Source organism: Camarhynchus parvulus, chromosome 10 (genome assembly GCF_901933205.1).
Source record: "Camarhynchus parvulus chromosome 10, STF_HiC, whole genome shotgun sequence".
Classification (NCBI taxonomy): Eukaryota; Metazoa; Chordata; class Aves; order Passeriformes; family Thraupidae; genus Camarhynchus; species Camarhynchus parvulus.
Genome location: NC_044580.1, coordinates 1,866,316 through 1,994,427, shown reverse-complemented (window position 1 = coordinate 1,994,427; position 128,112 = coordinate 1,866,316). Strand labels below are relative to the sequence as shown.

Sequence of the window (128,112 nt, the reverse complement as noted above, 5' to 3'; positions counted from 1 at the left end):
GGACTTTTGGCCAGCAATTGAAAACACACAGTTACAGACTTGCAGAGGAAAGCAGAGAGAGGAGACTCCTCTTCCTCAGCACCCAACATGTCCTAAAGAACAAAAAATGCACCAGCCCAGTCTAGAAAAAGTGATTTTCAGGGCAGGAACTGTTTCATGAAACACTTGTATCTGAAAAAAGCTTAGGTGCTTATGCAGGGTGTGAGCATAAAGCCCTGATTTTATCAAGCCAATAGTCTAAGATTTCACTGGAGTCAGCAAGGTTTTTGCCAAAAGGCTGGAGCATCAGCGGTGCCGGGTGCCGCTACACCGGCGGCCAGACCTTCAGCATGGAAACTGAGATCTCCCTGGCACCTCTCACCTCCATCCCCCACTCTTCCTAAGTACATCTGCATGGGTTTTTACTAATAACGATTTTTTTATTACACACCATGATATTTAAATTCTTTTCTTATCGGGTCACACCTTGCCAGCGGTCACCTTCCCTGAGCAAGAACTCCTGCTGGTATTTATCATTGGCAGCTCATCCCTGACTCCAAGAGCTCAGTGTGAGCCCAGCTTCATGTGGAAACAACCAGAGTGTGCATCCCTCTACAACAGCAATGCCATGAAACCCAAACTTTTCATCAGTAACTCTTCACCACCCAGGTGGCACTTCTAAAACTTGAGCCACTGGCAAGCACTGAGGAATTCTGCAGCCTGAATCTCTGCAAACTCATAATTCAAAGGCACTCTTTGTGTTTTTTTGAATGTGTCTGTGGGAAAATGCTGCTAATATTTGATAAGAGCTTCTCAACAGGAGCAAAGCTCATGATTCTAAGTTCACCCATCACCCTCTCCCAAGAGAGACTGAGTTACCAGCACAGCACAGAACCAGGGATGTGGAGATGGTTTGCCTGGGTCAATCACAGCGGGCAGCTGGGCAGCTGAGAGAAGGAAAAGGCAGGTCCTGAAGAACGTGGGGAGTGGCTGCACAAGCTGACAGGCATTAGGTCACTAGTAAAAAAAAACCAGTCCAGTCTGAGGTCACACCCGTGACAGTGGGACTTCAGGCAGGTCACGGTGAGCCCACAAATGAGCGAGGTAGAAAACGTCACACGAGTCAGGCACGGGAGGCAGCTCAACAGAGCTTGGGCTCTGCTCAGAAGACTTCCCAGGAACAGAGAAGTCACTGTCGAGAAAGGCTAAAGGGGACTGTTGGTAGCAGTGAAATATTTGGAAGGGCAGATGTCACCCTCCTGAGGCAGCAGAGGCTGCCCCATCCCTGGAAGTGTCCCAGGCCAGCTTGGCCGTGGTTTGGAGCAGTCTGGTCTAGTGAAAGGGTTCCTGCCCATGGCAGGGAGTGAAATGAGATGACCTTTGAGATGTTTCCAACCCAAACCATCCCGATTCCATTATTTGGATAAGACGACAAACCCCAACCCTTAGAGTTCCACAGTGTGCCAAACTGGAAATGCTTCCCAGACGTAGGGGGGATATACAACTTCTTCACACAAATAAGTTGCTGATACACCTCCAGTTCCACAGAGCACTCCGCTTCCTTGGACAAGGAACACCACCAGGTTCGGCAGCTCCCAAGGCACCTCCCGCTCCTCCCCCGGCAGCTCCGTGCCCGGCTCTCCCGGGACAGCCCCTCAGCTCGGGCTGCCTCCTTCCCCCGACTCCGATCTGGCCGCTCCGCCCCGCCGGGCAGCACCAGCCCGGCGCCCCGAACCCGCCCCGCTTCCCTCGCCCACACCCCGCGGGAGCCGCGACCCCCGCCCGCCGCCCCGCGGGGTCCCTCGGGCCGCCCCACGGCGGCTCCTCCGCCCGCCCGGCCGGAGCCGCTCCCGCCGCACCGGGAGCGCCGAGCCCGGCGGAGGCTCCGCCGCGGGCGGGCCGCGAGCACCGCCCCCCGCCCGGGCCCCGCCGCCCGCGCCCCGCGGCCGTACCTGCTCCGCCGGCGCTGCGCTCCCCGGGCGGGCCGGGCCGGGCTGGGCCGGGCCGGAGCCGCCGCTGCTCTCCCCCGCGCCCGCCGCAGCTCCTCCCTCACGGCACTCGACGGCCACAGCCCGACCCGGCAGCGCTCGGCGCCGGCACCGCCCCGCGCGGCTCCGCCCTATGGCCGCGCCGCGCCCGCGCCGCTTCCGGGGCACCGCCGGCCCTGGAAACCGCGTGGCGTTGCCAGGAGGAAGCGGCGGGCGGGAAGCGCGGCGGGACGGCGGCCACGGAGGCTGCGCTGCCGGCCGGGCTCTGCAGCAGCGGGGCTCAGCACCCACTGCGGCTCAGCACCCACTGGAGCTCAGCGTCAGCCGGGCTCAGCACCCGCCGGGGCTCTGTGTCAGCGGGGCTCAGCATCCTCCGGGGCTCAGCATCAACCGGGCTCAGTACCCACTGGAGTTCAGCGTCAGTCGGGCTCAGCACCCACCGCGGCTCAGCACCCGCCGGGGTTCTGTATCACCCGGCACTCAGCATCCTCCGGGGCTCATCACCCACCGGAGCTCAGCATCAGTCGGGCTCAGCACGAAGCTGGGCTCAGCACCCAACGGGGCTCTGCGTCAGCCGGAGCTCAGCACCCTCCGGGGTTCAGCACCCACTGCAGCAGCTTCAGTCGCGCTCAGCACCCTCCGGGGCTCAGCTTGGCCCTCCACTGGAACTCAGCATCCTCTGGGGCTCAGCACAAAGCTGGGCTCAGCACCCCATGGATCTCTGCATCCTCTGGGGCTCAGCATCCTCCGGGGCTCAGCACAAAGCTGGGCTCAGCACCCCATGGAGCTCTGCATCCTCTGGGGCTCAGCATCCGCTGGGGCTCAGCACAAAGCTGGGCTCAGCACCCCATGGAGCTCTGCATCCTCTGGGGCTCAGCATCAGCCGGGGCTCAGCACAAGCGCTCAGCATCCCATGGAGCTTGCCTCCTCATGTCAGCATCGCCGGGCTGTTCAACCCCATTGGGGCCCAGCATCCTCCAGGGTTCAGCACCCACTGGGGTGGTCCCTTCCAACCCAAACCATTCCTTGAGTCTGTGGAAGAGAAGCAGAAACCCACTGGTGTTGTCACCTGGATGCTGCCAGGCTGATTCTGGTGAAGAACTTGGTATTTTCTGGGCATTTAAACTGACATAGAATCATGGAATCATGGACTGCTTTGGGTTAGAAGGGCCCTTAAAGACCATCTCGTTCCCTCTCTGACATGGGCAGTGACACCTTTCACCCAACCAGGTTGCTCATGCCTTGCAAATGGTTAAAAACACCATGAGGAAAACCTTCCTCCCTGGTGTGCAGGCCTCCAGCCTGGGGACAATCCCATTATCCAGCCACACACGTAACAGCTTGCCAGCATATGGGCCCCACCAAGGATAAACCAAAGGTTTATTTGGAAAATGTGTTCAGATCCAGAATTCAAATATTAAAATTATTTATTTCCCCTACTACTTCATAATCCTGAGGCTGAGCTTGGAAATTTTTCCCTGATGCCATAGTTAACCAGAAAACAAAGCCCGGTTCTAATTAAAATGGACATTTCACTTTAGGTTTTTGCTTTCTCTTTTCAGAGCTATACACACTTGGCTGACTCAGTATAAGTTTAATAAAGGCTTGATATTTCTGATTAAACCTTTTAATTTGTCAATATCAAAAGCAGAATGTCTCAATCCAGGCACCTGAAAAGCCTGTCCTGGCAGCATCCTGTCAAACCCTACCCTGAACCTCTGCTCCAAAATGACCTTATTTTGCTCATTCTTTGTGCTATTATCTGTGGAAAATAATAATAATGTGGATATCACAATATTGACAATACCTTTGATCAAAGGGAGAGGCATTTTTGCAATTCAGCTCCCATTTTTTCTGCTCTGAACCCTCTGGGCACTCCCAAGGAGCATTTTAATTCTGAAAAATGATTTATCATCAATTTTAGACCGAGTAGTTCTTCTACTAAATCCTATTAAACGTGTGGATTCTCATTAGCCCTGTGATAATCCCTTGGGAGTTTATCTGAACACCAGCCTGCATGCTGAATGTGGGGGGTCAAAGCTGACCCAAAAATGTTTGGGGTGAGTGAGGAGCACCCCAATGGAAGTTCTTTGCCTCCTCATCCTCAGCCCAGACAGGTGAGATCCCAGCCTGATTCCCAAGCGCCTCATTATGCAGAGAAAGGAAACATCCTGCTTTTCTTCCTGCACGAAGCAGCTCGTGGCCGCAGGGTGGCTGGGGCTGGTGGGCAGGACAATCCCCCTTTGTCCCAGCAGAGGGAAGGACAATGAAGCTCCTGTTGAGGATCAGGCACAGGGAGGCACCACCCCAGCGTGGGCAGGGGGACCCTGCAGACACAGACCTCATATCCTTCTGAGTAATGTCCCAAGGGGAAAAAAGCAAAGTTAAAGGAGAGACAAAGCTTTAAAGCGCATGTTTTGGCAGAGAGGTGAGAGCAGAGGGGTGCCGAGGTCTCACCTGTCTCTCTTCCAATAGAAACAGCCCTGTAATTACTCAATCCAGAGCAGGAATATACATGAATAGGTTTGGAATTTAGCAAAATTAGTAGTGCTCTAGAAGGAGTCGAGTGTGTCTCCCTTAACACAAGCAGGCAACACCTGAACTCTAAAGCACAGTGTCCACAGCAGGGAGGCTGCACTCCAAAAATGGGAAGTCAACAATCATGGCTATAAATTGGACATGGTCTGGTAACAGAAAAAGCCTTGAAAATCAGAAAAAAATGATGGAACTCCCTCATCTGGGGATGAGATCCCTGAGGTTTGGCAGTGGATTTCCCATGGCGGGGTAAGAGGTCGGCAGCCTGACAGCTGATGGCCCTGCTCCGCTCCCCTCTGTCTGTGTCCCCATGGCCCAGACATCTGCTGTCCCCGCCGAGCAGCTGCCCCCCTGTGCAGCCCTGGCTGCAGGACAGCAGCAGGGGATCCTTCCTTCCAGCTAAATCCAACAGAAATGGGCTGTCTGTCCTGTTGAGGGGAGAAGGGGTCTGCAAGGAAAAGCTCAAAAATGCTCTGGAGCAGCAGCACTTCGTAATTATGCCTGTGAGAAAAAGCCTTAGGCTATGGGGATGAGATAGGATGCTGTCTGTTCCGTCACTGTCTCTTGCCCAAACAAAGATAATTTTGCCCAGTAAGGTTTAAAATTCAATATATTGGGCCCTCGGGAATTTTTATTTCCTAAACACTTCCATCTCCTTTGTTTGCTCACTTTGCAGCTGGTTTTGGAGCATCCAACAGCTCCTGCTGAACCATATGCCTGCAGTTGTGCCAGCAGTGACCCCCTGAGCTCTCATTTGTGATGTGGGTACATCCAGCATCCCCTGGGGAAAAGTGTGGGTGCCCCAGCCTGGGTCAAAAGGAGCTCTTGGACCCTCAGGCGTGAATAGCAGGCTCAGCTGAGAGCAGTTTATTGCTCATTAGTGCTCTCAGGGCTGTGCTGTTCTCAAGGTCAGGGGTCAGATAAATCATTTGGACTGTTGGAAGAAAATTCCATGTGTGAGGATGGAAATAAATCTGCTGGGGGGAGTGGGTTGCCCTCCCTGCCCATCGCTGACCCTGCAGCACCGCTGGGTTTGAGGAAGCCACGGGGACTCAGCCGGTGACATGGAGGGTGATTTTGCTGAAGCCATTTCCTTACCTGGCAAGATAGCACAGACTCAGGAAATGAGCAATCCCAGTCTCTCGTCCATACATTTATATATTCTCTTCACGTTTCCTAAATAAACTGGTCCGAGGCAGGAGGTGCCTTGTCTGGTCCCTGGCACAGCCCAGCGTTTGTAGCTGAAGCTGCTGCTGACATCTATGGTCAGCCGGGGGTACTGGTGTTTGAAAGTGGTGGAGCCACGGGCTGGATTGGGTTGGAAAACATCTTTAAATTCCCCCAATCCACCCCCTGCCATGGGCAGGAACACTTTCCACTATCCCTGGGTGCTCTAAGCCCCATCAAAGTTGGCCTTGGCAGCCCCAGCTGCTCTGGGCACCCTGTGCCAGGGCCTGCCCAGCCTCACAGGGAGGAATTTCTCCCCAATATCCCATCCAGCGCTGCCCTCTGGCAGTGGGAAGCCATTCCCTGTGTCCTGTCCCTCCAGGTCTTTGTCCCCAGTCCCTCTCCAGCTCTCCTGAAGCCCCTTTAGGCCCTGGAAGGGGCTATCAATTGTGGTGTTCATGTGGATTTAAACAAAATATCATTCTTATAGAATAATCCCTTAAAATTACAAGAAATTACCTCAGAAGTAAAAACTACTCTGAAGCTATAAAAGTAATACTGACTGGATTTCCAGCTGATTGTTCGCCTTAGGAGGTGCTCTGGACCACACCTCTTGCCCTAAGACAGTGGAAATCCCCTTTCACAGGGAAAACCTGTTAGGTGCTGTGACATTACACCCAGTACAGTGATACAGACAATTTATCTCTAAATTAATTTTCAGCACTGTGCATGATCCCTCTTTACCACATTAAATTTCACTATTAATTATATTGTTGGGCTGAAGCACCTCTTGAGATTGATGGAAATCCTTCAGCACAGGTGTCAGCATAGGGGCAGCTCTCTTCAGCATTCTAAGGAGATTTTTATTGGAACAACAATCGCTGGAAAAAACCCCAAAAAACACAACCAGGCAAGCTTTTGGATATGGAAACCTCTTACAAGTCTGGTCTTAGTTATAAATTTTATTTTGGGTTGTCTGAAGCTCCTGAGCTTTAGCACTCTCTCCCTTTCTAATTTTTTCCCTTATTTTCAGAAGAGCTGGGTGCTGTTCCTGTTCCCCTCTAGACTCAAAGATTAGCAGCAGGGGCACAGCTGGAGCTAAATCAGCTCCAGCCCAGGGAGGGTGGCTTGAAGGTCACCCTCCTGTATTCCCACTGGGGCAGGAAAGCAGCCAAATAAACATCTTCTGCATTTTGTTCCTATTGAAAACTCAGCTTTAAGACTGCAGGTCCTGTTGTAAACATTTGGATTTTATCTGTGCAGAGGGAGCATGTTTATTTGTTTATTAGAGGCAAGAGCAGTTTAGTTGCTCCCCAATCCCCAGTGTTGCTCTTTCCTGAGGTTCCCAGCAGGGTGGGAGGTACCACAGAGGCCCATCTTTGATCCCAAGCTCTTTCTGTGCACCTGCCATCCCTTCACAGCCTGGTGTGTTCCAGCTCCATCAGATTTTATCTGCTTAATGATGTGTGAGAGCAATCGAGCACGGGAAGGACACGGAGCTGTTGGAGTGAGTCCAGAGGAGGCACCAAAGCGTTCAGAGAATGGAGCAGCTCTGCTGGGAGGAGAGGCTGGGAGAATTGGGATTGTTCAGCCTGGAGAAGAGAAGCTTTGCGGTGACCTGAAGTGAGCAACAAGAAACATGGAGAGAGACTGTTTTTACAAGGGCCTGGATTGCCAGGACAAGGGGGAATGGTTTCCCACTGCCAAAGGGGAGGGTTAGATGGGATATTGGGAAGGAATTTTTCCCTGTGAGGGTGGTGAGGCACTGGCACAGATTTTCCAGAGAAGCTGCCCCATCCCTGGAAGTGTCCAAAGCCAGAGCTTGGAGCAACCTGGGCTAGTAGAAGGTATCCCTGCCCATGGCAGGGGATGAGCTTTGAGGTCCCTTCCAACCCAAACCCTTCTGGGATCTGTGATTCAGGTCTCCATGGGCATTGCTCTGTGGGAACCCAGAACATCCCTCTGGCTGTCCAGGACAGCCCAGACCCCTGCCAGGGGGCTCAGAAGCCCTGGCACGGAGCCCAAAATGCCCCTGGGGGTTTGATTATGACCCGTGGAGCAAATTACCAGCCTTATATGAAGATCAGCAAGCCACAACAGTTTAGGTAGAATAACAGTGAAGTTATCACGGGGCGGAAAAAGTAGATTTTGGGGTTTCTGGAATGGGGGTTTGGGAGGCAAGATGGAGGGATCTGGGTGTGTCCAGCCCTTGTCCTTCTTCTTCTTGGCCCCCATCTTCTGCTGTGATGTTGGCACTTATATATTGGTTTAGAGTAGAAGCTCACTGTCTAACACAGGTGATAGGTATTGGAAAGTAATTGTAAATATTGTACATGTAGTTTTTAGTATAAAGACATAACACTGCCCTGGAGCAGGCAGAGTGCCTCGGACTGTCTTGCTGAGCTGACCTTGGCAGGACAGGAGAAAGAATTTTATAGATAAAATACAATAAACAACCTTGAGAGCGAGAAATGAAGAGCTCTGACTCCTTCTTCAAGTGCCAGGCTGGGAAAAGAGACTTTGGAACATTTTTTGGGGTCACTCTGACAAGCTAGAGATCCCAACATTGCTCCTTGATGAGCAGCTCCTCATCCTTCCCCCTCCCAGCCGGCAGCTGCACAGCCCTGATGGAGCAGCTGCCCACGGATAGCAGCTGAGGGCATGCAGGTGATGGGAGCTGATCAGAGCCCCCAGGTGTTTGCTGCCTCCCGGGCATTTTTAGAGGAGAAATGGAACTGAGGATAGGCTGGTTTGGCAGGTCAAAGGGACAGGAAAGTGCTGCCACTAATGCCACCTGTCACTGTGATGATGTTTTGTGTGGTGTTAGGGCAAAGAAGTCTGGCTTGTTCAGATTTTCCCCCTTAATTTATATAATCTTTAAAAAAATTCTATTAAGAAGCAATCAATTGCTGCTTCTCATTCAAACTTGAATTGCTTTTCTGTAACAACTCTCCTTTTTATCAGTAGACTTTTTAGGAAGAAGTTTTTACAGCATTCACTGCTTTCCCCACCAGGCTGACCTACAAGAGCTGCCACTAAACCCTCCTGGTGTGCTAAATTTAAATTTTAATCTCCTCCTAACTTCCCCTTTTCATTTGCTCAACAATATCATGTTAATTTCAGGGAGCTGCTGAGGAGGAGCAGAAGCAAAACCCCTGACATCAAGACCTATCACAAGGCCCCACTTGCTTTTTTCCTATGAATTACCCCAAAAGTTATGTGGCAATGTTAAAACACCTACAATAACAAGATTTATTTAGTTTTAGCCATTTATTACCCCCCCAACTTTCAGAGTTCTGATTCTTTAGAACAACCAGCTTTAGTTAAACTTCACCTCTAATCAGAGCAAATTTCAGCTGCCCATTCACCTCTCCAGTGTCTTTCCAAATCTAGCTTCTCATCTTTGGACAAAGAAATCTTCATTAACAGCTTTTATTACAGTAAAGACACAACACAGGTGTGTGCTCAGATGGTTTCAGTTTATTAAAAACGAGGATCTGCTTTGCAGTAACGGAACAACCATGACCATGCAAGTCTTGCACAAACACAAGGTAGGCAGAAGATGAAAGACAAAAGCAGGAGGAACTCAAGCAAACCAAGATAAAAATTTAACCAGTGGTTTACAATCAACATTAAGTGCCAAACAGTAAAAATTAATTAATTTCTCCAGTGTTTGTGCCATCTCTCAGACTTTTAGTCTTGTACAAAAGCTGAAAGGAAGCCATAAAAAAAAAGCAAAGAGCTATGCAAATGTACAAAACCCAGCTCGAGCAGGAGGAGCATTTTAACATGAAAGTCGAGGTCAGATCACATCTACTCTTCCTCCAAGCACTCTCCCTCTTCGGCAGGATCCAGTGGCAGGGGCCGAGCTCTGTAAGGAGCATTATTTCAGAAGCATTAGCAGAAACCAGCTCTGGTTTGAAAGGCTAACAAAGCCCTTTTCCCAAAGCCCAAAGGAATTAGTTAGCCTCAGACAGCACCCTGAGGCATCAGGACTGACAGGGGCTCCTTTATCCTGTGTTCTCTTCCCACCACCTTGTTCTTGTTCAACCCAAGAAACTCCAAATTAAAGGGATGAAAGTTTTCCTCTGCTGCAGCAAACATTTTCTGTTTCACCAACTTAAAAGCCTTTGTCTGCTTGTCCTGCAGGACAGTTTGGGGCTGATTCTTATGGGCTCTCCCTGGCAGTTTGGAAATACCTATATTTGCTGGAAAAATGGAGGTTCAACCCAGAATTCCCTATGGAAAATAGAGTGTCTGTAAGACAATATTTTATACTGCTGCCTTTTAGTCAGTAATGCAGCCTATAGTTAATCTCTGAGGCTCCAGCTTGGAAAAGCCATTCAATTCCTGGCACGTGGAAGTTGTTAGTGCTCTCCTAAGCTTTTCCAAAAGTTCACTGTGCTGGCAAAGTTATGCCTGAGCAGTAAGAACTTCCCTCAACTACCAGTCACTCCACCCATTTTCAGGAACCTGGATGAGGTCCCTGAAAACTTTGCCAGATTTGGTGAGAAACATCACTTCCATGAGGACACAGAGGTCAGGAGACACACTGTCAACTTGCCCTTTCAAAAATGGAGTTTCACAGAGAAAAAATAATCACAGCTTGCTTCCCTGTGGGGGTACCAGCTGTGGGTTTCTCTGGGTCTGGATTGAAGGCACTTGAGAGGGCAGTTCATGTTTGGACTCAGGTGTTTATTATTTCTTATCAGTGAAACAGTCTCACTGCTGTGAGCTGGGCACCTTTTCATTAGAAGGCACAAAATGGACAACAATCTCTCGTTCTAAGGTCTTTTAAGACTAAACTATCCAATTAAGATTATTTTCCCTTTTAACCCAATAACTCATCCCACAGAGCCCACAATGGGACTTTTCTGCCCAATTACAAAATGCCACCCAAACCCACGAAGAAGAAGGAAGAAGAAGCATGAAGAAGAAACCCAGGATGACACCCTGTGCCCTCCATCTTGCTTCCATTCACAACACACTAAAAATCCCAAAACCTCAATTCCTCACCAAGTCATACACCTACACTGCTCTCCATAATCTATTTCACACTTTTGTGGATTCTAGTTTATCTTGAAGTCTGGGAAACTTTCTCCACGAATGAGGGTCAAAGTCAGTGCTCCCCTGGGGGTCAGGGCACCCCAGAGCAGACAGAGAAATATTCCCTGGGTTTCCACACTTCCCCTTGCCCCAATACCCACTCCAGGCCGCTGGTCCCGGGCGTGTCTCCATCGGAGGCCCGGCTCTCCTTGGATGGGAGCTGCAGGAAGTCGCTGATGCCCCTTTGCCAGGCGGGCACCGGCCTCACACACACCCGGTTCAGCCCCACGGGGCGCCGGACACCTGCGGGGAGCGCCGGGTCAGCCTGGGCAGGGCGGGAGGGAGGGCCAAAGAGAGAGAGCAAATGAGGGAGGGAGGGAGGAAGGAAGGAGAGAGAGGAGGAGGAGGGAAGAAAAGAAGAAAGAACGTAGTGTGAAAAATGCGTATTTTATGATTGGCTTTTTGCAAATATTAAAATGAATATTAGATGTGTTGTGTTAGAAAGTTATGCTGTATTAATTTTCTTAAGTAGCGTGTTAAGTATAGTTTTAGGTTATAATGTTAAAATAAAAACTATGCTATGTAAGATACTTTTTAAAGCGAGGACTTGCACTGAGATAGCAGCCACAGGACACCTAAATCTTCCAGAGAAAAAGAATTTATTGCTCTCTTATCAAGTTCTTCTGCCTTGCTCAGCCCTGAAGATGCTGCTAGGATTCAGAGGAAGAAGTTGACACTGACCAGAGGAAATCCTTTGATTGAATAGAATTTATGCATAATGTATGAGGTGCATGAATATGCAACAGGCTATTGCTTTTAAGGGTTAATCCTATGTAAACGTATGTCCTTTTTTGGGCTTATTTTGTCCAGAAAAAGATACCCAGACCGTCTGTAACTCTTTGCTCTTATTGTCTCGTATTGTCCTAAATCCTAATTATCCAAATTTTTATTACTCTAATCATATTATTACTTTAACAACCATTTTATTACTATTAAACTTTTAAAATTTTAAAAACAAGTTATTGGCGTTTTTCACAGTAGCGAGGGAGAGAGGGAAAGAAGGAAAGAAGGAAAGAAGGAAAGAAGGAAAGAAGGAAAGAAGGAAAGAAGGAAAGGAAAAAGCGAGGGAGGGAGGAGAAGGGGCGGCGCTCACCTCTCCGGCCGGGCAGCGCCGGCCCCGCGCTGACGCTGCTGCTGCTGCCGCTGCCGGAGCCCAGCGCCTTGCGGGGAGCGCGGGCGACCAACACTGCGGAGGAAGGGACAGCGGGGCTCAGCAGCGGCGCTCGGAACCCCCTCAGCTCTGCCCGTCCCGTCCCGTCCCGCTCGGAACCCCCTCAGCCCTGCCCGTCCCGTCCCGCTCGGAACCCCCCTGAGCCCTGCCCTGCTCGTTCTGCTCGGAACCCCCCTGAGCCTGTCCCGTTCCCTTCCCGCTCGGGACCCCCCTCAGCCCTGCCCGTCTCGTTCGGCTCGGAAGCCCCCCTCAGCTTGTCCCGTTCCTTTCCCTCTCGGAACCCCCCTGAGCCCGTCCCGTCCCGTTCCCTTCCCGCCCCCTCAGCGCTGCCCGTCTCGTTCCGCTCGAAACCCCCTCAGTCCTGCCCGTCTCGTTCCATTCCCGCCCCCTCAGCCCGTCCCGTCCCGCTCCAGACACCCCTCAGCCCTGCCCGTTCCTTTCTCGCTCCCTCAGCCCTGCTCGTCCCGTTCCCTTCTCGCTCGGAACTCCCCATAGCCCAGCCCGCTCCCGCTCCCGCTCCACGCCCCGCCCCGCCCCGCCCCGTCCCGTCCCGTCCCGTCCCGTTCCGTCTCGTCCCGCTCCCCACCCCTGCCCCGTTCCCGCACCCTTGCGGAAGGCACGACCACGCTGATCCGCCTTGGTCCGCGCCATCCCGGCCCGGCACTGCCCGGCCCGGCCCCGCCCCGGCAGCGCCATTGGCCACAGCCCGCCAATGGAGCACGGGGCCGCCCCCGTCCCGCTCCCCTTCCCGCTCTCCTCTGACCCGGCGGAATACTGGGGAGAAATTCCCTGTGAGGGGAGCCAGGGACTGTCACGGGTTGGATAGAGCGTCCGTGGCTGCCCCAGCTCTGGAAGTGTTTACAAGCCGCGGTGAACGGGGCTTGGAATAACGTGGTCTAGTGGGAGGTGTCGCTGCCCCTAGCGCGGGGTTGGAATGGAATGGAATGGAATGGAATGGAATGGAATGAAGATGGGGCTTTACGGTCCCGTTCAACCCAAACCATTCCCGGTTTGAATGAACTGGCCACGGAACTGGCGCTCCGCGGCCGCGTTCCCGGGGGGAAGGGAAAAGGAAGGGGAGGGTGCCGGGCGGTGCGGCGGCGTTTCCCGTCCCCCGCGGAAGATGGCGGCGCCCAGCGCGCTCCTGGCCTGGTGCGTCCAACACCTGCGCGGGGACTTCGGGCTGGACGTGGGCGAGGACGTGGTGAGGTGAGCGGGGCCGGGGCCGGGCGGCAGGGGCTCCTCGGTCCAGCACGGAGGAAACACGGTGTGCCAGAGCAGCTGTCGGGAGTTTGCCCGGGGTTGTCGCTCGGGTGGAGATTCGGATAGGAGAAGCGGCGGGAGGTGGGATGTGAGGTGACAGAATCACAGGCTGCTCTTAGTTGGGAGGGATCTTAAAGATCATATCGTTCCACCTCCTGCCATGGCCTTAGCACGGTCTCCACAGAAACCTGATGGAAAAGGAAAGATAAATGTCACACCTGTGCGATGGGAGCGCGGACCATCCTCCCCCTCACCCATTTTAATCCACCCCGGCCCGCCCTAGGTACATCTTGTCCATCACGAACGAGGAGGAGATCCGCGAGTACGTTGTTGACCTTGTTCAGGGTACGGACGGGAAGAAGAACTGGTTTGTGGAAGAGCTGCTGAGCAGGTGGAGGAAATCTGCCGAGCTGCCCTCCGAGCCCTTCCCAGCCTACCGGAAAAAGGACGGTGAGTGCTGCAGAGCGGGAAACTCCCAAATAAACCCGCTTGTTTTGCTTACAAACAATTCCATGCCACGAATTCCTGTGTGGATACCACCCCATCCCTGACTGGGGGCTGTTTAAGCCCGTTTTTGTGGTAGCAGGCCCCCAGCCAGGTAATAATTAGCATTGACTCTGTGATCCAGAAGTGTGAAAAACGCCAATCACTTGTTTTTAAAATTGTAAAAGTTTAATAGTAATAAAGTGGTTATAAAAATAGTAATGCAATTAGAGTAATAATAATTTGGACAATTTGAATTAGGACAATGTGAGACAATAGAGACAAAGAGTTACAGATGTCCAGGTACCTTTTTCTGGGCAGCACGAGCCCGAGAAAGGACCCACGTTAACAGAGGATTAACCCTTAAAAGCAACAGCCTGTTGCATATTCATGCACCTCATTCATGATGCATAAATTCCATTCAAACACAGGATTCTGTCTGGTCAGTGTCAACTTCTTCCTCTGAATCCTGACAGCGCCTTCGAGGTGGGAAGAAGTTCATTTCTTCTGATAATGGGGCAATAAATTCTTTTTCTCTGAAAGATTTGGTGTCCTGTGGCTGCTGTCTCACTGCAAGTCCTTTCTTTAAAAAAAAGAATATCCTACATAGCACAGTTTCTATTTTAGCATTTTCTATAACCTAAAACTATATTTAACACAGTAGTTAAGAGAATTAATACAGCATCACTTTCTAACACAACACATATAATATTAATTTTAATATTTGGGAAAAGCCAATCATAAAAGACACATTTTTCACAAGAAGGCATGGAAGACACTTGATGATTAGAACTCTACAGTTCTTATAGAAACAATGGTGCACCTAAGACCTGATTGGTCTCAAAGTGAAAACCTCTCACACACTTATTGGTGGCTATCAGTAGCACACTCTAGAGAACCATATCTATAAACAGTGGTTACAGAAAGAGAGATAATAATGGTTTGAATTCTTTTCCTCTAAGTTTCCCACAGCTTCCCAGGATTTTTCTGGGAAAGTCTGTGGCCAGAGAGCTGCTGCTACACGTTTTCAGTCGTGAAGTAGAGTCCAGGGACATTTTTCTTCTGCTGGCACTTACCCAGCCTCTCTCTTGATTTGTTTATTAGAGGCAAGAGCAGTTTAGTTGCTCCCCAATCCCCAGTGTTGCTCTTTCCTGAGGTTCCCAGCAGGGTGGGAGGTACCACAGAGGCCCATCTTTGATCCCAAGCTCTTTCTGTGCACCTGCCATCCCTCCACAGCCTGGTGTGTTCCAGCTCCATCAGATTTTATCTGCTTAATGATGTGTGAGAGCAATCGAGCACGGGAAGGACACGGAGCTGTTGGAGTGAGTCCAGAGGAGGCACCAAAGCGTTCAGAGAATGGAGCAGCTCTGCTGGGAGGAGAGGCTGGGAGAATTGGGATTGTTCAGCCTGGAGAAGAGAAGCTTTGGGGTGATCTGAGTGTTGCTCCTCTGTCTGTGCTTGCTCCCACTGCAGAGGCTCTGGAAGTGCTGCGGGCTGGGGACCAAGGGAAGAAGGGGAAGCGCAAAGGGAGGAACAGGCAGGAGACCCCGGCACACCCCGAGCCCAGTGCTCATGGGGAGGAGGTGAAAACCCCCCTGGACCTGGCCAAGGTGAGTGTGGGGGCCAGGGAAAGGCTTGGAGCCTGGGGCCTGGGGAAAGAGGGTGTCAGACACTGGTGAAGATGTGATTGGAAGGTGGAAATGGATGTTTGGGACATTGGGACGCGCAGGTGGGAACTGCTCAGGCCACCCTTCAAATCCTGGTGTCAGTTTTGGGCTCCTCACAAGAAGGATAGTGAGGGGCTGGAGTGTGTCCAGGGAAGAGAACAGAGCTGGGTAAGGGTTTGGAGCACCAGGAGCAGCTGGGGGGCTCAGCTGGAGAAAAGGAGGCTCAGGAGGGACCTTCTGGCTCTGCACAATTCCCTGGCAGGAGGGGACAGCTGGGTGGGGGTTGGCATCTGCTCGCAGGGAACAGGGACAGGATGAGAGGAAATGGCCTCAAGCTGTGCCAGGAGAGGTTTAGGTTGGATATTAGGGAAAAAAATTTCATGGAAGCTGTGGGCAGATACTAGAATGGACTGTCTAGGACAGTGATGGAGTCACCATCCCTGGAGGGTTCAAAAAACATGTGGATGTGGCACTTGGGGAGGGAGAGAGAACAGAGAGAAGGGAAGGAAGAAGAGAGAAAAGGAGGGAGAGGGAGAGAGAGGAAAGGAAGGAGAGTTATTGATGTGTCTCTGTGACCTTGGAGGGCTTTTCCAACCTAACCATTTCCATGTTTCTATTATGTCCAAGATGGGGAGAAAGATTGTGTCTGTTTGTGTCTGTAACTGGGAGTAAAATAATCACCAGGTAGCAAATATGCCAGCATGGATTTTTCTCCCCCAGAAAGCCTGAGAAGAGAGAGCAGATGAAGGAAGTTGAGGCTGTAATTAGAAATAAAAGGGATTTCTTTAAATCAGATGTGAGGGTAGGGAATTGAAGCCACCAAGTGGTTGGAACATCCTTTCCTACTGTGTTTAAACTATCTCAGTCACACTGGTTGAAGCTTTAATTAGCAACTGAAACACTTCAGAAAGAAACTGTAGAATAAGAGCCTAGAAACACCAAAACCTGAGAAATGCTGCAATTCCTGAGTAAGGTAAGGAGTGGAACTTGAATTCATGTTTTTAAATGGAACTTTTTGGAGCAGGGAGGCTGCAAAGGCTGAAAGTATTTTGTAAAAGTGTTACAGAATAAGCCACAACATTTTTGAACTGGTGGGTTAAAAGTGGACAGTGATGTTCCATTTTCTTGTAGTTACCTTCTAACTTAATTAAAATTTTTAAAAAAAGTGAGAAAGATCTGCCAAAGTAATTTCATCTTGTTTTGGGTTTATTTCCTGGTGGCAGTGTTTGACTCTGGCAGTGGCACTAAAACCAGTTGGACTTTACTGGGAGGACTGGAAATGCTGCATCTGCTTGTCACTAAACCAGATTGAAACTCAGAGGTGAATCATGAAATCACTGGGGCCAGATCACAGAAGGAGGAGCAGAATTTATTTTACAGCTCAGTACTTGAACCCTCCTGTGTGGAAAAGCTCCGCTGAGGTGGCTGTGCAGCTACAAACAGGGAGTCTGAATAATCCTTGGAAATGAGCTTGGGAGTGATGCCTTGTGAAGGCTGACCCAGAACAGAGACTAGACAGAGCTAAAGAATAAAGTAGGGATTTATTAAGAGGCCTCAATGGATGCATCTTGGGCAGCACAACCCAAAATGGCCACAAAATGGACCACAGGTCATGGGATCTCTCACTTTTATAAGTTTTGGTCCATTTGTATGTTGGAGTTAATTGTCCAGTTACAGCTTTAGCCCATGCAGTCCCATCCTGCTTGTTTTCTCTCTCCAGCCCACGTTGTTTGTGCTCTTGGGGCTGAGATTTTAATCAGCTGTCCTTGGGTCCCCAGCTAGAGCAGGAATTGTTGTGTCTCCCTGCTCTGTGCAGAGAGCTTACTGTCTCCTAATATGAAGCCTAGACTTACACCCCAAAGCAGAACAGAATCTGAAAAATAGAAAAGCCAAACCCTGAGGCATCAGGAGTAGCTGAGCTGCTGTTGGAGCTGTTAAACAGGCGTGAGGCTGTGCAGAGCACAGAGAGCAGTGCTCGCTGCCCAAATCCCACCAGCTCCAGCTGGCATGGGTGGCAAACTTCGGGTGCATCCTGGTGTCCTTGCTTTGTTTGGATTCCTTGGAGCTTTTCTGGCAGGCCTGAGCTTGTCTTTCCGCTCAGTCTGGGGTCTGGTCCAAGTTTCATTACCGTGAGGCAGAGTAACACTTGTGTGAGCCTCCGGGCCTGCCCAGGGGTCAGTGCTGGCTCTCTGCTGCCAGTGCTGCACTGGGAGCACGGTTTGTTTGTTTATTTTTTTTTCCTTCCCAGGCCCAGGAGAGCAGCAGTGGGGTCAGCAGCAGTAGCACTTCCTGCAAGAAGAAGCCCAAGTATGTCAGCCTGTACACCAGGGAGGGGCAGGACAGGCTGGCCGTGCTCATCCCGGGCCGCCACGCCTGCGAGTGCCTGGGCCAGAAGCACAAGCTCATCAACAACTGCCTGGAGTGCGGGCGCATTGTCTGTGAGCAGGAGGGCTCTGGGCCCTGCCTCTTCTGTGGGGCCCTGGTGAGTAACCAGGGAGTTACTGCAAGGGGCTGCTGAGGGGCTTGGAGCACAAGCCCTGGGAGGAACAACCGAGGGAGCTGGGGGTGCTCAGCCTGGAGAAAAGGAGATTCAGGGCTGCCCTCATCACTCTGCAACTCCCTGAACGGTGCCTGTGCTCAGCTGGGGCTGGGCTCTCTCTCCAGGCAGCACTGACACAACCAGAGGACACAGCCTCAAGCTGCACCAAGGGAAATGCAGGTTGAATATCAGAAAAAAGCTTTTCACAGAAAGAGTGAAAAGTTCTGGAATGGCCTGCCCTGGGAGGTGGTGGAGTCACCATCCCTGGGTGTGTTTAAAAATAGACTGGATGTGGCACCTGATGCCATGGTTTATTTGAGGTGTTGGGGCTGGGTTGGACTCGATGGTCCTTAAGGTCTCTTCCAACACAGTGATTCTGTGAATTCTGTGCCCTGCTTGGACCTGGAGAAGTTGGCTGAAGTAGCCCTTCAGGTTGAATTTCCTCTTGCAGAGTTCTATATCAGGGAAGGAAAGAACCTGTTAGGAGGTTTCCCCCATAATTTACATGGTTTTGGAGCTTGTCTGGTTTCTGGCAGTCTCCTGTGTGTCACTGCAGTGTCCAAAATCTCTGCAAGGCTTCAGCCCCATCCCAGGCACAGCCCTGATCTCCTTGTCAGGAGCAGTGTTCTGCTTTTCCTTCAACTCCTGTGTGATATGGATCCTTTGGGATACCAGATTCAGTTCAAAGGGCACCTTTTGGAGAAAGGGGACAAGTTATTGATGGCAGAGGAAATGCTTCTTCATGTGAGAGGAGAATTTCAACTGGGTAGAGCAAATTGTTTTAAAGCAGATTGGTTGCTATTTTGAAAGACCAGTTTAACTCCCAGTGGCCAAGAAGGAGAGACAAACTGTGGAGTTAAGGGTTGTGGTTCTGTCTGGGATGGTTCTGAGCTCATCTCTTGTCCTTTGAGCTCACTCAGCAACATGTCCACCCACAGAACAGGGAGAGACCAAACTCTGCTTTTCTCTTTGTTAAAGAATGAGCTTCCAGGGTTCTCCCCATGTCAGTGGGGAAGAGAAGGAGGTGTGGGTTCTCACTGCCACTTTAAATAGCCTGAACTGTTGTCCAGGGCTCTGAAACTGGTCAAGTTGTGACATCCTTCCCATGTGATGTCCTTCCCAAGCCTTCATTTCCTTCTTTTCCCCAGGTGTGCACTAAAGAAGAGCAGGACATTCTTCAGCGGGACTCCAACAAGAGCCAGAAGCTGCTGAAGAAGCTCATGGCAGGTCAGTAGCCATTCCATACCTGAAATAGAATGAATCCAAATGGTCTATGTGCATTATTCCCTTCAGACTTCACTGAGCCACTTGCCCTCATTGCTGCCCTTTGCCTGGCATTGAAAGAATAGATTGGAAGTTGTTCCTTGGTTCCTCCTGCAAGCCCTAGGCAGCATTCCCAGGCTTCAGCAGAGGTGACAGTGGCAAGTGTCCCATGGCAGCGTGTGGTGTCCTTTCCCTGAGGCCCCAAGGCTGCTCATTCAGCATTCCAGAATCAATCCCATGAACTGGATCGTTGTAGCAGTCCTTGAAAATTAGGATAAGTCTCCTGTGGAATGTGTGCTGTGCAAGATAAAGTGCTGCTGTCTGATTTACTGGGCTTAGAGAGGTGGTGGTTAATATTTTCTAATGGCTCTTCTTGTCTCACACTTACCTTGGGAGCTAGAAATAGGAACAGAGCCAAGGAAAGCAAGAGGAAATACTACCCAGTGTCCCAGCAAAGACCTGTGCATTGTGGGGATGTTTGTCTGAGTTTAGCTGAACTACAGCCAAGGTCATAGTGTTCTTGGTTGGAAGCTTTGCTGAGGAACTGGGGAAATATTTACTCCAGATCTGGGCTTCTCCTTAGAGCTGTGGAGGTGGCAGGAGGATGGAAGTCCTTGGGAGCACCAGCCAGTCTGTTCTATCCTTCCAATACAGATGTTGGCACGCTTCAGGATCTCTTTTCTTACCTGTTTTGTCTCTTTCCCTCCTGCCCCTGCCAGCTCTTGTTTTGTTCCCTGGGTAGGTAAAAGCTGGAATGTGATTTGCTGTTTGTCTTGGGAGTAAAAATTGTGGATCAGTGACCAAAGGGAAATAGAGGCAATTGTTTCCCTGAAATGAAGGCATTTCCCAGTGTGGTGAAATGCACTGGTTTGTTCCACCATGGCCTGGGTTCAAGCCTTTTATTGTGTTTTTTTGGTTGTTCCCTGTTGGTTGGGTGGGTTTGGGCCCCTTGCCACGAGGGGTAAGAAAGAAGAGCATTTGCTGGGAATAGATTTCTCCATCTCTGGAAACAGCTGGTTTGGGAATCTGGTGTGCTGTGTCAGAACAGGATATTGTTTGAGGGAGCCACAAACAGCAGCAGAAGGCTCTGGGCCTCCCTGGAATCTGTCCTGGGCAAGAGGCTCTTTGTGGGGGTAACAGCATGAGGGAAGGGTTTGGCTTTTAGGAGGGGACTCCTAAAAAAGCTGGGGCTGTTACTGAAGAAGAAAAGCCTCCAGACCTTTGAGCCCTTCCCAGTCTTAGAGGGCTTATGAAAGGGAGGGAGAGGGACTACTTAAATGGGCAGATAGTGATAGAACAAGAAGGAATGGTTTTGAATGAAAAGATTAGAAATTTAGATTGGATATTGGAAAGAAATCCTTCTCTGTGAGGGTGGTGAGGCTCTGACACAGGTTTTCTAAAGAGGCTGTGGCTGTCCTATCCCTGGAAGTGTTCCAGGCCAGGTTGGATGGGGCTTGGAGCACCCTGGGGTAGTGGAAGGTGTCCTTGGTGTTCCACCATGGCAGGGAGTGGAATGAGATGAACTTTAAGGTCCTTTTGAACTCTAACCATTCCATGATTCTATGGCTGAGACCCGTGGTTGGTGATGGGAGGAATTTTGACTGCCCAAATTGTTAGGGAAGGGTGAAGGAAAACCAAAGGCCAAGAGCTTCTCCCTAAACTCTACCCACACTTTATCACTGTGATATTTAAGTGATTCCTCCTCTTTGGAGGAAGGAGTCTTTGAAATGGACTTGAGGGAAAATTGTGGCTTCAACCTCGCAGAAGGATGCTGATCTTGCTGCAAAGCTCTGCTTTCAGCTCCTGGCATGGCATTTAGTTTAGGGGGCATTTTCTGCATCCTGGCCCACCCACATGACTTTAACACACTGACTGCTGAGCTATGGTTTGTTTTGTGCCTCAGGTGCTGAAAGTTCAGGGAATTTGGATGCCATAAGCAAAGGCTTGCTGCCTCAGCAGGAAGCGAGACTCAAATCAGGCCTGGAGATGGCTGTGAAGCACAAAGACAAACTGTTGGAGTTTGATAGGACCAGGTAAGATATTAGGTGGGAGACTGTTATGAACATCATAAATGACCTGGCAGGTGAGGTGCCTTTAGCAGAAATGTTGGGAATTCCTTCTAAAACCCACAGCCACTTGTTGTGGTGTTGGGGGTTCCCAGGATAAGGTGAGAGATGAGAATCTGACTCCCAAGTTCTTAGAAGGCTGATTTATTATATTATGATTTGATATGATATTGTATTAAAAGAAATAATATACTAAAGCTATACTAAATAAAGAGAAAGGAGACATCAGAAGGCTAAAACAAGAATAAATAATAAAAACTTGTGACTGACCAGAGTCCTGACACAGCTGGACTGGGATTGGTCATCAAGTAAAAAAAACAGTTCACATGTAGCCAATCCAGGATGCACCTGTTGGTAAGCAGCCTCCAAACCACATTGCAAGCAATCAGATAATTATTGTTTACATTTCTTTTCTGAGGCTTCTCAACTTCTCAGGAGAAAAATCCTGGCAAAGGGATTTTTCATAAAATATCACGTTGACAGCCACTGGCACCTTAACTATGGCATTGGGTGGGACAGGAGGGAGTCTCTGGAATGGTCCTTGCTTTTTGTCCCTGACAGTGCAGCTCTCCAGAGGGATGGGAAAGAGCAGGTTTATGGAATTTGCAGGCAACCCTGACGAGGGGGAGAGAATGATGCATCTGACTCCATCCTATCAGAAGGCTAATTAATTACTTTATTATACTATATTATTCTATATTACACTATTACATTACATCTAAACTGAATCTGCCGAGCACTCAACTCTGCACAGAATCTTGTGACTGTCAGAGACAGTCCCAACACACAGAGTCCCCTGACAGGCCAAGGAAACAAAACCCCATCACTTTAGGTAAACAGTCTCCATGTTGCATTCTACTTTTGCACAAACACAGGCACAGCAAATGAGATAAGAATATTCTTGGGAAGAATTGTGCCTTGCTTTTCTCTGTGAAGAGAAAAGTGGGGCTACACAGGTTGGAGGGTGGGTTTGAGGCTCTGCCATGCTCATCTTCTCCTGTGGGGGTTGCTCTCCCAGCGTGCGTCGGACGCAGGTCATCGATGACGAGTCGGATTACTTTGCCACGGACTCCAACCAGTGGCTCTCCAAGCAGGAGAGGGAAGCTCTCCAGAAGAGGGAGCAGGAGCTGCGGGAGCTGCGCCACGCCTCCCGGCTGGCCAAGAAAATCACCATCGACTTCGCTGGCAGGCAGATCTTGGAGGAAGACAACAACATGGCTGAGTACCACAGCAAGTGAGTGAGGGCTGGCAGCGTGCCTGAGAGCAAGGAGGTGCAAATCCTTATGGAGAGTGGTCTGACACGCCTGTTAAAGCTGCCTGGGTAAGAGGTGTTTCAGAAGGCCTGTCTCAACAGAGCCACTTGAGCTCAAATTCACACCAAGCTGAGTTTCTGCACTAGAGAGCAGTGACTGCTCAGACTGGAAATCAGACTGAGCAAGGAAGTCATTTAGTTGGGGGGAATGGGGCAAAAAATGCTTTGAGTCAGTGTGTGGGGAGAAGGGAGATGTTCCCAGGGGAAGCAGGGAATGTTCATCCTTCTCCTTTGTGCTTGCAGACTGGATGAGACCATTGCAGCCATGAGCTGTGGTGCACTGAGCGAGCCAGCCAGGAGCCCTGGGGCAGAGATGACACCAAACTCGGGGGTTTTGGTGAATCCCCGTCTCCTCCAGCCTGCTCCTTTGGTCAGTGCGGCTTCTGTGGTTTATTCCAGAGTAGTGACTAATTTTGGGGAGTTGAGCCTGAGAATTGTCAATTCCAGCATGTCTGTAGAAGGGGATCTTTTGGGGAAAAGATCACAGGATGGTTTGGGTTGAAAGGGACTTTAATTCCATCCCCTGCCATGGGCAGGGACACCTTTCACCAGTCCAACCTGGCCAAGAACACTTCCAGAGATGGGGTGACTTCTCTAGACAAGCTGTTTCAGCATCTCACAACTCTCACAGTGAATAATTTCTCCCTGGTATCCAGTCTAACCCTGCTCTCTGCCAGTGGGAAGCCATTCCCCCTGTTTCCCCTTGTTTCTCACCCCTCTTTCCTCCCCTGTGTCCCTCATTGGCCATCTCAGTCTGGGATAGAGAAGGTTTGACAATGCCCTGCTCCTGGTGGGTTGGTTTACTGGAGTTTAGCATCTTGCCTCCTTTTCAGGCATGCAGAAGAGTTTCTGGGAGTCAGCCTAAGGCTGTGTCACCCTTTCACCTCTATTTTTTGAAGCCTTTTCTGTCAGATTCCCATTTTCCAAAGAGCATAAGGGTAATGAAGGAAAACTTCAGATAGGATTTGCACACATTACTCCTGGAGAGGTGCTAACCTTTTTCCTGTTTCTTTTGAACACACTCAAGTGGGTGGACCAAACTGGTTTGCTCCCACAAAGGAAAACTGTTCATTCCATGGAGGCTGGAAGTGAGTGTGGCTCGGAGCGGAGCCGGCTGCGGATTCAGGACCGGGAGCTGCAGGAGATCTCAGATGATGGTTGGTGCCTCAGCCTGCACCAGCCTTGGGCTTCCTTGCTTGTGAGAGGCATCAAAAGGTGAAGGTGTCCCAGGCAGCTCCTGCTCCACAGGGGAGGTGGGAGGTTGTGTTCCTCAGAGGATCTCTGTGGCCCTGTGCAATGACTGATACCTGTGGTAGCTCCTGGTATGGAAGTTGTGCTTCCTCTTCCAGTGGGTTGAGAAACTGGAGAATCTTCTTTTTTTGGGTAGTACCTCACCTGTAAGGGACAAATTTCTTCACAGTGGGTGAGTGAGTGTAGAGAGAGGCTGAGATTTCACTGCTATAGTTGGGGCGTTCCTATGTGGAATTTGAAAAGCAAATAAGATAATCACTTAAAATATGTTCTTCTGGGTTTTTTGTTCAGCATAAAGAAGGCAACAGTGGTACCAGGCTTTGTTTAAAAGAAACCCAACCCTTGCCACTACCTTCACCTTCCTGGGCTGGGAATTGGGTTGCAAAAAGGAGCTGCTACTGTTAATAATGAGCAAAGAATCTACTTTAGCCTTTTTTATCCCTTCACCACATTTCTCATTTTGGAGACCAAAGCTTTTTCACTTCCTAAACTAAGGATGCTGTAAATCTTAATGTGCCAGGGTTGTTCATCCAGGTGTTCTGGGGATGCTCCAGCCACTCTGGTAGAGCTGCAGAATTCCAGGATCTCCAGACAACTGTTCCAATGCAAAGACCTAATCCCTTATTGCTCCCTTGATTTTTCTGTGTGACTTTGGGAGCTTGTGAGGGACTTCTGTGAGCAGATTGTCCTGTGTATGTGTTCTGCTGGCCCTGCTGGGGATTGATGTCCTCTAAAGCCCTGAGGACATGCTCTGCTTTATTTGTGACATTGTTTTTTGCCTATCTCAGCTTTTCTTTGTGGTTCTGACACATTGCTTGAGTTGGGATAATCAGGGCAAAGCTTAGCAGCAGGAATTGACTATGTTTGAATGAAAATGTGGGTGATTCCTCCTGAAGTTTTAGTCCTACCTTTTCCTCTGTTTTTTAGGGTGGAGGGCAGGACCTGGTACACATCTCATCGAGGCAGGTTATGGATTGCAGCTACTGCTAAAAGACCTTCCCCTCAGGAAATCTCTGAACTGGAGGCCACCTACAGAATGCTGCACAGGAAAGGTGAACTCCTCTCCTTGGTTCTTCGAGTGATTTGGTACATTGAGCCACATAATGAGCAATGCCAGAAATCCCTCTCTGCTGAGTAGGGAGTGCTAGACATAAAATTAAATTTCCCAGCCCTAATCTTTCATGAGGAATATCCTGATCTGGAAAAGGCACCAAAAAAGTGCTAAAACTGCTGTATGTGTTCTTGTGCCTCAAAAAGTAGAGGTGCCTGGAGGAGAGGGAAGGGCACTTGGGGACTGGGAGACCCCAGCTGTGTGTGGGAATATGGGCTCCCTGAAGAGCTGTTTCTTGTGCTGCAGATGTGGAATTTCCAAGTGATTATCCCTCAGGATGCCTCCTGGGCTGTGTGGACGTGACTGATTGTTTATCACAGGAGCAATTTCAGGAGCAGGTGAGTACAGAAATGAACCTTTCCATGCTTGCAGTAACCAGCAGGTTTTTAAAGCAGTGGAACTTGCTTCTGGAGAAGACATTTAGTGGAAATTTGAGATTGTGTTGAGAAGACACAAGTTACTGCAGGGATTTATGTGGCAGAGGACATGAGGGGGCCTGGCAATTCAGGACAGCATGGAAACATGGACAGCTCTGCCCCAGTGGTGGTGCTGTGCCTTGGGACCTTGTCCCTGCCCTGTGGTGCCAGTGGCACTCACTGCCCTGGTGTAGGACACATGGCAGAGGGATCATGGACCAGAGCTGCTGGAGCTGCCTGGTGCTTCTTACAGGAGCTGGAGATCACAGTGGCCTCACTGGTGGTGTCACACTGGCCTAGCTGGTGAGTGTTGTGCCCTGTTTGGGGCACTGAGTGACCTGGAGATGCAGCCATGGAAAGGTGAGCTCTTTCCCACCAGGGAGGATGGACAGGAGAGCCACAGGACTACCTGCAGTGAAGCAAGGCTGGAATCAGGAGTCTCTTGAGAAATCTCAACCTATGGAAGTCCATGGGTGATGATGATGTGTTCCAGATGTGCTGAGAGCATTGGCAGGTGGCCTTGTGAGGCCACTCTTAGCTTGGGGTGGTTATGGAAAGCAGGAGAGGAGGCTCTGTAACTGTTGCAGCCGTGGTTAGAAAGGAAAGGAAGGAGATCTGGACACTTCAGGCCAGTCAACTTCACCTTGGTCTCTGGGAACCTCATAGAAAGATTGCTCTTGGGAGCCAGTTTTGGGCACGTGGAGGAAGGGGGCATTAGGAATAGCAAGTGTGGATTTACCTGAGAATAAACTCATGCTTTACTAACCCCATGACCTTCTTGCATCTAATAGATAGAGTGGAGAGTATCTATTAACCTGCTGCCCTGGAGTAGGCACAAACCCCAGAGGAATCAAAACCAATAGAAACTGGTAACTCTGTGTTGGTTAAACCACATCTAGAATACTTGGCTCACCATAAAATTGTTGAAAAACTGGAGCAAATCCCATGGAGACCACAAGGGTGTTAGGGGCTCCAGCCCTGTGAGGAGAGGCAGGAGACACAGAGATCTTCCCCTTCCTGCAAGGAGATTGCTGGGAGACAGAGCTGGGCTCTGTGCTGACATACATGGCAGGAGGGTCATAAATTGAAAGAGGAGGGCTCAATGTGGCTTAAGGAAACAAATTACCATGAGGATGGCCCAGCAGTGGGGCGGGCACTGCCCAGGGGTTGAACAGTCTTCACCTGGGAAAGTTTTCAAGACCCAAAAGGACAAAGCTGTGGGCAGCCTCTCCTGAATTGAGTGTTGGCCCTGCTTTGATTGGGAAGTTGGACTAGAGACCTTCTTAGACCTGAGTGTGATGCTGTGACTGACTCCATGCTCCCAAAATCTGGAGCAGGAGCTTCCCCTGAGCTGTATTTTGTGGACTTACAAAACCTGCACTTAGCACCAAGCACGGCTGTTCCTGATCCCATTTCATCCCTGCTCACTCCACTGCCCCTTGTGCATGTCAGGTTTGGATCACCAAACCTTGTAGGGCTTGATAGTGAACCATGACCATCTTGTGAGGCGGAATAAATGAGTTCTTTGGGAAGGAATGCACCAGGATGATCTTGCTGTGAAGAGCTGGAGAGGCAGCAGGAGTTGGGGCTGTTTTTCAGGAAGTGCTCCTCTGGCTTTCCCAACCCTCTGAGGTTTTTGCTTGGGAGAGATGCCTGGAAAGACAGGGAGTGTATTTCTGATGAGGTTGTGTCTCTTAATTAGAGGAGGAAGGCAGAGAAGTTAGAGCATGAGCAGCAGAGGGAGCTTTGGGACTGGAATACCATGAAACCTACAGAAATATTTGGCTTTGTATGGGAACAAGCTGAGGGAGAGGGAGAGGAAGGGGCACTGAGGCCATTGTAGGGATTTTCTTTTGTAGCATCCACTAATTTTCAGTTTGGGCTTCAGTGTAGGTTTCTGTCCATTTCCTGCTGTCTGTAACAGTGGTGGGAAAATAGATCTTGGTGTCTTACAAGTACTTTTCTCTTGGTCACAATCCCTCCTCTTGCTTTGTGGATGGTTCAGGCATTGGTAGAATGGCTGTGATAGCATCCCTGATCTGGGAATTGTGCTGTAGGTAACTAGCTTCAGTCTTCCCAGGGAGGACCTTCACAATCAGCCACATTCTCTGGAAATCCCTCCCAGTTTGTGGGCGCTGCTTGGCTGCAGAGGGGCTGGAGGCAGAGCAGTGTGTTCCAGGAGCACCATTATCCAACCTGTTAGTGACTGATTTCCCTTTCTCCTCAATGCTGTGGCATTTCCTGGGTTGCATTTCTCTGCCTTTTTGCTGCTCCCATATTCCAAACTGCTTATAATCCCTAATTTCCTGCCTTTTTCTGATGATTTTGTCTGTTTTTCCCAGGATTCCTTTAAGCAGCGGTAATTTCCCTCGCTTGTGAGCTAAAATCCAGAGATGTGAACCTTTCTGCAGTTGCTTTCTGAGGAAATGTCTGGTTTTTTGGGCTCTCAGGAGCAGCAAGTGCATCTGAAGGAAGCTGAGCTGAATTTAATTGCAATTGTCAGCAAGATGACAAAGCTCAGAAATCTGAGTTGGGTCTCGCCGGGAGTAAGAAATTCCTGTAGCTCACGTGGGTGTTTCAGCCTGGGTTCATCAGCAGTGTCAGCACTGTGATCCAGCCATTTCCCAGTGTGCAAAGATTCCTTGTAGCCCAGGCAGAGAGGCAAGGAACATGATGCTTTTTCACCACTTAGGGCGTGCAGAAACATTGGGTATTTTCAAGGAATGTGTGAGCAGGCGAGGGGAGGTGATGCAGAGCACAGACCTCTCGGGGATTGAGCTCTGGTGGAGCTTTTCCAGGCGCTGTGCTTTGGCTCACACCTCTCCTCCTCACCACCTCCTGTTTGAGGCTCCTGCATGTTCCAGAAGAAATCATTTCACAAGTGCAGGGTGAGCCTCACTTGCAGGTTATACCAACCTCCCAAGGATGAAATAGTTCCTGGCCTGCTCACGGTGTTTTGGTGGTGATCCAGTGTTTTTTGGCAGCCACAAAAGTTTGGTTTGACTCTTGTGACTATTTGTTCCCATAGGCAAGGCAGACTCTTCCTGGTCTTAGGTTTGTTTTTCTTCATCCTGGGGGTGTTCAGCTTGGAGAAGAGAAGGCTCTGAGGAGGCCTTAGAATCCCCTCCAGTGCCTAAAGGGGCTCCAGGAGAACTGGAGAGGGATTGGGACAAGGAGTGCCAGGATATGGGGAAATGGCTTCCCACTGCCAGAGGGCAGGGATGGATGGGATATTGGGAAGGAATTGTTCCCTGGCAGGGTGGGCAGGCCCTGACACAGGGTGCCCAGAGCAGCTGGGGCTGCCCCTGCATCCCTGGAAGTGTTCCAGGCCAGGTTGGACAGGGCTTGGAGCAACCTGGGATAGTGGGAAGTGTCCCTGCCCATAGCAGGAGGTGGAATTAGATGAGCTTTAAGGTCCTTTCCAACTTTATCCAGTCAGATTCCATGGCTTTGTGGTCTGTCCCCTCTGTAACTCTCCCATTACCTCTCAGGCCTTTTACTGCTGTCACCCACTCCCTGTTTAGCACTGTCTGCAGATTTAATTTCCCTGCTGTTTGCATCCTCTCTCAAGTTGCTAATGAAGATGTTGTGGCACCCCGCTGGTATTTTTCTATCATTACCCTCATTTAATTTTTTTTTACACTTGTGCTCAAAAAACCAAAATGAAGCAACGCTGCCCCAGCAGAGTCAGACCCATTCCCTGCCAGAGCTCTTGCATTATGACCAGGGAGGGGTTATTTAACCACATTTTTGCTGCACATGTGAGCCTGGCCTTTCATCACCACTGAGAGGGGGCGGTCCCTACCTTCCTCTGCCCTACCTGCAGCATTTGAGGCCCAGCTGACGTTGCTGAGATGGTTTGCAGATCCTGAGGACGTGTGGGAAGTGATGATGGAACAGGATCTGTAGTGCTGGAGCTGGCAGGGAGCAGAGGAAGAGCAGAGATGTCCTTGTGATTAGGATCAGTGGCACGTCAGGTACCCTAATCCCTGTTATGCTGCTTATTGCATGAACTAGTTAAATCTGCTCCTCTGGGTCTCTTTCCCACGTGAAAAATAAATCATTTCTTCCAGTCAGAGGTTATTTACACCACATCTTGCTGCTCAGAGCTGTGATCTTTGGCTTGAAGCTGCTCTGGCAGCAGAAGTTGTGTTCAGGCAGGAGGGTCCAGGCCAGGTGTTCAGTGTCACTTGTTCTGTTTGCAGGGAACTGCAGCAGGAGCTGCAGCCTGAGCTCAGCCCTGCTTGCCTGGTGCCTGGAGATCCCTCTGAAATCTCAGGATTTCCAGTTGAGCTTTGCACATCTTGCCCCTCCTCAGAGCACATTCTGGGCTCATTTCCTTCTCTTCCTGGCAGCAACCCAAAAATCCCTGCTCAAGACCAGAATGATTCCTTTGTTACACTTTTCAGCTAGAGGTGACCTGGAAACTTTTTTCCCCCTTGGAGATCCAAGTGTTCACTGAGGCTTTTCCTTGCTCCGGGGCTGACGTCAGTGACACCTTGAGCAGAGCAAGGAGCTGCCCTTGTTTTCCTGCAGGAGGTGTCAGTGACTTCAGCAGTGCCCACTTGGGATCTGTGGGATGGGGCAGGCAGGCCTTGGCACAGCACTAAAGCCAGCAGGGAAGTGTTTACATTGATGCCATTTCCATGTGCTCTGAAGTCCATGTTCCTTTTGCTAATGGCTTTGATCTCAGAGGCTCTTTAACTAGAAAAAGAGTGTTTCCTGCTGCTGTTTTGGTGGTTGATAGGTGTGTTTGGCTTATTTCGAGTGCCAATACCTGGATGGAGCTATTATACCAGGCTGAAATATTACCTAATTATGTTTGATGGGAGTTAAGTGTTTATTTTTCATTTCTAGGTGATCACTTAGTGTCCTAAATCTGCTCAGGGAACATGTAGAAGCTATTTTTGTACCACAAGATTGCAACTATCATTTAAATAGGCTCCAGCTTTCCCACTCAGGAAATTTGGGTTTAAACTTTTGGCCTCCTCTTCGCTCCCTGGTGAAAAGAACAACAAAAAAAATGAACTCAGGTGCCCAGTGTACAGAACTTGGTTTAGATTCTCAAATAGAAGTGAAGAAGGGTAGAGACTTTCTATATTTAGACTCCAGAAGGTGCCTGTTTAGATTATCTCCAAATAAAGGAACAATAGCCCTCTGGGAGTATTTTCCTAAGGAGTTAATGGGAGGGAGAAACACAAACACAGACATTGATGTGTGCTTCTAGGAACAGTATAAATGCATAGAGACTTTTTATGAGGACCTGGTCCCTCAGGGAAGGGTTTCCTAGTGCAGGCTCTGAGTGAGACAAATGCCTGTTTGTGTGGTGCTGTGGCTGTCCTGGCCCCTTCCTTGCCTCCACCACTGGGATATTTGCCTTCTCATTCCTGAGGCACCTCTCCCAGTGAAGGATTTTTAGCTAGGTCAGATATCCTTCCTTCTGGAGCAGTCTAGGTGGTTGTTAATGATTGCAACCCACGAAAGGCCTTTGAACTTTACAGGGCCCTGCGTTCTCCTGAGCTGAATTTGTCTTTTCTGTGTAGCCAGATGCCAGATCCAGTGCTGTCAGGCATTAGGCTGGCTCACAGGGTGATGCATCTCTTTAATTCAGGTTCTCACCCCACAAAATCCCCCGATTTGTGGTTCTGGGAGCAGAGCAGGAATGCAGCTGGTTTGGATTAGAGACGGTAAAAGATGGGGGAGTTTTTCCATATGGGAAGTGCTTTGGTTTTCATCAGAGGCTCTTCTGAGGCTCCAGCTGCCTTGCATAAGCCAGCAGGTTTGCTCAGGTCACTGCTCAGGCTGTTAAGATGAAGGAGAGATTGTCACTTGATGATGATTAATTTAGGAATGCATTAGCATGCCAAAGAAATCGAATGATAGAGGCCTGCGTGCCCTCTCCTCTGGTTTCCTAGACCCAAGGGAGAAAGCGAAGCCAAGGCTGAAGCATATGACTTAATTAATGATGACTGTGGACTTTGCCTCTGCTACCATTTCAGAAAACTACTCATGAGCTGGCAGGGCCTTTTCCCTCTCTCAGATGTGGTCACTGATACTTGCTGCCTTCTCAGTGTTTGGGTTTTATTTAATCCTGAAACTGAGGGTTAGATAAAACTGACCTGGAGCCCCAGGTCTGGTGCCCCACTGCCTTCCCATCCAGGTTGGGCCGTGACCACCCTTTCCATGGTGACCCCAAATGATGTGTCAGCTGCAGAGTGCAACCCCCACAGTAATGCAGAGTGCCCAAGGACTCTGCTTGCTTCAGCTTTTGTTGGTGTGTCACTGATTTCCTAACGCTGAACAGACCGGTCGCTCCAATGCATTTCCTGGTCCTGTGAGAGATCCCATCCCATTCGAGGGGTTGAACCAGTCCTGGGGGCAGGTGCTGGCATCATTCCTCCTTGGGGAGCAGCAGCAAGGGTCAGCATGGGGAGAGGCAGCTGCCCAGGTGAGCCAGGGCAGGGCTGTGCTCCCAACGTTTGGGTTTTCCGGCTCGGTTGTGTGTCCTACCCCTGTGCTTCCCAGCTCTGACTGTGGAAGGACTTTGTGAAGCTGCTTGAAGTCTGACTGTATGTTGCCAGCTGAGCTACCCTGGCTCCCCTCAGCTCCTCCTCCCTGTTGCTTTCCCCTTCTCCTTGCTGAGGGTGCAGGCATTGGAGCTGAGCTTAGCCCCACAGGCGCATTCAAACAGCCCTTTCAGCCTAGTGCCTTCCCAAATATTATTCCAAGTCCACCCAGTTTCTCCTGAACTGATTGTCAGGCACTCTATAAATATCTCCAGCCTTTCCAGGGTTTACCCTGGGCGGGTTTTGTCCCGGGCTGGGGTGTGAGGGCAGGAGGGTGTTGGTGGCTGTAGGTCCTGCACTGCCGGTTCAGGGAGAGCAGGGCTGGGCAGCTGCTGAGTCCCTTGGCAGACAGCTCGGAGTGCACCAGCACAAGGCTGAATTTTAAATCTACATTTCAAAGTCCTGTTATTACTTACTATGTTTTAATTGCTTCCCCTGCCCTTCAAATCAAAGTACAGCCTGTGGTGTAGAGACACCTCGATGGGAGCCGGGCTCCGGGCTGGAGGCGGAGAACACCCGCCGGATGGGGATGGATCCGCTCCCTGCATCTGGTTGTACCAGCCAGGCATGGAGGGGCAGAGCAGCCCAGGGCTGCCAGGCATTGTGGTGGGAAGAAGGGGAAAGGAAGGCAGGCTCACAAAATTCCTTGTGCATCCTGGTGCAGGGAGCATGTGCCAGCACACGAGCTGCCAGCAGCAGCTGTAAGCGCTCAGGAACAGCAGGGAGGATGTTGACTGCAACAATGCATCAAGGCTGCGGTTTGTAGCCTCAATAGTCAGGCAGTTAACTTTTTTTCTTTTTTTTTTAACAAAGACATTTTGATTGCCAAATCCATAACCATTAGCAGCTGTGGTTTCGAGCTGTTCCTTCCTCACACGTTGCAGTCTAGACCTGACAGGCTTTCAAACAAAAGTTTGGCTGACGGCTTTTGTTTGGATTTCTTTGTGATCCTACTTTTTTCCCCTTCTTTTCGTGTTCTCTTGATTTGAATTGAGCATCAGCGTGCATCCCTTTGCTAACACAGCCTCTGTGGAGCAGCTCTGCTGCATCCCTGAGCTCTTCCGTGGCCAAGGACAGCTTGTAGTGTTCTTTGGGTGCATGTTCTGGATGTTTCTGCCTCGAGCTAGAAAATTTGGCATTTCTAGAAACTTGGACCTGCTTTAGGGTTTCTGTTTAGGAAAATGTTACATTTCTCATGGGCCAAAGGCTGGTTGGCATATGACCTTAAAAAATGGTGCTTGACAATGTGCTTGGAGTTGGAAGTGTGATGCAGGACTGTGTCATGAGGGTGATCAAAACTCAGAATGAAGCACTTGGTGCTCTGCAAGCACTTTGCAGGACTGGAGGGCTGAATCAGGAGGTGACATAATGGTGGTAAACCTGGATTTGCTGTTTGCAGTTGGGTGTCACCTTTGGGTGAATGTGCCCTGGGGCACTCAGGGTGAAGGCTATGTTGGGAGAATTGGCTGGATAATTCCCCAAAGGGAACGTCCTTGTAAAGAGATGATGGAGGCCACTGCTGTCAGAACAAATGACAGGGAGCTGATGCTCCTAAACCACTCTCCTTGGAAAACTGACAGGCCAAATGTGGCTTGGGCACAGTGGCACCCACATCCAATTAAGCATTATCTCTCAGATTTGATGGCTTCATTTCTCCTGGATCCATGTGTTTGTGGTGCAGGCATTGCTGCAAGTGCCCTTATTTGGCTGTAGCGCCCCCATCACTCCGAAAAAGCTGCCCATTTTCTTTTCCCTCTTGCATACCACTGAAGAAACATTTTCTAGCTGGATGGTGAGCAATTTTCCTCCAGAGAGGAGGAGAAAATGGCTGTTTAGTAGTTAATTACCTGTTACGTGTCTGTGACAGCGATGAAGCTTATGAGGCATGAAAGAAGAGCGGATCCACCTCTCCCACAAATCACCAAGAAAACAGGGTGAAGGAAGTTGGGCTCCCAGGGGATCCCTTGCATCCCACTCCTCTTTTTGCATGTGGCCAAGGGGTGTCTCCAACAGCCAGGATGAGCCCAGTGTGTGTTTCTGCCTGCTGGGGGGCGCTGATTTATGGCCACTGCTGGATCCAGCAGCCCCGCTCTCTCAGAGGAGATGCTGCCTCCACCAGGATGATTTTTTCCCCTTTGAATGCATTTTATGGTGAACTCTCTTGCCAACACATGGGGTCTGCTTGCTTTTATTCTTTCCAGACAGCGTTGCTTTCCAGTGCTGTCTCTTTTATTTCAAGGCTCTTGGAGAGCAGCAGGGAAATGAAGGCTGGAGCGGGTGTCCTGGCCCGGCGCTGCCTGGCAGAGCGAGCCGTGTTTTCCCTGTTGTTCACTGGGGAGCCACGCCAGGAAAATGATTCACCCCTTTCCATCATGAACCTTGCAGAGCATCTCAAGCACCTCCTGGCTGCTGGTGTCCCCAGCAGCTGTAAGATGGAGAGAGTGGCAGTGACCAGGGGAAGGACCACAGGTTCCAGCGTGCAATTCTCCGCCACGCTCCGGCTAACCGGGATGTGCACTCCCATGGCAAGGAAGGCAGAGGAGAGCTCAGGCTGCATTGCAGGGCTCCACAGGCTGGCTGGCGTGTGTGAAACCAGGACTGTTCCCACCCCTTTGTGTCCCCAGGCCTTAATGAGAGCAAGAATGCTCCTGGAGGGTCGCTAGAGAAGCTGCTGAGTGCGCTGGGGCTTTGTGCTGTGCAGAGCTGCTGCTCCGTGCACGCGGTGCCTTTGTTCCTGCCTCGGATGCACCAGAGCAGAGCTCATCTCGTTAGTGATGGTTTGGCTTCCCCCCAGGACGTTTTCCTTCTGCTCTTTCCATTCCCCTGCCTTCGGGTCACAGCAGTTGGGTTCAAGCCAGTGCAGCTTATTGGGGAGGGGTGCAGCAGTTGAGGGGTTTGGGATGTTTTTTTCTCCTGTGCAGATGCAATCAGGATGAGCAAAGGGTCCCAAATGCTGCATTAGTAGCAGGAATGCTGGGTGAGCCTGCCTGGCCCCAGCATCCTGCTGCAGGCTTTACCTAAATTGGGAAAGAAAAAAGTGTAACAGATTGGTGTGGGGGGGAAAAATATAGCAGGATTTTTTTTTTCTCAGATGTCAGAGAAGGTGGGTTTGTGTCTCTGCTGGCTCCGAGCTGGCTCGTCCCCTCCTTTGCTCTTTTGCTGTGGGCTGTGGAGCGGGAGGCTGGCAGCCCTGCTGCTATTCCTGGTGGTGACAAGCTGGTGATGGGAGACGAGGGATGGTGAAAACAAAGTGTAGGGAACATTCATTAGCAATTATCCCTGCTTGCAGCTTGAGCTGGGTGGCTGTTGGGGACATCTGATAGCCACTTAATACGTGTTCAAAGCGCTGGCTGTGGCGTGAGGGTGAGTCTGGTGGCCGGTTTTTGGAGGAGCCCAGCGCTCAGCTCCCTTTTCCACCTTCCTTTAACCTCGAGCTCTTCCTGCAGGTGTTAAGCTGCCTTGAGATCTGCTTTTCTCTTCCCTCCCACCTAATCTCCTCACAGCTGGGGTCTTCCAGACCTGTTAGCAGCAAAGTGAAGCCCAGCTGGAGAGGTGGGACGAGCAGGGGGGGCAGTGGTTGTGGGGAGGCTGTGTGCAGAGTGTGTCTGTGGGGTGTTGGTGTGAAGCAGTGGGAGGAGCAGCTCTTGGTGAGCCACATCAGCTGTTTGCAGCCCACACAGCCCGCTGGCCTCCCACCTCCCTTATTGCCTGCTGACTGCAAGGTGGCAGAAGGTCTGAAAGGAGGCTGAATCTTTTTTTTTCACACTGTAGTTGCATTGCATAGCCTCTCTCTTTTTGAATTTCCCTGGTCATCTGCAGGATTGGAGAAGGGTAGGTTTGCTCCTTTTTGTGGGACCATCTGGTCTCTGGACTGTGTTTGTTGTATCCACCTTCTAAATGCCAAGTTGCTTCCAGGGAGAGGCAATGTAAAGCTGGAGTATCAGCACCTATCTTATTGAACACCCCCAATATGAGAGAGATGAGTGCTGTTGAATTTAAGAAGGGATATCCCCCATCAGACTCCTGGCTGGGTTTAATTCTTGGTCTCTGGAAGAGAGGGAAGCATGGTTTCACTCTGAACTGACCTTTTATTTGAAAATCTGCTGTTGGAGATTGTCTTTACTGGGGATCACAGAATCCCAGACTGGTTGGGGTTGGGACTGACCATAAAGTTCATCTCATTTTATTCGCTGCCATGGGGTGAAACACACTTCCCACTAGAGCCAGTGACACCAAGCCCTGTCCAACCTGAACAATATGACAGGATATGCTCTGTTCTCCCTCTCTGCCACACCAGCTCTGGGTTTGGGCTTTTATTCCAAGCTCAGGTTTACTGAAGTGATGATGGGCTGCCTGTGGGGTGGAGTAGTTGGGAATAAATTTTTTCTCTGTCTCCTAAACTTCTGGCTTTTCAGACAGTAGAGTAACACGACTGATCTTTCACAGCAGAAACGGTGAGAAATTAGGTTTTGGTGCTTAAATTTGGGCACCTTTGGACAATGTAACAGAGGCAGACCTGTTTGGTGTCTTGATGGCAGCATCTCTTCTGAGAGTGAAGCGTCCTAAGTTTCTGTTTAGATGAATGAATGAATGGAATGTAGTCGTGGAAGAGACTGGGGGAAGAAGGGAGCTGGGCTGTTGGCTTGGCTCAGCATCTTGTGGGAGCTCAGCCTCATCTTCCTTGCCTGGGAGCATCCTGACTCTAGGCAGAGGAAAGGGTTACGGCTCTTTCTCGGCTCCAGCCCGCAGGAATATTCTGGATTTTTGTTCACCAGGATGAGATAAGAGGTTTCTGGGGTAGGTACAATAGGAAGCCTTAAGTGCATTGCCTGGATGAGGGACTCCTTCCCTACCTCCTGGCAGTGAGATGCCAGAGAAAGGACCAAAGCTTTTTAAACTGAAGGACACAAAGGAGTTTGGCTCACAGACAGAAATGCACCCTGGCAGCAAAGATGAAGGGCTGTGGTGTGGAAGCAGGAGTTCAAGTCACAGTTGTGGCAGCCACCTTGGCCTTGAGATCGGATCGAGCAGGAACTGTTGGAGCTGAAGGCTCGATCCAGGTTTTGAATGAAAGCTGTCAGTGGAGAAACCAACTGGCTACTGCTTCACTGCTGGTGCCTGTTTGGGAGATGTTCCTAGGATGGGGCTGTAAAAGGTGTGAGGGGGACATGGTGGTGTCCAGGTCCACCGGGGAGATGTGGCTGAGGGGATTTGGGAAGCAGCTGTATTCCAGCAGCAGGACCTCTGCCACACACCCGTTCTGGCTGCCCCACCTGGCTGAAGAAGCCACGGGCTGAACCAGGGCTAGTGGAGCAGGAAGGATCACCTCTGCAGCCAGGTTTGGGTAGCCTTTGGTCCTCCAGCCTTGAAGAACCTTGGTCCTTTGGCTTGTCCTCAGGTCCTCCAGGCACGGAGCTGCCACCGGTCACCTGGGAGATGCCGAGAGTGACAAAGCAGTGCCAGCATTTCACACTCTCCAGGCATTGACTGGGATATTCACATTGGCTCTTCCTAACCTTCCAAGATCCTCCTTCCCTGCAGATGGGAAATGAAAATCCTTGGCATGGGCACAGAGCAGTGGAAGCAAGTCAAGTAAGGTGACTCAGCCAAAAAAGAACAGAGAGGAAGAAAGCTGTCCAAGGCTGGGTCGGTGCAGCAGGGCATGGGCACATGGAGCGGATCAGGGCAGCTCCTCCTCCCCAGCACGGAGCTGCATGGAGCAGCTGAGTGCTTGTACCTCTCTCTTACCCAGTGCACAGCTCTTACAGGCTGCTGTAAAATGAGAGGGCTTGGAAACGCTTCCCCTGGTTGATCCAATCCCAGCGTTGGGCTTCTGTAAATCTCCCTGAACTGCTGGCAGTGCTGCCAAACCCTGCTGCAGTGTGGGGAGAGCAGGTCGCTCCCTGCTTCCCTCGCCATGCCCAGCTGTTCCAGGGCAAATCCAAACTCATTTTGGCAGGTCGGTGAGAGCTTTTCAAACACTCGGCCTAGGAGTCATTTGTTACTAACAAATGGGGGATTTGCCAGGACACGCAGCTCCATCTGCTCTGGCATCCTGTCCCCTCCAGCAGCCTTGACGGATCTGCTCGAGGAAGGCAGGGGAGCAGGGAAAAAAAAGAAGGCATTTTTCCCATGGAAGGAAAACCACTTCCGCAGTCTGTTTGAGCAGGGTTTCCTGGGCTGGAGCATCCTTGTGGCCTGTGCTGGCCTCAGCGCTGTCAGCACCAGCTCTGCAGCTCATGGACAATCTGAGGTGAGAGCTGAGACATACATTTTTTATGACTGTTTTGCATTTCACCTCTGAATGCCAGGGAGGCTGAGCTGCAGCCAGCCAGGATCTTGCTGTGCTTCCTGCATGGAGTGGGTTTTTTCTCCTTTATTCCCCACATGGTTAATGAGAGAAACAATTTTAGAGGTCTTTTTCCAACCTAAATGCTTCTATGATTCTATAATCTGTTTATTCTCTTCCTATAAAATTCCCCCATGCCTTCAGTGTGTTAAAATCCCTCCAATGATTCTGTGAATGGAGCCAGCCCTGAGCTGGCCTCTCTGAGCCATCACCTGGGTATGTAGCAGGTGTGTTGCTCACCCTTTATATGCAAGTGAATATCAAGGAATGTGTGTCCCACAGCAGGACTGTGCACACTCTCCAAGTGTCAAATCCTTGTGTTTGGGATTGAGCTTTGTGGGGAACATTTGGGGATGTATCTGTGGCTGGGTCAGCTGGTGGTGGCCACCTCTCTGGTGGTCATTTCAGGCTGGGTTTGGCAGGTTGTTTTGGTTGTGGTGCTGGTATGCTGTCCAAAACCTGTTAGGGGTTAGTGCAAATATTCACATTCCCAGGGATCTGAATCTGGGGATGCATCAGGCTGAAAATCTGTCCCTTGCTTGTCCCAGTGAACAGGTGGGCTGGTGATGGTAGGGCCCCGACCACCTCCCTCTCAACATCCCAGGGTTCTGATCAGCCTAAATCCAGTGTGAAACCACAGGGGTAGCACAAGTCAGTGCTAAAGGGGGCTGAAAGGGGTTTGGGAACACCCAGGGTGAGTGGATCCAAAGAGGCAGCGAGCTCCAGCAGAGGCAGGGTGAGAAGAGCCTGAGCAAGAGGCTTGCAGAATAAGACCCAAACCTGGAATTGTTTGGGGTTTTTTTTCATTAGAAGTTCTTGAAGTGGTTTGGTCTGAGCTGCTACAGCCATGTCTTGGCTAAGATCCCTCTGTTCTTGCCCACTGAGCTCTTTTTGTGCCCATGCAGCCATCCTGACTCTGCTCTCTGTGTCTCTCTGTGTCTCACAGTATCCGGACCTGAGCCAGGAGTCTGGCTCTCCATTTGTCTTTATCTGCACGAATCCCCAGGAGATGGTTCTGAAGTTTCCCATCAAAGGAAAACACAAAATCTGTAAGTAGTAAAGTTTCCCCAGGTGCCCCCCCAGCCCTCAGAGCCGGCTCCCCTTGCCACCCCAGCTTGCTGTTGCCAGATGAGTTCCCAACCTTCGCCGTCTGCTCTTTGATCTGGAGGTGTTTGTTTAATGGCTCAAATACATCTGTCATATTTTTTTGTCTTCAGTTCCCCTTTCCCCAGATGTTGCTTCCTTCCAAATACATGCTTCTTCCTGCCTCTGCAAACACTCAGGGAGTCAAAGAGCAGTCGTGTCGGTGGCCGATCTGCTGCTGGCACCAGCCTGGGTCAGGAGAGGAGTTGGTGCAGCAATGCCCAGGCAGATCCAGGCAACCTCCGTGTCCTGCAGTTCCAAACCACACTCTTGCCCCTGAGGGCAGCGAGGGCTTGAACAGCAAGAGCTGGAGGGCCAGATGGATGTTCCCCATCTGCAGGCCGATGGGATGGGATGGGATGGGATGGGATGGGATGGGATGGGATGGGATGGGATGGGATGTCCTGGCAGAGCGCGCGGGGAAGCGCCGCAGCATCTGTCCGTGCTGCGCTTGCCAGCGTCGTTAGTCCCTTTTACGAGGCACCAGCCCCTCCGCAGGCTGCCAGTTATCCCTGCCCGCTGCTATAAAAAGGATGGAGGAGGGAATGCGGCAGCTGGGGAGCCCGCAGTCAGCTCCGTCCTTATTAGCAGCCTCCCCAGCACACAGCCCGGGGAAGGCACCGCACGCGCTTGCAGGGGATGTGAAAAATTAATTTGACGGGCTAAAAGCAGCAGAAGCAGGAAGAGTCTTGGCTGTTTATTCAGCAGAGCTGACAACTGGGTGATCTCCCTCCTTTCCACATGGATCCTTGGGCTAGTACCTGGGGTTCAGGAGTGTTGGGATTTCTCAGGACTGCTTAATAAGGACTTTTTGGAACACAGCAGAAGGTTATTTTTGTTGGCTTTGAGGATCTTTTTCCCTCTCTGCTCAGGGAATTGCCTTTCTCCCACAGCTTGGTGTTGGGATGTCCTGCAAAACCATTTGGTTTCTTCCTTGCCCTTTTGAGCAGCAGCTGGGAGGTGTATTCAGCCAATGCTGACCAGTGCTTGGAGACCTGCAAGTGCTCGACTCTCACTCGTGGTCCTCCCCCTAGATGGGTTATTCTGAGTGCCAGTGAGCAGGCAGGAGTTATTTAGGATGCAAATCTTGGCTGTGGGTTAGCCTTGTGGCCCTTGCAGCCACTGCATCCTTTTTTCGTCTTGTTTTAACCTCTCCTTTGCCCTCACCAGGCTCTCATGCTCCTTCACTCCCACCTCTGCCTCTGTCTGGCCGTGGGTGGGAGAGGGTGAAGCTGCTCTGCGGCTCCTGCACGTCTGCCTTGCCGGGTGCAGGTGCTGCCAGTCCCCTCCCCATCTGTCACATCATCTCCTTTGTGTTGTGACACTTTCCTGCTTGGAGAAGGATCAGTCTAACAGCCTGGAAGGAAGCCGGCTGTGCTGGTGGCTGCCTGTGCTCCCACTCCCACTGCTGGCCCTGCCTTCCCTGCCCTCCATCCCAATAGGAGCTGTCACAGGAGCAGCACAGGGGGGCTGTGGAGCTGCGTGTTCACCTCCCAGAAGGGACATGGTCCGTCTGGGTGATATTTATGACAGCCTGAGGAAGGAGCAGGGAAGCCTTTGACCTTTCATCGGCGCAAGGCGCTGTTTTAATAGAAGCTGGCATTGCATCCCAGGCAGTCAGAAGCTTAATTCTCCCAGCTGGAAGCTGAGCAGAGGGAAGGTGCCAGCTCACATCCCCACTTGGGCTTGCTGGCTGCCCTGGTCTCCTTGAAACCTGGCTCAAACCACGACAAAATGCCAGTTTGTCCTGTTGGGAAGCCAAGCCAGAGCAGTTTTCCTTGCCAGATAACAGCATGGACCTCGCCACAGTGACATCCGGATGCTTCTCTGTTGCAAATTGTTTCTAGCAGCCTGGGGATGGGAAAAAAACCCTAGCATGGCTCAATTTTTGCTGCCAGGGTCATTGTTTTTGTGGAAGGGGTGGGCACAGTGTTTCATCTGGGAGCACAGCTCTCCCCAGATATGTCCCCGTGTAGTTTTAGTGCACGAGGACAAAGCTCATTGGCCTTTCTCATGGGAGATTTCCTTGAATTCAGGCAAAGCTACCCTGAAGCACCGATTAGAAGCCTCCCTCCAACAGCCAGTGTCTGGAAGAGTGAAGAGGAGCAGAGGACATGGTGTGAGACAAGAGGCCTTGAATCATTGAGCAGAAAGAGCAAGGGACCCTGGGGCTTTGCCTTATTTTTAGCTTTTTCTTAAAGGTTACCTGTGTGGTGTGTGGTGTTTGCAAGCTGGAAGGGCTGAGGAGCTGCCCGGTGTTTTTGGGTTCAGGAGAAGCAGGCAGGCACATGAAAAGTACACAGCCCTGGTGACAGTAGGTGGTGTTGGGGGACCAGAGCATGGAGAGAATGTGAACTTGCTGCCTTTCTCCTGCCAAAACCACCCCTGATGTGAGGACAGGGTGGTCTGACACACTGCTGGGCTGCCTCAGCCTGCTGGGGTGCCAGTGCCTGGAAACAGCAATTGCAAGGAGGGGGCTTCTTCCCCATCCTAAGGTGGTGGGGGCAAAGTTTTCTCTGGGGTGGCCAAGGAGATGGAGGATCTCCCAGAACATCTTCAAGCCATGTTTCAGTTTGTGGATCTGCGGCATGGTGATCTGCAAACTGTCTTTGTTGAACTGAAATTGAAAAGTTTTCTTGGTTTGAAGAGAAGGAAATAGTCACTGGCTGGTTAGGAGCCATTTTCTCTGGAGAAGCACCTGGTCCTTATGGCACATGGACATTTACCAGCAGATTTTGGAGCAGTGGTTGAAGCAGAACTTTGGAGCCTGGTGTATCTTGCCCTATCTCTGTTCCAGCTGCAGAGACAGGATGAGGCTGGCATTTAGAGGATGGGAAGATCCAAGGGAGCAGCAGGAAGGCAAGTCCTGGGGAGATGTGGCATTAGAGCCACCAGTGTTGGCTGCTGGCAGAGCCTCTCTGGGAAGCTGGCTCTGGGAGCTGGGAGAGCAGGAGCATCCTTGCATTTTTACTGACAGGAAGAAGAGGACAAGGACACTCCTCTGAGGAAGCACATCACAATGCCTGGCTGCTGGCTTCCGCAGCAAGAGTTGCCCAAAATCCCATGTTCTAGTGTCTTGCTCCTCTCCCAGGTGGGAAAGCAGAGCTGGCAGTGAAGCCCCCAAGGGCTGTGAAGGACAAGGAGGAGGCAGTGTTTCCTCCAGGTCCCACTGGAGCCGCTGGCTGAGGTTTTCCCTGGTGGCAAAGGCAGCAGATGGCCTTGGAGACCACCAACCTGGCACGTAGCAACGTGGAGCAGGTGTCCCCATTGCACCATCATCCCAAGCTGAGGGTTTATTGTCCCCAGTCCTGCCTTTTACCGCACCATGCAGAAACACATCCTTGTCACATTGCTGGATGGATCCCCATCTCCTGCAAGCATCCTGTGGGCAGGCACAGGGGTTGGTTTGCCCCCTGGTAGTGGCAGGCGAGTGCTGGATGTTAATTCACTCCTCTCCTGGCTGAATTTCCCCCTCTTGGCCGCGTCGGACACGCTTGCCCCTGGCTCCCCGGTGTCGCGCCTGCAGAGGGAGGCCAGGGCGGCTGGAAACGCCTGGCTCCTCAAGCAGGATAATTGGATGTGACAGGAACACACTAACTAGGAGACCTCGCTGCCTCCAGCTCATTTGCATTGCAAATAGCATTTAAAAATAAAGAGTGATGAGGGTTTGTTGTGTTTTTCTTTTTTCTTTAATCCCCTCTTTACAGGGAAGCTGGATGCAAAGATCCATCAGGGAGCAAAGAAGGGGTTAATGAAGCAGAAAGCCGTGGGGTGAGCGCCGGGGGAGCAGCACTGGTTCCCATGAAGCACCCAACTGCCTCTGAAGGGAGCCAGGATGGTCTTCAGCTCTGAAAAGCAGGTGCAAGATGGATCCCTGATCCCAGATTGTGTTTAGGTATTGCTTTCTCTCTTGTATTCCAAAAGTATTAAAAGAGACTTGTTTTCACCAAGACCTGGCCCAGCAGCCCTGTGCTTCCAGGGAGGTCCCGTGCTGCAGACAAGGGTGGGTGGGAGGATGCAGTTCAGCAATCACTGGCACCCACAGGAGCAGCATGGGGAATGGGGCATGGGGAGCTCTCTGGCAGCAGGCAGCCCAGCTCCATCCTGGCTTTGGCAGGATCTCCCTCTCCAAAAAGTGCCTTGAGGTGTTTTTTGCTCTGTGGGGTCAAACACATGGAGGAGAAGGGCAAGAAGCTGAGGGGATGACGGGATGGCTCCCAACAGCCAGAGAGCCACTGCCAAGTGGGGATGGGAGGTCTGGGGTTAGAGGTGGGCTCTGTGCCTGCTCACAGGTGCTCTTCCAGCCCTTGGGATTCACTGCTGAGTGCCCAGCCTTACATCCTTCTGCTAACTGGTACCAAAGCAGCCGCCTGGCCCCCAGCAGCTGTGTGTAGAACACCTTTGGAATAAGCTGAATTTTGCCTTTTTCTCTACTCCCTTGCACTGAGCCTCTCTCCACATTACCATGTCCATGCTCATCATGCACTGGTGTGTACTGGGCTGTGATCCCTTTGTGCTGTGGTGCTCCAGGCTCTGCCTTGCCATGGTCTAAGAGCTCCACCTCATTACCCAGAGCCCGTCCTGCTCTGGTGGAGATGGAGTGATCCCCCCAGCATTGCCACCATTTCTTTTCCTCCTCTTTCCCAGGAATGTGGTGGCAGCTGCCAGTTTGACTGCTCAGCACAGTCCCTGGGTGTAGCTTGTCCCAGCCCTCTGCCCCATGCCAGAGGAGGAGGAGGAGGAGGGTGCAAAGCCTTCATGCTGCAGCACTGGAAGTCGTCCCATGCCATTTGCCCTGGGATTTGTCTTCTGGCTCCATTTGCTGCCTGTGGGATCTCTGAGGTGCTGGAAATGCTGGGGCTGGATCCAACGCCCACCCACGTTATCCCTCAGTGGGAAAACCCTCGCGGGTGTTTCAGCTCTGAGCTGCCCACGATTGGCACAGAGGTTATGCTGTGGGAGCTGTTGTTCAGTGTGGCCAAGGGTGATGGGATTCTCCTGCTTCCTTCCTCCTCTGGCTGCATCCCCCCATCTGCTCTGTCCCTTGTGTCCCACCACTATGGTCCAGTCAGCTGGGCTGGGATTCCTGGAGACTTCCCTGCACTCTTCGTACATGAGATCCTGCTGTCCTGGTGCATGTCCCTTGAGATTGATGGAGAATATCTGTGGTGCCAACAGGAGCAGAGCTGGAGAGGGATGGAGGCCTTGGGGAGTCATCCCAGGGTGCTGGTGCCTTGGGAAGAAGGGGGCAGGAGAGGCCTTCCTTGTGGGCTGTGTGGGAGAGGCAGGACACGGGGCTGGAAGTCAGCACCCAGGGACAAGGTGCCAGGCTGGCTCCAGGTGCTGCAGCCCCAGCTCCTGCTCCTGTCCCAGGAGTGCAGCACCATCAGACAATGCCATGACAGAGTGGGATCTCGTACCAGCTCTGTGATCCCACAAAATCTCACCTTCCCATCACACCTAGTGCCTGTTAAAATCCCCATCCCAAGGTATGCTTCCCCAGATGGGTCACCCATCCCATACCTGAGCCAGGCTTTAATATGAAACCATGATTTGGCTCCATATTAAACCAGATTCATCTCCTGCACTCACCTCTGTCAGTGGCTGCTGCCTTGTCACCTCTCTGTCCTTTGTCGCTCACAGCTCACATCTGCCTGGTGCCTGCAGGTTTCATCCCTAAGGGTGAAACCACATCCACCATCGTCTGTAGGATCCTGTGGGATCTCCTGCACCTGCAGGCAGGCTGGATCACAGGCCCTGCTCGTGGTCGTGCCAAAACATCATTGGAGCGATGCAGAGATCATTCCCAATGGAAGTACCTTGCCTGGCAGGGGTTTTATTTTCCTTCTGTGTTAGTGGCATCACAATTTTTCTAGGAAAGATGCACTGACCCATCCCTGGTTCATCCTGTGTTCCTGACTGATGCTGGTTTTTCCACCCTTGGAAGCACCATTCCTGGTCTGAGATTTGCTGAGCATCAACACCAAATGCCCATAAAACCTTTTACCCAATCCTTGAAAATACTTCAGTAAAAACTGACCTGGTTTTATTAATACAGGTTCTCTTGGAGCCTGCTAGCATTGGCTCTGTGCTCTGCGAGAATGGTTTCACCTCATCAGGATAAGGAAGGATTTCTCCTCTTTATTTTGGGCTCTCAGAATTCTCATCCCTCTTTTCCTGTTGATTTCAACATCCTCTGGCTCCCTCCCACATTCCCCAGCCCCAAAAGCTGGTGAGACACCCAAACTTCTGGCCTTCTTGGCATTCTTTGCCAGGGATTTGGGTCTTGTGTTGTCCTTGTTTGGGGCACGAAGCATCAGAAGAGATTGGCATCTGCTTAGGTGCTCTCCTGAAACCACACTGGGTGGTGGCACACTCAAGGAATGGTGGCACCTCTTTGGGCTGGAATCCTTACAGCAGAGCCTGCCTGGGTGGATGGAGTTGGTACTGCCCTCTCCCTCTGCAGGACCTGCAGGTTTGTGCATATTCCTGCTCATGCTCAGCCCTGACAGATGCCAGCTGGGATCCTGCATCCCTTTTCCCATTGGCACATCTTGCTGCGCTGCTTCACCTTCCTGGTTTTGGGATGTCATGGAGACAGGGCTGGGACTGATCCCCACTGAGCTGAACTGAAATTTTCTCACCAAACAGTGGGGCTGATGCTGAGGCTTTGGGAAAAGGAGCAGAGGTTTTGGATCGTCTGGGGACTAGGGTTGAGATGAGCTAGAATTTCCTCCCTGGTCAGCAGGGCCAGTGCTGAGGCTTTAGATGGGAAGTAGAGAGTTTAGGGGACATGTCACCTCCAGGGCATGAGAACGGCTGGGGACCCAGGTGCTCTTTCCATCCAGAAGAGTGTTTGGAAAGGAAAAGTGGCAGCGTGGGGCACGATGTGGATTTTGAGGTAGGTGTGGATGCCTGAGGTGATGATGACTCCCGCCCCCTGCCTTTCTGTGCTGGCTCAGGGCGCTAAAAGCGTGGCCTTGGGGAAACCGTACCGGCCTGAGGTCTCACAAGACACCACCCAGAGCGTGAAACACCCCCGAAAGATTCCCCCCGCCATTTCCGAGCAGGCACTACGGCGGCTCCGGCTCCCAAGGCAGGGCGCGCTCCGCTTCGGGCTTTCTCTGTCTCCGGCTCCCGATGCTTCAGGCGGGGTATCCGCTCCGTGTTTTCCCGCCGCCCGGGGACGCCGCTCCATGTTCCGCCCTCCGCGTTTTGCGCCGCGTCCGCCCCGCCCCGCCCGGCGGACCCGGCGCGGCCTGCGCGGCGCGGCCTCAGCGCGTGGCGGCCCCGGCCGGCCCGGCCCGGCCCCGGCCCCGGCCCGCAGCGCCGGCCCCGGCGCGACCCACATGGAGCGCACCTAGGGCGGATACCCCAGCGACCGGGTGAGTGCGCGCCCGGTCGGGCCCGCGCCACGCCGCCCGACCCGCCGCGGGCGGGGGGGGTGTGTGGGGGGGTGGCGGTTGGGGCTCCCCTCGGGCCTCGAGCACCCCCCAGCCCCTTCTGCACGGGCTGGGCCCGGGCCGCCGCCGTGAGCCGTGACGGGGATATGTGCCCTCCCCGCCTCTTCCTTGTGACCCCCGGGACGGCGGCTGTGCCCTCCCCCACCCCCCCCCCCCCCGTGACCCTCACACGGACGGGGATCCGGGTACCCCTCCCCCGGGAGCGTTGGGAACGGCAGCTCCAGTGCCCCCCCCTCCTCTGTGACCCCTGGGAATGGGGCCGTGCGCCCCCCCCGGACCCTGGGGCAGTCTGTGTGCCCCCCCCCCCCAACCTCTGCGACCACTGGGGACGGGGATATGTGCCTCCCCCGCCTCATCTCTGCCGTGGGGATGGAGCTCCGCAGCCTCCCCCGGCACCACTGGGGACGAGGGTCTGTGTGCCCCTGCCCCCCCTCCCCGGAGCACGGGGCGGTTGCGGGTCCCTCCCGCGGCCGTTGGGAAGGAGCCCCCGCGGGTGTTGTGGCCGTTGGGGCCGGGTCCCCCCGGGCGGTGCGGGGCCCGCCTTTGCCGTCGCGAGGGTCGCGCTCGAGGTCCCCACGGCAGGCAGGGGGTGTCCCTGCCCTGCGTGGGGTCACCGCCATGCCAGGTTTTGTGGGGAGGATCGGGGCTGCGGGGGGTGCTGCGGACGGGGAGGGGGTTCTCGGGAGGATGGCGGGCGGAGGCGGGGGTCGCCCCTCTTGACCCCCGGGCAGGGAGGGTTTGGGGGCCACGGGAGCAGAGGGACAGCGCGAGCGGAGGTTCCCTGGACCTGAGCTCCTTTGTAGTGCCGGTAAGGGGTTGGTTCTCCGCACAAATCCCGGAAGATTGAATGTTCCCCAACGCGTTTAGCGAGTCCCTGTGAGTTTGGGGCGGGTCAGACCCCGAGAGTGGAGCCCCTCCGGGCATCACCCCCGGGCCCGGGCCCTGTGCCGCAGTACGAGCCGCCCTCCTTCGAGTCCTTGGAGCCCCCCCGTTGGCCAGCGAGGCCCATCTGGAGGTGACCCCGCCGGTGACAACGTGGCCGGGTGTCCCGCGAGGGTTGGGGCGGCCGGCAGGGCAAGCGCTCCTGCCGTGCGCTCTCCCGCCCGTTGTGTACACGGGGAAGGTCACAGGTTCAGCTCTGGTCTGCGAGACTTGGCTCCCCTCCATCTCCCAGCAACCTTCCTTTTGCCTTTCCTTTCCTTTTTCCCCGCTTTCTGGGAAGGCCCTTTCCCTTGGAGGAGGCTTTATACGCTCATTTTCCAAAGTGTGCACCGAAGGGCCCCATGGGCTCTTTCCCCCTCCTCCGGAATGTCCGAGGATGCCGGTGTTGGGGCTGGCTTTTGGGCTCCATCGTGTGCAGGCAGTTCCTTGCCTGGACATCCTCAGGAAAACCTATTTCCACGCTTTGTGCAATGACTCCAGCATCAGATTATGCCGCACATTTCTAGCTCTTTGTTGGCAGTACGCGACCGCACATGCACGGCACTCAGAAAATCCAGGCAGCTGATTTTATTGATTAGCTCTTGACCAAAAATAATTTATATTTTATTATTTTGAAGCTGTTTGAGTCACAAAACACAAATCCTTGCCTTTTTACACCCTTGTTCATCCACTGAGGTTTTCCCGTCTCCTGTGAGGAGGAGAAGGGAGATGTGCGCAGCACTGGGAGCTTGTTGTCTCTGTGGTGGAAAAGGACAAGGATTTAATGTTCCACCTGAACTGGCCTGGCCTGGCGTGGAGGGCAAGGGCTGCCTCTGGTCAGAGCCACTGGAGGAAATTAATTATGAAGCAAGTTGGAATGACCTGTAATTGAGTATGGCCAGAGCACAGGGAGGGGGTTTTATTCCTTTCTCCAAGCCAGGCACTCCGACTTGGTCTGTGTGTTTGGTGAGTCACCATTAGGCTCAGTAGCCTCAGGGGCCAGTGTGTGTGTGCATGGATGTGTCTCTTAACACACTTGTTATCTCTCTGTGTGCTGAAAGTGGTGTGATTTTTTGAAGGGGATCCATCTGTCTGTCTGGAGCCCTGTGCTGGGTGGTAGCCCCAAATAATCCCTCCCTTGCCTCAGTTGCAAAATCCCCTCACACTTCCTTGCACCTGGCTTGTCTTATGTCGGTGGTGATGACATCACTTCTTCTGCCTCAAAAGCTTTTTCCCTGTAAATTGAGCTGAAAAGGTGCATTTCTGGGAAGAAAGGGCTTGCAAAGGTGGTTGAGGTGCTCTCACATGGTGTTGGATCTACCCAACAGCTTGTGTATGTCTCTTTATTTGAATTAACAAGAAGAACAGACCAAAGTTCGCTCTGTCTGGTTTATTCTCTTGGAGAACCGGGCTGCCTTGAATCAAAAATTGCCTCCAGGTTATATTTACAGTGTATCCTTAATTGTGATTGCATAAATTAAAGAAAGCCAGGAGCTGCCTGCTCTTTCGAGTGTTTCCATGTGGGCATCATTCCCCAGACAAAGTCAATGTCTCTGGTTTGTCTAGGCCGGGACAGTTGGGACACCCACGTCTGGGATCCCACTTCTGGGCTCAGCTGATGGTGGTTGAGGACCAAAGTCACATACTGTGCCTCATTTAATTGGCATTTCCAGGGTGTAAGGATGTTTTTCTGCATGTTGTGATGGGGAGAGTGTTGAGCTGGACCTTGGCTGGGCTGGGAGTGGGGATGCACCTCGGCACTGTCCCACCACACCCCACGCAGCACGGCTCTGGCTGGGATTAGGGCCTGTGGCTGCTGATGCAATACTAGTCCCAGATGTAATGCAATAAGCCTCTTTGTCCCCTTTATCCAGAGCATTATGTAAATAAGATGGTATTTATGGTCCCAGGTATGTTGTTCCGGGGCTGTGTGACATCCTGCGTGCGCAGCGATGCCCTTTGAGCGTTGGCGTCGTTGCCGGTGTTCCTGGCCAGAGACAGGGACCTGCTGGGGGCAGGTCTTCTGGGAGTGTGTCACATGCTGGCTCCCTGCAGAGAGCAGGTGAGGCTCCAGGTGACCTTGCCAGGAGCTGGTGACAGTGTCAGCGTGCTCGGTTGCTTGTAGTGATGAAGGCAGCGAGTGGATCCGTGCTGGAGTCAGTGGGGTGGCTGCCCACTGAGGTCATGGAGAAGTCCATGGTTATCATAGCAGGCTTCCTGCTGATTCCCCAACCTTGGGGGTGGGAGAGTCGTGTGTCTGTTCCCAAACCTGTGTTCCATTGCAACTGATGGTGGTTTGTGGAGATATTTTTTGGGAAGCACCAAAGTCTCTGAAGCGCCTGGAGACGGGCCAGGCTGTTTGCAGTTCTGTGACTCCTCTTCTGATGCTTCATGGGCTCTCTGGGCATGGGGAGAGCTTGTAATTTTCTCTTGGGTCTTACTAGGGAAGATCCTAATTTGGGTGTTTGTGGCAGTGGGTGGAGGGATGAGGATGCATTGCATGGGGGTGCTTGACTCCATCAGGGTTTGGAGTTGGGGTGGGGTATGTTGAGGAGCCCATGTGGGTGTCAAGGACCTTTTCTAAGATCAGGGTGAGTAGATGAGCTGGCTTAGAGCATGTAACTGTCCTGGGAGCTCATTGTGGCTCCTGAACCCGAGCTTTGGCCACCCTGGCAGCAACCAGTCTGCTTTATGTCCCCATGCTGGGTTGACTTGGATGAGGAAGGGTGTTGCTTTATGTTGGGAAAGGGCAGGAAAAGAAATCCCACTGGGATGTGGCTTATTTTACCATGCAGACACGCTTTCCTGCTACCGAGGGTCGGTGCCTTGAGGTATGACATTGTGTCAGAGGAAGGAGTGAGGTTGAGCTTGAACAATCTTAGTAAGAAAATAGGGAATGGCTGCCTGACCAGGAAACTTGCTCTGGGATTCCAGTTGCTCTTGTGATTGATTTTTTTCTTTAAAGGAAGCCAATTCCCATCTGCATTTGGGTGAAAAATCAGTTTTTGTGGTGAGTCCAAGAGGTTGTTTTGTTTTCACTGCAGCTGAGTGTCCTTCACATGCACAAAACCCACTGACGTAGCTGCTGAGTGTCAGCTCAGATGTGGTGTGAGGGGTATGAAAAGATGCAAGTGCAGTTTTTTGTGGATGAATAAGGATAATTTCAGGACAACCTTGATATTTTGTATTGAAACATTAAATGCCCAACTTCTACAATTGCCATGTTCATGGTGTAAGAAAAGGAAAGATGATGTTGTTGCTTTATGTTTCTCTTTCCCCAAGCACAGAAAGGTTTTGTGGCATTGGATTTTTCCTCTAAGCTGTTCTTGGGCCACTTGTTCTTCCAGTGGCTGGAATGATGAGACCTCTAATGTGCACCATCATGTGTGATGGGGCTATGTTGATTTAATGATAAAAAAATTGATTTTAATGTATTTGCTGAGCCCATTTGTGCTTTGGATTGGCAGAGCATTGTTGGTTCAACTGGGTCTGAAGATTTGACTTGGAGTTTTCCTGGTGCTTCTCCAAGTGGATGAAGGGTGGATCAGGAGGAGTGTGCTGTGTGGCTTTAAAGGAGTGAAAAGGAAGTGTGTAATGTCTTCACTGACACTAAACACTGTGAGTCCAATAGGAGAGGAAGAATCTTGCTCATCTCTGGGAGAATTATATCTCCTTTCCCAAAGGTTTAGTAGCCTTGTTGAAATTTCTTCTTGTCCTGAGGATTTCTTGTTTATCTTTGCAGGGGTTTCACATCTCATCTGCACCTTCCCTCTGCATCCATTGCCACAAGTAATTCCAAGTGCACTAGGACTCCCCAAATAAGCCCAGCCTGCTTTGATGCATGGTTTTCATTGGGTTTTATTGTATTCCTGTGTGCTGGCTAATTCACAAAATTCGGCAATTTGCAATGGGTCATTAGCACGAATTAGCAACTTTCTGATGGATATCAGAGCTCTGCAAATGTGCCGTATTAATCTGGGAGATACACCTATTTATTATCCCTCCCAGGGAAAAAAAAAAGGGATTTCTCTGGCATGGTACTTGCTCTGCTTGCATTTGTCCCTGTCTGCATCTGCCTTCCCTCCTCCTTTACTTCACAGTCTGGTTGTTTTTTTCCCAAAGTGTTCCCAGGCTGATGATGTGACAGGAAGAGGGATTACAGCCGCACGCACTGGCCTTGCTACAAAAGGAGCCTCAGCTTTGGGAGCCAAGGTGCCCTAATTGGTTATCGAATGAAGGGAATTAAAGGCATTAATAGGTGAAGTGGCAGCTCCTTCGGTTTTGGAGCAGTGGAGAGATGTTCATCGTCTTCTGAAGGCTGGGAAACAGCCAAGACTGGCTGCATGCTCTGCTCCTAAAAGGAAGGATAAAGAAAATAAAGCCCAGGAGCTTTCCCTTCCCTGGGAGCAAGCAAACCAGTGGCTGTCTGTCCTCTCTGACCAATGCTGTGCCCTTCTCCTGGTGAGGCAGGGCTGTGGCTGCGAGACACTGCTCAGCTGGGGTCACTCCAGTGCTCTTCCTTTGGATGGAGAAGATGGAGAGGAGATGCTGACTTTGGTGCAGAGTGGCAGTGCAGCCAATGGTTTGCTGTTTCTGCTGTGCCTCTGTGGAGGGTGATCCTTGTTGGATGCCTGCATCTCTGTGACCATGAGAACCCAGTTTGGGACTGGGCTAGCGATGGGCCTGGGGAACAGCAGGGAGACCAGGAGCAAGGTGAGTGAGGAGCCACGCTGCCCTTGGAGCCCTGTAAGGAAAGGGAGCAAATGGCAGGTTCGGTTGTGCCCACCCTGCTCCCACCAACACCCTGAGCTCGGGATGCTGCCAGCACCTGGGCCTCCTCCTGCATCCCTGCTGACAGCGTTGAGTGAGCAGGGGAAAAGGGCAGGCTCTCTTTTCTGGCACTTATTCCAGTGGTTATTTATGCCATTGGTTGTCTTCGGTCTTTGCCAGGTCTTCTTTCCTCCCATCTCTGTGACTGATGCTTCGAGGATCTTTCCTGGTCACATCCGTCTTGCTGCTTCCTCTCACTGCTGGCAATCTTCCAGCCTGCATGGAATGCTGAAGTTTGGGAACCTCTTGGGTTGTTTTTATGTGCCCTCTACTCCCTTCTAGGCTGTGCAAAAGGGCAGGCCACCAGTTCAGATACCTTTAAGCCTCTCATAAATCAGTTTGCTTGTGTGTTGGGGTTAGCAAGGATGTAACTGTCCTGGTTTTAAATCCACACGGCTCTTCCACTTTCCCAGTGGAAACCAGCTCTGTTCAAGGGGCAGTCATTCCCCAGGTTTATCACTATGGGAAGCATTGCAGTGCCAAGGAGATTGGCTCAGATGTCTCATTTTGAGTGTTTAATGTTATTTTTGGCACCAGCCAGCAGTGACACGGCTGGCTGGGCTCAACAAGAATGGCCTTTGTGGTGGTAGAGGAACACCGAGGCCGTATCTGGTGCTGCCGGAATGCCCTGGCTTGTCTGGGCTACACTCACCCAAAGGGCTTCTGTGTTAATCCTGGCTGGTTATTGCTCATGGTGTTGCTTTGCTTTTGCTGCTGTGTAGCTGCCAACGGTCTGTGTGTCAGCCTTCGACAGCCAAACCTTGTGGCGCCGCTGCTCTACTCCTCTGGCACTGCCAGTGCCTGCCGGGCACCTGCTGGGTGCCAGTGATGCCATGCCACTCACAGGGTGGCACATGAGGATCATGGGGCAAGCAGGGGATGCAGATTTTGGGTGAAGATGGGGCTGTGTTTCTGATTCTTGTTAAACCAACGTGTGCAGGTCTGGGCATGGCAGTTACACAGGGGTGTCTTCCAGCACGCAGGCAGAGCAGTGAGGGCTGTCCAACCCAATCCTTGTTGGGGAGCCCTTATTCAGGGTAGATCTGAGAGCTGAGCTTGCAGGAAGGAAGCTGCTCTGTCCTTTTACCTACCGAATACTTCTTCTCCCACACTTGTGGATTTTTCAGTTCCTCTTTCTCTCTACAGCAGAAAGTTTAGACACTGGGCACCAGTTTGTCTTTGTGGATCTGGGATCTCTTAGAAAAATCTTGGCCATATTCAGCTGCCTGAGATTTTAGAGTCTGCAAGGTCATGCTTGCTGGAAGATGTCTATCCTGGCATTTTTGGATGAGCAGGCTGTGATCCAGAGCCTGAGCCTTGCTACTCCCTGCTCATCTCCATGGCAAAGGCTTGGGAAGGGGATGTGGCTCACTCAGGAAGGATCCTGCTGTCAGAGCTGTAACAAAGCACTGGCATGACTCTTGTCTGCTCATGCTGTGCTTGATGCTCCTCCAGTCCATGCCACTGTGTTATCCTAGCACCATGGCCTTTCCTGCAAACCTGGCTCCTGCCTGGCAGGAGGTCAGTCAGCTCTTTGCAGGGGGGCTGTGTGTGCAGCAACATTGCTGGACTTAAGGCACCTACAGAGAGGAGCCATATGGAGAAGTCAAGGGGCAACAGATAAAAATTACACTGGGAGAGGTTTCATCTCAGCATAAGAAAGAATTTTTTTATAGGCACTCCTGGGAGCAGTCCCCTCCAGGACAGAGTAAGGGTCCATGGTGGTGGAGATTTTTAGGATGTGACTGGACAGGGTGGTAGGTAATCTCACCCGATCTCCCTTTTTCTCAAAAGGTTGGAGTAGGTGACCCTTCAAGGTCCCTTCCAATGTGTTCTGCTCTATGGTTCTGTGACCTGAGTCATGTAGACACATATGTTCAAGCTTGTGTGTAACAATGGCCCTTGCTCAGCCTCCCACAGGAGAAGCGACTCCGGCAGTGCAATTTGGCAGAGAGTGAGCAGATGTTCTGAGAAGGTGCTGTTTGCCAGCCATCCTTCACAGGAACAGAATGGAGGGTTTGGTGTAGGTATCAATGTGCCTCCTGCTTGACCTAAGAACCACGTGCTGAGGACCATGGGATGGTTCTCTTGCTGGTAATTTTCTTGAAATATGAAACTCTTGGACTTCCTTGTGAGTTGGTGGAAGAAATGTGAGCTGTGTTTTATTCAGAAGTACATACAGAAGTGATACCTTGAAAAAAATGCACAAGTTGGGAGACATCAAAATCAAATAATTGTAAATGTGAACTTTGGAGTCTCTTGGCATGAATTGACAAAAAATTTGGACTTTGGTGGTGACACTTGCAAAACTGATGGGAGGATTAAAGAGGTACTTGTTCCAATTTTCCCCATTTCAATGATATAAAGGAAAAGCTGAAACTCCTGGTCCTCTTTGTGTTCCTCCTTTCTATGTGCCTCATGTATCAGGGCTGTGTGTAGCCTGTTGGGAGTTGAGGGAAGTGAGGGGTTCTCAAGAGGGTGTCAGACATGTTCAAGAATCCTGGGTTTTTCCATCCTACATTGAATTGATCCTCACTGTATTGAGGTTATAGAAGTGTCAATAAGAGGCAAATGTTAGGTTTTAGCTATTCTGGTATTTTCTTCAAACGGCCTAGCACCATGTGTCTATCTTTTGTATTGACAGCTTTGTTGGACGTTGACGTGCTGCAGTTGTGTAGAGTTTTGCTAGAAAAGTCATGTTTTAAGGTTATGAGTGAATGGGAGTGGGTGTGAGGTTGAATTTTGATCCCAGGAGCATCTTTTGCCTGATGATGAATGTGAAGTTGAGGCCCAAGTGTGTATTTGGCAGCAGGTGGGTCTGGTGCTGGTAAGTCTCTGGAGTTTTGTTTCGGATAGGGTGATTGCCTGGCTGCCCTGCACCAAAGTGCTCTCTGCTCATCTCTCCACTTTCCTCCATCTCCAGCCTCTTCCAGTGACCTTGTATGTCCTGCTTTTGTCATGCCTGTACTGAAGTATTTCAAGCTTTTCTCAAGAATGCCAACAAATGACTCATCTCTCGAGTGCTGCCCTGTCTCAGGTTCATCTCCAGTGTCAAGGCTCAGCCTTTGGAAACTTGGGAGTCCTGGCCTAAGTTTGTCGGTGTCTCTCTCAGCGCTCTGGCTGCAGTGCATGCTGGAAGATGTAGTCTTGGTGGGGTGCACCTCCATATTAAAAAAAAGAAGGGTGGCTCCATTTTATTCAAATTGAGTTCAGCCTTCTCCCTCCTGGCAGCTTGCTGACACTGTCCCGCTCAGCCCTGAGAGCCACTGAAGTTCTGCGGGCGCCTTGTGTGAGTGCAGAGGCGGGAGCACAACTCCTCCATTCAAAATCTTGCTTAATTCCACATTGAACAGCCTGTTTTGAAGCTCTGCGCCTTGGCGTGTTTTGCAACAGCTCGGACTCCCGCAGGGCGCAGGCGGTGGAGGGATCCTGCCCCCGTTGGGTGGCAGTTCTGGAGGGTGTCATGGCAAATCTCCTTTGTCTGCTGCAGCCTGACTGATGTCTGGGGGAGAGTGAACCCTCCTCCCCTGCGTGATTTCTTGAGCTGAAAGCAGCAAGTGAGTGAGGAAGCTCCTTTGTGCAGATTTCTCCGTCTCCTCTTGTTCGTGCCAGCTGGCTCGCGTTCAACATTTCTCTTTTTTTCTCTCTCTCTTTTTTTCTCTCCTCTCTCCCCCAGCTCTAGAGAGAGGGGGCGGGGAGAAAGGGAACATCTTAAAAAGAAATCTGCAGAAAAGACATGGGAGTTACTTAACAAAAATCCAACCCAAACAAGCCCAGCTGGGGGATTACAGGCACGGTGGTAGGAGCTGAGTGGGGAGTGAGTGCAGCAGCGTGGGGAAGGCAGTGTGTCCCCCCCACCTCACCGCCCCGAGTTTCTTTAGTCGTAAAAGGAAACAAAAAGGGATCTCATGCAGAGGCAGTGGATGGGGAGAGCAGCCGACTGGCTGCCAGCAGCTGGAGGAAGGGCCTCAGCACTGCAGCCCCTGGTGCTGCTGCCTCAGCTGGGGGCTTGTGGGGAGCCCTTTGGGGGTTTGGCAGGCTGGGGGGCCAGTATCCCTTCTATGGCACTGCCTTTGGCTCTTTAGGGAGGGAGCGGAGGGCTGTGCTCTCCCAGGTCACTGCTGGCCGGAGCAACCATCTCACCAAACCTTCTGCTCCCTGCCTTGTGCCCGCTGGAGGAAATGCTGCATCCTGCAGATTTTTCTCCCCCCTTCCCTGTCCTCTTTACCGCTCCTTCTTGTGGGCATTCCTGAAAGTTAATCAGGGTGAAAATTGCAGTCAGTCATGTCTGGAAGCCACCAGAGGCTAATCCTGGGGCGCTGCAGGCTGGAGCACATGGCTATGAGACAGTCTCCCTCTGTGTGGGCTGGCTGCTGCCAGGAGAAGAGCTTTCTCCTACATCTTGTCGCCCTTGGGCGGCCAATCCTTCCCAGCTTTGGTCTCCTGGCCTCCAGCAACCAGCAGAGAAAGCCGGAGTGGCGCGGGTTCGGCAGGTTCTGAGCATCCTGCACTGGTTTTAGCACATAGAGCCAGGGGCTGGCGCGGTTTCCTTGCTGCCTTTTAGAAGTGGAGCTGTTCTGGTGGAAGAGCTGTCTCTAGGTGTGTGTGCAGCCCTGAAAGTGAACTTTCAGGTTTGTGTCTGAATAGGGTTTGGCTCTGTCCCAGCCCGTAGATGTGGATTATAGAGGTCTCAGCACCTAATGGAGCTGAATTATTCATGTCTGGTGCTGTGTGTGTGCAGCATTCCCAAGCAGAAAGCTGTCTCCTTGTAGGATCTGCGCTCCAGGACTGCTCTTAAAACGCTTTGTTGGCAGGTCTCCAGGCCAACAAGTGAGCACATGCTTTTCATGTTGTGCGGGGATCAATCCTGCGATGGCAGGAGGTAAGGGGAAGGACACGTTTACAGCTGAATCAATCTCCTCGCTCTCTTTTCTGAGAGGCTGTGATTTGTGGCAGCGTTACTCCCCCGGCAGGAGAGTGGGAAGGATCTGGATACCACCCAGTGCTTCTCCAGCTTGGGCAAAGGAGGCAGTGGGAAAGGCACCTCTCTCTCTGGGCCGTGGGGTGTGGTAGCCAGGGGCTCCTGTGCACCCAGAATGATGATGGTGTGTCAGGTTGGGGTCCCTGCTGGTCTGGCTTGGGAGAGGGACTCCAGATGCTCCTCTGGTTGCAGAGGCTCAGCCTGCAATAGTGAAGTAGAGAAATGGGGAGCTGGGATGGGAATTTTGGGGAAGGGGAAAAGGCTGTGGAAAATGCTTTAGGAACCACATGCAACAGAGCATATTTAGGAGATCCCCCCCAGATCACATTCCAGGGTCCCAGCCTCCAGCTCTGCTCTGGAAAGGGCTGATCCCTGCCCCAGTCCCTCTTCCTGTGGTGGCATGTCTTGAGTTCTCTGCCTCACTCTCGTCACAACGTGCCTTTGCCCTGCTCTTGCCAATCCAGCATGTTCCTGTCCATCCTGTTTGTGGTTCCCTTCTGTCTGCCTTAGCAGAGCCTGGGCTCCCTCGGCACCTCCTCTGCAGGGTGAGGGTTTTTGCTCCTCTTGTTTTCTAACCCTTTGATTGTTCCTGGCTCTCCAATTGTCAGGGACGCAGCGGACTTCTGGGCTCCTTCTTCCTTTTGTTGTGGTAGGAATTGGCAAAAGCTGCTGCTGTTTGTGGAGTTTCAGACCCAAGTCCCGCTCATCTGCTGTCCTTATTCTACATGTATAAATAATACTTATGGAGATGTGTGTGCGTGTGTATGTGCACGTTTGGAGCAGCAAGGTGAATTCTGTGGTGGGAGTGGAGAGCTGGCCAAGCTGGCATTGTGCAGGTGTTGCATGGAGCAGGTGATGCTACACATGTTGCAGTAGAGCCCTGTGGATTGTCTGTTGCTTTCCTGTCACTGCAAGGTCAGATCCTTGTCTGCTTTTCCCTCTGACCTGAGCTCGCCATGGCACTTTGCCTGCTCCAACTTTGGGCTGGCAACTCTTGGATTTGGAGAGGGAACTTCATCCTCTGTGTTCAGCTCCTGTGGGTTTTTCTCGCTCATCAGTAGTCATCAGTGGTCCACCGGTTCATTGGGATTGTTCCTGGATTCCATGCCTCAGCTTAGGGCTGGGAAAGGACTTGTATCAGCCAAAAATCTGGTTCATCCAGCTCGTTACTGGCTTTGCCCACCTGCACAAAGGAATTGCCTTGGATCCATGGCACAAAGAGCGTCGTGCAGGGGTGAGGTGGTCACTGCCAGTTGCTGGCCCCATTGATGATTTGGAGAGAGGCTCTGGAGAGGCAGGCTGATGGGATTGGACACACCAGCTTGGAACTGGGGAGCAGGTGCTGGAGCAGGAGTAGGAGGAGGCGGCCATAGAAACACGCAGGTCAGCTTTGGGAAGCCGTTACCGACTCCGGTGCACAAAGTGATCTCCTGATTCGGCACTTTCCCTGCCGCTGAAATGAGAGGTCAGTGCTTTTCATTTCCAGCTTGCACGCGAGCCCCCCAGCTCCTGGGGTTAAAAATCTCTGTAATGACCTGTCAGAGAGCGGATTATTAGCTGTACAGAGCTGAGGATGCTGTGGGTAGCAGATGGAAAATGGTCTGGCTGCGGCAGCCTGGCTGATGAAAGAATCCCTGGCATTTTTACAGTGTTTGCATCTCTGGAAACGCACCGTGAAGCTGCTTTCCAGGCTCCTGCCTGCTGGGGTTTGAAGAAATTTGTGTGTGTGTGGTGTGGGGTTTTTTTTTGGATTGTTTTTTTGGTTTTTTACTTCTCATTTCTCTTTAAGTCACCTGTTTTTGAAGTGTCACTTGTAAATAGTACCAGGAGCAGGCAGGCCTGGAGCTTGATGGGCAAGGGGAGGACAGTGCTGCTGAAGAGAAGGCTCATCCAAATGGGTGGTCAATGATTTCTTAAGGATTCTGGAGAGCAGGTGGCCTTGCTGGGCGGTGCTGGGAAGAAGCTGTTACATGTGTTAATTATGTCTCGTCAGGGTAATTGCCGTGACTCGGGTGCTGTGTCAGGTTGCGCGTGGGTGTCTTTTTTGTTTCTCTCCCTGGGGGCGAGGCTGGGAAGCAGGGAGGAGATATTTTGGGCTCACCAGGGTCAGCTGTGGCGTGGGCAGGTAGGGCTGAGCCCCCTCTTCCCAGTTAAGACTGGCTACTTACACAATTGCATCTCTGTTTCCCATTGGAAGCTTATGATGGCCAGAGGCAATGGTGGTAAATGCTCCAGACCTGGGTAGTGTGTTGCTCTGCCCAGAGGTGTGGGATGGGAGCCCCTATGCTTCCCACTGCAGTTTGGCCTTTGGTGATTGCTCTGACACGTCCCAAGTGTCACAGGCACTCTGAAAGCCTAGGATTTATTTCCCACCCAGGCACTTGACTTCCCTGGTGAGCAGCTCTTGTCCCTCGCAGCGAGGCTGGCGTGGAGAGGAGCCCTCCCTCTGGGTGGCATTGGCAGGAGAGGAATCAATCCTCCCTCCCAGGGGCAGCGCTCGATAATTCAGAGGGAAATGGTGAGCGGGGAAATGTGTGAGTAATGTCTTGTTGGAGCCGAGAGCCGTGACCTGCCAGGGCTGGTATTGATCGAGGAGCGGTGCCAGATGGCCGCTGCTGGGGGGGCGGCTGTGGAGCAGCCCCAGCCCAGGGGGTGGCAGAAGGATGCTGAGAGGGGGATTTGGGAGGTTGGGGGTTTCATTCTGCCCACATCTCTCCTGCCCTGCAGGTGTGCCTGTCCATGGCTCTTCATGTGTAACCCTGTTCTCTTTGCTCTCCCTTCCAGCAGCGATGCCGTCACTTGGGCAGACCCGGACCACTGGAAGCCCCCCAAGGACGTAGGTGACCCCCAGGGTGTAGAGGCAGGGAAGAGCCTTGAATCGTGAGGGGCCGTTAACTCTAAGATGTCCTTGAGCAGCGGAGCTTCCGGAGGGAAAGGAATTGATGCGAACCCGGTTGAGACGTATGACAGTGGGGATGAGTGGGACATTGGTGTAGGGAATCTCATCATTGACCTGGACGCTGATTTGGAGAAGGATCAGCAGAAATTGGAAATGTCGGGCTCCAAGGAGGTGGGGCTCCCGGCACCCAACGCAGTGGCAACACTACCGGATAACATCAAGTTTGTGAGCCCAGTGCCAGGCCCGCAAGGCAAGGAGGGCAAATCAAAGTCGAAAAGGAGCAAGACTGGTAAGGACAGTGGGAAGCCGACCCCAGGGTCCTCCCTGTTCACTCCCAGTGAGGGAGCTGGTGGCAAGAAGGAGGTTCAAGGACGCTCTGGGGATGGTGCGAACTCGGGTGGTTTGGTGCCCGCCGTCGCCCCGAAGAGCTCGGAGAAGTCAGCCAAGGCGTCTCGCAGTGTGGCTGGCTCCAAGAAGGAGAAGGAGGGCAGCTCATCCAAAAGCAAGAAGGAAAGGAGTGAGGGTGCGGGGACTGCAGCAGAGAAGGAGCCCAGCGTGCTGCAGCCCCTGGCCCTGGCAGTGAGGGTGGGACAGTATGATGGGGGCCAGGGGACAGAGCCTGCTGCTGCTGAGCAGCTTGGGAGTATAGCTATCGACACGGGAGCTGCGCTCAATCCCTTGGGAGTAAAGTCGGAGCTGGAGGATGGAGAAAGTGAGTGCCGGCAGCTGAAAAAGGTGAAGTCAGAAAAGGTAAGAAAGGTGTTGGGGCAAGGGTGCCATTGCTGCTGCTCATATGGTTTTGCAGTGACATGGCATTGTGGGTGACAAAGGGGTGGGACTGTGTGTCTTGTACTGCTGGGGCCAGCACTGACATGTGGCTGGTGCCTCCTGGTTTTGATGTGATTGTGGTTTGGTTGGTGGTGTCTGGACATGGCAGTGGAATGACGCTGGTCAAGCTTGGCTTCTGGGAACCACGTGGGAGCAAATCACCTGCAGACTGTGTTCTCTGAGCCAGCCTGCTGAGATTTGGTTTTCCTCAGTGTTTTGGCTGTGTGGAACAGGTCCAGGCCTCTCTGGCCTCTGTCACTCTGAAGTCAAGGTGATGCCCTGGTGCTTTGTCTGCTACATATCCCAAGGGGACACAAAGAGTGTATGCTGTGCTCTGTGTCATGCTGGCTTCACCTTGTGTGTCAAGGTTTCCTGCAGCTCCCAAAGGAATGTATTTCTCTCCAGTTGCATCATGTGCAGAGAACGATCCCTTAACACGTTAGTGGATGTGGGATCTGCATGGGCATGTGGCTGAGCACAAGGAGCAGGGCTGACAGGAGTCACCACCTCGTTCCCAGGTCTGTCTGTACATGGGCTCTGTCCCACTTGTGGTGGTGATCCAGGGCTGGGGGTGGCTGTGGGTGTTGTTTGACATGTCACTCCTCTACTAACACATGGAAGTGATGCTGAGCTGGCCAAGCTGCTCTTCCAGGTCACCAGAGGCACAAAAAGCCCTGTCAATGGCAGGTGGCCAGTGGGGTGAGTGGCTGCCTGTCCATCTGGGTGGTGCTGGGCTCTGGGTGGCTACTCTATGGCCACTTTTCAGGACTCTTCTCTGGTTTCTGAGGAATCACAGTGGCTGATGTGATTTCTGGTTCAGATGGGGAAGGCTTTAAGCGTGTGGAGGTCTGTGCTTTCCTCTGTGCCAGCTGCACACGGGGTGTTGCTGGTGTGTGCCTGTGAAGCTGTGTGTATGTCACACACAGGGTGAGCATCACAAGTGTGTGTGTTCGAGTTGGCTTGGCCCTGTTGCCATCAACATGTGCCACAGTGTCAGGGCAGTGGCTGGGGAGTATGAAAAGCGTTGTCACCATGTTTGCAGCCAGAGGTTGTTCCCTGGGCGGATTTCTGCTTTGGCATAGGGTTCACAATGTGGGCACTGGGATGGGTAGGGAGGGCACAGTGGCGTCCTGGGGCAGGTGATTGAAGCCTGTAAAATTCAGGAGGGGTGTGGAGACATCTTGTTCCTTTGTCTGTTCTGGCAAAGAAACCAAAGTGGATGAAACCAGGAAGAGCAGCAGATGCTCTTTTGCATGATGGGCTGGAATGCTGCTGCTAAAAGCTGTGTATGCTGAAAGTCCACCTGTGATTTGGGGCACCTGAGTGGGTTTGTGGAGGAGAAACTCATCAGGGGGGTGTACAGGGCAATGTGTTTTGGCTTGGGAAAAGCATGAGGAGGACAGAAGCTTGGGAATTGGTTTGGGAAATACCTCAACATGCTTGGCTGTTATGTTCCCTCATAGCCATCTGTGCTGGCTGCAGTGACAGCCAACACTGGAGCTGGCTGGACCTTGGGTCATACCCTGCCTGGCTTTGCTATGTTCTTACAGTTAAAGATTTATTTCTTTCACTGATACTGCTGCAGAAACTCTTTGCAGTTGGAGATAACCAATGTGATGTGTGATGTTGGTGGACGAGAAGCTCCACACACCCCAGTCATGTGTGCTGGCACCTGGAAACCCCTCTGTGTCCTGGGCTCGTCCCCCTGTGTGGGCAGCAGGGGAGGTGGGGGGGATTTTGCCCTGCTCAGGTGAGACTGCACCTGCAGAGCTGCCTCCAGCCATGGGATCCCAACATGAGAAGAATGTGGAACTCCTGGAGTGAGTCCACAGGAGGCCATGGAGATGCTCTGAGGGCTGGAGCTCCTCTGCTCTGGAGCCATGGTGGGAGAGCTGGGAGTGCTCACCTGGAGAAAAGAAGGCTCCAGGGAGACCTCAGAGCCCTTGCCAGGCCTAAATGGTCTCCAAGAGAGCTGGAGAGGGACTTTGATCAAGGAGTGCCAGGACATGGGGCAGTGGCTTCCCACTTGCAGAAGACAGGGCTACATGGGATATTGGGAAGAAACACTTTCCTGTGAGGGTGGTGAGGCCCTGGCACGGATTTCTGTCAAGAAGCTGTGGCTGCTCCATCCCTGGAAGTGTTCCAGGCCAAGTTGGACAGGGCTTGAAGCAGCCTGGTCTAGTGGGAGGTGTCTGTACCCATGGCAGGAGGTGGAAAAGATGGGCATTAAGGTCGCTTCTAACCCAAATGATTCTGTCTTCTCCATGCCGACACTGGTGCGGATGGTTCTGCCATTTTACTTGTCCAGATTGAAGCATAACCTCCTTGCTGAAAGCTCAGGCTGGAGGGCTGATCCCTGTTTTGAGGAGGGATTTGATGTCTGGATCTGCAGGAACATGTGTCACTTAGGAGGAAGCATTGTCTGTGTTTCATCAGCCTCCTGGGGGCAGCTGGATGGCTTCCTCTGGGTCGGGAAAGCCGTGGGCGAGGAGAAGAAAGGTGTCTGCATGGTAAGGGGTGGGAAAGCAGTTTTGTGTCTTGAGGAAGAGACTGAGGCTGGGTGGATGCCTGGGGCAGGGTGGAGGACCAATGGGATGCAATGGGGGATGTGGCCTTGGGCTTGTCCTATCTCCTGAAAGCTGCAGCCATGTCCCAAAAACTGCGTGTGGAGTCCAAAGGACAAGCCAAGAGCAGAGGTATGTGCTGGCTGTGGGAGGGAGGGCGGGCAGCTCCTCCAGGCAGTGCATTGAGAGGATTAAGGTGGCAGGTTCATTCTGGCCTGGGGACAAACCCTGCTTGGCAAGCGAGAAACTTGCTCAGACTGAAACAGGAACAGCCACAGCGTGACTCAGCCCAACCTTTGGTCTCCGTCAGCTTGTCCTTTGCTTAACCCTGTGCTGCTCCCACTTCCGTTTGGGGCAGGGAAGCTGGTCTCCATCTGCAGATGAAGAAAGGGAGACTGTCTGTCCCTCCACTGCTGCAGCCTGGGCTGGGTGACCTCCCTGGAGGTCAGACAAAAGAGATGTGTGCTGAGCCAGTAGCTGCCAGCCAGGAGGCTCTGTTGTATCTCCATGGCTGGAATAATGAGCACTTTGGCAGGGAGTGTTTTTCCTTGATGAGGTGCTTCAATGCTGCAGCCAGCTCTTGCCCCAACCAGCTCACCCCATTTGCCTCTACTTCTGCTTTTGTGTTCTTCCAATATTTTGCTGTAGGGTTTGGCAGCCGTGGAGTCCTTGTTGGGTGTAGGAAGGAGCTTTGGGTTTTGCCAGACACTTTTCCACGTCAGTCAGTGCTCCATGGCTCTGTCCATGGGGGAGTTCACCCTTGCTCCCATGTCTGTCTGACACAGCAGTGATGGAGCCTATGGACATGGCCCTTGGGCTCCACTGGATGTCTTTTGCCAGTGTGACCCCATGGTTCTTGTTGCTGCATTCAGGGGTGAAGCCTCAGGAGCTGAATATCCCAAATATCCTTTTTCTTGATGTGCATCTTGGCTGTGTCCTGGCTTGTTATGTGCTCTCCTCAAACCTGATGCCGTCAGTGGGTCGGGGCACAGGCAATAATTTCTCCAGGAATGGGGCTGATCTTGATGAAACTCACTGGTGATAACCCTGCTGAGACTTTCCAGGATCTCTGGGATGGGATGGGCTGAGCCCCTTGAGAAGGTTTGCCTTTGGCTGGGGTCAGTGCCTGGGCAGGTCCTTGGAGCACCAAAAAATATTTGGAGGGGCAGCAGTGGGAGCTTAAAATCCTCACATCAGGGAGAGAAAAGAGCTTGTGCTGGTGGACTCACGAGCATGGGGACCAGTGGCTGGGTCAGTCCCTGGGTCACTGGGGATGGCTGGAGCTGAGCTGGGCTTTAGTTTGCTTTGCTTTGCTTTGCTTTGCAGGGACACTGGTGCTGGGAGGGAATGGCAGCTCGGTGAGCAGCCGAGCTCAGCAAAATGGCCGTGCACGGAGGAGCAGCGCTGGTTTTGCCCCACCAGCTGCCGTGGCGTGGCCGAGCTGGCCTTGGGGCTGGTGGCTGAGCTGGCCCCTTGCTCAGCAGCCCTGCACCCACCACACTGCCCAGCCCGGGCCCCTGCACCCGCTCCCGGCACTCTGGGGCGTGCTGGCCCAGCCGGGGGATGTTGAGCATTAAACAAAAGAGCCTCCCAGCTCTTGGCTGCCGCTCCGGCTTTGTTTTGATTGAGAGGTTGTTCAGCAGGAGGAGGGAGGGTTTTTTTTTTTTTTTCCCTTCTCTTCTGACGAGCATCCAGATGTGATGCTGCTGCAGACAAGGGAAAGGCAAACAGAAGCCGCTGGAGACTCGGCTCTTCTGAAAAGCCTCTCTGGGTCACGTGTGCTGCGGTTTTGGGCAGCCAGGAGGGTGGATTCATCTGTGTCCCTGTGAGGGAGAGAGGGTGGAAGCCACCGGTGCATTTTTTTCTCCTGAATTTCTCCATAGGCACAGTGCAGTGATGCCCTGTGCGTGCTCAGAGCAGACATCCCTGCTGTGGGTGACCTGATAGAGAGGGGCTCTTGTAAGATGGGGGACACTGCAGTGTGTTCACACCAAAACTGGTGTGAAAATGCCCTTGCAGTTCTGTGGGAGGACAGTGTGGCAGCAGAGGGAGTGCTTGGGGTCAGGTGACAATGGAGACAGTGGGGTGGTGACACCACACCAGTGGCAGCTGCCAAAAAAGAAATACACCCAAGAATGCATCTGTGCACGGTCCCCGCTGCTGCTGGCTGATCCAGCAGTTTGCAGGGTGGCTTTGGTGTCACCTTTGTGGACCTTCTTGCCCTAATCCAGGGATGCAGACCTGCGTGGTGCCTCCAGTGCTGGTCCTAGAGCCTCACTGGACCCCCAGGTGCCAGGTGTCCTGCATCATTAATCCTTTACCTGGAGTGAAAGCATGGTTGTCTTTTTTTAACCATTTTTCCACTGCTGGGGGAAGAGATGAAACTTGGCTGTGCATGCAGCAGCAAGGATTGGGGTGAGGCATTCCTGTGTGACTCCAGCTCGAAGAGGTGAGATCTCCCAGTCCCTCTACTGGGTCCAAGTCCAACAGGAGATGGCCACAGACACTCTTAGGAACATTTCTTGATGTGGGGCAGAACCAGGATGAGATGTTGGGGGTGGTCCCAGCCTTCTGCTTTGAAGATGTGCTTGGGATTTTGACTCCTGTGAGGTTCCTTGTCTTGGGGCTGGAGTTTGGATGGAGAAACTCCCAGTGGAGCTGTTTTGGTGAAAACAATTGTTTCTTTTTCAGCCCCTCCAAAGCTGGCTTTGGAGCTTGTGCTCACCCTGTTCTTTTGTTTTCCCCAGGGGTTTTTAGGGCATGTGGGAAGCCCAGTGCTTGGGTAGGGACCTGTTCATGCCCAAAACCCTGGGGAGAAGTTGTTTCCCAGCCCTTGCTCTGCAGGGCTTGTTTCTTTCCAGGCAGTGGCAGCCAGCGTGACATGGGCAGCTCAGGGAGGTGGCAGGGACGGGCAGGCAGCTACCGGCTCTTGCCTGATCCTCTCGCCGTGGTTCTTTTTCTCCAGCAGTGCTGGAATTGGCTGCCTCCAGAGCTGCTGACAGAGCTGTGTTGGGAGTCCTTGGGAATGACACCACTCGTTTCCTTATTGTCCCCGGCTCCGCCGCCCAGAGCCTTCTGCTCTAGGAACAAGGCAAGAAGGGGGCACGCAGCCAACATGTGTCAAGAGCTACAAAGGAGGAAATTGGCCTCGTTCACTTCAAACCATGGGGTTACTGCTGGAGTTTTGGCTCCTGCTGAGAGGTTATTTATATGTGGGCTTTCTTTTATAACCGCTGGATGTAGCAGGCTGGGAGTTCCAGCTGATCCCACCTCTGAAGGCTTTGCAAAGGGAAAATTGCATCTTTCCCTGGTTGCTTTCCCAGATGGCTGTGTTAGGAAGGACTGAAAGGCTGAGTTAGCTGTGATGCCTGACCCATCAGCATTGCTGTATCACAGTGGATTGGCTGTCATGCCAAAACATGGCTCAATCTCCACCAGAATGGACAGCAGGACATGGGGCTCGCTGTCAAGGACATGGTGGTAGGAAATGGAGCAGTGCTGGGAAAGAAGAGAAAAAACCTCCCTGCTCCTGAAGCGTGAGAGCAGAATGACACCGTGGTAATGAAGGGGCTGATAGAGGGGAGACAGAGGTGGAACAGCCCCTTCTCAGCTTCCTTGGTGCAAGTGACCTGCAAATCTGCTCCCCCAGTGCTTTGATGAGAGATTTTGATGGGAAGGCCGGCGGTGATTGATCCTGCTGACTCATGGACCTGATTCCTCCCTTGAGAGCGATGGCAGCTGCTGGAGATGGGTCAGATTTTGAGGCTAACGGGCTCTGGTAGACTCTGTGGTGTTTTTTTGCTTTGCTTCCAGGCTGGCGGTAGCTGCTCATTAGCCTAATGACCCCAGTTACCCAGCACCATTTATCTGCCGAGGGAGATTTCTTTAAAGGAAGATTTGCGCCTCTGGAGCGCTGTGCAACCCCGAAGGCTTCAAAACCCAGCGAGCTGCTCCCGCAGCCCTGCCGGGGAGCTGATGCAGGGGGAGTGTGCCAGGAATAACCCGCTAATGAGCAAAGCTGCTTCTCCACCCGGCAGCCAGGGAGGCCACAGGAAAGGGCAGCAGAGCACAGGCTGCCTGCATTTCCCCTCCTATGCTTTTAGAGGCCGCTTGGTTGGGGATTCACTGCCTTTTCCCTGTTTGCTGCAGGCATGACATCTTCTGTGCCACTGCTTTCACAGTGCTGCATTGCTCTGCTGCTGCTCTCGAGGATGCTTTGGGCTGGAGCTGTGAAATCCATCTTCCCTGTGAATCCTTGTGTGCATACAGCCCTGGAGATGTGTTGGGCAAGAGGGCACTTAAGTCCCCAGAGCTGAAGTTAGGCAGGAGAAAAGGCAGTGGTGATTGCTGTGGACTTTCTGGGGTGGTTTTGTGACATTCCTACCTCGTGGTGATCAGTGCCTGGAGCTTGAGTGCTCATTGGGTGCAGGAGGAGCCACCCCAGGGCTCAGAGCTGTTGAGCAGCAGCTGGGAGAGCAGCCCAGGGCTGGGAAGCAACTGCCAGGCTCCGGGATGATTTAAAGCCACCAGCAGCCTGACGATATGTTGTATTCGGTGACAACATCTGCTCGAGATATTCCTGTCCCTGTTACTCATTCCTGCCCACAGACCAGCTCAGGGAACTGATCTGATGTAAATAAATGTGCTCAGGGTTTTCTGGGGTGAGCTCAGCTTGTGGGCTGGCATGGATGGGGCATGGGCAGTGGTGATGGCACTGGGACTGGAGATGGTGGCATAGCAGTGGTAGTGGCACCTGGGGCTGGACATGGGTGCTTTGCTGGGGCCATGCTGTGGTGTAAAGGTTTTAGGGGCTCACAGTAGCTTTGGCAACCTCTGTTGAACCCAGGAAAGCACATGGTGCCTGTGCTCCCCATCCCTGCTCCTCGTGTGCCCCCAGCCTTGCCAGCTGAATGGTGCCAGCTCCATCCCAGTGTTCTGTGGGCAGGATAAATCCCCGTGCAGGAAGATGCTACCATGGAGCTTTTGTACAGTATGGTGACAGCATGAGCTCACATCTGCTGACTTTTCCCCTGTCCTTGACACTGAAGTGCGTTTAAAACTTGGTATCTAGGTTTACCTTAAAATACTGTCTGGCCCTCGTTCACTTGGGATGTCTTGGAATGTGTTGTGGTGAATAGTGCAGAGAACATGCCTGCTCTGCAGGCCTGAGCTGGAATTCTGGTTGGGATGTGGATGTGAGGTCACCATGTTTTGGTGAGGGATGGGATGTGATAAAGCTCAAAAGTGGATTTTGTCTGGTGCTGAGGGAGTAAGAGAAGCCCCTGGGCTGCCCTCCCTTAATGCAATTCCTGGATCCTGTGTGTCTCAGTTTCCCCTGTCCTCTGCATGGATTGGCTGCTCCTGTTAGGCTTGAGCACGAGGGTGCTCTGGGTAGAGAAGGCACCACTGCAGCTACAAATCCTGTGGTTGTCGTACCACAGGTTGTGGTTTTGGTTTTTTTCCCAAGGCAGAAAGGAATTTCCTTCTGGGAAGCTCTCTCTCCTGCAGTTAGCCCCAGAAATGCAGTGTTGTGCTATTTTCCCCAGGTACAATCCAAATGAACGCTGTTCCCAGACTCCCCTGCTCACCCTCCCACCCCTCTCTCCACTCTTTGGGGTGCAGCTACACTGCCTCCCACACTGGCAATGGCCCTCTCACCTGGTTAAGAAATGGCTGAGGCATGTTCTGGAGTCAACTGCATGCCATGTGGCTGGTGGTCACCATCCTAGGATCAGCCCTCAGAAAAAGGACCCTGGAGCTGGGGCTTGGCCCTGCATTCAGGCTGGACCAGAGGAGGGAGAGCTGCAGCCACCCGGTGGGCTGTCTGTGGATGGTGGCAAGTGGAGTCTTGGGGTCTGTTGTCTGAAAGGGAAGGCCATCCCAAAAATCGCTGGTACCACTGCAGCTGGGATGCTCCATCATGGTTGTGGTGCAGAGGGAAGGCTGTGATGTCCATGTGGTCCCACACCAGACATGGTGCACACCGAGAGCCATGGCTACTGTGACTACACCAGCTCCAGGCAAGTATTTCCAGCTGGTGCTGCCCTGCCAGCTTGGGATCCTGACCAAGCCCCAGGTCTGCACTTCTGTGTCCCTCTGACCCATGTGGTGTAAAGAATGGATGCCCCTTTGCAAGGAGAAAAGAGCAAAGAAAGGGTTCGGTGAAAGGGTGGTGAGGCTTTGGAACTGGCTGCCCAAGGAAGTGGTGGAATCACCATCCCTGGAAGTGTTCAAAAAGTGTGTGGCTGTGGCACTTGGGGTTTGGTGGTGAACGTGGTGGCACTGGGTTAATGACTGGACTAGAGGTCCAGCTACTAGAGGTCTTCTTCAGACTTTATGAATCTATGAAAGCTGGAGCCAAGTTCTGGGAATCAAATGGCTAAGAGAGTCTTGGAGGAACAGAAGGGTGCTGGGTCTGGGCTCTATGTGCTCAGAGGCCAGGGGAAATTGCTTTCCAAGGCTGAAAGGGGAGGATGGCTGGGCTCCAGGCAGCTCTTGGAGGTGGTGACAGGGTCATGAAGCACAGCTGTCCTGTGCTGGCAAAGCCTCTCCTGCCCGGGTGGGACCAGTGGATCTATGGGGGCTTTGTACACAGCGAGGTTTCAGGGTTTCCAGGGCTGTTTGCTGTTCTGTGGCTGGGAGGGGAGGAAGGTGACTGTGTCTATGTATCATGGGCCTGGTTTGCTGACAGGAGGGTTTCTTTCTTTGCTCAGCATTAACATTTCAAGGTGCAGGAACTCTTTGGGCATTAGTGTTTTATGGTTTCACAGGCTGGCTATTACTGCTTTTCTTTGTGGGTAGGCTGAGGGAGCTGGAGGGGCTGAGTGGTCAATGGCCCTTTGAAGGAATCCAGCCTTTTGGTCAAACCCCTGTGGCCATGGGAAGAGCTGCCTGACCTGGGGGAAGAGTCAAAGCCCCTTGGTAGTGGGGAGAGCAGGTGGTTTATCTCTCAGACTGGATCTGGATCTTGCATACAGAAAGCCAAGGTTGCCGTGAAACCACACCCAAACATGACCAAATAGGCCATGGCTTCACCAGATCACTGGCTGACTTGTGGAAGATCCAGGTCCCAGGAAAGACCCTGCTTTAGAGGGGCTCACAGCCTGTGCTCCCCCCTGCTGCTTCCTCTGGACCAAGAAAACAGGAGCTGTTGGTGTTCCCTGTGATAGATCCCTCAACAGTAGCTTGGACCAGTCTGTGTCCTGTCCATGTGGTCTCTCAGTAGGGTCAGTGTATTCCTGTTCCCCCAGGGACCACGAGGAGGTTCCCAGCATTAAAAAATGGAAGTGTTGGGTTTTCAGGCTGTGTACTCATCAGTTATGCCTTGGCTCTGGCAGGAGCAGCTCCCTCTGTGGGGCCCTGCAAAGGAGGAGGACACAGCAGAGGGGGCAGCAACACATCTGGTTCTGGTTTTTCTTGTATGAACAGAGGCTGTTTTGGGGTTGCCTTGCACCACCCCTGTACAGTGCTCTCAGTGTGCTTGAGCCCCAGGACCAAATGTATCTGCCTTCTGACAGGCAAGGGGTTCTCCTCTGCTCTTGGCTGGGAGGACAGGAGCCATCTTCATGGTGACCTGATGGCCTCCAGCCTTCGGCCACAGGAACGAGTGACTAGACTTGCAGGTGCCTGTTTCTGGCAAGAAACCAATGGCTTCATCCTCCAGGCTACCAAAGCAGACAGATTTTTCTGGGCAAAGAGGGGATCCAGTTTGGTGCAGATCAAAAGGCGGTAGCACAAGGAGCCTGTGATGAGAGGTTGCCTTCTCTTTTGAAGTCACCATCATGAACCAGAGCATGTCAAGTAGGCCTGAGAGACTGGAGTAAATTGGATGTTTTTGGGCATGGAGATGTTACAGTGCAATGCTTTACTCCTTACCACTGCTTCACTGTTGTGTGTTGCCCAAAAGCCTTTGGGAATGTTCCTTCCTGGCTGACCTGTTTCAAACATCACGCTGAAGCAGCACCCAGTGAGGTGGTTCAACAGCCCCTGTCAGCTGAGCAATCCCAGCCTCCTGCCAGGGAGTGAGGCCATTAAATCCCAGTCTCCTCTGGGAGCTGATGGTCTGATATGGGAGATGGAAGGAGCGTTGCTTTCAATTTCCTTTTGATCCTAATGAGCCAGTGTGGGAGACTCAGATGGCTTGGCTGTGCTGGGGGCTGTTAGCTCCAGCACTCAGAGCTGCTCTCAGGTCTGCTTTGCTTCTCAGTTCTAGGAAATGGAATAAAGAGAAAACCACTTAGGAGGATTTTAATCAGAACTTGGCAGAAGAACTTAAGGAAACCCAAGAAATCTTCTGACAACTACACTTCACGCTGAGATTGCCAGTGAATGGGAAGGGCAAACACAGGGCCTTGGCTCAGGTGGGTTGGGTTTCTTCTGGCTCATTTAATGGGATGCCATTAGCATTCCTGCCCTCCCTGGCTGGGAGGGGAGGGGGAAAATAAACCTTCTTCAAAATGCTGGAGACTTGTCAGCTGGAAATGAGGCTGAGTCTTCTGGGAATAGATGATGAAAGTCCTCCCAGACCTGCTGGAGATGGCCAGCATGGTTCAGGAGGAGGAGTTGGTGTAATTTTTACTAATAGTGGCCTTGGAGTTCGAGAGAGTCTTGTGGTATGGTTGGATTTCTTCAAGAGGTTGATCTTGGCAGGCTGGAGAGGTGGGTCTGCGTGAAGCTCATGAAGTTCAGCAAGGCCAAGTACAAGGTCCTGCCCCTGGGTTGGTGCCATCCCTAGCACAAAAACAGGCTGGGTGGAGAACAGATTTGAGCACAGCCCTGGGGGAAAGGCCTGGGGATACTGGTGGGTGACAAATTGGATGTGACCTGGCAGTGTCTGCTTGTAGCCCAGTAAGCCAACCTGGGCTGCATCCAGAGGAGTGGAGCTGGCAAGTGGAGGGAGGGGGCTCTGCCCTGCTCAGGTAATTCCCCACCTACAGAGCTGCCTCCAGTCTGGAGGTCCAACATCAGAAGCTGCAGGAGTGAGTCCAGAGAATGCCATGGAGATGCTCAGAGAGCTGGAGCCCCTCTGCTCTGGAGCCAGGCTGGGAGAACTGGGGGTGTTCACCTGGAGAAGAAAAGGCTCCAGGGAGACCTTAGAGACCCTTTGACTGCCTAAATGGTCTCCAAGAGAGCTGGAGAGGGACTTTGGACAAGGGTCTGGAGTGCTAGGACAAGGGGGAATTGCTTCCCACTGCTAGAGGGCAGGGTTAGATGGGATATTGGGAAGAAATTGTTTCCTGAGAGGGTGGTGAGGCCCTGGCACAGGTTTCCTAGAGAAGATGTGGCTGCATTGTCCTTGGACGTGTTCCAGACCAGGTTGGATGGCGGTTGGAGCAACCTGGTCTAGTGGGAGGTGTCCCTGTCCATGGCAGGAGATTGGAAAGAGATGAGTTTGAAGATCCTTTCCAACCCAAACTGGTCTGTGATTCAGGGGTGCTGAGCTGTTGCTGGTGAGTGCTGTTGGGAGTGAGAAATCTGCTAGGAGGTTCAAAGCCCTTATGGATGATGTCCGGTTTCAAACTAAGATGTGTGAGGAGTGGACAAACCTGTTGCTGTGATGGGAGATTTCATCAGCTCTCCAGATCCTCACTTAGAGGTCATGGCGAGTTTCCCATAACATCTTCTTAGTCCAAGTTTCTTGTCTCAGCTGTAACTCCTTTTGTAAATTGTTATTTTGGAATATTTGATTAAAAATCCATGGAGTGGTATGAGTAGCTTGACCATTTAGGGGCAGGAGAGTTGCAAGAGCAGTTCTTGCATGTGTGTCCTGCAGCTGGGTAACCCAAACCAGCTTTTGTTTTCTGATTCCTGGGGAGGGGAGCATGTAGTTCTGGTTTATGAGTGTGGGCCTGGCAGAAACCAGAAATTGCTGAGCAGAAACTCCCCCCAAGTTGTGTTTATTTGTAAAGGGCTTTTCAAGACTGCATTGTACCACTGCTTTTTGTTTTACTGATATTCCAGCATCTGGACTGTTTTCCTAAATGTGCTTTCATCCAAGGAGAGATTAAGGGAGTGAGAACTGTTCTGATAAAGCTGCCAAAAATAATCTTTGCTTGAGACTAAGTACTGCTCTTGGGACTTTGTCTTGTAAAACAATTTGTGGGTGAGCATGAAGAACCATCCTAGGAAGCCCCAAATGCTCCAGATTGTTGTTCCTGCTGGGGGGTTGGAGGACTATAAATTTTCCACAAGAGTGTTTGAATTTGTCATGTGTTGCCTGAGGTGATCTAATAGGAGTCAGGGAAGTTTTGGGAGTTTGTGGTTGAGTGACTGAATCCCTGAGAGGAAAGATCTGCATGCAGTGTGGTTGAATTGATGGGAACACTGCTGATGCACGCATCCATCTTCCTCACACCCCACAATGGATTGCTCATGGATGGGTTGTCATCTCCTGTGACGAGCTGATGTAATGAGGGTGATAGCTGGTGTAACTTTAGGTGTTGAGGATGTGATGGTGGCAGTGTGATGCAGATAATCCGTGAGGTTTTGTATGAAGGTCCATCTGAAAGTAGGTTGGTGCCACATTGGAGTAGTTTGGCTCTCAGCACCTGCTGAGGTGGCGAGCTCAGCAGAGCACAGCAGCCTTAATGCTGCCCCCTTTGTCATTCTCCTTCTGGCAGTGTTTTTGCTAAAAATCACATGTCCTTATGCTGTGACTTTGTTTGACAACTTGTGCAGTGACAGGGAGCTGAACTTCTTCCTTGATGAGATATGTAGGTACACACGGCATGTGTTCTCCAAACTTGCGTGGCCCTGAAGCAAAATATGGTTTGGATGCCATCTGCTTCCTAAAGGGCAGAATCAGAGCTGCTGGAGGAAGCTTAACACACTTCTTTGGGCTGTGTGTTGCCTGTGCCTCTCCCAAAGGACCTGGGATTGGCTGCTCTGGGTCAGCTCAGTTAATTCACAATCAACAAGGCACTGTTAAAAGCATGCTCACAGGAGGACTTTCTCTGACACTCCTGGCTAGTAGCTTGTGTATCCCACCTGGGAATCACACCATGGCCTGTGAGCAGGTGATTGAAGTCATGACCCATTGAATATCCTGAGTTGGAAGTAACCCACAAGGATCATCAAGTCCAGCTCCTGGTAGGCTTGACTCCATAAACAGTTACGGTGTTAACCTGGAGGAGATAGTGTTGGTGGGACAGTGTTCCTACTCAGGGATTTCTCTTGGCTCTAGGAACAGGAACTCTGGAAAGCACCATCAGAAAACATCATCAAAAACCACCTTGGTGTCTCTGCCTGTGGAGCTCCTCAAATTCCCAGGATGGCTGAACACATCAGTGCTGGCTGGGAGCCGTTCTGGCTCCTGCCTGGGGTCATGGTGCAGGATGGGGGCCCTGGCTCTGGAGACTCACTCAAGGGTTCCAGCTGGCTTGTGACCCAGTGAGGCTGAAAGTAGCCACTCTTCCATCTGGGCCAAGCATTTGTAAGGGTTTAATCACCCTGTCCTGGCACTGGGCTGGCATGCTCTTCCAGTGTCAGATTTACTGCTGTTGGCCCTTGAATGCCCAGTGCAGCTTGCTTTTATGGAACCCTGCTTGCTTTTATGGGACCAAAATTAACATCTCAGCACAGTTAGACTTTTTTAATATCATTTGAATGTCCAACACTGCAGGTCTTCAGCTGGTTTCTTATGGTGAGGTGATTGTACTGTGTGTGCTTTCGAGTGAAGTGTGACCAATTTGGTGAAAATTTTGGTCTTCTCCCTTACTCAGATCTTCTCTGCACAGGGGAAAAGAGTCTTTTATCTGGGTGTATCTTTTGTGGCCAGGGCTCCACGTTCCTTCCTGAACCGTGTGTAGCCTGGTAGTGTTTTAGTGGGAAGAAACAAATGGCTGAAGCAGCTGCCTGGGCTTCACCCTACAGAGGAGATGGTTTGGGGGGAGTGGGGATGCAGAGGGTACTGCCTTGGGCTTGAGGCCTGATGCAGAGTTTCATCCCTGAATCACTGCAGGATGTGGGATGTTGACATATGGATGTGAGTGCACTACCTGGAGAAGTTTGAAGGTGTGTCTGCCCATGGCAGGGGCTGGGAACTGGATGAGCTTTAAGGTCTCCTCCAATCCAAACTTTTTTTTGGTTCTGTAAGCTGAGTTTGGTTCTGGCAGGTGATCATTTCAGATCAGTGATGTCCTTCTCTGTGGTCTTTGCCCCAGCATTGCCTGTCTTCTTGTTGCTGACAGCTTCAGTGCCTCTGCCGTTCCCTGCTGTTGTCCTGGTGCGAGAAGCAAGAAAGCTGGAGGAGCCAGGTGTGGTTCCATCTTAGTGTTTCGTAGACTCACAGGCTGGTTTGGGTTGGAAGGGTCTTTTAAACTCACCTCATCGTCTTGCCATTGTCCTAAACCACTTTCAGCCCAGCCAGGTTTTAGGAGCAAGCTCTCTGAATAGAGCTGGTGATGATTTGGTGATGATCTCTTGGAAGATGGGGGATCTCAGTGGAGAGCTTTCTCACAGGTTTGTGTTTAGCCTAAACATGGGCACAGGAGCCTTCCTGCCTCCTTGTGCAGTCATTGGAGCTTTGCTGCTCCCCCAGGAGTTGTCCTGCCTGCTCCTGGCCACCCCTTCCCACATCGACGCTCAAGGGTTTGTGCAACCATGTGGGGAATTGGGTCAGGGACATGATCCAATTAAAAGCTGTGCTGAGTGACATCGAAAGCAGGTTTTAACCAGGCAGTTTTCTGACAGTCCACAAATGCCTGTTGTTAGGAAAAGAGGGCCTTGGACTGCAGCAGGAATAAACAGCCATGGGTGGATTGTGGTGGGGTGGTTTCTTCTGGTGGTGGTGCTGGTCCATGAAGGCTTGCTGTGTTGGTAGGCAACTGCAGGGACAACAAACCCAAGTCCCACTTGGATTCTGGCTGGTGAGTCTTTGTTTTCTTCCCAGGGAGCCCAGTCTCACTCCCTTGTGTCTGTTTTGTGGCTGCCATCGCTCGTGGAGAGCCTCTCATCAGGCGTTTCTCAGGTTCCTTCTCTTCAAGGGTGCAGCCAAGGGCTGTGGTCACCGGGGAAGACTGGAATTGCACTGCACCCATGCCCATCCTCACTGCCTGGGGCGAAGGGGGGTTGCCTTCAGTAATCCTGACTAATCCTTTAATCTGTATCAACACTGATAGGTATTAAAGCAGCAGATAAGGTTCAGACCATGGCTTGGAGCTCAGCGATATCCCCACCCTCTTCCAGCTAAATCTGGGCTGATTGTGCTTTCTCTTAAGGGGACCGTGCTTGTTTGCTGAGCAGCTGCACTGGGTTGAGAGGGTGGATTAGCTGTTCACAGCTGGAACATGCCCTTGTTGCTGGGCTCCAGCTTGCCAGACAAGTCCATTGATCTGTCTATGTGTGTTCCTGGTAACCAGCATCTCGTGCTTCCTGGAGCAAACCCCTCCAGGTTCGTGTTCCTCTGGCAGTCAGCAGCAGATCTGTACCCTCCTGCTTTTTATCTGTGTTAGTCACCTGGATATAAGCCTGATTCACTTGTAGACACTTCACAGAGTTCTTAAGCAAGAGCACAAAGCTTTCCAGTGCTGTGGATCTGCGGTTCCTTGCTGCCTGCTGCTCACAGCAGGATTTCCCTCCTCCCCCACCTCCAGAGCAGGACTCCCACCACCACCACGTCCTTCCCCTCCAGACTTTCTGCACTCTCTTCTTTTTGGGCACCTTTCCTCATGGCTGTGGTCTGTGATGTTCTCACATGTATGGCTCCTGGGCACCTCCAGTTATCCCAATGGTCCAGCACTGTGAAGGCAGGACTCCAGAGCTGCCTGTCCCGTATTTGGTGGGCACCAAACCAAGCTGTTAATGCTGGGAAGAGCCGCTCCCAGTCAAATTCACTGTGCCAAACAAACTGTCCCTATTGTTTTTGTTGTTGTAGGCTCATCCGCCCTTTCCCTGTCCTCTTCCAGCTTCTCCCCATGCTCCTGGGATTGCTCCGAGTTTGCCACCGGTTCCCTCATCAGCAAAGCCATGGTTAATCCTTCCCATAAATCCTTTAAGCTGTCAGCAAACAACCCCCTTCTTAAAATTCTAGCACGCAAGCTCGGCTGGGACAGAGCCTGGCTCACAACCCCAAAGTTTCATTTTTGTTCCCAGATTATCACCTCTGGTCCTTCCTGGTCCCAGTTTTGGCTGGCACTGCAGGCTTCTCGCCATGGCTGTGGAGCAATGGATGGCTCATGTATGTGTGTGGCCTTCCCTGATATATCTGAGGTGTAAAAACATTCAGGTTCTGGATTACCTAATGGGGGGGTCCAGGTGCGTCAGGTGCTTTGAAGTCACAGATGAGAATATGTTCCTTAGATTGCATGTGGATGAAGTCTCATCTCTCAGAGGAGCCACCTGTCCTGTGGGACAGAGTGTGTTGGCCCTGTTTCTTGTCTACATGAGCTTGACATGCAGCTGATGGGGCCAAAATGGGCTAAAAAATAAGAGTAAAGCTTTATTGTGGTTATGCTCACCTGTCTGCACCCAAACTCTCACATCTTTGCTGTTTTGCTCTCAGTCATGACTGTTTGGCTTTTTTGGGTTTGTTTGTTCTTTTAAAAACACAAGGTTGGGTCCCTGTTTTGGGCTGTATTTTCATTGGTGATTAGGTTAGGAGCTTCAGGTGTTGCACATCTTTGTTTGGAGGATCTCTGACTATCCCTTCTTTCAAAAGTTGACATCCTCCAAAGCATTTGGCAGAATCCAAGAGAACAAAAAATTGGTTTCTCAAAGTCTCAACCCACGTCTTGAGTTTCTCTTCTGTGAAATTTGGTTTCTCCCTTACAAACTCCTGGTGAAATACAGTTTAGAATTTATGGGATTCTCATTACAGGACTGTCACACAAGAACCACAAACCTTTTTCCACTGTTGATCCCAGTGGGAGGAAAGGCTCTGAGACTCCCTGAGGAGTACTGAATGGCATCTTGCTGCTGAGTGGCTGCATCTGGGAATTACTCAGTAAAACAGAAGGAAGGGGAAAAAAAGGTTAATGCAGTGTTGGCAGCAGGCAGCTCCAGAAGCTCGTGTCCTTCAGGCTGCTGTGATTCAGCTTGGTGACTTGAGTGCAGGTGGTTCTCAGCTTATCCCTCAGGACTGCCAGAGGAAAAAGGATTTGGAGGAAATACCATATTAAATCTAAATTTCTGAAAAATTGATTTCTTAAAATTGATTTTTTGGTGGAAAAACTGCATTTGTCAGCAGGGGCTAATTGTAAAAGGCACGTGGCTTGTGCACACAGCCCTGTGAGCATCCTCTTTGCACAGGCTGTTTTCCTGCTTTTTTAGCTCTGCACCAGTGTCAGGATTCATGAAGCAACCAGCTCTATCATGATGCCTGTAACACCACAGAAACCCTAGGGCTGGATTTGGGGTGAGTTGAGGAGGGAGAAGACCCACGGGCAGATGGCAGGCAGCTGCAGAGCTGCTCCCATGAGCACCGCTCCTGCTGCCAGCTGCCATTGTGCTTTCCAGGAGCTCTGGTGAGGGTCAGCCTCCAGGCATTACCTGCTTTCTTGCAGGCTGCTGTGATGATCACCTCCCACCAGCAAGCCTGGGCTTGAGCAAAAGCCGGTCACCTGGATCTACAGGGTTTTATTTATAATTATTATTTTTTTTTTTGCAAACAAGCTGGGTGATCTGCGCTGGGCTGTTGGCACTGCATCCTGTAGCATATGACAGATAATCAGCCTGGCTGCTGGCCCACGGAGGAGGTGAGGCTCCTATGGATGTGTGACCTGGGAAGGCATGGCAGCTCCATAAATCACTGCCTGCTGCTGCCCGTGCCTTGCGCCTCTCTTCAGCTTCTTGGTAAATTCAATATCTGCAGCAGGGCTCTGGATGGCTCCTTGCCACTGGGTGAGCATGCAGTCAGTGTCTGTGCAGGGCAAGGAGGCAGGGCAGGCTTCTGTCCAGGCCCTTCACCCCCTTTCATGTCATTCCTCAGACAGAGAAAATAACTTGGATGAACTGCTGTCTTGCTGTGTTGCTTGTGCTGGGGAACAGAGCTCCTTATGGACACCAGGACTCCTGCCCAGTCCTGCTGATAATGGCCTGAGTCTTTAAAAGCCAAGGATTGGTGATAAAGGGTGGGTTTTCTTGGTTTTGAGGGCTGGTGCTCAGTCATGCATCAAGTTTCTACTTCATGGGGGTTAAACTTAGCCAGGTCTCCACTGCTCTGCTGCGCTCATTCCCACACTGCCCTGGGAGCAGCCACATGCTGGGAATGGGGTCTGTGCTGCTGAGCCTTTTTCTAGAAGCAGTGAAAGCATCTTTTGGGGGTGCAAAATGCCCCATTCCTGGGGGTATCCTCAGAGAGAAGTCGCTGCTGCCAGCACCCTGCTCCAGGAGATGGGAGATGCTCAGCTCAAGGAACAGGACCCCAGCAGTCTCTGAGGATGGCAGCTGTGGAGACTGCCAGCACAGAGGGCAGAGAGGGCACTTGCTCCTCTCTGGGTGGGAAGGGAAGTTGCTGATGTGATGGAGAAAGGCTTTTTCCCTCTGCCAAGCTGCCTCCCACGTCTCTCCCTGCCTGCATAGCACTGCCCAAGGCAGTGTCCTCGGCATGACTCCAGCTGCGTGCCAGCTCTGGCTCTTCACTTGCTCCTCTGGGATGCCAGTACTTCACTTAGTTTGGTGTGTCCCTTTGGCTTTTCCCAGGCTTATTTGTTACTAATTTGCCTAGCTACTGTTACCATATCCAGGAGGGTTCTTCAGGTCCCCTTCTTCCTCCTGTCCCTTGGTGTTCCTCCATGTGAAAAGAGTGATTTCCAGGCTTTTTACCAAGTTTCAGCGGTTTAATCCCATTGAGCCCCTCTCAGCCCCAGGTGCTTTCCTAGTGCCCATGCAGCTTTTCTCAGGCTTTCATCCCTGCAGCCATCAGCTTCCTTCTCTGAGACACTGCCCTTCAAATGCCAGTGTTTGGGTTTTTTTGGACAAGAAGCATCTCTGGGATCTGCTGTATCAGCTGTGCCCCTCTCCTTTACCAGCAGCCTCTTGAAGGCCCTTGGGAAGCTCTCTGGTTGTCCCCACGTGAGCTCTGTGATGCTTAGGGGACATTGCCATGGTCTCTGCTGTAGAGAGGGCCTGGGTGGTGTTCAGACAGCCACCAGTCACCTGCTTTGGCTTGGTAAAAGCCAGCATCAGGTCAGATGTTGGCAGAGATCCCAAATCGTGGTAAGGGCGAGCAAGGAGGACTTTTGCTGCCAACACCACTCCAAGCACAGGGGTTGCACAAGTATCCATCCATCCATCCATCCATCCATCCATCCATCCATCCATCCATCCATCCATCCATCCATCCATCCATCCATCCATCCATCCATCCATCCATCCATCCATCCATCCATCCACGTCTTTCCTTCATACACATTTTCCTGCCTGCTCCCAGGTGTTGTAGAGCTGCACAAAGCCCTGGTTCTCCCTGGCCAGTGCCTGCTTTCTTAGCCCCAGCCTGCAGACCAGCGGCTCATTAGCATGTCCTGGCCATCCCAGAGCTGCTGATTGGCACAGTGGGAACCTTCTCCCTCTGTCCAAACAGCATCTTGTGTGATTATTATCAATAAAAAGCTGTTGTTCCTTTTCCTCAGGTATGAGCAGCAGTAGAGGATGTGTATGGACATGCTGCCTGTGTGTTTTCAGGAGAGACAGTGTGATTAAAGGTCATGTGGGTTTATTACAGACAGAAATGCATTTTGGCTGCTTCAGGCTGGAGTAGAGGTATCAAAAACTGTTGGACAACTATTGCAGGGGTTCTGGAACTTCCAGAGTAGGCTCTGGAAGACTGTCCCACTGGTAATGAGGAATTGTCTCTTACAGGGTTCCATTAGATCATGACACTGAGCAAGTGGCATTCCTGGGAGGGACTCTGGTGTCCTGCTTGTCCTACTTGCCTTTGTATTTTTATTGTTCTTTTATTTTTGTTTTAACTTTCCAAGATCCTATATAAAAGACTATAAAAAAGAGTTATATCACTAATTAAGAATTAAATGCCAAGAAACACTGTGGACCAAGAAACACTGTGGGACCATCTTCCCAAAGAACCTGGAAATGTGAAGCTGTGAGGTGGTGGCTTCCCCTGTGCTAAGGACATCCTATTTATGGATGTGACCCCAAACCCTCAGCATTTCTTGGTCAAAGTGACTCTTTTATCATCCCTCAAAGCCAACTATTGGACATGGAGAGCCCTGGAGAGGAGATGTGGAACTCCCTGATCCCTCCCACCTCTCTGTAAGGCAGGAGGGGAGATGGAGGAGATGGAAACATGCAGCCAGCAGGTTGTTGAGCCCAATGCTGGCTCCTTGTTGACTTTTCTTGCCTTGGAAGAGCTCTCTGCAGCCAGGACCCTTGGCATGCAGGCAAGGGGGTGCTTAATGACCACTGGGGGCTAATCCACTGCTGAGCTCAGGGCTGCTTTCCCAGGCCAGCTGGGATGCCTGCGGTGCAGCACTGGCTCCCCATTCCTGCCCTCTATCTATGCCCGCCTTGCTGGGCATAAAAACCTTCCAGGCTCTGATTTATGACTCTGTTGTGTCTTTCCAAACAGGACATGTGTTATCCTCCATGGGCTGCCTGTTGGAGCTGAGAGCACCGTGGTCCCTCTGGCCCCCAGGGGAATGGTTGAATTTTAATGATGTGTGGCCAGGTTCAGGTCTGCAGTGGCCAGCAAACCCCAATACTCAAAACTTCCTTTTTTATTATTATTCCACTCTTCCTCACGCCGTTATGATTTTTCTGCCATAGCTGGCTGGTAATTTGAAGAATCGTAAGAAATTTTGGCAGGGCAAGAAATGAAATTTATGGAGATCTGGGCTTGCTTATGATGGGTCTAACTCCAGCAGTATCTTTGCCTTATTTTAGGGATGCCAGCTAAAACTCCAGTGTTGATTGAATATAAACTTGGCCCTGCTACTCCCTGATCTATGTACCCACCAGTCCCTGGCATCTCATTTTTATATGTCTGTGTGCTGTCTGAGGTGCTGCTGGGTGGAAGGAAGCATAGCGACTGCTGCCATTGGATGGTGTTTTTTCAGTGGTGACTGTTTTCTCTCTCATTTTGCTTTGTTTTGTGGCAAAGGGGAACAATTTCTCATTAGCTGGAATTTGGTGACCCGTGGGTGTCCCAGCATATAGCCTGAGAAATGTGAGGTTAGAGGCTAAAAACCTTCCTGGAGCTTAATTAGACCAGCAGAAAGCTTCAGCTGTGGGTGGTGTCAGCATCCATCCCTGTTTGGTGGAGGCTGATTTGGATTTCAGTGCAAGCTCTTCCCCTTGGTATGGTCCAGAGGAGCTGATGAAGCAGCTACTTGAAGCTATTTTTCTATTTTTATGTGAAGTACTCTCAAGGAGGAGCATGGCTGCGAGTGGCACAGTCCTGTGATGCGAATCACAAAGCTCCCTCTGCTCCCTGACATGTGCTGGAAGCCCCACTGTGGCTCCACTCCTCCCTGGCTGTAGGTGGCCTGCAGGTGATGAGTTACACTCTGGCTTGGCTCTGGCTCAGCTCCTCTTCTCCCTGGCTGCTCAGTTTCCCTGCAGGGAGCGATCGATCCTTCCCAGCCTTGCTGCTCGACCGCTGGCGGCTGCTGGTCGTCAGCACAACCCTGCCAGGTGAGACCTTCAGGCATCACAGCCCAGCTGTGTCCAGCAGCCAGGCATTGGCTCCCACAGGAGCACAGGCTCTGCCTCCTCCTGGCAAATGTCCTTGCCTGCAGTGAGGGCTTGGATCTAGATGAGCTTTAAGATTGCTTCTAACACAAACCAGTCTGTGATTCTGTGATCAGAGCAGAGGCACCAAGAGGCATTTGAGCCAAGGACGGGAAAACTGCTTTTCATCCTCGAGGCTGGAATTAAAGTCTGGAGTGAGGGTAGGTGATGGGAGCCTGTGGGTTCACGTGGAAAGCTTGTTCCTGCTCCTCTTGCAGCTCATGTAGAAATTTCATGGCAATATGAGCACATGTTGTGCTGCTTTGGGGTCGGTGCCTGGGCACTGTTCCGTGCAGGGATAATGAGGCAGCATCTTGATTTCAGTAATTTATAAAACCTTGGGAATTGGCTTGAAAAACTTCCTGTGGAATTTGCTGTGTCCTGCATGTTCCTGGTGGGAGCTGATGGACATGGGTGCAAACTGTTGCTTGAAGGGTTGGGATGAGCCCAGCATTTATCAGCCAGAATAGGAATATTGACTAGTGCTGTTTTAAAAACAGCATGATTGAAAGAATTTGCTGAAAAACTGGGGTTTGGGAAGTGGGGGTGATGCAGTCATGGGACACAGCACATTTGTCTTTCCTGTGTTAGCTTGAGGTTTCCGTCTCGTGTGCTGGGAGACAGAGGCACATTCCAGACACCAGTCCCCTCTCTGTGGCCACTGCTATGAGACACTTGTGGTGACACCATCTTCCTCACCCACATTCTTGTGTATCATGTGATTGGGCTCATTTCTTGCTCTCTCTTCTCTTGTAACCTCCCCATCAGGCCATGAAACAGAGCTGGCTTTGTGTCTGGAAAGCACCAGGATCTCTCCTGGCAACTGGAGCAAAACCTACAAAGAAGAGGAGATGAGAGCCAAGTGGGCGGCTTCCTAAACGTGCAGCCTGCAGGGGCTGGGACGTGCACATCATACCAAAGCAGGTTTTTAATATTAAATAGATGGAAGGAAGATGTCTCCTTTTGCCTGAGGGATAAATAGATCTGAAACTCATCCTAGACTTTGCTGCTTGTTGCATCTGAAATATGTGTGTCTCACCCTGGAATCGAGCCTCTCCAGGAGCTGCCAATACCTGGCTACAACCCATGTGTAAAAATGCTCTGGTGTTCATGGTGTATGTGGGATGTGATGGAAAGTCTCTGGGAGAAGCATCCAGTGAATGGATTTGCCTCTTTTTCCCCCAGTCCATAGCTATGTGCACCCCATGGTCTGGACATGGCGTTTCTCATGGTCACACCAAAGCAAGTGTCACAGCTGTGGTACTCTGGTCCCCTCCCAGTGCTAGACCTCCTCCAGCAGCTGTGTGGGTGCTTCAGGAGGTGCACCCTGCTTTTCATGGACTGAGCATTGTCTCCTTCCCTCCCACCCCTTCCCTAAACAAATTTTACAGGTGTGAGCCCTGAGCGCTTGGCTTGGCTTCTCATCCATGATCCACGGGACCTTCAGGACCAAATGCTGTTTGTAGCTGTGGGCAGACAGCTTATTGTGCAGGAGAACTGCTTAGAAAACTCTCCATCTTGCCACTGCCATTTGTTGGGAGATGGATGGGATAAGAGAAGGATTTTTTCCTTGTCTGCTTGGCTATGAACCTCCTGGTCCAACCATGGAGGTGGATCATAGAGCTGAAGCTGCTCTCTTGTCAGATATGCTTGTTATCGTGGTTGCAGTGTGGAAGAACATCAAGAAAAGATAACTCTGCCAAAATTTAAGCAAAACCCTGCCAAAACCTGGCAAATCTAATCTGAACTTGGGCAGTTCCAAAGCTGCTGGATGTTGGCTCTCTAAAAGGAGAAGGGCTGCTGCTGTGTCTTGGGAAGACCTCGGATGTGACTTGTTGGGAATTCAGAGCCTGGCACGGGGTGGATCTGGGGTGTCAGCAGCATTTAGGAGGTGCTGTGGGGAGTGATGTATGCTGTATGATATTAATGGAGGGTTGTAGGAAAGAAAGAAGGAGCAGAGCAATGGAAGGATGAAGGATTTTCTCACTTGGAAAATACTGGTATACTTAGGAACAATTTCCCTGCCAGAAAGCTGTGGCCAATGTCTGTCTTAAACGTTCCTCTCATTGATTCATCCCATTTCCTCCTTGCTCCTCTGCATCATCCTCTGCGTAATTCCTCTCTCTCCTTTGATGTTTTCATCCCCCATGTATTTGTAGATTATGGCTGTGTCCCCACATAGCTGTCACTGAACCAAGCTATCCATATTTAGCTCTTCTAATCTCCTCTTCCAAACCAATCCCCTCAGCCTGTTATTTTTGTGCCTCTTCTTTGAACTTCCGTCAGTTTGTCTCTTGTGTCCTTTTCTGTCATGAATGGACTAGTGAAAGGTGTCCCTGCCCGTGGCAGGGGGGTGGAATGAGATAAGTTTTAAGGTCCCTTCCAAGCCAAACCATTCTGGGATATTAAGATGGCATCTTGGAGATGATCCCCTCTAGGTCACTGAAAGGATCACCTTGGGTTGGTGCTTGACTGTTTTATGTAGTGTATAACTCCATATTCCCCCAGTTTTCTTGCACAGGGACTCTGAATGTGAGTGGGACTTGCTTTTGGCCCTCTTTGAGGCCTTGGAGCACAACCCAGTGCCACAGCTTTGGCTGTTGTGGAAGGTCCTGCTGTCCCACCCCACATTCACAGCTTAGTTGATCAAAACACCCCCAAACAAAGCCCATCTTTTACCCCACACTCCATCTCTTCTTTCTCAGCTCTGCGCTGAAAACACCAGGGCCTTTCACCACATCATCTCTTGTGCTTTGTGAGTGCAAAAGTTGGTTTCTTAGTGGTGTAATAAAACCACATCTGTGCATGTGGTTGTGTTGTCTACCAAGGGTCCACAGTGACAGAGTGGTTGTGGTGGCTTTGTCCATTCTCAGCTGGAAGTGGGCACTGGCTTTTGGGATGGATGTGGACAAAGCTGGTCCCTGGACTGTGCACCAAGCAAGCAGAGGAACCCATCCTAGATGGGACAGGTCTGAGCCCAGCTCATTTTTACTTTGAGTCTTGGATCTATCTTCTCCCTTCTACATTGACAAGAATCCAATTTTGTACTGAAATGATTTGTAAATCCCGAGCTGTCTCCCCTCTAACTGATTCCTATGTACTGCAGCTTTTCAAAGGTAAGGACTTTGTGCCTGGATAAGCATTAATTAAAAGTGATTAAATTATTAATGCTCTGAGTTTGCATGTAGGGTTGTGGATGTGTGTACACATGTGGCTGTGCCCTGACATGAATTGCTGGAGGCCTAGCAGCCACATTGTCCATGTTTTAGGGGTTTAGATTGGTGAGACTGAGGTAGAGGAAAAAATGGGTGAAAAAACTGAAGGAAAAGTTGAGACAGGCAGGTGGAGCCATGTTATTCCGTAACAGAGAGCTGAGCTGAGCTGTGCCAGCTTCTTGTGCTCAGCCCTGACCTACCAAGTGTCAGCTTTGGCTTGCAGTCCTTGGTTGGTGATCCTCGCCAAGGTTTGTTGGTAACTTTTGTGTTCTTGCTGTCTCGAGGCACCTGCTTTTTCAGCCTCTTTCAGACTCATCTCTTGATCTGTTAGAATGGAGATTCCAAGCTCTGCAATATGTTTTTCCTCCCTAGGCCACCGTCCCTAGGGTGGTGGGGCCCGTGTTTGGTGCTCAGGATGCTGGCCAGTGTGCTGTGTAGCACAAGGCAGACCCTGTAGGCAAGTTAAAGCCACTGGCCATGGAAATCCTGCTTTTTCATCTGATTACTCATGCCTGCCTTGCAGATTTGGGTTTTAGGGATGTCTGTAGTTTGGCTGTTTCAAGCTCTGTGTCATTTGGCCAGGTTTGTGGAGCTGGTGGTTATCAGATGGCTCTTAACAGTGGCTGGAGCTGCCAGTGGTTTGTGAAAGGTCTCATAGATTTGTATCCTTCTTCCAGGAGATTGATGCACTGAGGCACTGTGAAACCTTTTATGTTCTCCTTTGCCTGCTTAAATGTGCTGGTCAGCAAGTGCTGTTAATGGCAGCTATTGGGCATGGCTCAGATCCTCGGGTGCAGCTGCCTGGTTATTTTAGTGGAAAGAAAATAAGCAAAGCAAGACTTTCCCTCACAGTGGTTCTTCCACATAGAAACCTGACTTGCAGGAGACATGGCTGGTGTCAGCAGTGCAGGGGATGCTGGAGGATGGAGATGTAGGAAACAAAAGTATGAAAAGCCAGCCATGCATCTGTGATGGTTGGCTGTGTTGGCAGAAGGGTGGGTACAGGTTGTGGGGCGTGATGGGGGACCTGGGTTCCCATTGTGAAGTCACTTGCTGTCTTTAGAGCTTTCCTGCTCAGGCAGCACTGCCAGAGGTGAGGATGACAGCTGACCATGGCAGCAGCAGTGCTGGAGAAGGAGCTGCAGGCTGAGTTGGTCATTGTGAAGGATACTTGTGGTCACCCGTGGTCAGGCTCTATGTTTCTAATAGTCTCTGCTCTCCCATGACCCAGATGCATCTCCATTGCTTTTCCACATGGGATCTTTCCCTTTTTCCCCACCAACTGAGCTGCTTCACATTTTAATTCAATAAATGAGGAGACCTGTGGCCCATCTGTGGGATATCAGTGCTTGCTGAGGCTGAATGGAGACCCAATGACATGTGGTGGGACTGATGCACACAGGTCCTGGCTTGGATTTCTTTCCCATGTCTCTCGCTTATGTCACCTGTCCCCTTTCATCACTGCTCTTCACTACCTCTCTCCTGCTGGAGACACCTTTTTTCCCTTCCAGGAGCAGATCTGATAGTCTTGTAAGTGGTTGGAGCAGGTGACTTGGTGCCAGCACGTCTGCCTTGGATACTATTTCTGGCTTTATTGGAGACACAGTAATATGCAAGACTGTGCCTCTGCGGTGTCTGCCTCCTCTTGATCTCAAAACGCTGCAAGCACTGAGATAAGACAGGCTGTGTTCAAGCAGTGATTTTATTCCCCTCTCCTCTGCAGAGAGAAAGCAGCTCCTCGTAAGTCATGCTGGGTTGTATTTGCATTTCTCCAGCAGTGTGGCTGAGGTTGATAGCATCCAGCTGTCTGCATCAGCTGGGTGCTTGGATCAGCCCCCATCACTGGCATGGTGGGAGGTTGTACCTCCAGCATCCCTGGGTGGGATGGCTCACCCTGATATTCCCATTAACTGTGACCAGGTCTGGTTTTGGTGGTGCTGGTGGTGGGGCTGTGAGCTTTATGCAGATAATCCTCTTCCAGGTTTTGGTTCCTGTGGCCCCCTCACCTGTGGCCAGAACAGACTTGCTCAGCCAGGTCTACCCCAAAGTGCCCAGATAAAAATGAGTCTGAGTTGGGAATGTGCTGCCAACCCCAGCATTGGGCTGCATTGTGCCATCCTTTTGGCCACCATCTGCTCTGGCCATTCTGCAGGGACTTGTTGGCCAGGGAAGGTGTTTGCATGGATAGAGGCAACCCCCTCCTGGATCCCAGAGCTGGAGCACAGGTGCTTGGCATGGCCAGGAAAGGACACGAGGCTCCTTTTGTGGGTAGAGCATTCCCATTACACCTTGGCATCGACAGCCCCACAGCTGGGAGATGCCATGAATCCCAAGTCTGATGGGTGGAAGCAGATGGTGATGAGCACTGGGAACAAGTTGTGAAGGAGAGTGGTGGGGAATTGGCCTCTCTTGGCATGTTTTTAGGTGGATGCTGAGAGCCCTGGGGCTGGGAAATTGGGAATATGCTCCTTTAAACTCCTTACTTCCCATCTGAATTGCCTGGCTCTGGTGGTGGTGCTGGCCAGGAGGTCCCATGCTTACTTGTCTTCTCTGGGGAGCGAACTCAGGGAGTGTGATGCTGAGCCCACTGCATTCTGCACAGATGGAAGCACATGGAAGCATTAATCCTTCCTTGTGGCATTTACTGCTTCTTGGTAAGGGGGGCTGTCACAAATGTCAATCCCTTTTTCTTAGAGCAACTGCCCCGTTGCCCTGTGGGCTCCGATTTGCCAGCTAAGGAACCCAATATATTCCCCAAGTGTTCTTGTGGCCTGTAGAAATAACTGGCTTTGTTAATTTGAGCTTGTGTTTATCCAGGGAAGGGAGACTTTTGTCTAGAACAGAATCCTTTTTTCACGTCTTGATGTCAGCAACCTCAACTTCCTGCTACAGCAAGAGGGGAGAGCAATGGGCAGCAGCATTGGGATCAGTGCCCCAGACCTGGCTCCATCCTTGGACCTGACGCTTGTGCCACCATTATTTCCCTGCATGTGGGTGTTTGTTGGAAGCTCTTGTTGGCTGCTTTCTTGCTGGAGAAATCCAGCCAGCAAACAGTCAGTGTTAGAGTGGCACCTGTACTGTTTGGGGAGGGAATTTTCTGGAGCCTGTTGCACATGGCGTGGGCTTAAGTACCTCCAGTGTGTTGGGATGATGTTGCTGGGGGCTGTGACTGGGAGCTCTGCTTGCAGGTGGATTTAAGATGGAATTGTAGACATGGTGGGCACCAGAGCCAACAAAGGGATTTTGGCTTCAGGCTCTGCATACCCAGCTTTGGGGGTCAGGTTGGAGAAGACTCTTCTTAATTCCTTCCAGGGTCAGCAGAGGGGAAGAAGTACTGTGGTGCTGTGGTTTGGGAGTCTGGAGATGCCCACTGAAGATGCTTGTCACCTGGGTGGATCTGCTCCCTGGGGGTCTCTCACCAAGGAGCTGGAAGCTAACATTCCCAGCTCCTACTCTGAAAAAGCAAAGCTGTGGGGCATGTAGTGACAGACCAGAATAGGAGTGAGAACATCAAAGCTCCCAGAGGCTGAGCTGAGCTGATCAGTGACATGGGACATGTTGAGAGCAATGCTCCTGTGATGGAGCACCTTTGGTCCATATTCTGTCTCCTGACACAGAGTCATGACTTTGTGACTAATAACAAGGCTCTGTCTTGGCTTTCCTTGTCTCTCTGTCTGCAGGAGTGAAAGGATCATGTACGTGAGAAAAATGGTACATGTGCTGCATAGCTTCTTCATGTGGGGATACAGTGGAGCCTAGAACCATCTCACATGCTTTGGTGGTCTCACCCTGAGTTCTGGCTGACAGATGTGGGGCAGATCTGGGGGTGCCCTCACACCCTCTCTGCCCTTGGAAATGCACCACAGATATCTCTGCTAGTTGCTCTTATGGAGGGTTTTTTGCTTTTGGCTTTTATCACTCCAAAATGCATTTTTCTTGCCTGACTTTTATTACTGGGGACAAACCAAAATTCTCATAAATATGAATGGGTGGTCTAGATGGTCTAGGGAGTGACATGAAAACCAGTGGAGTGTTTTTATTTCTGGTTTGCCCTCTTCTCACTCTCTCATTAATAATTGCTGCTGTTCTGTCCCCTCGAGGGCAGCTGATGCACTAACCAGTGCTGCTAAGATGGCAGGCACTGCTCTGTGTGCATCTCTCCGTGCCAGCACCCACTGGCTGTCCTTCCCTTCATGTGGCACCCCGTTCCACCCTACTGGGAGGCTGTAACGAGGGGTAGGTTTTAATTAGCCCCCAGAGCCTGGCATCCCACGGCGCCGTTGGCATCGCCGGGGCCTCTGGGTGGATTTGCTTTTCCCCCAGCGAGCAGAGGCTGTGCTGGCCGCTGCCGCCCAGGCTTGGCTCCGTTCCACTTCTGTCCTCGGCGCTGGTGAAAGCATGTTCCTCGTGATGGGAAAGAAACACAAAGGGCTTTCATTAGGGGAGGCAGCGGCGGGCGGACACGGATGGCCAGCGCTGGCACACAGGAGCTTCACCCCATCTAACTCCCACAGGGGTGGCTGCAGACACACCAGCTTCCTCCAGCAGTCAGAGTGCAGCCAGTATTTAATCTTAGAGCTTACCCAGCATGGAAACAGAAATAAATTTTATTTCTGCAAGGGGTATTTAGGGCCCAAAAGCAGTATGGGAGGGTGGCCAGAAGGTACAAGGCTCATTTTTGGAGCTGGGGATCTCTGTTAGCACAGCCCTGGAGGTGATGTGAAATGCACTGCTGTGGGGTGGGAGTGCTGCCCACCACCCCCAGGCCAGCATTGCCCCAGGCTCCCTCTCTGCCTCCGAGGGGAAGAGCAGCCAGAGGAGCTACCCCATAATATGTAGGGCTCTCCCAGCCATCCTGCATCTCCTGACCTTGCTCAGCAAGCAGGAGGGCGAAAAGATCATGGCAACAGGAGATAAGGCACACATAGAGGGGGAGGTGAATTGCAGGGGTTGATCCATGTGTCTTTTCCTCCAGCATGGCTTTCAGTTTTTTTTTCGGTTGTGTCCCAGTGGAGAACCTCCGCTCCTGCCCTCACCCTTGAAGAACCATCCTGAACCTTTTTATTTTGCTCTGGAGCTTCGGGCAAGGGAGCAGGAGAGCCGCCTTGTCTCCCCACGGCTGCTGAAAGAGGCTGTTTATTACAGAGCAGGGTGAGATATGAAATCCCATCAAGCCGCCTTGCTTATTAGAGATCTTAGTGAGCTGCTTATTATGCACCATGGCATAATGCAGATTACGAATGTGACCGGGCGATAATTAGCAGAGCTGGAACTGTAATTAAACGCTCCTGAGCTGCGCTGTGGTTTCTGTTGCAGAGTGGAAGGAAGCTGAACGGTCTCAGCAGGTCTCCAACATGCACACACAGCCTCCACTCCCCGGGCAATGGGGGAAAGTGATCCCTGCCACTCCCATGGCTCTTCCTGCTGCCCACCCAAGCCAGGCGGCCCTGCCTGGTTCTTCCCTGGCTCTTCTTTGCTGGTGACTGACTGTGGTTTGCAGAATGGGGCATTGAGGAGCCCCTTCTAAGGAGCCTCATGCTTCCTTGGAGCATCTTGCCCTGGATCTGCTGATGAGGTTGCTGTGTTTTGGGGGGTGATTTTCCTGTGGGAGTCTTCTGGAAGCTCCTCTGGCAGCCTTCTGGGGTGGTTTTATGCCAAAACCACCCTTCTTGCATCCCATGGGGTGCAGTTGGGCCACTGGCCCTATGGCAGCCTTGGAGATGGATGGTCTGGAGATGGGCTCCTGGAGAAGAGCTGGTTCTGTTGCTGGGAGATTGGAGGTGGTTGTGGGTGACAAGCTGTGCTTCTGGGGAGGGGACACTGGGATCCAACTGCTGCTGTTTGAGACCTCCAGGCCATCTTTAGTGCCAAGTGAGCTGCATGTTGCTCTGATGAGCTGTCTAGAGAGAGGATGTATGCAATACAAGGAGAGGGCTGCAGACAGAAAGTGCTTTGTGTTCTGCTGGAAAAGCAAATCCACTTGCCCTTTCAGAGCCAGGATGTGATACCCTCATCTCTGCTCCTCTGCCTTGAGATTTGTGTCACCAGGCATGTGGAGAGAATCTGTGGGTCAGGAGTTCGTGGGGAGATGTGATGCTCCAGGCACTTGCTGTGGTTACCCTGTCGGGTGGGACAGGCTGGGTTGGACATGCAAGGTTCTGCTGGAGCTGTTTCCCTTGCTTGAAGGAGGGAGGTGTGTGAGCAAGAGAGAGAGCAGGCGAATTTGGCAGCTGGTCGGGGCCAGGATGGGAGTTAGCAGCAAGGCTGGGCTGGTGCCCATGTCCACACTTGGTAAGCACAAACTTGGGCTCTCCAGGTCTTCTGTTTTCCCTCAGAAGAGTTTTAGAGAGTCTGGGAGTACAACTGGGTGCTCTAGAGGAATCTTTGCCTGCTTGAAACAGGAACCCAGGTCGGCACTTGCTGCGGATGTGATGAGTTTCCTCAGTCTGCTTCTCTTCTGAGGTAGCCCAGTGTCTAAAGATCACAAATGGTGAAGAGGGAAAGTCTCAGCTGAAGAGGAGCCGCTTGCCCCTTGCTGCAGGTCCTCATAAGCCAAGGTGTAGAGGTGGCTGGCTTGGCTGATGAGCCCCAGAGGAGGAGAAGGTCTCCACCTTGCCTTGGTCAGCCACAGAATCAGCCCATCAGCCATCCTCCTCCTGACACTGCTGTAATCTGCTTGCGTGGCAGAGCGGCCAAGGACCTTGGCTTCTCAGCAGCAGGGTTGCTTGGCTGGGCTTCCACTTGGCATGTTGGCTTGTTGGCTTTCCAAGCCCGGCTCTGGCTGTGGGATCTGGTTTCTATGTGCAAAGAGAGCACAATGGCTGGATCAGGCTCTGAAGCAGATACTTGCATAGGGAAGAGGGATATGATCCAAGTGCCTGTGTCTGCAGGTGGTCACAGGGTAGTTCTGGAAGGAGAAGGATGTTGGTTTTCATGGGTGCCGGAGGGAGTCTGCTACTTGTTTGTCCTGTCCTGCCGGTTGAGCAGAAGCTCTTCTAGTGAGCCATGGGGTCCAAAGTCATTGACTGCATTAACATCTGAGCCATAGCCAAGAGGCATCCTCACGGGGCATGATTACAGAAGCCGTCAGGGAAGGAACTTGCCACGAGCTCTTTCAAGCAGGAGCACAGATATCTCCTGCACAAGGACTTTTGGGTGTGATCTCTGTGACTACAGAGCTCCCCAGGGTTACATGGGCATGGGCACGCCAGGGCAGCAGAGCCCTGCGAGATCCTTGTCCTCTGATGGGGTGTGGGATGTGAACTGAAGGTGGCAGTCCTGAGCTTGAGGTTCTCCAGGAATGTAAATATCTGTTGATACTTGCTCTCCCTTCTGTGTTGCCAACAGTATTCCTCACAGTGACCACATTTCTCTTTTTCCCCACAGATGGAATCTCCAGTCTCTACGCCCGCAGTGTTGCCCTTGCATCTCCTTGTCCCCGTGGTCAACAACGACATCTCGTCGCCGTGTGAGCAGATCATGGTGCGCACGCGCTCGGTGGGGGTGAACACCTGCGATGTGGCCCTGGCCACCGAGCCCGAGTGCCTGGGCCCCTGCGAGCCTGGCACCAGCGTCAACCTGGAGGGCATCGTCTGGCAGGAGACGGAGGACGGTGAGTGTCGCAGAGCTGCTTGCTCTCTGACAGCGTCACAGGGGAGTTGTGGCAGTCCCTTCCTTCCCATGTCCCTGCTGTGGTGTTCTTTGGCATGTTGTGGGCTTTCCTGCCGCCACTTGGGTGGTCAGCACAGAGGAGCCGTGTGAGAGCAGTCCATAATCCGTCCAGTAAAGGGAGTAATGGGCCAATACTTGCATCAGCCCCATGTGTTGTGTTATCTGTTTGCCCAGACAGCAGGCGAAAATCTAAGCTGCCATTTCTCTTCGACAAGAGCTGACTTGTTTTGGAGGTGCCAGGGGAAAGGCCGTGCCAGCCGGCAGGGGAATTCGACAGAGTTGACTTCATTTTTGCTTGGCAACCCGCAGGTCTGTCACAAAAACACTCAAACCCTGGGAGGTGGCAGAAATCTCCTGCTGGATTAAAAAACCCCAGTGGAGCTCTCAAAATCGACTCAGTGGGAGATCAGCCTCTCGGCTCTCTTGCCAAGCCAATCCAATCTTTTTTTTCCACTGGAGCTCATCTCATCCGTGCACAGCTTGGTTTGCTTTCCCAGGTCCTTTGATGGGTTTTCGTTGCTCTTGGGGCTCTGCCAAGGAATGCAGGGATGAATAGGTGGCTCAGTGGCCCATGGCAAGCGCTGGAACTTGGCCTTCCCTCTAGCCTGAGTGGGATGCTGGAGGTTTCTGCCTTGGGAGGCACAGGGTGAGCTCCTTGTTTTTCTGTGTGGAAGAAACAGTCCAGAAGCACAAAGGTGAGAGAGAGCCGTGGTGGCGGAGGCTGATTGTTGGGTCATCTCAGCCAGGTATCCATGTGCTCCTCTTGGACATCTGCTCCCACTCTTCCATTGCAGTTCTGTGCAGAGAATGAAGCTGTTGGCCTTTATCCCAGCCACTCCTCACTGAAACTCTGTTACTGGGGATGGAAGCTGAGCTGAAATCTCCATTCCCATTATCTGCTTCCAGTGAGGTTCTCGTCCCATGCTTTGGGAAGGTGGGAGTGGGCCCAGTTTGCCTTTTCTCTCTTCCTATTGGCAAACTGGTTTTGAAACCGTGGTTGGCACAGGACCAAGTGCTGCAGTGGCTGCTGATGTGAGCACTGAAGTTGTTCCCCTTGGAAAGAGTGCATTGAGAAATAGCTCCTGAGCTGTTTGGGAAGAGAGCAGTGGATGGACCATGCCAGGGAAGACTGGGGTGTCTAGCTTGGGGTGGGGACCTTGGCACTCTTCTCCTTTACCATCCATTCCATATGGAAAAAAAAAATCACCCTGGTTAAGGCATCTGGGAGCTGTGAGTGTGTTTTTTCTGCTGCTCCAAAGCAGAGGGATGTCACATGTAAGACCTGTGAGCAGAAACACAAAACAGGAGAGTTTGGAAGTCCTGCTCTGCACATCCCAGGGCCAGGGGATCTGCAGGGTGGATCTGCTCCAAAGAAATCTGTGGAAGGTCTGCACTCATCTACCACCTCCCCAGCACTGCGTGATCAATGTCTCCAAGAGCCTGGTCACTTTGTAGGATACACCACCTTCAGCTGGGGAAACTGAGGCATGGCTGGGTTTTGGGAGACCCAGCAACACAGAGGAACATTGGCACCCTTCACTTGTGGGGCTCTCCAGCCCCATCAACCTACAGTCCTGTTGTGACTTCCCTCAACCCAAAAGTCCTGGAGCTGCAGAGTTCCCTGGAAATCGCAGGACTGCTGGAGAGCCCCATGGGCAGTGGCAAAGCTGAGGAGAGCTTGGACCCTGTAGGGTGGTTTTGGGTGGAAATCAGAAGAGGGTCACAGTGGCCGTGCCAGGATGGATGAACTGAGCATCTCTGAGGCAGGGAGCACAGAAACATCCCTCCCTGCCAGTTCCTGGTTGAGAGGCCTTGCCATGGGAGTGGTTGCTCTTTTCTCCTGCTCCTCACCCCACCGTGGAGCTCCGTGCCTGCCCCTCGCTTCTGCAGCCACCATTTCGGAGCATGCCTTGGAGGTGTCCTGTGATTTCCCACAGCCCAGATATTTTTAGTCTGTGGTAATTCAGTGAACTCTCAGAGATGCTTCTCTGCCAGCTGCTGATGGTTGCCACTGTTGGGAGCAAGGATTTCACATCCAGTCCTGCACAAAAAGCCCTGATACTGCCTTTGGTCTCTGGGTCTGCTGTGTGCCTTGGCTCCAGTCACACAGCATCTCTCGTCCTTGACTGTGAAGACAGGGGGAGAGCCAGCCCTGTTTTTTGCCTGGCATCTCTCCCCTGCCTTCTCCTTGTCAAAGATGGAGTCAAGGGTGGTGCTGGATCTGGCTGTTGGAAGCTGGAGCTTCTGAAATGTTCAGGGATGCACCAGCCATCTCCCCTTGCCCAAAGGATACAGAGGAGAAAGCTACACCAAGGGCATGTCTGCAAAGTCAGATGAGGTGCTTCCAGCATCTGGAGACTCTCCTCAATATCTCCAGGGGGATCAATTTCTCCCCTTGCTCCTTGGGATGTAGCAGCCTCACTGGATTGCTTGGAAGAGCCCCAGAGCAGTGGAGCAGCTCTTGGCTTGAATCAAGTTTAGAATCACTGAACTGAGGAATGGTTTAGTTTGAAAGGGACCTTAAAGCCCAGTTCATTCCACCCCCTGCCGTGGCCAGGGACACCTTCCACTAGCCCAGATTGCTCCAAGTCCCATCCAACTTGGCCTTGAACATTTTTAAGGATGGGGCAGCCAGAGCTTTTCTGGGAAACTTGTTCCAGGGCCTCACTATCCTGCCAGGAAGGAATTTTTTTCCTAATATCCAATCTAAATCTCCCCTCTTACAGCTAAAGCCATTACTCTTTGGCCTGTCACTTCTTGGCCTTGCAAAAAGTCCCTCTTCAGCATTCTTGTAGAGATCCCTTTCAGGCTCTGGAAAGGACTCGTAAGATCTCCCTGAAGCCAGCCTGCTCCTCTCCATGAGGGTCTGCAAAATCATGGAGAAAAGCTTCTAAAGCCAAAGCCAAAGCCTGGCAATGCTTGGAAGGATAAGTTGGGCAAGAAGGACAAATCCATCTGAGATGGGAGTGTGAAGCTCCAGTGAACCTGATGATGTCCTTCCTTCCCTGAACCAACTTTGTCCTCATCTCCCACTAGAAAATCTGCCATGAGTCCATCAGCCTTGCTAAAGGCATCCCAGAGGGCTCCCAGCCATCTGGCTCTGGGCTTTGGATCCACCTTCTCCTCCACCATTCCAGGCTGGTGTTGGCCCAAGGTCTGGTCTAGCTGGTAGTGAGCACTGTTATTCATGCTCTCCTGTGGCCTTGCTGGTGACACTGTCCCTTTGCTGAGCATGGCTTGCACAGGGATGTTTTATCAGGACACTTTCAGTGGGGAGCAGCTGTCATGGGAGCTCCCCTGGTGCTGCTGTGTGTAATTCTGATCCTCAGGAACTGAGGAACAGATTAACTGATGTGCTCACACCAGGAAGCATTGCTCTCTTGGCTGCCTCACGAGCTGCCAGCTCTCCTCCACCCCCCTCGGTGAAGCTGGTGTCACCTGGCTTAGATCATGTCACCTTGTCACCTCCCCATGGTGCCACACCAGTGCTGATCCCAGCAAAACAAACACAAACCCTCTGAGCTATGAGGATCATGGTGTGGCAGCACCTGGAAAACATCAGCACACTGAACATCCCTTCCTCCAGCTCCTTGCTGGCATGTTAGTGGCAGGTTACCCATGGCTCAGATTTCTGTACTCTGGACATTTGGATTGTCCTTTTGCAAACTTCTCATGAGGGTGTGGTGGAGCACAAGCCTGCCCAGGGTTGGCACATGCCAGTGGACGTGTCCTTGCTTGGAGCAGGAGGGAAATGCAATAGATAGGGATAGAATGGAGAAGATGGGAGGGTGAGAGCAAAGACTTCTCAAATACAATGGATAGTGGCTTAGATGCTTCCTCTGCCAGGTCTCATGGATTTACACACCTTGAACTTCTCTTACAGCTGGTTCTTCCTTCTCCCAGTCCCTGTCTTTGCCTCCTCCATCAGGTGGTGTGGCTGGAGCAGGTGTTGCTGGTGAAAATCAAGGCAAACAAATCATTGAGCCCCTTAGCTGTGGGTTACCCCATCTGCAGGCTTCCTTCATGTGTTTGAGTTTCTCCAAGAGTTCCTTGTTAATCCATCAGGCCTTCTGGCATTTCCACCTGAATTCTCTTTGTTGGGGTACATTGCTCCTGAATTAAGGGATGATCCTGGGATGTCACCCAGCTTCCTTGGGTCCCGCTCCCCTCCAGCGTTCTGTCCCATGGCACTCTGTCAAATGGGTCTCTGAAGAGGCCATAGTCCTCTCTCCTGGAGTCCAGGGCAGTGATCCTTCTGTGTGCTGCAGTCCCTGGAAAGCAGTTGGATGGCCAGGGACAGTCATGCACCATCTGAGCATCCATCCCTGCATGGTATGATGGGATGATCCTGTCTCCCTCTGGCCCTGCCGGGGAAACCATGTTCAAGTTGCCTGTTGAGGTTTGATAGGGGGCACTTCTCTGTGAGAAGACACCAGAAACTTCCCCCATGTTGGACAAGGTCAGCTAAGGCAGAGCCTATCAGTGATGAGGGCAGGATAATGTATTTAGGAAGGGGAGAAAAAGCAGCCCCCATTCCCCATCCCCCTGTGCTGTTTGGGGCAGAAATGCAGAAATCAGAAGTAAAGTTGAGCCTGGGAAGAAGCTGGGAAAAAGTTTTTTAAGGTTTGGTTTTATTTCTCATTACCCTACTCTGATTTCATCTGTAATAAATTAAATTAGTTTCCCCAGGGTGAGTCTTTTTTGCCTGTGATGGTAATTGGTGAGTGATCTCTCCTCACTGGGTGAGGTGACAATTATGCTGGACAGCCCTGTGGTGTCCTCTGTCTCCTGGCAGGAGCATGAGCAGCTTTGGTGTTGTGTCCCAAAGCCTGGGCACTGCAGGTCAGGTGGGATCTCTGCACATGGGCTGGGCTTATGGAAACGCTGGAGCATCCTGGAAGTAATGCACCTGGAGGGGAAACAACAAAGATAATTTTAAAGATGATGCAGCTGGGGAAGAAATTAATGGAAGAAGGGGCATCCCAAAGCCAGGGCATCCTGGAAGTGATGCAGGTGGAGGAGGAATTTATGGAGATGTTCTTGGTTGGGCTTGGGGGATTCATCTTTGAAAAGGGGGGAAATGTGCCCCAGTAGAATGGCTCCTGGTGCCCACAGCACCTTGTCCTCCATCCCACATAGTCCCAGGATTTTCTCATACACTGCCTTCCTAAATGGCAACTTTGCACCATCACCAACCCCTAATTTTTCCAGCCAGGATACAACTCTGAGCACTTGGTGAGCAGGATGCTGAGTGGTTTGCACCCAGATTTGGGTGATATTGATTCCTTAAGGGAATGTCACCATCCCATGAAACCAGGTGGGATGGGAGTTACCCAAGTGGGATTCCTTCTGTTCAAGAGCATCGGCGTTCTTGGAGATGTGAAAACATTGCTTCCTCACTGCTGCCCTTGTCATGCCTGCTCATCATCCTGCCGTGGGAGGGGGACACAGTGGGTGAAAAAAGCTGCTTAGGATCTGTCCTGGGGTTTAAATTGTCCTGGGTTATTGTTGGAGGATTAGGAGGGGATTTGGTATGATTGGTTGCAGCGGGTTAAATATAGGCTGGCATGTATTGGAGGTCTGGTGTTCCAACAGTGAAGGAGACACGGTGCCAGCTTGTTTTGCCCCTTCCTCTTTCATCTCTCTCTTGTGACTGTGGTGGTTGGGATGAAAAATGCCAGCACTTCTTTCTAATATCACACACTGGCCCCAGGATGCACAAGAGACTCCAGTGGTTTGCCATGCAATTAACTTGCAGTGGCTCACGTGGCCTTCTCTGCCTTCAGAGGGATTGAACTGGCAGGGAGAGCAGAGGGACTGGGAGGGATGGGGCCTGGGTTAGTGCTGTATGTTCCTCAGTGGCTGCCAGGTCCTTGGGCAGCTCCTGGGAAGATCCCACAGCAGCTCCCCAGAGGTGTCCTGGGAATGGTGGTGCTGGGTTGGGGTGCAGGAGGCAGCCAGGAGCTTCTTGGGATTTTAAGGAAAGGGGGACAGGCTCCTGCCTGCCAAAAACTGCTGCATTAGGAAGAACAGAAGGCCACATTCCATGTGCCCTCTGTGGGATGCCTGGAACCAGCATCCCACTATTCCCACTGATACTTCCATGCATGGGGCTGTGGGTTCCCAGCAGTTGGTTTCTCCCTCAGGTTGTCCCATCATCACAGCCTGGCCATGTCTTTGTTAAGGCAGGTCCCCAGCACCTTCCTCTGAAGGCAGAGCCCAGGGCCTCCTGCTCACTGGGACGAGCCAGTTGTGCCTCTTGGCCATGTGCTGGCACCATGTCTTCCCATGATCTGCTCGCAACATTTTCCAGGAGGAAAAGGAGAAAGAGAAGGTCTGCATTTCATTTCTCTCTCTGAAGGAGCCCCACGTGTCTGGCCTTGGCTCCATGTATTATCCATGCCGAAGCCTGCAGCTGGCTGCTGGCATAGCACAACGGGGGATGTGGGCTGAGATTTATAAACATGCTTCAGGCGCAGCTGCTCCAGGCTCCCTGGGCTCCATCCATCTCCCAGGGCCGTATATCTTGCTGCACTCATCAACCCTTGCAAATGTGTTCCCGAGTTTTACCTTGCTTGGATAAATGTGCCCGGCACAACAGACTCTGCTCCAGTGATCCGTGGCAAGGAGGAGACGCCACAATGCTGAGGGGTGCTGTGGAAGACCCCTCTGCCTCCCAGAAGAGGTGCTGAGGGTCCTCAGCCTTGGCGTGGGTGTGTGACAGGCAGTTTCTCTTCTGAATTAGTGTGGAAAAGCTGAAACTTCAAGGTTTTCTGAATGCCCAGTGGCTTTGCTCCGTGATCGGAGGATGTGACCCCATGGATGGTTCTCCAGATGGAAATACAGGGCAGAGGGATTCCCGTGGAGGTGCTGAAGCAAAGTGGCCCAGGGCAGCAGAAGGTTATTCTGCCAGGATTGGGTTTTCCTGCCAGGGACAGTCTCCTGGGCAGGAATAATGGGCTCAGTTTGCCATCTAGTGGCAGTAGCAGCTTTTTCCAGAGGGTCATGAGGTTCATGGCCGTGCTGGTTCATAGCCCTGCTGGGGGTCTGCAGCTCCACTTTGGGGTCCACAGCCTTGCTAGGAGCTTTCTGTGTTTTCCCCAGGGTCTTTCCAGCTCTTTCACATTCTCTAACCTACCTGAGCACACATGGAGCCAATGTGGATCTTCAGGTACCCCCATGAAGGGCTGAAATCCCACAGCCCTTTGGGGATCACTGGGTTTTAATATCCCATGAAAGTAGGGAAAGGGAAGAGAGGTTAGGTGAGACATGCCAAGAGAAGGGATGAGCTGGGAGTCTCCAAATCTCATCTTGGTGCCCCTCCACCCCTGAGCCCGATGTTTCACCTCTTCTGAGAGCCCATGACCACTTGTTCACCCTCCTTCAACACTAGAGCTAATCTCTTCCTCTTGCCTGTCTTGAGGGGCAGGTTCCTGGCACCTTGGGATCACATCTGGCCCTGTCTGACCCTTTCCCCTCACCTTGCAGGGATGCTGGTGGTCAACGTCACCTGGAGGAACAAGACGTACGTGGGGACACTGCTGGACTGCACGCAGCATGACTGGGCACCTCCCCGGTAAGTGGGTGGGGGGCTCTGGTGGGCTCCTGGTGCTTAGGGCAGATCTGGGCCTGTATGGCCCCCAAGGCACCTGGGACTCTGCCCTGTGCCCATGGGGCTGCCACAGGGGTTGGCATCTCAGGCCCCCATGGCACCTGGGACACTCTACCCTGTGCCCATGGGGCTGCCACAGGGGTTGGCATCTCCGTCTTGCCCAACCCAGCTGCTCCCATGGCTCTTTGCCTCTGCAGTCACATGTGGGGGGACTGGAGACAGTTTAGCACATCCCAGGGGACCTCTCTGGTTCCTCTTCATCCATCAGTGGGGAGAGAAGTCTATGGGATTGGTAGTGAGGGGAGTAAGGGGCTCCCCACCGTGCCTTGGGGACAGCACAGCCCAGCACAGCCATCTCTCTGTTCAAACCTCTGTGTCCTCCTCCCTGTAGGTTCTGTGACTCTCCCACCAGTGACCTGGAGATGCGCAACGGCCGGGGCAGGGGCAAGCGGATGCGCCCCAACAGCAACACGCCTGTCAACGAGACGGCCGCTGCCTCGGACAGCAAGGGCACCAGCAACAGCAGCAAGACCCGGGCGGGAGCCAGCAGCAAGGGCCGCCGGGGCAGCCAGAACTCCTCGGACCACCGCACCCCGCCCGGGGGCACTGCCGAGGACGTGAAGGCCAGCCCCTCCTCCGTCACCAAGAGGAAGAGCAAACCCCTCTCCGACATGGATCTGAACTCCAGCTCGGAGGACTCCAAGGGCAGCAAGCGCATCCGCACAAACTCAATGGGCTCGGCCACGGTGCCGCCTGCCACGGTCAAGGTGGAGCCAGCTGTCCTGGAGCGCAACTGCCCTTCTCCCATCCTCATCGACTGTCCCCACCCCAACTGTAACAAGAAGTACAAGCATATCAATGGGCTGAAGTACCACCAGGCCCACGCACACACGGATGATGACAGCAAGCTAGAAGCAGATGTGGATAGTGAGTATGGTGAGGAGCCCTCCCTGCACGCCGACATCGGGAGCTGCAATGGTGCTGCCGGGACACAGAAGGGCTCCCTCTCACCCGCTCGCTCGGCCACCCCCAAGGTGCGTTTGATGGAGCCGCACAGCCCCTCCCCATCCAGCAAGTTCAGCGCCAAGGTCCCCTGCAAGAAAAAGGTGGGTGGGGAGGGGGACACAGACCTGGGTGCTCTGTCCAATGATGGCTCTGAGGATGGTCCCTCGGTGGCCGATGAGACGAGTAACGATGACTTTGACTCTCTGGAGAAGAGATGCATTGATAAGGACAAGTCAAAGAAGGCCTCTGGTGCTAAACAGGAGAAGATTCCTTCCAAAAGCTTGAAGTCTGCCAGACCCATTGCACCAGCCATCCCCCCTCAGCCGATTTACACCTTCCAGACTGCCACGCTGACCACAGCCAGCCCCGGCTCCTCTGCTGGCCTGGCCACGACTGTGGTCCAGACCATGCCCAACAGCCCCCAGCTCAAACCCATCCAGCCCAAGCCAACAGTGATGGGAGAGCCCTTCGCTGTCAACCCTGCCCTCACCCCTTCCAAGGAGAAGAAGAAGAAAGACAAGAAGAAGAAAGAGCCCAAAGAGGTGGAAAACCCTTTGACTCCTGGCAAAGCCTGCAGAGCAGAGGAAGGTAAGAGCCCTTTCCGGGGGGAATCCAGTGAGCTGGGGATGAAAGGCGAGGGGCTGCTGAACGGTTCATCTGACCCCCACCAGAGCCGGCTCGCCAGCATCAAGGCCGAGGCAGATAAAATCTACAGCTTCACTGACAATGCACCCAGTCCCTCCATCGGCGGGGCCAGCAGGCTGGAGAACACCAACCCAGCCCAGCCCCTGACCCCACTGCATGTTGTCACCCAGAATGGGGCAGAGGCCAGCTCGGTGAAGACCAACAGCCCGGCCTACTCGGACATCTCTGATGCTGGGGAGGATGGGGAGGGCAAGCTGGAGAGTGTGAAGGCAAAGGATCCAGAGCAGCTGGTCAAGGAAGGCGCCAAAAAAGCTCTTTTCCCACCACAACCGCAGAGCAAAGAGTCTCCCTTCTACCAAGGCTTTGAAACCTACTATTCCCCTGGCTACCCCCAGGCTAGCCCAGGACCCCTGAACCCCGGCGGGCAGTCTGCAGCCGAGACACAAACCTTGAAGCTGAAGAAGGATGAGGAGCAGGAGAACCCGGAGGTGAAGGTGAAGAGTGAAGGCTGTGAAGAGAAGAAGGCAGAACTCGGCAGTGGCTCCAGCCAGCAGCCCTCGGTCATCCAGCAGCGCCCCAACATGTACATGCAGTCTCTTTACTACAACCAGTACGCCTACGTGCCACCCTACGGCTACAGCGAGCAGGGCTACCATGCCCACCTGCTGAGCACCAACCCTGCCTACCGCCAGCAGTACGAGGAGCAGCAGAAGCAGAGGCAGAGCCTGGAGCAGCAGCAGCAGCGAGGGCTGGAGAAGAAGGCAGAGCTGGGCTTGAAAGAGAGGGAGGCGGCACTCAAAGAAGAATGGAAGCAGAAGCCACCCATGCCCCCAACCCTGACCAAAGCCCCAAGCCTCACGGACCTCGTCAAGTCAGGGCTGAGCAAGCCCAAGGAGCAGGGAGGTCCTGATATGGCCAAATCCGTTATCATCCCCAAGCTGGAGGACTCATCCAAGCTGTCCAGCAGCCAAGTCGCCGAGGGGCTGAAGGTGAAGCTGAGTGAGGCTGGTCACCTGGGGAAGGAGACGGCTGAGACGAAGGCTGGCTCCGAGTGTGGCCGGCAGGCGGAGGTGGACCCTGTTCTCTGGTACAGACAGGTAATGCCCTGCCCTGTCTGCCAGCCCAGCCTTCCTTGGGTTTGCTCCTGGAGGAAGCCACTCACCAGGCTTTGCTGGGGCCATCACCTCAGAGAGCATGTGTTGTCCTCTGCTTGTGGTGGGACTCCATGAGAGAAAAAGGGTGGGGCTGTGAGGCCACAGATGAGCTAGGGAGAGCCCGGGGAAGGGGAATGGGGTTTGCTGGTCTCCTCCAAACCCAGCCTGCATTTGGGACAGGTGGGGCTGTGGGGAGGCAGCTGTGCTGGTGGTTGGCTGTTCTTGCAGGAAGTGGAGGCCATGGGTGGGCCAAGGAGAGCCCAGAGAAGGGGAATGGGATTTGCCAGTCTTCTCCAAACGCAGACTGGTTTTGGGACAGGCAGGACCAGGGGGAGGGAGCTGTTCTGATGGCTGGGTGTTCTTGCAGGAAGCTGAGCCCCGGATGTGGACCTACGTGTACCCAGCAAAGTACTCAGACATCAAGACAGAGGATGAGCGGTGGAAAGAGGAGAGGGACCGAAAGTTGAAGGAAGAAAGAAATCGAAGCAAAGAAGCCTCATCCAAGGAGGACGGGAAGGAGAGCACCAGCTCCGAGTGCAAGCTGACCCCCACCGAGGAGGCTCGCATGGTGGGGAAGGACCCCAGGCCCAGTGTCCACGTCCCCGTGTCCTCACCCCTCACGCAGCATCAGTCCTACATCCCGTACATGCACGGCTACTCCTACAGCCAGTCGTATGACCCCAACCACCCCAGCTACCGTGCCATGCCCACCGTCATGATGCAGAATTACCCAGGTAGGGAGCTGGGGCCTTCAAGGGGTGTCCATTCCCAGCTGTCCCTGCTCTCGGGGTGGGGGGTGGCTGTGGGACATCCTCTCACACACATACAGAGCCACATGCTCTCACTGTGCTGCCCAAATACTCTGGGTGCCCTGACTGCTCTTCTTCCCCCAGGATCATACCTACCCTCCAGCTATTCCTTCTCTCCGTATGGGAGCAAGGCATCCGGCAGTGATGACAGTGACAAGTCCCGAGCCAGCCCCAGCGTGAGCTGTAAATCCAGCTCGGAGTCCAAGGCCCTGGACATCCTGCAGCAGCATGCCAGCCACTACAAGAGCAAATCACCCACGGTGAGCATCAGCAGGGCGCTGGCTTCACCCAGCTCTGTGGGATAGTCCCTAGATCCTATAATGAGGTGGGAGCAGCTCTGTTTGTTGTGTGGTTTTGCTGTTTCTGCTGCTGTGGGGGACCTGCAGCCATGGATTCCAGCATTACAAAACCTTTGGGATGGACCAGCCAAACCTGTGCCCCAGTGCTGGGGCATCTCCAGGCCCTGCAGCAACCTCAGCCCTGGAGCTGGCAGTTGGGATGTGGGGGCTGTCTGTATCCCGTGGCTCCTCCTAGGCTGAGGTGGGAGACAGAGCTTGGACAGAGTGAGGAAAGAGTGGTCCTCAGACAGGCCCTGTGTCCTCCACATGGCTTTTGGTCATCCCACCCCATGGGAACCTTTTGGGCAAAGGCAGAGGGAACATCCCGGTATGTGCCCCAGGGTCGCTGGTCGTGTCCCTCAGCACGTGTCTGCTTTCTCCTCCCCAGATAAGCGAGAAGACGTCTCAGGAGCGGGAGCGCAGTGGCTGTGGGGTGGTGGGGGGCAGTGGGAGCTGCAGCAGTGTTGGAGGAGCGGGTGCAGGGGAGAGGAGCGGCGACCGGCCCCGCACGTCGCCCTCGCAGCGCCTGCTCTCCACACATCACCACCACCACCACCTCGGGTACTCGCTGCTGCCAGCACAGTACAACCTGCCCTATGCAACAGGTGAGAGTGGGGCTGGGCTGGGGGGGAGCTGCACCTGCCCTTAGGCCATGAGACCCTCACACTGTCCCCGAGGGCCCTGCCTACCAGCAGCTGACACCTGTTCTCCCCGCAGGTCTCTCCTCCACAGCCATCGTGGCCAGCCAGCAAGGCTCCGCTCCCTCCCTGTACCCGCCTCCCCGGAGGTGAGAACGGTAAGGCTCCGCTCCTGCCGCACCTCCCCGGGCCGGGCCCGGCCCGAGGTGCCCGGGATGGGCGCTCACGGGATGCCCTCGAGGGTTTAGGGTTTGCCCGTGGCTGTTGGGGCTCGTGGGAGCTGACTTGCCCTTGGGTCGTGGCAGGATGTGACACACCGGGATGCCTGGGCTGTACAAGACGTGTGACTGGCTCACATGGAGAAGCGCTGGAGACTCCTTTAGACATCAGTTGAATGGTGTTAATTGTACTGTTTGACGTTCCTGCCGTGATCTGAGGCAGACTCTGTCTTCTCCCCTCGTCGGACACACACTGACTCCCCACCCCACCCCTCTCTGGGGAGTGGGGGAGCTGGTACCTGCGGATATATTTATTCTACTGAGCACCAGCACTTGGGGTGGAGGCGACTCACCTGCCTGGTGCATATGAAGAGGAAACAGAAGCACTGAGGTTTCTTGATGAATTTGGGACCCTGCCGTGTCTCTGTGAGCTGCTGCTTCACGATAGGACTGGGGGCAAGCAGGGACTTGGAACATGGGGCCGAGCCTGCCGTGTGGCCACAGTCTCAGGAAAGGAAGGAAGGACTGGCTCACAGAGCCTTGGCGGGTGTCAGGGGGCTGGTGGGAGCCAGGTGGGTGGGTGGCAGCCTGGCTGGGGGCAGCTGTGGGGCTCTCCCAGTCCCTGATCTGGTCCTGCACCCCACAGCGCCCACAACTCTGTGCCTGTGGGCAGGAGCAGCCAGCACGTGGCCAGTGGCCAGAGTGGGGCTGGGGAAGCTCTTGGCCTCAGCAAAGCAGCCTCTGCCCTTGGGGGCTGGGGCTCTCTGGGGCTGGGGGCAGCAGGGGACAGAGCTGGGGGCTGCGTCTGTCACCCCACAGGCTGCCAGGGCCCCCCAGGCTGTGCACGGTCCAGACCTGCCTGAAGCTCCTGCCTGTGGCTTTTGCTTTGGTTTCAGAGCTGCAACTCTGCAAATCCCAGCCTTTTCTCTGCCCCACTATCACGGCAAGTGCCCCCCCCAAACCCTGGGGCAGCACATCCTGCTGTTGGGGGGGCTGTGGCTCCCCTTTTCATCCACCTTTTGCTTTTAGGGCAGCTTCCCCAGGCTGCAGGCAGGGCGCAGCAAGAAACAAGCACACTTAGGTTCTGCCAGAGGCGTGTGGGGCCGTGCCGGTCCCCGCTCCAGCCTCGTGCCAGGGCTGGGGGCACCAGGTCCTGGAGGAAGATGGTTCCCACTCCTGGCTGCTCCCAGCTCTGAGGACAGGGGCTTTCTGGTCCTCTGCCCCCAGCCCCAGAGCGGCTCACCCCAGGCCGACACTCTACCTCGGCCCCGCAGCGGCCGGGCCGCCCCGCCCTGCCCCGCCTCTCCCGCTGCCCGGCCGGGGGACCGGGGCCATCGGTCTCAGTTGTGTGTGTCCGTGTTGCACCCGGCCCCGAGGGCCGCTGTACGGGGATGCTCTGCCTGCTGGGCTCTGTACATACTGTAAAAAGCAATTGTTTGAAAGCTGTTGTTTTGGGTTTTGTTTTCTTTCCCCGTTTCTTCCCCATCCCACTGTACCCAGTTGGAAAAGAGGTGCTGGCTGCTCTCGGCCCGCTTCAGGTGCTGGCAGCACAGTGGCCCCAGCCTGCTCTTGTTGTCTGACTCATTTTTCTTCCACTCTTTGTTGTGTTTGGAAGGAGACGGGGCCGCGTGGCCCGGCACACTCCGCAGGGACAAGGTGGGTTGATGGACCCGCCCCGCACCCGTCACAGAGCCACATGCGGCCACGGGAGCGGGGACTGGCGGGCTCGGGGTGCTTCGGAGAGCCCCACATCCCACCGTGGAGGAGTGTCCCGCTGGCTGCTCCTACCTCCAGCCCCGGCCGGCCCGGCACAGCCGGGCTCCCAGCACGGCCGGGGCCCACAGCGGCTCCAGCGGCGCAGAGGAAGTGCCTGGGGGTGTTGGGGGTGCCACAGGCTTTGCTGGCAGGCAGAGGGGCTCGGGGGGCTGCTCCCCACCTTCCCAGTTGGGTCCCAGTTGAGTCTCCCTTTAGGTGTTAAATGAAACAACAGTTTATGCAGAATAGGTTTGAGGTTTGGCGTTTTCCGGGTTCTCTGGGCCAGCTGCTGCCCGCGGGGCCACGCCCAGCCCCGGTGTCAGACCGTTGGTGTTTATAGCTCGTTTCCATTGGCGTTGCTGTGTTGGGTTTCATTTCAGTCTTCCTGACTCTGCCCTTCTGTAAAGTGTACATTATTACCAAGTTCCTTGTTTTTTTATATATATATATATATAAATATATATATATACAAACTGTACTCTTCTTGCCTTTGTACATTTAGGCAAGGAGGGAGAATAAATCTTTTTAAGAGACAATCACAAACCTGTGAGGGTGGCTTTTTCTTGCTGTTCCCCCAAGTCTGGTCCTTTATCCCTAAAGAGTGTGGCCAGTTATTTTTGGGGGTGGGAGAGGGGGGTTTCCCCATCTCAGGCATCTGAGAAGGCTGCTGGTGCTCACTGACCCCTGGATCCACCTCTGCCCCAGCACTCGTGGCTCTGGTGGGTGCTGCAGCTGAGCTCAGACCTGGTGACTGGGGGCAGAACCCCCTAGGGCTGAACCCCTGGGCACCAAGGGCCTGCCCTCCACCATGGCCTCAGGGTACAGGAGGTACTGGAGGCATGGGACAGGCACAAGGCAGGGTTTGGCTCCTCCAGCTTTGCCATGGAGGTGATCCATGTGGGAGGCAGCACCCAGGGACATCAGAGGCACCTTCCAGATTTTCCAGAGGTGGTTCTGGAAGGCATTTGCTGATCTTGAAAATCCACATTTACCCTCCTTTACTTGAGGCAGGGCAGCAGAGGATTTGAAATTGTCAGAGATGCACATGCAGTGGCACAGCCTCGTATCTCCAGCACAATGACGAGCTCAGATCAGCCTCACTCCAGCTCCTGTGACCAGAATCCTACATTTTACTGGTCAGTTTTACCAGTGAGAAGAAGCAAAGTGGTTCCCATCCCATCAGCTGGGATGTGCCAGCCACTGGTACGTGTAGGGACACCCAGGAGGCACCTGCCAGTCTCTGGCCAGAGTTGGGGCAGCTCCAGCTACAAGAAGGGATAAAACTGCACCCTTCTCAAGGCAGCAGCAGCACTCAGCAGTTTCAGCCAGGGAACACCCATTCCCAAGGGCTCCTCTTTCAGAGGACAGCCTGTTTGATTTTAAACTGGTAGAGGGTCTAATGCCCTGCTGGAGGGAGCAAAGCTCCTTTCCTTCTTGGTTTCATGGAGGTGAAAGAGGGCAAAAGAGACCCAAATTGATGATTATTTATTCACACACGCTCATATCCCAGCCCAACCTCTCCCTAACCACTCACCATGGTGGATATGGAATGATGCAGGTCCAGCTTCCCAGTAGAATCATCCGTGAAGGGCAAGGGCACAACAGAACAATCCCCCAACAAGGAGCCAGGCCAGGAAGAGCTGAGGGTACAGCCCTGGGCCACAGCCCAGTTCCCTGGGGCCTGCCAGACAGAACAAGCCCAGATACAGGGCTGGGCTGAGCTATGACCTACTGCTGGCACCATGGCCCCTTACTGCAAAAGCCCCTGGATGGGGAGAATGTCCCAGCACCTGCCCCCACACAACCCTTAGGTTTGGATACAGCCATTGGTGCCATCTCAAGCCTTGAGCTCATCCCTGTGGGAAGATGAGCAGGAGCAGAGGTGAGGGCTTGGGGTTGCTCCAGATCCATCCTGGGGTGGATGGTAAAGGCAGGAGCTTTTCTTGGCTCTTTGGACCATCCCAGCCAGCATGGTGCAGGTCAGGAAACTGCTCCTCCCAAATAAGCAGCCCCAGGTGTGTCAAGTTCATCTGAATGCCCCTTTTATTGAATGCTGTGATAGTGTAGTGGGAACACGGAACAGGGTTAAGACTGCGTAAAACAAAAGCTGGAAGAGCAAGAAGTTTCAAAAAAAAAGGGGGGGGAAAAAAAGGTTAGACCAGTTAAACCAGCATTGGAGTGGAGATGTATGGGGGGGTTTAATGTAGTGTTAAAGGATAAACTTGAGTGTCTCCTGCACGTGCCCCACACCAAGCCAGGCTGTTTGTAAGGTCTGGAGTGGGACATGAAGGGGTCGTGTCCCAGCTGAGCCCACGCTGGGCGGGCAGGAGGCACCAGTGGGGGTCGGAGGAGTCCCGAAGGTGGTACCGACCCCGGGGCTCCCACACCATGCAGCTGCATGGGAAGAGCTCCTATGCCAGTTCATAAACATCTTCCTTTTCCTAGTGATGATTACATGTGTGATAGATAGTTCTCTAGGCAACATGTTTCAATGAGAGTCAACTCTGGGGATACACAGCCCAATCTAACAATGAGAAATGCGCTTGCAGTCCAACAGAAGCTCTGCTTCCCTCTCCTCAGGAAAGGAGGTGGTCCTCTCTCCCCTCCACAGCATGTAGGGTCCCTCTGGAGTTGCCCTCTGCAGCTATTCTTCATCGGAGGAAGAGCTCTGATCCAGGGGGTACACCATGAACATCACGTCGGGCCGTGACGGGACAGCGGGATGGCCGGGCCGCACGATCTCAAAGCCCAGGAAGCTGAACGTCTTCAGGAGTGGAGCTACCAAAGAGAAGGAGATGTGTTACCACCAGGAATAACCCTCTTTACCTCTCCCTTGAGCAATCAGTATCAAACTGCGTGGGACACCCTCTGTGAGTGCATCCAGAGCTTCCTATGCAGAGAAGCACAGCCCTCTCCAGCAGGGGTTTTGTCTCCTCCTGTGCTCATTGCAGCTGCTCCTGAGTGTCAAGGGATTTTAGCTGTGCAGCTGAGCAGCTTTGTGCATGCTTCTCCTGTAATGTTTCTTCTATCCCCTGTGAGAAACAGCAATCATTGGTTGTGTGCCTGCACCAGCTGCACATCTCTGCTTTCCCAGGATGTGGGTGGCCATCCCAGAGGATTTGTCCTGCCCCAGCACCCCTTGAGCACCGAGAGAGGACAGACAGCAGCAAAGAGGAATCTCTTTAGGGACAAGGGAGACATTTGCTGTCTCCACAAGGAGGTGCTGGAGCTCAGTGGAAACTCCAGACAGCTCTGCACAGGTCGGGGTGAGACCCCAGGAAAGCCACTTATGGTTCCCTGTGGGAATTCAGAGTGGGGCCAGCCCAGACAGATACGGTTCTGTGGCACTGTGCCTGTGTCCCACCCCTGTGGCACCCTCGGGCAATCAGCTCCAGGACACTGAGTGATAACACAGAGGAGCTCCTGAAGCTATTTTCTGGCAGCACTGAATTCCAGCTGCATAGACGAGGATCTGGACCACTCAGAACTACAAACAACCCCTGGCTGTCCCCTGTCCCCAGCCTCCATGGGGGCACCTACACAACCGGTGCAAGTGGTGACATAACAGCCAGGACTTGATTTGGAAATTATTCTTGGCATGGTAATGAGGGATGATGACATCTTCCTGGGCTCAGCTCAGCTTTACTAAGGCCCTTCGTTTCGGAGAAGCCAGGACAGCTCATGAAGCTGCAGAGTAAAATTAGAATTGGGGTTGGAATTACTCTCTAGGATACAGCCTGACTCTGGTGGGATTTACAGTGACACGTTCCCAGCCTGGTACATGCCCCAGCCCCCAGGCTGTAATCCCTCACCCAGCATGTCTATCTTTAGACCCTAATGCAGCCCCCAAAGCCATAAGTATCTCAAGCTAGGGCCAGGATTACCTGTAAGCCTGGAAAGGACAGAAGTGCCAGGAGATCTTTCAAAAGCTGATGAATTTCAGGGCAACAGGCTCTAAGTGCTTGTTTTCTATCTAGTAACTCCTCCCTTTCACCTTCCACATCACAGCAGCCTGGTGCCAAACAGAGACTTCACTGCTCACCAAAAGGGGGAATTAACTGACACTGGATGAGAAAATCATCCCAAATCATTCAGAAGCAGCATTTTGCACCAGAGTATTTAATGGCAGTGCAGCAAAGCAGATGAACGGAATCCCATGGAATCCCAGACTGGTTTGGGCTGGAAAGGATCTTAAAGCTCATTGAGTTCCACCCCACTGCCACAGGCCAGGACAGCTTCCACTGGACTAGGCTGCTCCAAGCCCTATCCAGCAGATCTGCTGGAGAAACCACAGCACTCCCTCACCCTTACCCTCCGCACAAAACTATTCCTGTAGGAATTATGCACATAACAATCCCTGCACAGGGAGGGTCCCGTGGGTCTTGCCCTAGGATGACCAAGTTTCTTTACAGCCTCAGCAGCACCGTGTGGGATGTCAGGAGCAAACCTGAGCACAGAGCAGCCCTCACCTCGATCTTCTCTGCTTTTTCTGAAGCAGATGAAGACATAGTTGACTTTCATTTTTTCTTCAGCAAATTCCAGCAGTGCTGACAACCTGCCAAGGAGGGAGAAGACAAAAGGACATCAGCTCTGGGAAGTCCTGTCCTGAGGAAGCCTCTGAGCATTATCAAATTATCAACTGTTTGGATGATTTCGGACACAAAGATTGTTTACAGCGCCCTTCCAGCAAACAATGGGTGCTGAAACAATGGGCTTCCTGCCCTGCAGATTCAGGAGCTGTCCTTGCTCCCAGTCAGGATAAGTTCCTGTCCTCACAGCCACAAACACCCTCCCCACCCGTGGTGCTTTGGGACTGAAGCCTTCGTGGTCAGGAAGCGGAACATCGCAGCTGCTCCCAGGCCAGGCTGCATTCCCTGGCAGTGCACATGGGGCTCTGGGAATTCTGTGCTTTTTGGGAAGGAAAACCGCCCAGAACCGAGCTCGTGGCAGGCAGAAAAGGAGAACAAACCATCCCCAGAGAACATGTGCACAGGCAAAGCCATTTCCTGAGCTGGATGGCACAGCTGCTGCCCCCTGAATCCTCGCTTCCTGCCTTTCCAGCTGGGTTATTTCTGCCACCTCCTGATGGAAGCGGTGCTGCAGGAACCCCTCTGGAGCCTCCAGGGTGGCTCACTGATCAACTGCTGTCACTTGGAACCGCTGGCGCTGCCAGAGCAGTGACAAACAGGCCTTCACTCCACATCTCAGTAACCAGCTGTCAGCGCTGAGCAGGAGATTAAATTTGCAAGGCTTCTGTTAATATGTTAATGAACTACTTTAATTATGGCTTCTGGCCTCTCCTCGGCTGTTTCACCCAGCTAAAAATAACCGGACAAAATTGCGCTTTAAGTCACAATGACAGTGGCAAATAAATCCCCTCCCAGAAGGACCCATTCCAGGGAGAGCCCAGAGATTTACGGGCCAGCTGGAGAAACTACACAAACATTTATCTGGACTCAGAGTCAAATGAGACAAGTGTGAGACAGCAACAACACTGCCACTTCCTGAAGGTGCCCAGCCATGGGTTTTTCCTTAATTAGCTCGTGTCACTGAGGGATGAAGCCTGCTTGGAGATTTAGGAGGAGCTGAGGAATCCAGCAAAGCCACATCTCCACTGCAGCAGAGACCTCTGGCACAGCACTTGGCAGGAAGGAGCTGCTCTGGAAGCTGCATTTACACAAACTTCCCAAAGCAGAGCTGCCTGGACAAAACATGACCAGATTCTGCCAAGAGAAAAATCAGAGCTCCTGGCAGAACCCAGCACCAGCACTCCAAAGAGCAGATCCACCTACTGAGGAGGAGAGCATCAATAGGATGGAGGGGTTTTTAGTTCCCTGAAAGAGAGGAAAATCTGCCAAGATAGGCTTGCCAAGTGGCCAGCAGAAAAATAAAATTAAAAAATAATAAAATATCAGAGAAAATCTTGTTGGCTTTCTATACCAAGTATACAAAGATTCACTCTGCTCATTTATTGCTTGTTTTTCATTAGGCTTGAGACTCAAAAAATGGTAACTCATCTGGAATATCACTGGGGGGAAAATATTCCTATAGAGGACTCCACAGACCAGGGAGCAGAATGTGCACAAAGCACAAGCAGAGCTGCTATTGCACAGCCCATTTTCCCCACACACAGCATGGAATCCCAGGATGGTTTGGTTTGGAAGGAACCTTTAAACATCTTGTTCCAACTCCTGCCATGGGCAGGGACACTTTCCACTAGACCATGTTGCTCCAGGCTCCATTCAACTTGGCCTGGAACACTTCCAGGGATGAGGTGTCCATCCACTATCACTTATGTAAGCAAAGTCCTGCCCTCCAGGAGCCTTGGCTACACCTTTGGGATGCAGAACTTACCCTTCTTTGCTTCCATCAGCTAATAATCCATCAGGGATTTCCACAAAGAGGCTCTGGTTTGAGAGCACTGCATCCCAGGAGGAGGTCTTCACCTCTGTGACCTTGTACTGGAAGTGGACAATGTGAGGCTTCCCTTCATGCACTGGGACATCTTGGCTAACAGTGATCTTCTCATCCTGGGAAAATGAAAAATGTAAAGTCCTGAACAGCCAGAAGACAACTGGAGAAAGCAAATGCAAAGGAATGGTCTTAGGGTTTTACTGAGAAGAGGATTATGCTTTTCCCTTCTCCTTTTGCTGGCTCAGGGACACATCACACAGTTCTCAGCCCTCAGAGTGATTTCTAGCCATGTTTTCCTGTTAAGGAATGTAGTTTTACATATTGACATGATATTAAATTTCTGAGTGAAGACTCCACTCCCTCACTGCAGGCTCCAGCCACATCTGGTGGTGCTTCAGGAACTGCCCTTCCAAGAACACAACTGGACCCAACACCCAACACAGAGCTTCTGCTACCAGAGCCCAGCCAGGTTTGGTGCCTCCCCCATCTCCAACACAGCCTTTCTGTTCCAGGAGTGACCACAAATTGCTTTCCCAGATTTTATGGTTTGCCTCCTGGTGTAAGGGAGGAAAACACAGAGCATAGGGAAATTCCAGAGCAGATCTGAAGCTTGTGAGGAGGTCTCCAGAGACCACAAATGCACATGTCCTTCCCTAGTCCTGCCCCATGAGGATGCCAAGCATGCAGATTACTTGGGATCAGCTCAGCAGTTCCTAGAAAACAATTCAGTGGTTAAAGCCCCATTCCTTCAGACAATTCCTGCAGGCACTTGGCTTGCCCAGTAATGATTTCCATGTTTCAGTGCAAAGAGCCCCAGTGAAAGAAGCAGAGCCCAGAGTTAACACTGTTACTGCAGTGGAACTGAACTGTCCCCCGTGCTTGGTGACAGCTCGTGTGTCCCTGTCCCTCACATTCACAGGCACCTGGGCAGCTCTGAAGGGCAGAAGCAAAGCAGATACCCAAAGTCATGAGAGCACCTGGAGAGCCCCCCTCCTCAGCAGGTGGGTGGGCAGTGGTTCACTCCTCTGGGTCATTGGGTGAGCACTGTCCAGCCTCCAGGTATTTTATTTTAACAGGGTGATTCATTCAGCAGCTCCTTACAAGCCCTTACAGGCTCCTCAAGCCACGGTCCCAGTGCTTTAATTCCTATTACCTCCTGTCTTAAAATAGATGCCCCTTGGTTTGACTGCTGTATGACAGAGAAGCCTCTGAGGACACTCACACTGGTGACAAAGTAATACCATGTGCAAACTGGGAGCTGCTTGGCCTCTGAAAGCTGGGCAGAGGAAGTTGCCTTTCATTGAAAGCTCACAAAGCTGAGCTGAAAAACAAGTTTACACTTCACCAGAATAAATATCCTGTAGGAAACAAGTTTATTCATTGAGTTTGAAGGAAGTCTGAGTGGCTGAGTGCACCAAGAAATGCACTGAGAGCTGCTCCAGTGAGGTCAAGTTGTGGCTGTGATGGAGCCAGCAGAGAGAGGCAGGGCTGAATACAGAGGTTCTTATACAAATCCAAGGGGCTTATGTGTATATCCTCCAGCAGTGACTTTACAGGACCCTTTACAGGTCTTGTTTCAGTGCAGAAAGTGTTTCTGTTCCAGAAAACATCCTTCTCTCCAGCAAAGCTCACAGATCGTGTTTTTCCCATGCTCACAAAAGTAAAACTGGGTGAGGATGGTAAGGAAAGCAGGCTGGGATTGACACATGGGAGCTGTGCCTTTGAGTGGGAAGGGAAAAGCATTCTGAGCCGTTTGGTTCAGAACTTCCTTGTCACCAGAAGTTATGTCCAGTGCCCTAAACCCAGTGAGATTGTTCCACTGAGCCCCCCTGTGACAGCACGACCACAGGGATTAGCAGAACCAGTTCCCCCGGTTCAGTGGGAATTAGGTTTACACAGCCTGGCTGGGCCAGCTGACACTTTATTTCTAGGCATCCAAACAGAGATGCTGGGGAAGAGAAAAGCTCTGTGGGCTGCTCCTGTGAAGCAACAACAGCAGCCCAAAATTCTTTGGAAGCTGCTCAAAGCAAAATCCAGTTTACACAACAAGCACTAGGTTTTAGTTCGCCCTGGAAAAATCCCCACACAAAATCCCCCTGCCACGTTCCTGTGGACAAAACCCCCTGACAGCAGAGTGATTTTACCCAGCTGCTCAAACCCTGGCTCCCCAGCCCTCCAGCTCCATTTCAGCAGTGCAAAGCTGCAAGGACCACTTCCACTTGGTTCCAATTCACTGAGCACAAGACTTCCCAGCCCTGCTCTGCTCCTCAGATGTCCCAGGAAGGATTGGGGGAGGCCCTGGTGTGTTGGCAGGGTCAGAAGGAAGGATGCTACCATCCACCCTGGCCAAATGGCTGGAGAAAGCTGTGGAAGCACCCACTGTTGCCATGTGCTGCACCTGCAGCCTCCTGGCAGCTCTGCCAGCCAGGGCACATCTCAGCTGTGCAGCACCCCCACCAGTCACTGTGGCACTCCCAGCTCCAGCAAAGCTCCCTGGATGGAGGGCTGAGCTTAAAGTCTCTTAACACAAAAATTCCAACACTTATAGAGAGCCCCAATTTATGGCAGTGGTGTACCTGAGTGCTGCTGGCAGAGGCAGGTGTGTTCAGAAAGGTCATCCCTTGGACTGGAACAGCTGATACAGCTGGAAAAAGGACTTCAGCTTTCAGATCCAGATGCCCTTCCAGGTCATGCTGGTGGCTGCTGGCTGGAAAGCTCAGCTGCTGTAACTACAGCACTGCCAGACTGAGCAGGTGACCCAGGGGACAGACAGAACCCGGGCACCACCCCAAGGTGTGACACACCTCAAATCCTGGGGTCACTTCTGGGCCCCTCATTCCAGGACAGACATTGGGGGGCTGGAGCATGCCCAGAGAAGGGAACAGAGCTGGGGAAGGGGCTGGAGCACAAATCTGATGAGGAGCAGCTGGGGGGCTCAGCCTGGAGACAAGAAGGTTCATGGGGGCCCTTCTTGCTCTCTACAGCTCCTTGACAGGAGGGAGCAGCCAGGTGGGAGTCATGCCCTGCTCCCAGGGAACAAGGGGTGGGATGAGAGGAAATTACCTCAACCATTTCCAGCCCAGAGCAGGTTGGGTATTAGGGAAAATGTTTTCACTGAAAGGACTGTCCAGCCCCAGCAGAGGCTGCCCAGAGAAGTGGAGTCACCATCACTGGAGGGCTTTAAAAGCCCTGTGGATTTGGCACTTGGGGACATGGATTAGTGGTGAACATGGGCAGTGCTGATGGAACAGCTGGACTCAATGACATTAGAGGGTTTTTCTAACCCGACTATTCCATGATTCTTTGCTACAGAAGGGGCTGATTTTCTGACAGATTCTGCCAGTTTTGTCAAGCAATAAATCCAGGAGGAATTCCATCCATATTTCTGGGATGCAGCTATCTGGTTGACATCCCCCCTGCCTACACACCACTGCCAAAATGTGTGTAAGTTCAGTGCTGTACTGGAATCAAACACTCCGAAGTCTCCAAATCATGATTCCTTCCACCTTCCTCCTCCATGCTGAGCCCATTTTCTGTCTCTGGGCCTTGCCTGGTGCACACACAAGGCTTGGCAAAGCTGGCTGGCAGGAGCTCAGGCTGCAGGGTCCCATTTCCCACCCAGAGGGGATTCATTACTTCGCCTGAGCCCTCCTGAAGCTATTTTTGTATCTTTCTTTTGTGACAGGAAGCCCATTGTGCTGCTTCTCTGGAGTTTGTACCCCCAAACATCTGTGACAATTCACCCTGAGCATTAAACTGATGGGATCTTATCACTGGAGGCTCAGAGGTTGACATTTTGCAAGGGAAGCAGGTGAGGAAAGTGCTGAAAACTCACCAAAGGCAACTCTGAGAGCAACTATGAGGTCTGTGATTCTCTCAGGAACTCCAAGAGGAGTCTTTGGGAGCTGTGGCCCAAAAGGGTCTGTATCTTTTCATCAGGTGACGTCTGTGTGCCGCCCACGGGTTAATTAAAAATCAGGTCTAGCACCTGTGACAACACCCCTGGCTCAACAGCCAAATCTGCAGGGTCAGCATAAATTCAGTCTGCCTCATCTAAAAGGAAAAGCAGCCCTTGTCCCAGCAAGGAGACAGATCTGAGCCAAGTCACACAAATCACTCCACAGGAAAGAGCAGCCAGGTCTTCTCATTCGAAAGGAGAGATCCCATGAAATGAAGAGGAACACAAAATGAGACTGCTGCAAGCCTGCAGACACAAACCCTTGCTGATCTTGCCCTGCCTGTGCTCATGTTCTAGAAACAGCCCTGTCTGGGAGCTGCCTCTCCCATCTGCACCTCGGTTCAGGCAGCTCCCAGGCCCTGAGAGCTTCACCTTTCAGAGCAGGGTGCAGGAAGGAGCTTATCAACCCCTGCCTTGCTGCATTTCACCTTTCTGCTTCTCACTTCCTTTCTCTGCCAGGCACTTCAGAAGCCCTTTCACATTTTGATAATGCAGCCTCCACATACAATAGCTGCAGCAGGCCCCTGGGGACAGGCTAGTGAATGATCTGCTGCACAATGGGCTCTCATTTCTTAATAAACAGGTGATATTTAAGCAGCAGAGACCTGTCTGCAGCTCAGTCCCTGAAAAATTACCTGTTCTCCCACTTATTATCTCGGAGTTCTTTGCATTTATTCCCACCAGACTGTGAAAGGAACTGAACAGAGCTGTAACACAGGTACAGGTGAATGTTTAGATGTGAAATGTGTCTCACCTTATATATCAGAGCTGAAAGAGAAGGATCCCTGCCACCCCCTCGCCCACCGGGGATCTTCGACAGTGGGTGAGGGGCATCAGGAGCACCACAGAGGCCCTGGAACGATGTGCCTGCAGCACTGCAGCTGGGGACAGTTACTCAAAGGTAAAATACTACTGCAAGAAAAAGAGAGAGAACACCCTGTTACATTAGCAGGCATCATGTTTTGGAGGCTCCAGCTTCTCAAACCCCCACATCATTTGTATCCTTGCCTCCTTCACAGCACCCAGATGTCGACACAGAAACCACCCACTGCCCCAGTGGCACCAGAACCCAGTGGCACCAGAACCCAGGGTGTTTTGTTGGGAATGGAGAAGGGGCTAGAGCAGGAACCCAGAGAGTGCTGAGCAACCTCATGCTAATAAGGGAGACCTGGAAGGCTGCCAGGAGCAGATGGCTGGGAACACATGACCAGATGAGCACACATTTTCTAGAGGCAAATATCTACAAATAGATCAACAGGGCCCAGGAGGAGAAGGTTTAAGTTTCACATTTTCAAACCCAGGAGAAGTGAAGGGTTGGTTCTTCAATACACTCCACAATGTCCATGGCAATATTTTCACACACACACGAAGCACCATGCAAGCATCCTCCACACCACCCTAAAAATTACAAGTTCACCCAGGAACTACTTTGAACAGCAAGAAAACACATTTCCTTTGCAGTTTCCAAGTTTGTTTGGAAGTCCTACACATGGTCCTCCAGAATTGCTTTGGACACAGCCTTTAATACCTGCTCTGGTTTTTAGGAAGCTCATCAAAGCAAATTATTTTACTTCTGAAGCCTTGGTTCCCCTCTCAGCACCACAAAAGCTCTGTGCTGAGGCCCAGCAATGTTCCTCCAGCACAGCCTGCAAAAGCCATGCAGGGAAAACAGTCCTTCTCCAGTGCTCCCATTCTGAAACACAGCAGCACAAAGCTATGGAAGCACCACCAAAACAACACGAGGTGGGGGTTGTGAGCACAGAGCCAGGAATGAGGCTGAAGGGGATAAATTCTGCAGCTGCTCTGACAGCCACTGTCTGCCCTGAAACTTCTCACTTGAAGTGCTCCCAATGCAGTGTTTTTCCACTCTAATCCCTGTCCACGAGGCAGACAGGCTTAAGTATCCAAACAGAGCTGCACTGTCAGAACCACCTCAGATGCCTGGAAACAGGGAATCAGACTGGGCAGGGCTGGGAGGGACCTTAAAGCCCACCCAGTTCCACCCCCTGCCATGGGCAGGGACACCTTCCACTAGACCAGGTTGCTCCAAGCCCCGTCCAACCTGGCCTTGTAACTTGCCCGTGCTAGTTGCAAACAAACTACTACAAGATGGCATTTCTGAGTGCCAAAAACAACTCACAAGTGCACAAGGCAGAATTCACCACGGATCTCTGCTCACCACCTACCACCAAAGCCATCTTTCTACAGGAAACACTTAATATTCTTCCTCCACATATTCCCTCCCTCAGGTTTGCTAGACAGGGCACTGGGGCAGCATTCCCATGTGCTAGAGCAGGCACCTCTTGGAGAAAAGGCAGTTTCAATACACCAGGAGATGTCTGGGGGCAAAGCAGGGTGTTGTGTGCTCCCTGGTGTGCCCGGGGCTATCAATGGGCCAGTGTGTGCTCAGTAGTAGAGGACGTCGAGAGGATGACAAAGCACTTTGTGCCGTCCCCACCCCCGAAAGCTGTTGGCAGCTTTGTTATTCCCTTCCCTCCTCCCTCTACCCTCCAGCCAACAATGTACTATTGATAGCTCTTTCCAACTTGCGGCCAAGGCATCGAGAAACTGGATAATGAAGTGGAGTTGTGGGAAAAAAAAAAAAAAAAGAATTCAAACAGAGAGGCAGCCAAAGACACTTCCCGGTTTCACTTCCTCTGGCACATGCAGAAGTCAAAACACCAGCCCCCTTCAGCTGCTGCCTGCACATTCCTGGCCCAAATCTGCACACCTCCACCATCCTCCCCCAAAATCAGGATCACTACCCCCACCAAGGACTGCGGTTCTGAAAGCAGCACCCTCAGGGAAGAGAGTGCATGTGGGGCACAGATTAAAAGGGCTTTTGCTTTCTCCAGCTGTGCTTCAGCTCACTGGGAGGAAATTCATGCAAACACCCAACAGCATCTGATCCCTTCATCCATCCTTGCACAAACGGCAACTCTCCCCGAGATCTGTTTGTGGCTTAAAAGTTAGGCTTGAGCTCCCTTCTGACGTCTGTCCTCCTTGGAGAAGCTGCTTTCCTGCAGCTTGGTAGAAATTAAGATGCATTTAGATTCCCAAGGCCTTTCCGTGGAGGAACTCCTCAGTACGAGCTGCTCGTCTGTGCCCTGCCCGAAAGGGGAGCTGAAGTCGATGTTAAGCTCTCAGTTCTCATCCCGCGGGTGTAATTTTAACTCACTAAGCTCCCAGCGATCCCAAGCCCGTGCCCTGTCCCTGGGAAGTGCAAAGGGCAGCTCAACAACTTCAGAACTCCATCATCGCTGCTCCCAGGCAGCCCTGGCACACAGAGCGAGGCTGAGAGCACCACCAGCACATCAGGGGCTGAAATCGACACATTTCCTCGTGTTTTCGGGGTTTTATTTGTTTTGAACACTTAGACCAGATGGAAGGATCTAGAGAGCTCTCCTGACGTTGGAGAAATGACTGTTTGGTTTGTTTTCCTTTCTGCCCCTTCCCAAAACAGGCGCTGGAGATGCAGCTGCACCTGAATAACAATAATACTAATAACAACAATAATAGTAACATTTATTATTACTATTATCATTGCTGGACGTATATCCAGGAGCCCGATTTGAGGAGTAAATTGTAAATAACCATCTGATGAACACAGCTCAGCTCAAGCAGCTCCCACACATGCAATGGGCAAGAACCGAGGCTGCCCCACACGCATCCTCTGGGCTCCTATCGGCGACAGGGGCGCAGGAAACGACACTCTGGGCACTTCAAACAAGGAACGCAAACACAAGATAGATCGGTCAGCTGAGAAAAACATACAGATCCTGCACGTTCGTGCCTGCTGACACCCAACCTGCCTGGAAAAGCACCTTCCTCCAGGCCGAGAGAGGCGCGGGGGGCGCGGGGAGGGAGCGCTCGGACCCCGCCGCGGCCGGGGCTGCTCAGCGAGGGGTGCTCAGGCCCTGGCGAGCCCAGATCCACCCCCGGGGGGTTCCTCCAGGGGGAAGCAACGCCTCGATGGGGATTTTAAACGAGGAAAGGCGGAGCGGCCTCCCCACGTCCCGCAGCCTCCCCGCCGCCTCAGCGTCCGCCCGCGCCCCAGGCCCGCCCGCCGCCGCCGCCGCGCTGAGGAGAGAGGGAGGGCGGGGAGGGCGCTGCACACCTGTCCTGGGTGTTTATCATCGTGCGCTCGCTCCGGTGCGGCTGCGGTGGCTGTCGGCGCTGCTGGCGCTGGTGCCCGGCTGTGCCCCGGCTGTCCCCTCCTTCTCCTCTCCGCTCCGCTCCGCTCGGCGCCGCGCTCCGACTGACCCCGCGGGCCCGCGCGCGGACACGCCCCCCGCGCCGCGCGCCCCCGGCCCCGCCCCCCGGCCCCGCCCCGCGGCGCGCGGGCAGCCTGGGAACTGCCGCCCCAAACAAAGGCGCGCGCCCGGCCGCGCCCCCGCCCCGCGCCCGTGACGTCACCGCCCCGCGCGGGCGCGCGCGCCTGCTGCGTCCCTGAAGGGGCTGAGGGGAGCGCGCCTGAGAGCCCCGGCTCTGCCCTCCTGGTTATTCACAGTGCCCCGGCTCTGCTCTCAGGCTCGTCCTGGTCATTCACACTGCCCTGGCTCTGCCCAGGTTCCTCCTGGTCATTCACACTGCCCCGGCTCTGCCCTCAGGCTCCTGGTCATTCACACTGCCCCGGCTCTTGCCCTCAGGCTCCTCCTGGTCATCCACACAGCCCCGGCTCTGCCAGGCTCCTCCTGGTCATCCACGGGGCCCCGGCTCTGCCCTCAGGCTCCCCCTGGTCATCCACACAGCCCCAGCTCTGCCAGGCTCCTCCTGGTCATCCACGGGGCCCCGGTTCTCCCCTCAGGCTCCCGGCTCTCCTCATGGTCTGGTTCTCCCCAGGGTCCCAATTTTCCCCTCAGCTCCCTGCTCTCCTCAGGCTCCCATTTATCTCCTGGGTCCCAATTCTCCCCATGGGTTCCCGGTGCTCCCCTCAGGCTTCCCGTTCTTCTCGGGCTCCCGGTTCTCCCCCGACACCCCTGTGGGGCAGGTCTCAGGTAGTGACAAGGCCCAGGCAGGAACAGGGGCAGAGGCGGCGGGAAGAGAGGTTGGGGAACAGGGTCAAGGAATGGGTAGCGGAGCCACATAGAAGAAGCCACTAGTGCAGAGGTAAGAGATTGGGAAGAGATTCCTCCCTGTGAGGCTGGGGAGGCCCTGGCACCCAGGTTGCCCAGAGAAGCTGTAGCTGCCCCATCTGTTGAAGTGTCCAAGGCTAAGTTGGACAGGGCTTGGAGCAACCTGGGATAGTGGAAGGTGTCCCAGCCCATGCAGAGGGGTTGTAACTAGATGGGATTTAAGGTCCCTTCCAACCCAAACCATATCCTGACACGATGATTCTATATCCTGCTTAAAGTATGTTGCTGGTGCATAAAATGTGACCTGGAATACAACAGGTAAGTAGGAGCCAGTGTAAAGATTGAACACATGGAAAACAGAATGTGGAGCTGCCCACAACAGGGTTCTGCAGGGGCTTTTGGTGAGCAATGTATCCATGAGAGAAAAGAAGTCACACAGCCAAAGATGAGGCTCCTGGAGAACCAGGCAGATGGAAGAACTTGTGGGCTTCAGTCCTGCAGGAGAGCTTGGTGGGTGCTGAGCCTTCACGTGGGGTCAGGGAGTGAGCAGCCCTCTGGAAGAGAAGCTCTGGAGTCCCTGTGGCTGCCAGCCCAGCCCCCAGGGTTGGAGTCCTGCAGGGTCTCACACCTGGCACGGCAGAGGCAGCTCCCGAGTGGCACATGCAGCCTCAGCCTGAGGTGCTGTGCCCCAGCAGGCTCAGGGGCTCTGGGTTCTGACAAGCATCCCTGGGCTGGCGCTTCCCAGTTCCCAGTGCAGCGGCGCTGCCCCTTGCTCGGCAGGAAAGGACCAGATGTTCTACAGAAAGCTGGACATCAGCCAGGGCCCAAGTTCAAACAGAGCCCATTAAATGGCCTTTTCCCCCTTCCTTTGCATTTCCAGCCCTGCTTGAAGCCCTGATTCTATTTATAATGCCCAGGAAAAGCGAACTGAGACTTTCCCACAGTGCTGGCTTCTCAGGCGATTGTTGTTTGGGAAGCTGGAATGTACATAGTATTATTTTTGCATCTCCCTGGGAAGGGTTTTTATTTTTTATTGCGTGTCACTCCGTGTCCCCATCTGTGCTGAGGAGGAGAGTGTGTGAAGCACAAGGTGTCTGGTGCTGCTCACAGCTCTCCAATGCTCTGCCACTGCTGGGTGAGGGGTCTGTGCCCATGAGCCCACCCAGGGAGGGTGCTGGGTGCACTGAGAGGTGTCCTGACAAGCCATGAGGCTGGAGACCAAAGAGGGGCATTGCCCTCAAGAAATAGCCCCTCTTTGTTTCAGTGCCAAACCCTGGGAGCACCCATCATGTCACTGGCTCTGTGCCTTAGCGTCCCCTGAGTGTGGAGGAGAGAACACCAAGACCCCTGCTGGGAGCAATGGGCTCATCATTCCTGCTCTGCCTGGGGTTTGGCATCCACACATGCCCTTGTGCCACAGTTTTGGGGTGGCAGAGCTGCCACATGAGCCTGGGCCTCACAGCCAGGCTGTGGGGTCACTGTTTGTGTGGTGCTGGTGCCAGCAGAGGCCAGCAGGTTCTTTATTGGCCATTCTTGGCCATGTGAGTCTGTTCCCTGCATGGAGCTGCTGTGGGATATTCTGGGCTGCCCCTGAGCTCCTGTGCCCCAGGGCAGGCAGGTATTTCACAGAGCAAAAACCACCTTGCTTGGACTCAGGTCCTGCCTGTCCTGTCCCTTGTCACTGTCACCTGGCCACACTGCCCACAATGCTCCTGCAAGGTCCTGCACAGTTCCATTCTCTCTGTGCCTCAGGACCTTCCTGCTCTCCCCGGGTTTTATCACCCTGCCCAGGATTTTTGCAGTAAGAAATGCTGTTGCACCGTATTTTTGGACAGTTTCTTTTTGCTACAGCCAGTCTGATGAAGGACAGACACCTCCAAATATCTTTACTCTGTCACGCTGGCTTCTGGGGTTGACTATCCCAAACTCTAGATGCAAAACAGATGCAGTATGCAACCCTTCTATTTTAGAAGCTTGCAAACACTAATTGAGTATCTCCTTAATTTGTGATTAAATGTGGACTGTGTAGCTCCTAAAAATACTTCCCATGAGGACAAACTATGGAAAGAAGCGATCTCAGATAAGAGAGAGAGAGCTGCTGCAGAGGGGATTGCACCAAGGAAGCCCTGGGATGTCTGCAGCCTTTCCCTGTGTGTGCTCCCCAGGCAGTTCTGCACGTGTGCCTCCCTGCAGCAGAGCACAGGCAGCATTGGGGTGTGTAATGGGCATCACATCACACAGACAGCTCCTCGTACCTGCAGGAGTGCTGCACAGCTGGCTCTGCTTAAAAGTGTTGCCTAATGGAAAACACTTCCACGGGTTTCCAGACAAAGAGGGAAAAGGGTTGGTAGATTTTAGTGTAATTAATACCCTGTAGTTATTTAAGAACATTGTTCGAAATGTGTCATTCAGAACTTTCTAGGGCTGGACATGTACCTGGAGATGTAATTAAGTTTTCAACAGTGCCTTTTCATCCCCCTTCTATGACTGATCCTCCTTTTAACGTGAGGATCTTGTTTTCCTAAGGAAAAAAACAAAAATGAACCCTGCCAGAGAATTTTGTTTTCATACCTCAGTCCCAGCCCTTCTGCCAGCCTGTTCTTCCTGTGCTGACATGTCTGTGTCTGTTACAACCAAAACAGCACCAGGAGCATTCCTGGGATTTTGGTTCCTTGTGTTTTGAGGTGAGCTGTGCATAAATTCCCTAAAGCTGGCCCATCAGTGCATCTGGAATTGTCTTGAGAGCCCATCTGTAAATCTGCAAGGTGGGTTTTAATTGTTTGAACAGTCAAATTGGTTGGTGTCACTCACCTGTGCCTTCGATCTGCTTCACATCTGTAACAGCAAATGAGGTTCCTTCCAAACCGGGCTGATCATTTTCTGCTCTCCCTTTATATTTCCAGCAGGATGACTTGATTTCCTGGCAGACCTGCCTGGAGCTGAGGGTCAGGTTTAAGGCATGCTGCTGACATCAGTGGCTTTCTTTTTTAATGAGCTTTGTCAGAATTTGTTCTTTAGCCATTAAGTGGTGCCAGCGTGGAGTTCATGCATGAGCTGAGCTGAAACCTGCTCGGTGTGAATTAGTGATGAGGGAAAAGGAGGTCAGGGAATGTCTTGTTTCAGGGAATGGTGATAACTGGTATGTCCAAGGCCTGAAACCAGGGAATGGGCAGAAGAAAACCTAGAAATCATGACAAAGGATGAATTCCCACTGCTGTGCCCTGAGGAGGCCTTGTCCCTCCTCATGCCAGTGGGATGTGCATCAGCACCAAGCAAAGGTGTCCCTGAGCAGCCCAAATTTGGGTGGTACTGGGAGGAGCTGGACGGTGTCAGGGGGATGGGCTGGTGATATGACATGATGGCCCATCGTGAGAGGGGTCTGTCACAAACCTGTGTCATTGATGAGCCCTGTGCCCCAGAAGGATGCTGTGGGCCAGTGTCAATGTCTTTGGAAAGGGCTCTGATAGTATGACGGGATGGCCATGGAGAGGACATGCCAGAGCAAGTCCCTGACTATCCCTCTAAGCAGTGAGTGTTGGAATGTGTTGCCCTGAAGAGGCAGAGGGGTTTTACTGGCAAACACTGAAAAACAAGGCAGTTCCTCCACCTGTGGTGATCTGGCACAACAGAACCTGGGGACGGGGTGTGATGGAGACAGTGATCCATGGAGTGCAGAGGCTCCAGCCAGCCAGGAACGTGTGCATGGAGGTTCAGGCACACAGCTCCCAGCTCTGGACTGCGTCAGCCGAGCTGGCAGCGAGGAATATCTGTGGCAGCTGGGGTTTGCTCTGGAGGTCACTTCTTCCTTGGCCAAAATAAATATTTCTGTGCTTCCCTGTCCCTGTTTCCACTGCCTGTAGCTTCTCTGCATCATCCCTGCTGCTCTGTGCCCAAAGCTCTTTTCCTTGGTTGTTTGTGGAGTATGACACACTCCAGGGTACTCAGTGTAAGGTCTGGTGGGTGGCACAAAGAGACAAAAAAGGGATAAAATCAAGGACAAATTGATAAAAAGGAGCATACAGGAAAGCCCTTGGGCAGTGGGGAGGTGCCTTGCTGCTAAG

The 128,112-nt window shown here is 52.5% G+C and overlaps 4 protein-coding genes across 6 annotated transcripts; 2 read left to right on the top strand and 2 right to left on the bottom strand.

Annotated features, from left to right (window-relative positions):
- Nucleotides 1–9,127: 9,127 nt before the first annotated feature.
- On the bottom strand, nt 9,128–12,619 carry PCLAF (PCNA clamp associated factor). The gene is made up of 4 exons (XM_030955639.1): nt 12,552–12,619; nt 11,869–11,961; nt 10,877–11,018; nt 9,128–9,540 (listed from the first exon to the last, which is right to left on the bottom strand). The coding sequence occupies exons 1-4, from the start codon at nt 12,595–12,597 to the stop codon at nt 9,483–9,485; spliced, it is 339 nt and encodes a 112-aa protein (XP_030811499.1). The 5' UTR covers nt 12,598–12,619; the 3' UTR covers nt 9,128–9,482.
- An 86-nt stretch (nt 12,620–12,705) lies between these two features.
- TRIP4 (thyroid hormone receptor interactor 4) lies at nt 12,706–43,325 on the top strand. The gene is made up of 13 exons (XM_030955155.1): nt 12,706–13,155; nt 13,493–13,659; nt 15,166–15,302; nt 17,608–17,841; nt 19,047–19,125; nt 21,065–21,194; nt 22,246–22,461; nt 22,783–22,909; nt 23,567–23,754; nt 24,718–24,842; nt 25,148–25,239; nt 39,179–39,281; nt 43,083–43,325. Exons 1-13 carry the CDS (start codon nt 12,962–12,964, stop codon nt 43,148–43,150), a joined length of 1,860 nt encoding a protein of 619 aa, XP_030811015.1. The 5' UTR covers nt 12,706–12,961; the 3' UTR covers nt 43,151–43,325.
- Nucleotides 43,326–46,650: 3,325 nt separating this feature from the next.
- On the top strand, nt 46,651–108,291 carry ZNF609 (zinc finger protein 609). Of its 3 annotated transcripts, none has more exons than XM_030955070.1 (10): nt 46,651–46,760; nt 60,358–61,219; nt 94,146–94,371; nt 101,919–102,006; nt 102,434–104,789; nt 105,214–105,580; nt 105,740–105,915; nt 106,382–106,598; nt 106,711–106,780; nt 106,937–108,291. In XM_030955070.1, the coding sequence occupies exons 2-10, from the start codon at nt 60,473–60,475 to the stop codon at nt 106,941–106,943; spliced, it is 4,254 nt and encodes a 1,417-aa protein (XP_030810930.1). In that variant the 5' UTR covers nt 46,651–46,760; nt 60,358–60,472; the 3' UTR covers nt 106,944–108,291. The 3 variants fall into 3 exon arrangements, with proteins under 3 accessions (XP_030810930.1, XP_030810929.1, XP_030810931.1); XM_030955069.1 differs by having other exon boundaries at nt 46,662–46,760; nt 60,355–61,219; XM_030955071.1 differs by having other exon boundaries at nt 46,662–46,760; nt 60,355–61,219; nt 106,711–106,789.
- A 2,333-nt stretch (nt 108,292–110,624) lies between these two features.
- Nucleotides 110,625–123,262, bottom strand: OAZ2 (ornithine decarboxylase antizyme 2). Its single transcript, XM_030955531.1, is given in 6 exon segments — nt 110,625–111,382; nt 113,074–113,159; nt 114,959–115,134; nt 119,731–119,811; nt 119,813–119,888; nt 123,094–123,262. Coding segments are annotated over 6 exon segments (573 nt in total). The 5' UTR covers nt 123,114–123,262; the 3' UTR covers nt 110,625–111,248.
- Nucleotides 123,263–128,112: the final 4,850 nt, after the last annotated feature.

Bases quoted from the DNA above. Each gene is read 5' to 3' on its own strand.
- PCLAF (XM_030955639.1), bottom strand. From the start codon at position 12,597: ATGGCGCGGACCAAGGCGGATCAGCGTGGTCGTGCCTTCCGCAAGG. The intron at 11,962-12,551 runs GTGCGGGAACGG...CTTCCTCCGCAG, and splicing joins TGGTCGTGCCTTCCGCAAGG to TGTTGGTCGCCCGCGCTCCC. The intron at 11,019-11,868 runs GTGAGCGCCGCC...CGCTCCCCGCAG, and splicing joins GGCGCTGCCCGGCCGGAGAG to GTGTCCGGCGCCCCGTGGGG.
- TRIP4 (XM_030955155.1), top strand. From the start codon at position 12,962: ATGAACTGGCCACGGAACTGGCGCTCCGCGGCCGCGTTCCCGGGGGGA. The intron at 15,303-17,607 runs GTGAGTGTGGGG...TTTCCTTCCCAG, and splicing joins CCCCCCTGGACCTGGCCAAG to GCCCAGGAGAGCAGCAGTGG. The intron at 22,910-23,566 runs GTCAGTGCGGCT...AACACACTCAAG, and splicing joins TCCTCCAGCCTGCTCCTTTG to TGGGTGGACCAAACTGGTTT.
- ZNF609 (XM_030955070.1), top strand. From the start codon at position 60,473: ATGTCCTTGAGCAGCGGAGCTTCCGGAGGGAAAGGAATTGATGCGAAC. The intron at 104,790-105,213 runs GTAATGCCCTGC...GTGTTCTTGCAG, and splicing joins CTGTTCTCTGGTACAGACAG to GAAGCTGAGCCCCGGATGTG. The intron at 105,581-105,739 runs GTAGGGAGCTGG...TTCTTCCCCCAG, and splicing joins CATGATGCAGAATTACCCAG to GATCATACCTACCCTCCAGC.